Raw genomic sequence first — 144,179 nt, 5'->3', positions numbered from 1 at the left:
GCATCCTCCTTGCTCTCTCCTCCTGTCCAGCATCTTTTCTCTCCTATTCTCCCCTCTCCCTTCCATTCCTTTCATAGCATCATCCCAATCTCTTTGCCCTCTTTCTACAGTGCCTAGCACCCTCTGTATCTACCGCACCCTCACCCACCCAACACCCTCTTTCTCCAGCCTCCACCCTCCTCAGCATCTTTTGTGTCTCTCCACCCCATCCACTTAGTACCCTATCGCCACCCCATTACCCCCCCCCCACCCAGTACTCTCTCTCCCCCACCCCCCTCAGCACCCAGTCCCTTCACCCAACTAGCATCCTTCTCTCCCTCCACCCCCCATACCTACCCAGCATTCATTCCCCTTTCTTTCTCCCTCCTAATGCAGCAGCTTACAGGCCCCTTCCTGTTTTCAGCTGCTAGCAGGATGGGCTCGGCCAGCATCCCCAAGGGCCTCCACTGGCAGGATGGGCTCTGAAATTGCCGGCCCACATGTTTTAAGATGTTTGCGGTTGGTTATGCTGCCAAGCCTTCCTTGAAAGTAGGTGGGCTTCCGGAGTTTGCACCCCCACAAATTTTGGGGCTCTGGGCAACTGCCTAGTTCAGCCAATGGAAGAGCTGGCCCTGGATTATTCTGAAGACAAAAACCGTCAAGAAACATTCCTCTTTATTGATATCCTTGCTTAGTGCTCCTACATTCTTCCATAACTGGGTGGGCTTCCATTTAAATCAGGGCCATAACTGAGGAAGGGGGGGTGGGGGTGGAGACCAGATTTGGGCCACTTGTTAAATCCTTGCTGGGAGCATCTCCGTGGTCTGATGGGACATTGGAAGGCACTTTTGAAATTCCATGGGTCTTTATAACACCCACCCCTGGGTTTCCCTTTTTAAATTTGGGTGGGGTTACTTTTGGACCTAAACGCTTTGCACTGTCTGGAAGCAGGGGCAAAGTATGCATGGCGATTTTAAAACGCATACACCGCCCGTGTTTTCCCTCCCCCCAACCTAACTCTATACTCACTTTCACCCACGAATGGCAAGGCAATTTTGAATATTGCCTCTATAATTTGGAATTTACTGCAGCAGTGTCCTATAGGGCTATCTACAGTGACACATGGAAAAATGTCATGGGGGTGCCAGCAGATAAAGAGGCACAATGTAAATAAACACTGCTTGACTGATCTCTTCCCCCACCGGCTCTTCTGCTTGATAGTCGACTCCTGTGCTGACATGTAATACACAGCAGCCACCCATGAGTGTGGCTCTGATTTCCACAGTAGTGCATGGGCAGTATTGGATGCAAAACAGAGAAACACAATAGCAGCTTCAATGGCCACAAACTGCTCATTACATTTTGGTGCTCCACATGTTGGCTGTAGTAAAACAATAATGAAACTAGTGGTGCAGGTGATCACAACCTACCATTTTTATGGGCAGGATATTGCAGTGGTTTGCTGTCACCTTCTGCAGCCAACAGCATCCCACCCTCCCAAGGGGAGAGGGTTCTTCCTATCCAAGTCCTAGCCAGACTTGACCCTGCTTAGCTTTCCCGATCGGAAGCATTCAGGCTCAGCTAGTGCAGTGGTTGTGAGAAATGACACCGGGACACAATTCCAAACAACCCAGGGCTGTCCTCCTTAGCACTTACTAGGTTCATGGTTAATAGATGCAAAAGATCACCTGGTTTTGGAAAGAGGCCAGAGGAGATCAACCGGACGGGGCCAAACTAAAGCACCCCTGCTGCAAATGAGAGAGAAAAAAAGAGGACAGGGATGAAAATAAGGAAACACGAAACAGGGTCAGAGTGCAGACATGGTGCAGTTTTCCTCCCATGCGGTTCTAAATAACGGATCGCTGCCTGGACATTGGGCTGCTGGAGGAAGGGGGGTGCTGCCACGAAAGAAACGCTCCATGCCATGGGGATAAAGGACGGAGGGCAGAGAGAAAGGAACCATGGCAGGCTGAAGAAAACCAACTGGCCAGGTTGCCGAAAACAGGAGCCTGTACTTCCTCCTGCCCCAGGTTCTGTTAAAGGCTTCTCCAGCACCTTTCATCCAGGATCCTGTTTTCTGATGATATGCAAGGACAGAAAGTCATACGCTCCCCTGGTTCTTCTTGGGTGCCACCCGGCACACCTGTGACCCTGGCATTTTCTCTCATGGCCACCTGGAGTTGGAAGCTCATAAGAACATGCCATGCTGGGTCAGACCAAGGGTCCATCAAGCCCAGCATCCTGTTTCCAGCAGTTTCCAAGCTCATTTGACATCTAACCGCAGCACAATCGCTATCAAAAGTCACAAGCTAGGAGGAGAAATCTTTCTGCCTGCCTGGTGAGCCAAATAATTGAGAGTCAACTTTTATTTATTTAAAATATGTGTAGTCTGCTAATCCGAAAATCTTAGCAGACTTGCAATAAAACTTGACTCAAGGCACACCAGAAACATCAAACCAAATGAACCTGGAAAAGCCAAGGAGGCTTTATAAATTCAGATTCAAATTTGAACAAAGCTAAAATTTCAACTGGGCCGTGCCTGTCTAAGACAGAATTCAAGATGAGGCACCACCTCTCAACCTGCCCGTTAACTCAAACAATGTAAAATGCATTAATAAGTGGTGCTCTTGCCATCCATAAATAATAATTTATAAGCCATCAATTTTAGCTTAAACACATGGCCAGAGATCATGTGCAGTACAGTTCTATACTTGGTCCATTACAACTAATCAACCAGGTGCCAATTAATGGGCCCCCACTTCCCTTCTTATGATGGATTCCAAGTGCCAATTTATATTCATGGCTTAATTGCATGGCAACTAAATATATCTCCTTTAAAAATATTATTCCCCAGTCAGACAGACAGATGTCTAATCACAGTGAGACCTGTGTTTAAAGAACTTGTCATTAACCAGCACCTGCATATTTAAGAGCTATTATTAAAATTCACTGAGCAGTTTCCTAGCACACACAGAGTCGGAGCACATAAGTAGAATTCTCCAACCTTCTAGCCTCCTTTAAAACAGGGGTGGCCTCCAGTCCTAAAGAGCCACAAACAGGGCTGGTTTTCAGGATATCCACAATGCATGTGCAAGAGATAGATTTGCATATAGTGGAGGCAGTGCCTGCAAATCTATCATCCTGAAAACCCAACCTGTTTGTGGCTCTTGAGGACCAGAGTTAGCCACCCCTGGTTTACAGTGTCTGGCAACATCACACAAATGCCCCTTTCATAATGAAGTCACCTCCAGGAGGACCAGTAACCCATCATGCAGTGCTGATCCCACTAATGAGAGCTTCCTGGGATTTTTTGTTTTTTTTAATTATTATTTTATACTTTCCCTTTACATGGAAACAGAAAAAGGAACCGTAAGACACACCCCTTATAATATAATATAATATCAAGTACAAAGGAAAAATAGATCTCTGAAGTCTATATCTAAAGCTCACAACACAGAGGGAACAGGGCCCATGAACCGAAAAAAATAGCAAGAAAAATACCAATCTGAATACAGTATATAAGCCAGCATACTTCATCGTGTTAGACCATTCCCCTAGATACAGTATATTGTTATTACTCAAACTCTCCAAGACCATGGCATCAGTATTCCCAGCATATTTTACAATGCATTGAGCAGGATAATTCAAAAGAAAGTTACACCCAAAGAAATTGTTTGAGAGCCTAAAGACAGATATGTCTTCCTAACAGCTACTATAGCTAGAGATAAATCTGGGAATACATTAATTCCATGGCTGTGAAAGAGAAGATTCCTATTTAGAAAAACAAAAACCTGACCACATTCTAAATATTAAGTCTGACTCCATGACAAAGAAGGCAATGAATGTCACTTTATTTAGGATTTCCTCCTGAGATGCTTCTGGTAGCTCTGTAAGATTCACACTATCAGCAAAAGTGAGTGCATCCATAGCCCCTTCTACCAGCTCATGCTGTCAAACTGATCCAGGCACTTAAAATGCCTTATAGAATAGATGACAGGTAAAGCATCCGAGCTGATATTTAAAGCATTAAGAAAATAGTTCTTTAATATCTCCCTTGGAGATATCAATTTATTGTGAAACCACAAGTTCCGGTACCTCTTAGCATTTTCCATTTTCACCAGATGACCCCAGAGCATTGTATTGTCCTTGACCAATGAAGCATTGATCTATTCCAATCAGGGCCAGTGCAAGGGTATTAGGCACCCTGCTGCCCCACCCCCACACATAATTAAAAATTATGCTTTTATAATAATACATTTTGCATGAACCAGAACATTTAAAATACAGTCTTCTGAAGTAAAAATATCACTTACAATATGTATATTATATTTACATGTTGTGTTATAAAACCTTACAAAAAAGTCCCTTGGAATTGGTATTGGGTCTATTGTGATGTATGCTGGGTGTGAGCTTGGCGCTCAGAAAGCCGCAAGTAAACTGAATTACAATTTCAATATAGTAAATCTCCCACACCAAAACTGCAATAACTGCCAGCACTCAAACACTAACAACCTTACTTATGAAAAGGTAACACTGCGATTATTACACCAGCCCCTAAAATGCCAATACAACTGTTAGAAAAACAGAAGAAGCCAAGCTGCTATAGAACCTACACAATACATTAACAGAATGGCAACTCGTTCACACATGAAAAATAGAAAGACCCTCACCTAATTACTATAAAGTAGTTATACAAATGTGCAGACAAAAACTGAACTGTAAACCACAACAAGCCAGACTATGCATGCAGTGCAACAAAAGAAAAACAGAAACATTACAATTCCTCACAAATCATCAAACAAAATTAGGAAATATAAATCATCAATAGAAAAAAAATCATACTGATAAAAATATTTCAAAGCAGCTGACAAATAGATAATTTAAAATTCATTTAAAATTCATTTATTTTCCAAATAACAATAAAATATTTTAAAACAGCAGACACAAACACCACACAATACTTAAAATGGATTTTAAAAATCCCCCTGCTGTCCATACCTGGAATCTTTTGATTTTCAGATGCCCTGAGATTATCTTGGATTAGCAGGAGAGAGGATTGTAGCTCACAATCTTTCTCCTCTCTTTCATATATACACGTGCTCAATCACATAACATGCTCTCTCTCACACATACACACAGACTGACACAGAGACATGCTCACACGCACAGAGAGACAGACTCAAAGACACTCTCTCACACACAGACATGCTCTCTGACATACACACATACAGTGACATGATCACACACCCACAGACATGCTCTCTGACATACACAAGATACAGACACACTCTCTCTCACACACAGATACACCGTCTCATTCACTTCCTCTTCCCCCCACCCCCCCTTCCCATCATTCCAGCGAGCAGTCTCCTCCTTCAGCCCCCATGGCAAACAGGACACTTTATTTTTCTTAATGCCATGGGGGCTGCTGCTGAACACTGCACGGGCCCAGGACAATATTGCTTCTGCCTGCGAGGACATGAGGCACGCGCTGCTTTTTCTTCTGCTTCTAACTTCAACCACAGGGCATCTCCTTCCCGCTCACGTGGACCCAACACTTCTGCTTCTGGGACGGAAGAAGAAGTCAGGCCGTCTCCGCCCCCAGATCAGCTCCGGTTCCAATTTTTCGCTCCTAGCACCGTAGATCTTGCCCTTCAAGTGACTCTTCTGAGTTTGGAGTTTCTGGAGAGAGTCCTTAAAAAGTTACAAAGCTGAGACCCAGCCCATCAGGGTCTTTCCCTCCACTCGCTTCATCCAATGCCACAGTTCCAAGAGGAAGACTCCAGCGTATCTCTCAGGAAAGGAAGCTGCCTTCATCAGCCCAATGACCAAGTCCTTTGCACCACCTCTGGCGCTCATTCTGATCTCCAACACAAGGGCTCTTGTGCTGCTCGGCTCCTCCCCGCAGAGGACACTGAGAGCCCCCAACAGCTGCTGGGACTGCTCCTCATCCAACCGGTAACTCCTTCGGGAAACTCGGAGCACCCAGGAGTCCACAGCAGTGGCCGATTGCAAACCTCAGCCCAGGAAAGCTTTGTGGAGGTCTGTGGGCAGGCCCCAGTTTGTCTGCTCCCTCTAGACTCAACCAAGGCAACAGCGGGGGGAGCGGCTTCAGAATAAGACTTTGTCTTACTCATTCGCAGGCCAGAAAATACATTGGAAGTACAAGCTACCAGGGAAAAGACTCTAGAGCCGATTGCCAGAGCTGCTTCTCAGCACCTTGGGATCACACCTCAGGAGCTTTCATCTGTTACCTTGGTTCTAGGAAACTCCTGCTTTTTAAACGGCATGCTGAGATGATGAGCATCCTGAAAGCATATTTGAGGGGGGGCGAAGGCAGGGGGGAAAAAAAAATGTTTCCTACTGTTTCTTGCTCTAATGCTTCCCTCTGGGTATTTGTAAGGTGCACATGGCATCTCGCTGACCCACATGCAGCCGGAGATAGCCAAAATATATTAATGTCTCTCCACTGGGCCACACTGGGCTCTGCGGTTTTGAGATGCATTTTTCTGACTGCTTTATGTTCGGTTTCAGCGAGTGCAGGGGATGGAGAATTTTCTCATTACTGTGGTCAGCAGCGGCTTCCACACTACAGAGGAGGAAAAGCAAGGTAAGCAGGTTGCCGTAAACAAAAGTAAAATAAAAAGGCAAAATCGAGGCAATTTCCCAACCTGTCTTGCAGAAGCTTACGAGGAGATAAAAAAAAAAAAAAGTGTTGCAAAATTATTCTGAGAATCATCTGCAGGGGCTGGTAGAGCCCAGAAGTATGATTACATGCACACTGACGAGTGGCGCTGCAAGAATTTAGGAACCAATTCAATTGAAATTAAAAAGAAAACAAAACAAATAGCACCTACTGCAGGGTATAGCCCCCCCCCCCCCCCCCTCACTGGAGAGGATGGGGCTGCTCCTGACCTTGGATGGTTTAGCATGAAGGATTTTCTTTTTGTGTCACCCAGAGCTCTCCGTTCAACATGAAAGCTTTTGTAATCACATTTCAGCCGTGAACAAGAAAGGAGGGAGGGGGAATTTGATACAGACATCAAAATAACTCAAGAGGTATGAATAATGTAACACGTGAGGCAAGCATTTTTAAATGGAAATTCTAGAGCCAGGGATCATGATGTGAGACTAGAAGGGGATGCACTTGAGTTACATACGGAAATATTTCTTCACATCAGGTGGTGGCTGCATGGAAGAGTCTCCCAGTGGAAACAGTGGAGGTGCAAACAGTATCAAAACTTGAAAGCCTGGGACAAGCACAGAGGATCCTTAGCTGTTAAGGAGTGAGGGGTAAAGCCTGCAATAGGCACAGAGGATCAGCTATGGGGGGAATGAGGGGTAAAGCCTGGGGTAAGCACAGAGGATGCTTAGCTGTTAAGGAGTGAGAGGTAAAGCTTGCAATAGGCACAGAGGATCAGCTATGGGGGGAGTGAGGGGTAAAGCTTGCAATAAGCACAGAGGATCAGCTATGGGGGGAATGAGGGGTAAAGCCTGGGGTAAGCACAGAGGATCAGCTATGGGGGGAGTGAGGGGTAAAACCTGAGATAAGCACAGAGGATGCTTAGCTGTGGGGGGGAGTGGGGTAAAGCCTGGGGTAAAGCACAGAGGATCAGCTATGGGGGGAGAGTGAGGGGTAAAACCTGGGATAAACACAGAGGATGCTTAGCTATGGGGGGAGTGAGGGGTAAAACCTGGGATAAACACAGAGGATGCTTAGCTATGGGGGGAGTGAGGGGTAAAACCTGGGATAAACACAGAGGATGCTTTGCTGTGGGGGGAGTGAGGGGTAAAGCCTGAGATAAGCACAGAGGATCCTTAGCTGTTAAGGAGTGAGAGGTAACGCATGCAATAAGCACAGAGGATCAGCTATGGGGGAAGTGAGGGGTAAAGCCTGGGATTAAGCTCAGAGGATCAGCTATGGGGGGAGTGAGAGGTAAAGCCTGGGATTAAGCACAGAGGATCAGCTATGGGGGAATGAGGGGTTAAGCCTGCGTTAAGCACCGAGGATCCTTAGCTGTGGGGAGTTAGGGGTAAAGCCTGGTTTAAGCACCCAGGATTCTTTGCTAGGGGTGGGGAGATTTGAAAGTAATGCTGGAGATCAGGTGGAATCTGGGTATTACAACAGGAAGGGAAAAAAGGCAGACTAAGTGGGCTTTGTATTTTATCATCTGTCTTCATATTCTCTTGTTTACCTATTTCATAAATGCTATCTATGCAAACCTTATAGAATCCAACCAGGAGCCGACTCCTCAATAGGCAAACTAGGCCTGCCTCCAGAAGTCTGCCCTGCCACTGGAAATAGCTGCAGCAGCTACATCATTATTTTGAGAAAGATGGCTGCAACTCATGAATTTGGAGGGAGACCAGCCAGTCACAAATTTGCCTGGGGGCCCCTGCCACTGGATCCAACTAAAGAAAGCAACTGGACAAATATTCTTAGCTGAGAAGAATGAGCGCGTTTGATATTTTCTTCAGGCATACTTATATATAAGCAGTGTAGGAAGTGCATAATTAAGATGTGGGGTAGTAGAGAGTGCAGGCTGAGCTTGGGTTGACTGTGTGGTATTAAAGAATGGATCAGAGAATTCAGAGAGGGACAGGGCTGGAGAATACAGTGAGAGAGAGAGATAGAGAGGGACAGAGCTTACTTTCCATATGTGCTGGTAGAGAGTGGATTTTACAATACAGCGAGAGAGAGAGGGGCAGAGCTGGAGAGTTCAGGGAGAGAGGGGTGGAGCTCAATTTGCATACCAGCAATGTAGGCGTGGGGTAACTTTCCTTTTTATTATAGTTAGATATATGACAATTTTACCATGCAAAATCAAGTTGTTCCCAAGCCTGTCCTGGGACCTGCATCCAGCTGAGTTATGAATATGTATGAGATATATTTGATTATACTGGAGATTCAGTGCATGCAAAGTTTTCTCATGCATATTCATTGTGGCTATCCTGAAAACCCACCCGGCTGTGGAGTCTCAAGGACAGGTTTGGGAATCCCTGGAGTAGCGTGGCACAGTTAGCTCACAGTTTATTCCAAATGACCATGGTGGAGAATTACTGCTGGACTGCAGTTCTGGGGTCTCTGGGAACATTTCGGTGATGAGAGATCCATATCACAGTCACCAGCAGTGAAATCGGCACTAGCAGGCGGGCTGAACCAAGAGGAGTGGAGCTTATGCTTTTCTTACTATTCTGTTGGTCTTCCAAGAATTTAGATCAATCGAGCCCCAAAAATATTATCTGCACATTTTCACTAACAGCACTCACAGAAGAAATTAAATAAAAAGAAATAAAATTGATTGTGACATCTCACGGAGGCACAGTCCTCATTGCATTAGCTCCCTCAGGTATTTGCCTCTTGTTAAAGCTCTCATGCATATGGATTATCATTCCCAGTAAATCTGAACCCTTGTGGATTAGCATACATTAAGAATTTAATAAGACTGACACTTTCCATTCTCATTTCATCTGGACATAGCAGGCCATCTACATGCAGCACCACCTATTAGGCTGTGTACATAATTAACACACAAGTCTATCAGCTTGTTTTCCCATGCTACTTGGACATCATGTGGTGAATCAGTCTCACTTAGAAGCAATCACTAGAAAAACTGATAGAAAATATTCCAGCTCAATGAATACTGATTGGATTGAAGCAGATCATTGGCTCAGCAACATACGTGGTCTTCGGAAAGTGGACATCTCACTTTTGTTCATCAGCCAGAGATTATATAGCCGCTGCTCTAACAAACTCACTATGCCCAGCTTTTTGCACTTGGTCCCTCTGCTGATCCAGATGTTGTCCCCGACTCCCCTAAGGATTGGGAGAGTATCACAAGATTCACCATACTTTCTGGGGATAACGTCTCCAAAGGGGTTGTTTTTTGGGCATACCATGACAGACTGAACTGAACTCATAAGCCAAGATATGATGGATATCATCTCAAACTTGCTAATGCCCTTCTTAATAATAGAAACACAGAAACATAATGGCAGAAAAAGACCATATGGCCCATCCGCCCAATTAATTTAGTTTTAAAATTCCCATCACTTCTTTAGAGATCCCCCTGTATTTATCCCATGTTTTCTTGAATTCAGATACTGTTTTTGTCTCCACCACGTACACTGGGAGGATGTTCCACACATCACCACCCTCTCTGTAAAGAAATATTTCCTAAGATTACTCCTGTATCTACCCCATTTCACCCTCATTTCATGAACCCCTCATTCTAGAGCCTCCTTTCCATTGAAAAAGGCTCACCTCCTGAGCATGGATACTTTTGAGATATTTGAATGTCTCTATCATATCACCCCTATCTCGCCTTTCCTCTAGGGTGTGCATGTTTAGATCTTTAAGATAGGATGTACATGTTTTAAATCTTAAGTTGATCGCTATATGCTTTAGAATGAAGACCACTAACCATTTTAGTAGTCACCCTCTAGAACGACTCCATCCTGTTTATATCCTTATGGAGGTGTAGTCTCCAGAATTGTACAAAGTATTCCAAGTGAGGTCTCACAGGGACAATATCACTTCCCTTTTTCTTCTGACCATTCCTCTCCCTAAGCAGCAAAGCATCTTTCTGGATTTTGCTGTCACTTTATCCACCTGTTTGGCCACCTTAAGATCATCAGATACAATGACCCCAGATCCTGCTCTTCCTTTGTGTCTAGAAGATTTTCACTTCCAATACTGTACCTTTCTCTTGACTTTTTGCATTCTAAATGCATTACTCTGCATTTTTAATACTTGAATTGTACCAAAGAAAGCCTCCTTCTGGCGTTCTTAGGATGTAATATGTACAGGTAATACATGAAGATGCACTTGGAAGTTCTTTTTAATCAAGCCAGAGGTACCCAACAAAACTGGCACTATTTTCTGTATCTTTCTGCCACATTTTCTTGGTCTCTGATTGCATCTTTTGGTACATGATGATCTTGCCTCTCTCCATACTTTCCACAAAATAATCACTTTGCACCAACACTTTTATTAACAATGTTGCTCTTGTGCTTTTCTCCTTTACCACAATTCCAGTTTTCTTGCATCAAGCTTTTTATTGGTTGGAATAGGAGTGTCCCAGATAATCACAACTTCATTGCACTCACTGGAGCAATTTCTCCAAATGGGTTTGTTTTGCGCATACCTTAACAGGAATGAACCTCATTTGCAAGCCATGTCATGCTGGGGATGATCTCAATCTCTCAAATAACTGCTAATCCCTTCTTAGTACTTGCATTGTACCAAAAAGAGCCTCCTGGAGTTCATAGGGAATAATCTTAACAGGCAATATTTCAAGAAGCGCTTGAAAATTCTTAATCAGACCAGTGACACCTAATATGATTGAGACTATTCCTCTACCTTTCTGTCACATTTTCTTGGTCTTTGATTGCAGCTCTTGGCATTTAAGGATCTTTTCTTTCTCCGTAGAATCTACAGAATAGTCACTGGGTACGGACACCTCTATCAGCAATGCTGTTCTTGTGTTCCACTCCTTCACCACAATATCTGGTTTTCTTGCACATCGATCTTGCTGTCGGTGGGAATAGGAATGTCCCAGGTGATCACAACTTCTTCCTTCTCCACTGTTCTATTAGTATGTTGATGTAAATGTTTACACAGCTTCCATTGAATAAGCCATGCTACCTTGTTATGCCTCTCTCTGTACACAGACCTTCTGACATCAGCACATCACCTCCAGCAATGAGAAGTGTAACCATTTCCAGTTTTGTTTTGCAAAATCTTCACGTGCCCATTTTACCAGCCTTTTCCATGCTGGCTGTGAACCATCTCGTCCACAGTGCACTACCCTGTGCAACATTTACCAATCTTTCATCCATAGGTTTGAATCAATCTCTTCTCAACCAGTGCTGGGTCAAATCTTGATCCACATGGGATTGCTGCCATAGCTCTCTGTACTTCCCACCATGCCTGTGCTTCTGCCAGTTATCCTTCCTTGTTTGCTTGTCTGATTCTTTAAAGAGTTTCTTATCTTGTCTTGCTAATTCTGTAGCTTCTTTACCTTCATATACAGGTGGGTTTTCAATTATTCCCTCTACTTGCCAGAATGATTGTCCTAGCTTAAGGACTGAGAACATGGATGGTTGCTCATTTTCCTGCTTCTGCACTATTTAAGCATTTGGGTCCTTTGATGCCATTAAGTACACCTGAAGGCCTATTATGATAGCTCTATCAGTGTAATCAATTTCAATAAGACCCAGACCGCCTTCAAATCTAGGGATGAACAATCTCGGCATGCACTGCTTCTTATAAATTACCTGATGTGCGTGGAGGAGCTTTCTTGTTTTTACATCCAATTCTTCAAGATATTTATGAGGCCAGTCTACTATTCCAAAACTGAATGATAATGCAGGAATTGTAAGCTGGTTAATGGCTTGTATCTTATTTTGTGCTGTTAAGACATTCTTCTATACTTTACTGATCTTGCCTCTCAATACTCTACGCTGAATTTTTCCACCTTCCTCTTCTCCTAGATATTTATATACACCTTTCTGCTCTAATTCATTTATATTGCAATCTTCAGTCAGGGAGATGTTTTCGCTTTTGCTTAATTTTCCTTTAAGGAAAGTTGCCTTAGCACATTTGTCCAAACCAGACGTTATCCCAAGGTCATCTAAAAAAAACTTCACACTCCAGCTGAAGAGGTGAAAGGGCAGCGGCAAGATCAAAGAGAGCAGAAAATCGACCTGCATGTTTAGAACCATCTGTCCTGTATGTCAGTATGCATCTTCAAAGAGTGCTAAGAAAGGATGTGGTTAGGGACAGAAGGGACCATGCAAGGGGGACATCCTGGGAGGAATCTAGCTGCCCTTACTTAAAAGGATTCCAGCAGCTGACCATTCCCTTCTCTATAACATCGCTGTAGTATAGGTACCACAATGGCTGCACCACACTGTTTGCTACTGCTTCAGGGCTCACAGAAATGAGCTCTGCAAGCAAATCAAAATAATTGGTCAGCTGAAAAAAGCTTTTGAAGTTCAAACTGTTTTTCAGCCTCAAGCATCTGAACAATTACAGAGGTCTCTGGCCACAGTAACAATGCCAATGACTGTAAAGATCTTTGTCCTCTGGTAACCTATTGCTTGGAAGTACATTTGCCATGTATAAAGAAAGGTGGATTTATTTTGTAAAATGCTCAGGTGAAGTGGAGGAGTAGCCTAAAAGTCAGAGCAGCAAGCTGCTTCTCCCACTGATGCTCCTTGTAACTTCAGGCAAGTTGATTCATCCTCCACAATATTTCACATAAGTTTGGTAACTCTTCATTTGCATATGATGTTCCTTCATTTGCCTGCATGGATATGCAAATTATACATGTTCATACTAAAGACTTTTTAGACCCCTATAATGCACATGTTAATGTAGATGTTTAATTTAATTGGTCAGCTTTACCTTTTTACTGGGAGATAATACTGGAGGTCAAGCTATAAGGTATTCAATCTTATAACTGTGCACGTGGGAATAAAGTCTGCATGTACCTATTACTCGCAGACCTTATTCTGAATTTTTTCAGCAAACTTGCATTCAATAAGTTTATTTAAAAAATTCCCAAAGTAAGCTTGCCCAAAAATTACATCTGCTCTATTGTGTGGACAAAGTCACGCACATATCTTTTAAAATAAAAAACATATGCGTGGAGTTGCTAACTCCACCCCCAGAATGCCACTTCTCAGTGCAGAAATGGCGTGCATGCATGCTTTTACAGGCACTGAGCCCCAGGCTGTTTTATAACAGCCATTTGTGTGCATAAACACACATTATATACGCTTGATTGGCTTTGATAATTCCGTCCTTAAAGGGTAAAATCCATGCTTTCCCTGCAGAAACAAGCCAGGCCAGTAGATGGGTAAACTTGCATGCATGCGGATGTCCTATTTGCACTTCCTGAACTGAGTGAAGGCTTTCCCCAGGGGCAGGACTGGGGAGGGATTTGCACTTACAAGCATAAAAGCATACAATGTGCAACAGTAAAACAATAACCAAAACAAAATACTGCTCTTTCATAATGACAAACTGCTCAATACCCTATCATGGTGGGAAGGTTATGAGGTGCTATAATCCGCATTGGACATAATTAATGGAGCTTGCAGAATATATGCACTTTTAAATTAATAAGGGCTCACCGATTATAAACTGCAGTGCACACCCTTCCATGAGAGCAAGTGGCAATGCAACAGAAATCACAGTTGCAGCTATGGATCTGGTGCTCTACAAAGAAACCACCCAGCCCATAGTACATTTCCCAAAGAGCTTACAAACTAAGGGGGGGTCATTTACTAAGCATTTTTCCCATAGACACAGAATGGGAGAAAACCTTTGCTAAATAGGGCCCCATGCAAACTGGAAAGATCACGTCTCCAAACAAACATCACATATCTATGGAAACTTCAATTAATTCTTATTCGTGAATAGAGACCTCATATACTGCAAGAGAGAGTTTATGTTATAACTCTCACTTCTCAAATGTGTGGTTATTTTAAGTAATCACCACTACAAAATAGTCACAATGGCGGACTGTATTTTCCTTTTATAATCATTTGGTCTCTATTTCACAGATTTTTATGTAATAATTTTTTGAAAATTTTGAGAACATTTTTTTCATTTTAGTCAGTGACAAGTAAACAGACACTTATCGTTTCATGGTCTTGTCTGAGCAATTAAACTCTGGAGGAGCGGTTCAAAATATCCTGCCCAATTGAGATCGGTGACAGAAAAAACTGGAGCAAAATCAAAATGGGCAGGATATTTTGAACCGCTCCTCCAGAGTTTAATTGCTCAGACAAGACCATGAAACGATAAGTGTCTGTTTACTTGTCACTGACTAAAATGAAAAAAATGTTCTCAAAATTTTCAATAAATTATTACATAAAAATCTGTGAAATAGAGACCAAATGATTATAAAAGGAAAATACAGTCCGCCATTGTGACTATTTTGTAGTGGTGATTACTTAAAATAACCACACATTTGAGAAGTGAGAGTTATAACAAACTCTACAGAAACATAGAAATGACGGCAGAAGAAGACCAAACGGCCCATCCAGTCTGCCCAGCAAGCTTCGTACTTTTTTTTTATTTTCTCATACTTATCTGTTACTCTTGGCTCTTAGTAACCTTTTGGTTCTATTTCCCTTCCACCCCCCACCATTAATGTAAAGAGCAGTGTTGGAACTGCATCTAAGTGAAATATCTAGCTTAATTAGTTAGGGGTAGTAACCGCCGCAATAAGCAAGCTACACCCATGCTTATTTGTTTACCCAGACTATGTAATTCAGTCCTTGTTGGTTGTTGTCTGTATATATATATCCACTTTTCTTCATTCCCCCTGCCGTTGAAGCAGAGAGCTATTCTGGATATGCGTGAAGTATCAGTCTTTCTCCCCTGCCATTGAAGTAGAGAGCTATGCTGGAAACTCTCTCTTGCAGTATATGAGGTCTCTATTCACGAATAAGAATTAATTGAAGTTTCCATAGATATGTGATGTTTGTTTGGAGATGTATTAAGACAAGTAATTACATCACATCGGCAGTTCAATTGTGATACAACTGGAAAGATCAAGCACAGCACCATGGGCAATTTTCATGTTGGGCCCGTAAGACCAACGTATTACAAGCTGCTGAGAATCTGGTTTTCTCCGGAACTCTGCGCCAAAGTCACCCCGCCAGGGTGGATGCATTTACCTTGAGTCATGGTTCCTTCCTCCACTTTGCCACTGCATCAGCAGTTTTCAAGGACCAGCCAGGAGGGCGAAGGCATGTTATTACTCCAGAACGTTCTCCAGGGGATTTCTAAGAACGCCGACTCAACCAGTATCAGATTTTACTCTCTTTAATGGCCATTTTCAAGAGGGAAGAATTTGTTCTCAGTTCGCTATACAAAGCAAAGCTCCGCATGCAGATAATTGGAATGGAGCATTTAAAGGGTGCTGATTGCATCCCAAAGGGCTCTTCAATCAAAGAAACTTTTACCATTCTTTCCTGTGGCAGCAGATGGTTTTGTCAAGGTAAATAGTTTTATTGCTCGCTGCTTTTGCTAGCCTGTTGGAGGGCAGAATTTCTGAAATCGCTCACAGGCATTTCCAGAGCACAAAGAAAATATATAGCTGTGTCAGCACGAGACCAGCTATGAGTTAGAGCTTGTAAAGAGGTTCAACTTCCCTTCAACGAAGCAGTTTCCGAAGGCAAAAATCTGTCCTGTAAGTTAATGGGTGTTGCTTACAAGTGAGGGCTCTTATGGTATAAGAGATCACCTCTGCTAACAGAGACTGATAAGAATGGCCTTGTTTGTACACACAGAAATCTTGTTTATAGTGTTGTCTTTACGACTGCCTTGAAATCACCCTTTCTGTGTACTTATTATATATCCTGCTATTCTATCTCATTACGATCTTTATGTGCTTATCTGTATCCTCATCTTTTTCACAATTATCAAGCAAGGATAATATATCACAGGCTCTCACCATATTTAGAACTTCTGGGGAAATACAGTTGTGCTCATAATTTTGCATACCCCTGGCAGAATTTGTAAGATGTGCTGCATTTTAAGAAAACGAGTGATCAGACAAAACACATATCTGTTATTTTTAATGTGTTTCAAATTAAACTATTATGTATCACAGAATTAAACAAACCATAGCAATAAAGGAAATAATAAAATGGTCCTGTTCAAAAGTTTGCAAACTCTTGAATGTTTGGGCTAATATACACTGAAGTTGAGATGGCAATGAAAGATATGTATCCACACGTGCCTTGTTTGATTGTAATTAGTGTCTGTACATAAGGAGAAATTACTACTTACCTGATAATTTCCTTTTCTTTAGTACAGATAGGTGAATCCAAAACCAGTGGGTTATGCACCTCTACCAGTAGATGGAGACGGAGCAAAGCTGACATCACGGTACATGTACCCCTGTAGTGCATCAGCCTGCCAGTATTCTCTGCAAAAGCCAACTGTGGACAAACTAACAAAACTTGATTATTAACAGATAACCATTCCAGCACTCAGCCAACAAGAAAACAATGAGCTCAGACAGAGTGTAATAAAACTAGTTTAGGGACTGGATTGACACTTACCAGTACTCCCTAGAACACAAAGCCACGCAGGAGGACAATAGCAGAACCATTCGGCAGCCAAGGGTGGGAAGCTGGATTCACCTGTCTGTACTAAAGAAAAGGAAATCATCAGGTAAGTAGTATTTTCTCCTTTCTTAGCGTTCAGGCAGATGAATCCAAAACCAGTGGGATGTACCAAAGCTACTCCTGAATAGGGCAGGAGGCTGCCCGTGATTCAGTCAAAACCGCACATGTGAAGGCTGTGTCCTCCTGGGCCTGCACATCCACAAGTTAATGCCTGGAAAAGGTATGTAAAGAGGACCATGTCATAGCTTGGCAAATGTCGACGGGCGACAACAATCTAACCTCTGCCCATGACATTGCCTGAGCCCTAGTGGAATAAGCCCTAACCTGACTAAATAATGGCTGCTCAGCATCCACATATGCGGCTGTGACTACCTCCTTAATCCAGCAGGCTATTGTAGTCCACGACATTCGTTCACCTTGTTTAGTCCCACCATGGAGTATAAACAGCTGGTCCATCTTCCTGAGAGGTTCAGAAACCTCTAAATACATGTCTTTTGACATCCAAGGGCCGTAATAGGCGATACTCCTCTGCATCTCTTGTCCTGCTCAGAGACGGCAGGGAAATAGACTGATTCAAGTGAAAGTCCAAGACAACTTTTGTCAAAAAAAGAAGAAACAATACACAGCTGTATCGCTCCTGGAGTCACTTGTAGAAATGGTTCCTGGCAAAACAAGGTCTGTAGTTCAGATACTTGACGTGCAGAACAAATTGCCACAAGAAACACCGTTTTCAAGGGCAGTAACCTCAAGGAAAGGTTATGCATCAGTCAAAAAATAGAGCCTGCTAAAAAAAATCCAAAACCTAGATTAAGACTCTTCAGCTGCTGGACCCACGCAGAGCCCCGCTCAAAAACATGAAACTCCTGCAAAACTACAGCCTGAATGCTGAGCACTGGTACCTCAAAAAAGTTTTTCAGATGGACCTCAAGCTTCCAGCCTTGTAAATCCTTCAAAGCTGTAGCCCCAGTTACCAGAATCGTGGTCTTCTTATTTACCGCCGACATGGAGGCATCTACCTTCTGAACCTTTAACAGCTCCAAAGTGTCATCAGGTAAAGGATATATTTTATCCATTGCCCGGCCCCACCTTCAGACCGGTCTCCAGGAGTGTCCCACTCCCAGACCACAAACTGCTTAACTGACTTATGAAAAGGGAAGGTCTTCACTGGGCCCCGAAAGCCAGCCATAATCGGGTCCACATCCTCCTGATCGGACTCTATCTCCAGAAGTTTGATCCCCAACTCTTCTAAAACATGGGGAATCAGGGCCTCCAACTCTTCCCTCCAGAAAAGCTGCACCACCTTCGAATCATCACCTTCCACTGGTGCGCCTTCCTAATCGTCTTCCTCGCAATCCTGCCTTCCCTAGGGAAGGATCCTTCCAATGAGTTCTGGACCAAACTGGGACGTCACCATCAGAATCTTCTGAAAATTCGTCCCCCGCAACACGGGCTCTGCAAGGACTCACCGAATCCTGGTAGCCCCTGGCCTTCTTGTGGCTCTGGATCTCTTCTTGGGTCAAGACTCAGTAGAAGCATCATGCCTGGGCCCATCCTGCCCTACAAGCTTTGTGCATTAAAAGCATAAAGTCTGCTGAAAAAGAGCCAGAACTGTTATATTTCTTCCCCAAGAGGTCCTCAGTCACCTCAGCCTGGTCCCCTTCGAGCCCTCCGGGCCTGCATGGGGACTCCCATCCGCCGGGGATAATGATGGAGGAAAATCCCCCTCCTCCCCCATGGCTCCAGTATGAGCAGCAAAAGTGGCCAAGATGGCCGCCATTCCTGCACTGCTGGGATCCGGTTCTGAGACCTCCGGGGACGCCAGCACAAGTGCCACTGATTCACCATGCCACTCAGACACCCCCCCCCCCCCCCCCCGCGGGCATGTCAGAATCCCCACAGCGGGGCTCAGCATTCACAGGCTTGGTCCTGTGCTCCTCTCCTTTGGCGGCAAGTTTTTTTCCATGGGTGGCCATTGGGTGAGCATGCCACGCGCCTTGAAGTGCATCGGCTGTGGGGATTCCGACATGCCCGCGGGGGAGGGGGTCCTGAGTGGCATGGTGAAACAGTGGCGCTTCTGCTGGCGTCCCCGGAGGTCTCAGAACCGGATCCCAGCAGTGCGGGAATGGCGGCCATCTTGGCCACTTTTGCCACTCATACTGGAGTCATGGGGGAGGAGGGGAATTTTCCTCCTTCATTATCCCCGGCGGATGGGAGTCCCCATGCAGGCCCAGAGGGCTCGAAGGGGGCCAGGCTGAGGTGGCTGAGGACCTCCTGGAGGAGAAATCATTTGCGTGGGGTTTCCATGCGAGGGCGCTAAGCTGAATGTACAGATTTGAATGCATATTTTCTGAGTGCAAACCTCCTTCCTTCATGGACAGTAAGGTTTATGTGCACAAAATGTGCATGCAAGTATGGGTTAAACTGTGCGTTCTGTTGAACCCACCTTATTGCTTCGGCCTTTTAATTGGAAAGGTGTCTCCTCACGCTTTCTCACTTAGCTTTCCATTCTTTATCTGATCTCTCCCTTCGCTTTTGGGCACTCACATATCATCCGTGACTGTTTTATGTTTTTATTGTAACACGCTGTGAATTAGCGCTGGAATATCAAGAAAGAGATCGAATTAAACTACTGCCAGTGCTACCCTTAGGAAGGGTTGACATGACCCAAGGCTGGAACCTGGAGTAATGTCTTGCCAGCCCGGCCCACGTCGCATAACTTTCACCGCTTAGTGAAACTCGGCATGGACAGTGAGGGCTTCAAAACTCTGCTTCTCCCAATTGGCATGTCACTGTACCAATTAATGAGGAGGGTGCTGGGACTCTGATCCACAGTAACATTTTGCAACTCTCCCCCCATAGGCACAGGCTTACCAGGCCTGTGTGGAAATTCAGACCTGCCTCTATTCTTCTCCTCCAGCCTATGAAGGACACCTCACTTTCTTCTCCAGTCCCCAATCATTCTAGGGACATCATTAGTAAATTATAATTTACATAATAAAATTGTAAACCACTGAATTTTCTTACAAATGTTTTTTTCACAGTCTGTATCTATAGCAAACATTCTTTTGCAAACAAGGTCCCTGAAGTTTTCAGAGAAATAAGTGTCATCCATGTGCTGTACAACAGTAATCTACTCCTATCGGTATAATACAAATATATTATATAACACTAAGCATTCAAACTATTCAGATTTCTTTGGACATTCTCAACTTCAGACCATATTTGGGATATACAATGGCCAGTGTCCATGAGTGCCATGGATATGATATATAATATTTGCCTGATAAAAACACCAAAGTCATATATCAAAAGGAGCAGAGTGAAGCCAGACTTGGGATAGATTCCCAGAACAAGGTACAAAAGGGTGTGAAGAGGCACTATCAAAAATGTGTTGCCTCAGAAGCGACCGTGCCCAGGTCGGAAGCAAATAAGATGGGTCTAAGGGAATCTATCAAGTTTGGGGACTGGATGGCCTTGCAGAAAGTCCTTGAACTTGCATTCCTCGGAGTCCCATCGCTCTTTCCAAAGGCTTACAACCTAGACAATATGAACAAGCACTAGCAACTGGGCTGTATCCAGTGTGGACGGGATAACTGGGCAGACTGGATGGTCTTTTTCTGTCGTAATTTACTATGTTCATAGCCAGGAGACCAGGGTTCGAGTCCTGCTGTCGCTCCTTGTGACCTTAGGCAAGTCACTTTACCCTCTATTGCCTCAGGTACAAAAAACTTAGATAGTAAGCCCTCGGGGGGGATAGGGAAATACCTACAGTACCTGAATGTAAACCGGTGTGATATCTCAGATTGAATGTCGGTATATAAATAAATAAATGTTACTAAGAGGAGACTCTTCCAAAGGAGTAACATAACAAATGTAAATACAGACAGACAAGGCTAATGGCTCCCAAAGAGATGCAGTGAGTGAGGAAACATGGCAGACTTGAATGGTGGACAAAGGGAAAAACTGGGAATTACAAGGATGCCACTATGAGGGGAAACATCCATGGAAATCACAGAATGAAATGTGCAAAACCTGTGGACAAGGAGATGGGAGCCAGTGAATAGAAAATGATATGAGACAAGGAGCTGGGCTGGGAAAAAAAACAGGGTTTCATATGGTAGCTCCCCGACTCACAACTACTCCCTCAGACTATTGCATCCATGGTGACTTCATAAGTCAGGGATATTATAGTGAGGTTTTGCTGCATTCAGACTATTTATATTTCTTTTGGGGGGGGAGGGGCTCATGTTTATAAGACCCTGTTATCTCCACACAATGAACAATGCCATGAATATGCACGTAAGGCCTGATTCACTAAAGGCTTTTCTCTCATTCTGTGCCCTTGGGGAAAAAAGTTTAGTGAATAGGGCCCTTAATTAGAAAAACATGCCTATGCACATCTTTTATTTTAAAGAACTTTAAGATGAATGGAAACTCTAGATGGAATGTCCAGACATTGCTCAGGAACACCTTGCATGCCACACGCTCAGTCCAGAACATTAAAAGAAAAGCATGGATTTCTGGACGAGGCGACAAAATGGCTCTATCAGATTTAAAGGCTGTGTGCACCAGCTGCAGGGACAAGACCAGGCACATGGAATATTATTTTGCAGACCCATACTTGAGACATTACCCCAAGAAAAATGACCGGGAGCCAGAAAAAAACGTAAGGAAATGCTCTCTCTGCCAGCCATTTGTAATGTCGCACAGGGAAAATAATCAAACTGACATGTAAGAAGGAAAAGCTGCTTGCTTACTGCACGGCAGTGTCACTTCAGTTATCTGCCTCAGTGACTCTGGTGGCACTTCAGGCTTCTGGTGATTGCCAATGAATTTCCCTTACTTAAAAGTCCCGCATTGCCTCACCCGTCAGTGGTTACAGCACTTTCTGGGACTGCCGACATCCCAAGCTGCCTGTGGCATTGCCCCATTTGTCTCAGAGCAGAAAACATCCAGGGCATGTGACCAGCACTGAGCAGAGAGGACTTTAACGTTAGCTGTGATTATAAACGTCACATTTCCAGCCCGGTCGACCATTAGTTTTGGGAGGTGAGGAGGGCTGTGTTTTATGGCTACCCAACTTTCACTGATGTCCAGTTGTGTCATTGCTTTAGCAAAGCAGAGTGAAAATATATTGGAACAACAGCCAGAAAATGAGGACACTGTCAAGTGTGCACTATTAAGTGGTAATTTACATTTTTCTCAAACTTTTCCAAGGACGAGGTGGAAAAAAGACCTGCTGTGTGAGTGTCTTTCTCTGGGCTAAAGTGATGACAGGTAGCAGCATGGTCCCTTTCAGACCGGGGGCAATGATAAAAGCACACATGGCAAGAGTATTTCCAAGGCAATGTCACATGACCTGGATGAACCAAGGGCATCACGGACAAGGCCCAACAAAGGCAGGCCAGTGATGCTGTCCACGTGGCTGCTGTTGGTTGGGCCAGGCACAGGGCAGCTATTCACTGAAGGGTGGGGGGAGGATTGGCCACATGATAACTTTGCTTTGATTTTATATATTTTAGTAAAACAAAATTCCTTTTTGGAATTATTGCACACACTGAGAAATTAAAGAAAAGTCTAAGAGTCTACTGTTTGGGATCCTGCCAGGTACCTGTGACCTGGATTGGCCATTGTTGGAAACTGGATATTGGGCTTGATGGACCCCGAGTCTGACCCAGTATGGGTGAGTCATCCTATAGGCTATTCCAAGGATCAGTTATTCAGGATTTCCACTGCAAAGCACACAATTATTGAACACAATAATAAAGAAATGTTGAATGTATTAGAAAATGTTGAGTATAACACACAACACATATGGTTAGAATCACTTTTGGCAAGGAATTCCACCAGTAGTTTGCCAAAGACCACTGCAATGATTCATTGGGTTCCAAATCTTTTGCTTATCTCTGCTTTGTTCTGTGTTGTTGGATCAAAAAGATGCCTTGATTCTAGTCAGTGCAGCCTTCCCCCACAATGACTGAACTTGCTTCCCTGCTGTATAAAAATGATCCTAATTACTGCTGTAATATTCAAGAGGCATCAACAGGGGCGGGAATGCCACCCTGGTGAGCCTGACAAACTGAACAGGGTCCATTGTGGAAGTCAGGAAAACAATGTCAATAATTGCCTATTAAGCAACTTGCTTGCTTAACTCTCGCTGATCCCTGGGCCTATACAGTGATATTGGCTCAGAGTACATAAGACCTGCAAAGGATAAATACAGACAGAAGACCTGTAGAGATACAAGCAGAAGACCTGCAGTGAGGTAGGTGAAGCCTCAAGATAGCTCCAATGATCCAATAGCAGCAAACATAATGGCAAAAGCATAAAGTGACAGAAGAACACTTTTTATAAAAGACATCAGCAAAGCTATTGTGGTTAGAAGCTGTAGCCTGGAACATATTCAGTTTGTTTTGCATACAGGAGCTGGCATTCCTCCCAATGCTTCTGTAATAATGCTGCTATAAAAAGAAGAGCCAAACCTATATACCAGCTATATTATCAATTATTACATGAGGCTATTACCAGAAATCTTCTTAATAAAACTATTACTTTTAATCTAACTGACCCTAGCTCTCAGTTAAAATGCAGGGAAAAGGTTATATAGTCAGCTGCATATTAATGCCAAATATTAATCCCCAGAGACTGCAGGATTTGCCTGCCAGTAAGAAGCTACCACTTATCACTATATACTGCAGGACTGCTTGCCAGACATTACAGGCTGGTCAATGTAATAAAGTGTGCCCAGCCTAGCACACAGATTAACAAGCGGTTGGATGTGTGTTTTGGATGCGATAGACTAACCCCCATTGCAATAAGGGGATCAGCGTGTCCAAAACACGCATCCAAAGGGGTAGCTAATTGCGCTCATCACATGTAAATGCCATGTAGATGAGGCTATTAGCTATTACTCCCCTGAGGCAAAAAAATAGCTATTTAACCCATTAAATTTAATGCCTGCCCCATAGTTGGCATAAAGTCTTGCTGCGTGACAAGAGCTCAACTAAAAAACCACTACTAAGTAAGAGAAGAGAAACCTCAGAAAAGCAGTATCGTTATGATATTAAGTAAGAGGAACCACAGAAAAGCAGTATCGTCGTGATACCAAGTAAAAGGAGCTTCAGAAAAGCAGTATCGTTATGATATTAAGTAAGAGGAACCACAGAAAAGCAGTATCGTTATGATATTAAGTAAGAGGAACCACAGAAAAGCAGTATCGTCGTGATACCAAGTAAGAGAAGCCTCAGAAAAGCAGTGTCGTTGTGATACTAAGTACGAGGAACCACAGAAAAGCGGTATGGTCGTGATACCAAGAGGAACCTCAGAAAAGCAGTATCGTTATGATACTAAGTAAAAGGAACCACAGAAAAGCAGTATCGTTGTGATTCCAAGTAAGAGGAGCCTCAGAAAAGAGGTATTGTCGTAATACCAAGAGGAACCACAGAAAAGCAGTGTCGTTGTGATACTAAGTAAGAGGAACCTCAGTAAAGCAGTATCGTCATGATACCAAGGAGGAGGAACCACAGAAAAGCAGTATCATCACGATACTAAGTAAGAGGCACCTCAAAAAAGAGGTATCATCGTGATACTAAATAAGAGGAACCTCAGAAAAGCAGTATGGTCGTGATACCAAGGAGGAGGAACCACAGAAAAGCAGTATCATCACGATACTAAGTAAGAGGAACCTCAGAAAAGCAGTATCATCACGATATTAAGTAAGAGGAACCTCAAAAAAGAGGTATCATCGTGATACTAAATAAGAGGAACCTCAGAAAAGCAGTATGGTCGTGATACCAAGGAGGAGGAAGCACAGAAAGCAGCATCATGAAAAATCAAGGCTTGACCGAAAAAAAAATATTCGGGGTGCACAAAATATACCCACAATATATATGCTCCAGGCTGTGTATATTGTGCGTGTGCATTGTGCTGGTAAATTAGCTGCCGCGGGATAAAATGGACACTCGAATTACAGATTACACAGAACACATTCTCCTGGGTGCCCAATGACAAGGACGCGCTAGGCATGCACAATTCATCCCAAGCACATCCTTTTTAGGGTGGCAGCTCATCTGATTATTGCATCGGGTGCCCAGGAAAGGTGATGTGCATATGTTGAAAAAACAGGTGCCCAGTTTGGACGCACGTTTTTTCGCACGTAATACTGCATCAACCCCAGGGTGTGCCTGTGTAGCAACATGGGAGGCTATTGGAAGATTCAAAGAAGACAGAGACAGGTTCTGGCATATAAGGTGTGTACATTAGAGCAAGGGTGGCCAACCGGTCCTCAAGAGCCATAAACAGGTCAGGTTTTCAGGATATCCACGATGAATATGTATGAGATCGATTTGCATACAGTGGAAGAAGTGAATGCCAATCCATCTCATGCATATTCATCGTGGATGTCTTGAAAACCTGGCCTGTTTGTGGCACTCGAGGACTGGAGCCGGCCACGCCTGTATTAGAGGCTAACAGCCATGCACTTGCCTCTCCTGCCATCATCCAGTGCAGATTTTCTGAGCAGCAGTAGCAGAGTGAGGGTGTGGGCACCTAATTTGTGCTACCTGTGGCGAGAGTTACTTTCCAAATTGTTTTTGTTGCTGCTATAGATGTGGGTTCCAATAAGGCTTTTACTTTCTGTTAATGTCTTGCTAGATCTGGCAGAATCAGTCCATTTTCTAAAACAGGTTTTCAGCTATATGAAAGCTCAAACTGATAGTTTCACATGGCTCATGTCATCTTTTATTGAATTGTTTTACTGTATTATCTCTAATTTGTATATTGTAAACCGCGGTGAAGGCTAACGCCAATACGGCGGTATAAAAAATCTAATAAACTATAAACTATAAATCAAATATTTTTAGCACTGGCAATGCTTGAGACAGGGTTTGCATGCTGGAATCAACATCTGTAGGTTTCCCAATACTTTTAAGAGAAATGCATGCAGTCCCTGCAGTTCACAATCACACCAAATAAATAGGGCCACTCATTCTTTTAAAGGACATGTTGCCTAATTGACTTGTAGCCATTGCAGTGTCAAAGGATGAAGCAAGGTGGCTGGAGATGCCACCGCATACCATTGCAAAGTAGCTGCAAAGCACAAAGGGTTTGAATCATTACATTTGATAATTGCTTTTTCTCATTTATTTAATTTCCTTGTTGTTAGGATACAGCTTCTCAGCTCATTAATTAAATTGTTCTGCAAAGGAGGATTTTTGCTTGCAAAATATGTGGTGGATGCACTGCAGTGGGGTCTTGTGTGAAAGGAGGAGGGGAAGAGTGTACCTCTTATCTTGCTAAGACACATGAGCAATATAATTGCATGCCACAGAAGACAGTAGGAACATGTAAATATAACATGGGAGCACTTCTAAGCGAGTAAGTCAGGAAATTCCTTCTATGCTTGTTTTTATTGTTTTAACATGAACATATTTTATATGTACCAAATATTTTTTTTATTGTAATCCGCCTAGCATGCACTGGTTGATATAGGCAGAATACAAACATTTTTAAATAAAAATAAATATAATTCATTCATTTAACAAATGGAAAGGCTCAGAAAATCTTTTGCATTTGGACCCCTGCAGCGTAATGACCTAAGGAGGAGGGGAGGAACAGGAGAAGGTGGAGAGAGAGCACAAGGGAGGTGGGGCTTGGAAGAAAGGATTTTGGATAATCAGAGCCATTTGTAGCTTGACTCAAATTTCCATGTTCATCTGCTTCAGATGTTTTCACACCAAGTCAGATGCAGATGCTCAGGATTTCCAGTAGTTTCCCTAGAGAAGAAGAGAGATGGGGGATATGATAGGCCTTTCAAATACCTCGAACATTTTTTCTTGGAGGAATGAATGCTCCAGAACAAGAAGTCACAGTACGCGGCTCCAAGGAGGAAGTCTCAGGAGCAACAGCAGAAGAGAAAGGGTGGATGCATGGAATGAACTCCCAAGGGGACAATGGAAACAGCATTCAAGAAAGTCTGGGATAAGCAAAGGGTGTCTCTTGATGCAAAGACGCGAAAGAGGAATCAGAGATCACCTGGGATCCGCAATGCACCAAGAACAAAACTGAGCAGACCAGAAGAGCCTAACAAACAGTCCTTTATCTGTTGTGGTTTTCTTTGTTTCAACTCTTTTGAGCATTTACAGAGATCCAACCCAACCCTAGTAAATCCGGATATTTGGAGAAAATCTGATTGAAATGGGGGGTCAGTAGAGACTCCAGTTATCAGTGCAACTACAGGCCAATTCTCACACATCTGAACCTGGGCCACGTGCAACTGAACCTATCCAGCAGTAAGATTTCATTCTTTGCTTCTTACCCTCTCTTCTTTTATAATACTTGGCCTGGATGGGGAGGAGAAGAAAAGGGGTGGACTGGGGGGGGTCACAGGTCACATATGAACAAGAATGAAGAAAACATCCTTACAGTGTTACCAAGCTCCGAGAAAAGAAAATCAGAAAACGAAAGAAAAGACGCCGCCTGGAACTCAAAAAAATGCTCTCTCTACTAAGCAAACAGCCGTCATATAGAAATCCCTGAGGCAGATTATGACAAAATACAGATGTGCCAGCGGTGCAGTCCCCATCAAGGAAGAATTCTGTGGGAGAAAACACCAAAGAGCCAAAATGAAATAAAACTGAATAAAATTCACAAAACAAGACTACTTACCAGAAAATCAAGCCTGAAAACTATTTTTTCACTTTGAATATAAACCCCCAAATCAACAAAAGCCCAAACTCTGTTTCACGGTACAGATCAAAATGCACAAGCAGAAACAGGACAAGGGGAGCTCTTGCTTCCCACAAAGACTCTTATTGTCGGGGTGCGAGTCTGCCAGGGTACCTGACTAAATGGTGCCAGTTAGAATCATCTGCCAGTTTTGCTTTAGCAGTCGCATTGAAAACATGCTCAAATCACAAAGTCCTTAAAAACACTCTTAAAGCATCATTTTCATGCAATTGCAATTTAAAACACTTCCCTTGCACCACTTCTCAGCAAGCCATCTTACGAGGAGTGTTCAGCCCCAGCCCATCCACAACGTGCTGCTGTGAGCAGAACCCCGTTCTCAGGATGGCTTGTGTGTCCAACGCCACGGTTTTAAACAACGCTGGCTGTAAGCGTAGCCCAACGCCGCGGCGTTTCGGCGGCGTCACGCCCGTGTCATGGGCAGCTCTTTAGTATCTGCGGTCGGACTTCGCCTTCAAAGGATGGCAGTCATATACGTCATGGATTTCTAATAGGCCTAGATTCTGCATATTAGTGGCAGGACTCGTGCGCAACAGGAGTCACAAGAAAAAAAAAACAAAACACGGGCTTGGGAAAGTGACGGCAGAGAAAGACCGCAAGGCCCGCCCCAGTGTGGCCGTGATCCCTCGCTTCCCTGGCACTAAGGATCCTCTGTGCTTGGGCTCATGCCTGCTTGAATTCCGGTACTTCTTGTGGGGGCAGCGGGGGCTGTTCATGCATCCACCACCCTTTTCTGGGAAGAAATGCTTCCTCCTGATGCTCCACCCCCAGAGGCAACTGCCCCTACACCTCTTCTAGTAGTGCAATTATATAATGTCTTCGTATTTCGTTGGGCGGAAAAGCAAATTATAATGAATTGTAAACTGACCTAGTTCTCCTTAATCCGCTGCTGCTTGCTGCATTGAGCACACCTCTTTGGGATTATGCTCAATTATCAATGGATGCTCCCTGTTCTCGTTTCCCTCCTTTCTAATGTTTGTCTGCCTATGGGTGGAGTTTGGATCACTGTTATCAATCGGCTTCTTCCTTTTAAGAACATCTTTTGTTGCCAGCTGCCCTCTGAAAGCTCAGCAGAGTTTCCAAACATCATCTCTAAAGCAGATTAAAATGAATGGCTCGGGCACAGGCTGGTCGTGATCATGCACGGCAATGAATCATTGCAGAGACTTCTATCCATGTCCAACAATAAAATGCAGCCTTTTAGGAGGTGAACCTAAAAACTGGAAGCATGACCTTTATCTGCCTTTTCTTCTGCAGCAACCTTCAGTAGGTCATTTGTTGAAGTTATAAAAGTAACTGACCACCATAGTGATCTAATATCTAGCAATCTTCATGACTGTGTGTGTATAAATATATATATATATATATATATATATATATATATTGTACCTTGTTTGGTTTCTTTAATGTGACTGTGATCACACTCAGAATAAGAAGAGCTTGCATTTATATAGCTCAATTCATCCAAACACCACTTCAAGGGCCTACATGCAGTCACTTCTGAGGAGGCAATGGCACCCAGACTGCATGGATGTTTGTGAACCTCAAGCTACCCAAGAAAAGCTCCCTTTCTGAAATCTTGCTAATCATCATTATGGGACATATTGCCAGTAGAAGCAGACATAGCCTCTGTACTATCAATTGGACACGCTTTTAGGGCAGAATGATATCGGTGGGGATGAGAACATATCATATCACTGTACTCTGGGGGGGGGGGGGGGGGGTAATAATCTGGGGATTTTATGCCAACCACCAAATTTGTCAAACTGATTTTTTTTTTTTTTACACTGCTGCAGAACAGAGAGGAAGTCAGAAAACCCCTTGGGCTTGGCAGACCTCATGTCTTCTTTCAGCCTAACAAAATATGTAATTATCACAGTGGATGGCCAATGCCTCTTCCCTGAATTAACCTTCCTCCCTATTCTTGTGCCAGGCCCCACCTTATTCCCTGTAAAAAAAAACAAAAACGATTGTATCATGCCACTTGCAAGCCAGGTCTCACCACGTGTCTATGATCCATGGCACACACTTTCATTTCACATTTGTTGAAAATGGAGCTCTGTTATGGAAGCCTGTTCGCTGCCTGTTATAGGCAGCGAACAGGAAAGGGGATTTCAAGGCTCATTTGCCTGTAATCTTAAAACTCATCTAATTATCTTATGATATCAATAATCAGAACTAACAGTTCACTAGTATATTGCAGTCTGGGCGAGAAAAGACAAAGCCTTGGAAAGTAAAAAACTGGGTTCTGAAGGAAAGTAGGCGAGATGCACTAAGTGATTTGGATCCTAGATAATGGAAGTCTCGCTGGGTTAATTAAATAACCTTGCAGCAGTCTGTTATGTTTCTCAGATTATATTTATGCAGATTTCACTGTATAACTCCTCTGCTGGGAGTCAGCAGAGTCGATCAGCGCTTGGTACATGGAAGCAGGGCCGGCGGAAGCACTAGGCGAACTAGGCGATCGCCTAGGGCGCTGAGCATTAGGGGGCGCCGAGCCGCTGATGGCCAATGGCCGCCGGTGGACGTCATCCCAATGGCGGCTGAGCGGTGAACTACTGCTATGCTGTGTGCCGGATACACACAGCAAGAAGATCGGCAGGACCGTGGTACAGTCGCGTCTAAACATGCTGGTGCTCCTCCTCCTCCTTCCTGCCCGCGCGGCCCCGGAAGAAAAATGTTGCCGGGGCCGCGCGGGCAGGAAAGAGGAGGAGCATCAGCCAATGCAGGAACTTCTCCTCCTTCCTGCCCGCGCGGCCCCGGAAGAAAAATGTTGCCGGAGCCGCGCGGGCAGGAAAGAGGAGGAGCATCAGCCAAAGTAGGAACTTCTCCTCCTTCCTGCCCGCGCGGCCCCGGAAGAAAAATGTTGCCGGAGCCGCGCGGGCAGGAAAGAGGAGGAGCATCAGCCAAAGTAGGAACTTCTCCTCCTTCCTGCCCGCGCGGCCCCGGAAGAAAAATGTTGCCGGAGCCGCGCGGGCAGGAAAGAGGAGGAGCATCAGCCGCGTGCAGAAGAGGATCAGCGCGGCTCGAGAAGACCGGGGCCGCTGCAGAGCCCATCCTGCAGTGGCCCGTGAAGAGGAGGCCCAGAGGTGAGAGAGAGACTGAGGGTTTGTACAGTGTGTATGTGTGCGTGTATGAGATGAGTTGAGAGACTGTGTGTGTGGGTGTGAGTGAAGACCTGAATGTTTGCAGAGACAGCATGGGAGAGCCTCTGTGTGTGTGAGAGACAGCATGTGATAGTGAGAGCCTGTGCTTGAGCAAGACAGCATGTGGGAGTGAGAGAGAGCCTGTGTGTGTGTGTGAGTCAGCATGTGACAGTGAGAGCCCGTGTGTAGGAATGATTGTATGAGAGAGAGCATGTGACAGTGAGAGCCTGTGCTTGAGCAGGACAGCATGTGGGAGTGAGAGAGAGCCTGTTTGTGTGAGTCAGCATGTGACAGTGAGAGCCTGTGTGTAGGAATGATTGTATGAGAGAGAGCATGTGACAGTGAGAACCTGTGCTTGAGCAAGACAGCATGTGGGAGTGAGAGTTAGACAGGATGTGCAAGAGAGAGACTGTGTATAAATAATTGTATGAGGGACAGCATGTGAGAATGCCTGTGTATGTGAGAGAGAGAAAGCATGTGAGAATGAGAACCTGACTGTGTGTTTGAGGGAAGCAGACAGATGGAGAGAAAAGAAATATGTTATAAAAGTAATTGGCAAAAAAATAAGAAAGGGAAGGTGGAAAAAAAAAGCCTGTGACCAACCGATTAGAAAACTAAGATCAGACAGCAAATGTAAAAAGAAATAAATTACTTTTTACTGATTGGCACATGTAATCTTTGGGAATGTGCAAGAGTAGCACTTTCTCTATGCGGATCTCACAATGTACGAGATCAGCATAGAGGAACTGGAAGCCCATGGGGCCTGCACAGAGGAGGCAGCAGAATGGGCTTCAGTGCCAATAGCAGCAATCAGCACCTCCGCAATAGCCATACAGCAGCAGTGACAGTGGCAGCAGAGGGATGAGAGAGGCTCTGAGGTTGCTGGCAAAAGAAAGAGAGGGGGTCTCTGCCTTTAGTGTGTGCATGTGTATGAATGGGAGTCTGCCTGGCGGTGTATGTGTGTGAATGCATGGGTGCCTGCCTGAGGGTGTGTCTGTGTATGAGAATGTATGGGTGTCTTCCTGGGGTTTGTATGTGTGAGAATATGTGCCTGCCTGTTTGTGGTGTATGTGTGTGTGTGAGAATAAATTGGTGCCTGCCTGGGGGTCTGTGTGTGTGAGAATGAATGTGTGCATGCCTGGGGGATGGAGAGGGAATGGTGTGAAAATGAATGGGAGCCTGCCTGGGGTTCAGTGTGAGAATGACTAGGAGCTTGCCTGTGTGTGTGTGTCTGTGTGAGAACGAGTGGGAGCTTGCCTGGGAGTGTGTGTTTGTGTGTATGTGAGGGAGCCAGTGAGAGCATGAGTGTGTATGAGAAAATCCAGGGGAGTAAGAGTGTGTGTGAGTGGGGGGGGGGAAGAGAGTGTCTTACACCCTGAGAGTGTGTCAGTGTCTGTGAGAGCGAGAGGTTATGGTTGGGTATAAGAGCATGAATGTGTATGTATGTGACAGTGTATGTGTGAGAGAGAATGGACATGTGAGTATGTGTGAGAGAGAGAGGATAACCTCCTAATCCTCGACAATATCAGGGTGACTGGAAATCAAGAGCTCCCATGTATGGACAGCAGGGGCTTTTTAAAATCCTTATTAGTTTTAATTATTGTGTGTTATTTGATATATGTACTGTTTTGAAATATTTTATTGGTGTTTGGGAAATTGTAAAAAATGTATATGATTTTAATTAATAGAAATTCTATTTATCAGTAGTTTTAAAATATTTTATTAGTATGGTTTTACTATTATAACTGATGCTTTGTTTCTTGATTTTATTTGTTTTATGAGGAATGGTTGTTCTGTTTTTCCATTGCTAATACACAGAGTCTGGCTTCTTGGGGTTTCCATTTCAGTTTTTTCTAATTTGTGCTCCTTTATTTTGTATTCTGTATTTGGTGAAGGTCTGTCTCTGCTCTGTGTGTGTGACCATGATGAGAGATTCTGCTAGCATAGGGATCTATAGCAATTGGGTTTGTTTTGTTTCCTCAGTAGGTGGTGTATTGGTATTCTAGGACCCAGTGTAATATTTATCCTTGCTTATTCACAGGTAGGGTTATTGTTGTTTGAGTCCTTGGTGTTATTACTGTTATGTTATGATGGGATTGTAGTATAGATTTTGGGTGTCTCTTTTGTGGTGCTTTATGTTAGTTCACAATGTGTCTGGCAGTGGAAGGTGTTTGTGCTGCTGTTACTGTGAGGTGACACCAGAATTTGAAAATATCTTTTAGTATGATGAGCTGTAAGGGAAACATCCAAGCTCCATTGTTTGGGGGAATTTCAGTGGATGCACAGAGATACAGAACTGGAGGTGCAGGATTTATATTGACATTCTGTCCCTTCCTATATATTCCAGACTTCACTCTCATAATCCATATAGAATTAGTTGAATGAGGCTATCAAATAATTTTATAGTAGTTTTACTAGAAGTGTGAAACTGGCCAGCTTTTTAAAATAATGCAGAGGACCCTTTGGACTTTTTTTAACAACACTTTTTTTTATAACCAATTTTAAAGCAGGATCCATGCTATAGAGGTGGGTGTGATGAAGAAATGTCATTTTGGCTCCCCCCCCCACCCAAAACAAATTCTTCTGTCTAGAGATGCCACTGATTTTCTGTGGCACACAAATGCATTGGCCCCTGGGCGCCGGAGACCCTTGGTGCGCCACTGGGTGCGAGCCATATGGGGCCGCAAGTGGTGGCAAAGAGGAGTGGAGATTTGGCGGGCCGCAAGCAGTGCCCAATCTGCTCGCGACCCAGAAAACCCCAGTCAGCGGGCGTGATTGAGAATGAGGTAGGAGTCGGGGCCGAGACCGGGGGGGGGCGCAAGGAAGAAGGCTCGCCTAGGGCGCCAAATCCCCTTGCACCGGCCCTGCATGGAAGGCGAACCACATAGTAAGTACCACAGCAGATGATGACAGAAAAACATGACCCAAGCAATCTGTCCACATTGCCAAGAAGATTATTCCAGCTGCTGGGCATAGAACAGGACTGCTTGTAGGATATCACAGAAGAGACCCAGATTCAGAACGTTTCTTGCAAAGCCAATAAAGAAAATCTGAGACACTGAGGAGCTGGATTTATTTTTCAGTTTTGCTACCACGTAGACTATTGTGAGCAGGGCTAAAGGGGGAAGGCGAGTGTGACAGTGACTTACCCGGGGGGGGGGGGGGGGCGGGGGCTCCACATCTGCAGAATTCAATGATATGCAGAGAAAAAATAAACCGTAATTCTTACATAAAGCAGCAATCCCACGCCGGTCCCAAAAATAAACCTTTCCAGCCTGTCATCAGGTAAGGGTGCAGTTTTTGCCTGTGGGGCTTGAGAGTCAGAAAAGTTAAAGTAGGTCCCTCTAACGTACAAATCAGCAGCCTGAGAGATGGAGCCTCTGAAGTGGGGGGCATGATAAAAAATGCTCGGGATAGATAGCACAGGCACAGCTGGACGGAACCCCTGGTGCCATAGAAGTCACCAAATTCCCTAAAAGTGACTCCAGGGTTCTGACTCTTGCGGAGTGACTTTGGGTCCTCAGTGGCACTGTGCAGTACTACGATCTTCCAGCCCCTGCCAGAACTGATGTTTCTTTATGTTTCTGTGTTATATGTTGCGCCCTGTGATGTACATTATTATTATTATTGTGGATTCTTTTAGTTTTAATTTTTTCATCCTTATGGTATAATAATAATCCTGCAGGTCCCCTCACCAAGAAGAAAGGACAAAGCCCAAGTGAAGATGAGGAGGACTCAGACTATTGCTGCAGCACCTCTGTGGGTTCTTGTCCAGCGCCCCAGCGGTGCGCAATGGGTACGATGCAGAGAATTTATAAGCGCATGGAATTAGCAACATTAAGCCAAACGCTTTAAAAAAAGCACATCTGCTTCTCTTTAGGACATAAAAGCGACTTGCTTCCCAGAAGAGCAGCTGGAGAAGAAGGAGTTAAGAATTCCATGCAAACTCTCACCTTGAAATATTGAGGATGAGTGATGATGCGTTTCAATTGGTACGCCTGGGCTAAAGATACTGTTTGGCTTAATTAAAATGAATTATTTTTACAGAGACGAGCTCTTCATTCAAGAGGGAAAAGGGACAGTGCACAGTCTTTCGATAAAGGTTTCACCTGGGCCAGGCCTCACGCTAAGGCATATTTATGATAAGGAATAAAGTTCTTGAATCGAGGTCTTCAATCTTGATATTGCTCCGAAAATGTCCAATAAAATCTCTTTACGCCGCTGGGTGATAAAGCTAGCCCTTCTGTATGTTTAGGGTTTCTCTCTCTGAAGGGTAATCGCTGTCCTGGAAGGATGAATGGATGGCTCATAATTCTGAAAAGCGAGGCTGTGTAAAATTCCAGACAAGAGTACAAAATGAAGTTGATCTCTCTTAGCGGCCTTTGATGAGGTGAAGGGCTGTGGAGTCAGCACTTAGCAGAAGAAGAATCATTTTCAGCTTCCCTCAGTGCATCTAACTAAGATTGGAGATGGTGTCTGCTGTCCATTAACCATCATTTTTCTGACACTATCCTACTGTGGTGGCTTTAAATATATGACAAGTGGAGAAGTTTATGGGATACTCAAGGGCCTGTTTAAGTCTCTGCTAGTTTGGAGAAGCATCTTGGATGGCAAGAGGAAAGCACAATGGCATAACAACTGGTGGAAGGAGGGTTTTATTCTGGGGTGCTGGTGACAGAGTTGCAGTTGCAGTTTTGGGTGGTTAAGTATGGAGAGGGAGCGCCTGTTTTTTTGGCTGTGTGAAAGTGCAATACTACAATGCTATACCTTGTTTTTCCAGCTCGGGATCTTAGGATTTCGAGTCTGCAACTTTCCAGCTCTACCGCCGAGCTCAAGGAGTAGCCCCCCCTAGCTGAGCTAGTAGGAGAACCCTATCTGCTTTAGTTGGTTGTTCTTATGCATCCCCTTACTACTCTATCTACTTGTCTACTACGCAAGTGGGAAACAGTTTTCTCAGTAAGTCCAGCAGTGGCTTCCGAACCCCACTACCACCACCACCACATATGGGGTTCCACAGGCACTGTGCATGCCGCAGATTCATCGCCATTGTCCAGCAGAAGATCTTGCAACTCTCCAGCTCCAAAGCAAGAACCCCACATCCCCCCCCCCCCCCCCCCCCATTGTGAAGCTCCAACTGGAGGGTAGAGGTTGTGCACCAAGCCTATCAGAGGAGGTGCTTCTTTATTTATAAAATAAGTCAACTGAAAAGAAAAGGACTGCTACACAAAATAAACAAGTTAACCTCTTGCTCAACCTTCCAGCAGCCTCTCTTCAGGCAACTACCAGCTAACTGGGGCAGAGGTTTCTTATCTAGTAACCTAATATCTTATGGGAAAAAAAAGTGATATTTTAAAAATATCACTTTTACATTATGGTTTACCATAGCCTCAGTAAACATTCATATGCTTATGTATTAGGTGTGAATGTTTGGGGTTTTAACACAAAGAAAATAAAAATAAAAAAGCAAACCAAACCTTAACCCTAACCTCTTAGCCAACAGGAGAGCTCCTCACACTACATGTGGGTCATCTCCCCTCTCCATTCCTCTAACTCACAATACATATGAGTCATCTCCCCTCTCCACTCCTCTCCTAACTCACACTACAAGCAGGACACCCTCGTACACTCCTCACTCACACTACATGTGGGTCATCCCCCTCCTACACTCCTCTCCTCACTCACACTACATATGAGTTATTCCCTCTTCTCCGCTCCTCCCTCACACTACGTGTCATTCCCCTCTCACCTCCTCTCCTCACTCACACTACATATGAGTTATTCCCTCTTCTCCACTCCTCATTCACAGTACAAGTCTTCCCCCCTTCTCCATTCCTCTCCTCACTCACACTACATGTGGGTCATTTCTCCCTTCTCCACTCCTGTCCTCACTCACACCTCATGCAGGTTAGTCCTCCTCTCCATTCATCCCATCCTTGCACTTACAGACACTTCGAACACACAGCAACCAGACCCAGGCAAAAGTCTTCCAAATCAGTATCAAGGCAGCAGCACCATTCATGCCTAGGATTGCCATATTACCCAGTGAGGCTGATCCAGTCCAGTCTTGCCCCACTGGCACACTCGGCAATGTCCTTCCTGCCTTTCTTTGGGAAATCATAACTACAGCTCCCTGCAAACAATGAGGCACAACTAGGTTCATCTGGGTGAGGTGCCAACCCTGGTCATAAAACATCCTGGAAGAGGCATCCCTCACAATGACCACAAGCAGCTAGACAACCAAACAATGCCACACAAGGATTATCCGTTTTTCCTCCTCCCATACATGGAAATATTTATATAATAAAAAAGCTTGGAAGCCACAAATCTCATAAGAATAATTATATGGATGTGTGTGAATCAGAAGATCAGCTTGACAGACCCAGCTAGAATAGTTAACATGTGGAAAATATTTGGGGAGTAGATAGTTAAGGAGGGTGGTAGTGTATGGACATGTTTTAGTTACATTTCCTTTAACACATTGTCAGCTTTGCTTTACATAATGCCTGTCATTCACAGGCAGGATCTGTGAAGAGACTTACTCCTTCACATCACTCATTACTCATGCATTGCGTATTGTGCTTGCATTGCCTGTTCTCTTATCCTGACCTTTCCCCCATAGCTGCCTGGAAAAATACTTCTACTTTCCTGTATTTCTAACTTTGTAATCCATCATTTGGAAAAACCTACCTGTTGCCTGCCTCTCCACTCAGCAGTCCCTGCAGTTCGATCCTGGCTCTTGCATGATGTCTGTGACTCCCAGCATAGTTGCCTTTCCTCGGCATAGCTCATGAGAGCTCTGCCCCAGCAGCAGAACTGCCCAGCGGAACCGGTGCCCTGTGATAGGCTTCCAGTGTGGTGATGAGTAGGAACCCTGGAGGAGAGATAAAGAACAGGCCAGCTCTTAAGAAGGGGTTGCATCATGTCCTTTACATGCTGAGTTTAGGGCTTGACTTGCAATAAATAAGGCCCCCGTCGTGAAAGACTAGCAGAAATCAAACCTTGGAAGCTCAAACAAGAGTGCAATAGCCATTCTCTCCATGAAAGAATATAAATTAAAGTCTGCAGAGAAACCAGCATACATTAGAAACCTGAACAAACCTAAAGAGAGCATTTAAATGTAGGAACACTGTTTCAACATTAACAAAAAATCATTTATAAAATGTATATTCTGCGATCTCTCAGCAATGCTGTTTGATGCAAAATACATAACAATTATAAAGGAAAATTGGTTCTTACCTGATAATTTTCATTCCTGAAGTACCACGGATCAGTCCAGATGAATGGGTTTATGCATCCCTACCAGCAGATGGAGGCAGAGAACAAAACTTTGAGGCACTGCTACATAACTGAGACTGCCACCTACAGTCCCTCAATATTGACCTGTACCCAAGCCAAGATGATTACGTTAACAAACCTTCCTCTACACTAAGGGTGAACAGAGACTTAAAGTTGGAGCCCCTGGAACTAGGCCCTCTTGAGTTAACAGAAAAAACAAATATCCAACTATGTACACTTCTCATTACTCAGACTACATCATACCTCAGCTCAGCCAGATCCAGAAGTGAGGAAGTCATTTGAAAGATGGGGACGGGTCTCTGGACTGATCCATAGTACTTCAGGAACGAAAATTAGCAGGTAAGAACCAATTTTCCTTTCCTGTTTATACCCCAGATCAGTCCAGAGGAGTGGGATGAACCAAAGCCCTTCTATTCTGGGCGGGAACCCGAAAGACCTGCACGGAAAACACTCTTCCCAAACATCACCTCCTCTGGGGCATGCATATCTAAGTGATGTTTGGTAAAACTGTGAAGAGAAGACCACGTTGCCACACGGCAGATCTCCTGTGGAAAAAGCAATTGACACTCCACCCATGAGGTTACCTGCACCCTAGAGGAATGCTCTCGCAACCCCTCCGGCACCGGCCAACCCTTGCAGATGTAAGCCGAAGCTATCGTCTCCTTTAACCAACGAGAAATTGTGCCTTTGGAAGCTTTATTTCCTTTCTTTGCTCCACTGAATAGGACAAATGGATGATATGATCTCTGAAAGGGATTAGTCACCTTGAGATATCGCAAAAGGATATGATGCACGTCCAATAAGTAAAGTTCTCGATCCACCAAAGAATCGGTTGCCAAGTTCGAAAAGGCAGGAAGCTCCACCACCTGGTTAAGGTGAAAAGAGGACACTAACTTCGGCAAAAAGGACGGAACCATTTGTAAGGAGACTCCATTGTCAGAAAAAATGGAGGAAAGGGTCCCTAAACAACGTTTGCACCTCAGAGATTCGTCTAGCTGAACAAATAGTCACCAGGAAAACAGTCTTCAAGGTTAAATCTTTCAACAACGCCCTCCACATCGGCTCAAAAGGGGGCCCACACAGCACCCGAAGAGCCAAATTTAGATTCCATGCTGGGCAGATCTTCCACACCGGAGGGCGAAGATGCTTTGCCCCTCTCAGAAAATGAGCCATATCCGGATGATACACTAGTGGCTTTCCCTGAATCCTGCTGCACAGGGAACCCAAAGCTGCTACCTGGACCTATACCACATTGCAGAAATTCCAAGATCTGCGGGACGTCCACCTCTAAGGGCTGTACCCTCCTTCAGCAAATACCATGATTCGAATACTCTCCACACCCGGACATAAGCCATTGAAGTGGAAGGCCTCCTTACCTGAAGCAAAGTTGCAATCACCAGCTCCGAATATCCCTTCAAATGGAGCCACCGCTTCTCAAAAGCCAGGCCACTAGACAGAAGCGATCCTCCCAGTCTGAATATACAGGTCTCTGATGAAGTAACCCTGAAAGATCAGCCAAGTGAACAGGTCCGTCTACCGCAAGATGCAGAAGGTCCACAAACCATGGCCGCTGCAGCTACTTGGGTGCCACCAGAATCACCCTGCCTGGATGAGTTTCGATGTGCCGCAGCACCCGGCCTACGAGCAGCCACGGAGGAAACATGCACAGCAAAAGGTGAGTCGGCCATGGTTGAACAAGAGCATTGATGCTCTCCGATCTGACCTCCCATCTGCGACTGAAAAAGTTACCCATTTTCAGAATCGCCAGAGTCGCCATGAGGTCTATCACTGGTTTGCACCACCTTGGCCAACAACTCCCACTCCCTTGGATCCAGACACTGTCTGCTGAGGACATCCACTTGCACGTTGTCCACTCCAGCCAAATGAGAAGCAGCTAGTCTCTCCAGATGTTTCTCCGCCCACAGGAACAGCTCCTGCACTTCCAACGCCACTAGACTCCTCTTCATACCACCCTGACGATTGATGTACACTGTCATCGCACTGTCTGAGAATACTTGCACTGATTTGCCCGAATGAGCGGAAGAAATGCCAACAAGTCCTTGTGCACTGCTCTAGTTTCCAGTCGATTGATCGACTAAGCTGCCTCCTCTGGCGACCACTGACCCTATTTCCCCAGGCAAATTGCCCCCCATCCAGAGAGGCTGGCATCCGTGGTTACAAGTACCCAGTCGGGCTTCTCAGGATCCATTCCCTTCTCGAGATTGTGCCGCGACAGCTACCACGAGATACTGAACCTGGCCTCCTCTGGCAATGGTAATGGAAGCTGAAATTCCTCTGACAGCGAGTTCCAGCGGGATAACAGAGCCCCCTGCAAAGGACACATGTGAACAAAACCCATGGCACTAAATCCAGCATAGAAGCTATGGACCCCAGGACCTGTAGGTAATCCCAGACCTTGGGCATCATCTGTTGGAATTCGTGGACCCTTGGGCCGGTCAGGACGAATGAAGGAGTGCTGCGGAGGACCCCAGCAAAAGATCCCGACCGGGAGGCGGCTCGACGGACCTGGGTATGCTTGGATGCCGGAACAAGATGGAGTCCTATGCGACCAAGGACTCGACGATGGAAAGGAGGCTGGACAGCGTTGGGCCCTGAAGATGGAGGACACTTCACCCTGGAGACTGGAGCCCCCCCGAGAGGAGCTCGTAGGAGCCCGGCCGCTGGGACTTTTGGAGATTCGCCCTGGAAGCCGGAGCCCCCCCAGGAGGAGCCCGTAGGGACCCGGCCGCTGGGACTTAGGAGAATCTTCGGGGCCAGCGGACTCGGGAACCACGGAGCGTTGAAGATCCAAGACAGAGTCCAGGAAGCAATCAAGTCGGAGAACCAAGTCAGAGTCGAGGACGGAGCCGAGTCAAGCCAGGGGTCAGAGGTCGTACCAGAGCCAGGTGGGAGAACCAGGAGCAGAGTCGGGGACGGAAGCAGGTCAAGCCGGAGATCAGAAGACGAAACCAGAGCCAGGGAGAAGACGGAGAATAGTCAGCGGGCAAACCGGGTCGGAGCGAGGCTGAAGAAACAAGGATGCAGCAACTAGAGACAGGAGACCTGTGAACCTCGTTGCAAGGCAGGGAGTGCTGTAACTGCAGGGCTTAAATAGCCCTGCAGCGTCTGACGTCACCAGCCGGCTAGCAGAATCTCCTGCGCTGGCCCCTTTAAATGCAGAGCCCTAGCGCGCGTGCGCGCGGCTAGGGGGCGGAACCAGCTGCGGGAGGACGCCGGCTGCTACTTCGGCGCGGGAGTGCTGCGCCCGAGGCCTGCACGGGCCGAATGGAGCCGAAAGAGGACCGGGGCCGGGTCGGAGGTAAGCGGCGATCCCGGGGCCGACCCGGGATCGCAACATCATCAAGCTCTTCAACCGAAGAACCTGACTCTTCAGCTTGAAGACTCTTTCTGCAGTCAGGAACACCTTCTCCAGGTAGGTATCGAAGTGAGCCCCTAGTTACTCCAAGGATTGAGTCGGCTTCAGATGACTCTTTGCTAGGTTTGTCACCCAACTCAGCGCCCCCAAACATTGGAGCACCAGCTGGACTGAAAGACCACACTCTACCTCCAACTTCGTTTCGATGAGCCAATCATCTAGGTAGGCGTGTACCAGGATGCCTTCCTTCCTGAGGGCTGCCGCCACTACTACCATCAGATTTGTGAATGTGCGTGGCACCGTTGCTAACCCAAAGGGAAGAGTTTGAAACTGGAAATGTCCTCCCAAAATCATGAATCTCAGAAACTGCTGATGTTCAGGTTGAATAAGTACATGAAGGTAGGCCTCTGACAGATCCAGGGATTCCAAAAACTCCCTTTGTGCCCTCTGAGGGGAGCACCGGAACAATGGCGCAAAGAAGCTATAATCACTGTAGTATGTCCCGTACCACTTCCTGCTTGCTCTGGGAGATGCAGCAGGAAACCACAAAGGTGTCCCTGAGCGGCCGAGAAAATTCTTAAGGCATAACCATCTCTTATCACCTCCAAGACCCACCAATCCAATGTTATTCTGGTCCACTCCTCATAAAAAAGAGAGAGCCTTCCTCCGATAGCCTCCTGAAAGGAGTGGATCATCACACTTTCATTGTCCCGCTCCTCCTTTGGACCCACTGTCCCTAGAGGACTTGCACTAATTCTGAAAAGGCTGCTGTCTGCCCGAACTCTGTTTCTGTGAAGCTTGTGCAGAGGCTCTGCCTGCTCGAAATCTCCTGGCCCCATGAAACCGGGCTCCCGGCGGAAAGAACTTTTTGGACCCTTCCTGTCTTCAGGCAACTTATTGCCTTTCAACTCTCCCAACTGCTTCATGAGCTTCTCCAAATCCTCCCCGAAGAGGAGCTGCCTCCTGAAAGGGAGATTTGACAGCTGGGCCTTAGACCACACATCTGCTGACCAATTTCGTAGCCATAAGAGCCTGCGCACTGCCACCGCCAAGACCATACTCCTGGCAAAAGTCCGGACCATGTCGTACAGTGCATCAGCAACATAGGCCACTCCTGCCTCCAATCGGGCCACGTGCGCCACTTCAGATGCCGTTCCTGAATGCTTGTCATGTGCCTTCTGCACCCAGGACAAACAGGCTCTCTGCATTAGACTTTTGCACAGCGGTGTTTGAAGGGCCAAAGCTGAGACTTCAAAAAGCTGCTTAAGCAGAATCTCCAACTTCCTATACTGGAGATCCTTGAGAGCTGCCGCTACCACCACCTGGATGGTAGTCTTCTTAGTAATTACTGAAACGGCTGCATCCACCTTGGGAATTCTCCATAACTCCAAGGTCTGTTTCAGCAAGGGATATAATTTACCCATAGCTCTCGTGACCTTCAGGCCTCCCTCAGGAGATTCCCACTCCCGATCCACCAACTTCTTCACCTGCTTCAGCAATGGAAAAGTGGTAGGAGGTTCCCGCAATCCTTCCAGGAGTGGATTCACTCCTTCTTTGTCCGAGTCTTCCTGGGCATCTTTGATGCCGAGCTCCTCCAGCTCCTGGGGAATCAATGGACTCAGTTCCTCTTTGCAGAATAGGCGAACCACACACGGGTCATAACCTTCCACAACCGGGAATGGCTCTAAGCTTCTGTATCCTGCATGGGATCCTCCAAACCCACCAACGGGTCTCAGTCCAGGTTCTGTGTCAGATCTCCCAGGGCACTCACAGGGTCCTTGTCCGGTGCCACTGGACCCCCTTGGAGCTTGTCAGGATCATCCATGCTATCTGACAAATCGCCCTCCTCTAGGGCCTGCCCGAGACCCAGCATCTGCAGGATCCCTCCTGACTCTACAGCCCTCTAGCCTTCTTGGTCATCTGGGACTTCTTAGGCAAAGGCCTCTTTGCCCCTAACTCCTTCCGGGTTAAATAAACCTTATGAAGGAGAAGCACAAAGCCCGTGGAAAAGGCCTCTGTGTCCAAGGAGAAAGAGTCCTGATCGACTCCCTCCTAAGACCCTCCCCCCCCTCGCCAGCAGCAGGGACCTTTCCCACCAGAAAAAGCATGAGAGGGGAATCCCGGGGCTCCTGAACTTCATCATGTGCTGTCAAAATGGCCACCGGCTCCCATGACCCCCCCCCCCCCCCGGATCATCAGGAGCCAACCCAGCTGCCTGCACTTTGTCACTGCTCCCCACAGGTCCCATTGAGGTCCTGGCCCCCCTCCAATGCACAATTGCAGCAAAATGAGGCCGCATTGAGGCAAGATTGCCTCAGGCCACAGCCGCGGCAAAGTCTGCTGCACTGTGCGGGAGCCGGCATGTTGGGACAGTCAGGCCTGCATACGCGGACAGGCCTAAAAATAAATGGAGCCTCAACGATCACACTGATCACTGTTCGGGTGCTGAAATACAGTACTAACCCTGATAAAGGTAGGCAATTCGGCCCGCTCCCTCCTGCCTGCCTCCCGGCAGGCAAAAAACAACCCTTACCTGCTCCTTAGCCCTGCACAGAAATGCTGCTGCAGCCTCCCTGCTTCACTGCTCTTGTTTTTGGGTTGGTTTTTTTTAAAGCAACAGGGCCAGAACAAAAAAAGATAAGGGGGAAAGCACTACTCCCCTGCTTCTGGAGGCTACCTGCTGAGGAACCAGGCACGCTGATGGAGTGAAGGGCTCAGAGGGGGAGAGGGAACCAGGGCCCCTGGCTATCTAACCCCCTGCGAAACAAGGGCTGATTCCTGACAGGGATTGCCAACCCCCCACATGCCTTGCTGTATCCGAGGGATGGCCCACGAAGGAACCGAACACCTAGGGGAGCTGAATCCTCTTCTTATCTTCCCTTTTTTTTTTAAACACCTCCAGACTGCAGGTTTGCACCTCTACAATTTGCTGGAGACAGAGAAATACTGAAGGACTGCAGGTGGCACTCTAGGTTATGTGGCAGTGCCCAAAGGTTTGTTCTCTGCCTCCATCTGCTGGCAGGGATGCGTAAACCCACTTCTCTGGACTGATCCGGGGTACAAACTGAAATCACAATTTGTGATAAAAGCACTACTTGTTAATATTGCATTTTTATAACCATAAAACTATTTCCTCATGCTTCCACCACCCTCCTCTAGACTTCATAATGAAAAGAAATAAGGAGAGCTCCTAGAGGAAGGAGTGGCCTAGTGGTTAGATCAATGGGCTAGGAGCCAGTGCTCAAATCCCTTTCCTCTCACTGACATTCATTATGATCTTGGGAAAATCATTCATGTACTCAGATTGTAAGCTCTATGGGGCAGAGACTTATCCTACCTGAAGACTTATCACCATGGTACGCAGGGCCGGTGCAAGGGGATTTGGCGCCCTAGGCGAGCCTTCTTCCTTGCGCCCCCCCCCCCGGTCTCGGCCCCGACTCCTACCTCATTCTCAATCACGCCCGCTGACTGGGGTTTTCTGGGTCGCGAGCAGATTGGGCACTGCTTGCGGCCCGCCAAATCTCCACTCCTCTTTGCCACCACTTGCGGCCCCATATGGCTCGCACCCAGTGGCGCACCAAGGGTCTCCGGCGCCCAGGGGCCAATGCATTTGTGTGCCACAGAAAATCAGTGGCATCTCTAGACAGAAGAATTTGTTTTGGGTGGGGGGGGGAGCCAAAATGACATTTCTTCATCACACCCACCTCTATAGCATGGATCCTGCTTTAAAATTGGTTATAAAAAAAAGTGTTGTTAAAAAAAGTCCAAAGGGTCCTCTGCATTATTTTAAAAAGCTGGCCAGTTTCACACTTCTAGTAAAACTACTATAAAATTATTTGATAGCCTCATTCAACTAATTCTATATGGATTATGAGAGTGAAGTCTGGAATATATAGGAAGGGACAGAATGTCAATATAAATCCTGCACCTCCAGTTCTGTATCTCTGTGCATCCACTGAAATTCCCCCAAACAATGGAGCTTGGATGTTTCCCTTACAGCTCATCATACTAAAAGATATTTTCAAATTCTGGTGTCACCTCACAGTAACAGCAGCACAAACACCTTCCACTGCCAGACACATTGTGAACTAACATAAAGCACCGCAAAAGAGACACCCAAAATCTATACTACAATCCCATCATAACATAACAGTAATAACACCAAGGACTCAAACAACAATAACCCTACCTGTGAATAAGCAAGGATAAATATTACACTGGGTCCTAGAATACCAATACACCACCTACTGAGGAAACAAAACAAACCCAATTGCTATAGATCCCTATGCTAGCAGAATCTCTCATCATGGTCACACACACAGAGCAGAGACAGACCTTCACCAAATACAGAATACAAAATAAAGGAGCACAAATTAGAAAAAACTGAAATGGAAACCCCAAGAAGCCAGACTCTGTGTATTAGCAATGGAAAAACAGAACAACCATTCCTCATAAAACAAATAAAATCAAGAAACAAAGCATCAGTTATAATAGTAAAACCATACTAATAAAATATTTTAAAACTACTGATAAATAGAATTTCTATTAATTAAAATCATATACATTTTTTACAATTTCCCAAACACCAATAAAATATTTCAAAACAGTACATATATCAAATAACACACAATAATTAAAACTAATAAGGATTTTAAAAAGCCCCTGCTGTCCATACATGGGAGCTCTTGATTTCCAGTCACCCTGATATTGTCGAGGATTAGGAGGTTATCCTCTCTCTCTCACACATACTCACATGTCCATTCTCTCTCACACATACACTGTCACATACATACACATTCATGCTCTTATACCCAACCATAACCTCTCGCTCTCACAGACACTGACACACTCTCAGGGTGTAAGACACTCTCTTCCCCCCCCCCCCCCCCCCACTCACACACACTCTTACTCCCCTGGATTTTCTCATACACACTCATGCTCTCACTGGCTCCCTCACATACACACAAACACACACTCCCAGGCAAGCTCCCACTCGTTCTCACACAGACACACACACACAGGCAAGCTCCTAGTCATTCTCACACTGAACCCCAGGCAGGCTCCCATTCATTTTCACACCATTCCCTCTCCATCCCCCAGGCATGCACACATTCATTCTCACACACACAGACCCCCAGGCAGGCACCAATTTATTCTCACACACACACATACACCACAAACAGGCAGGCACATATTCTCACACATACAAACCCCAGGAAGACACCCATACATTCTCATACACAGACACACCCTCAGGCAGGCACCCATGCATTCACACACATACACCGCCAGGCAGACTCCCATTCATACACATGCACACACTAAAGGCAGAGACCCCCTCTCTTTCTTTTGCCAGCAACCTCAGAGCCTCTCTCATCCCTCTGCTGCCACTGTCACTGCTGCTGTATGGCTATTGCGGAGGTGCTGATTGCTGCTATTGGCACTGAAGCCCATTCTGCTGCCTCCTCTGTGCAGGCCCCATGGGCTTCCAGTTCCTCTATGCTGATCTCGTACATTGTGAGATCCGCATAGAGAAAGTGCTACTCTTGCACATTCCCAAAGATTACATGTGCCAATCAGTAAAAAGTAATTTATTTCTTTTTACATTTGCTGTCTGATCTTAGTTTTCTAATCGGTTGGTCACAGGCTTTTTTTTTCCACCTTCCCTTTCTTATTTTTTTGCCAATTACTTTTATAACATATTTCTTTTCTCTCCATCTGTCTGCTTCCCTCAAACACACAGTCAGGTTCTCATTCTCACATGCTTTCTCTCTCTCACATACACAGGCATTCTCACATGCTGTCCCTCATACAATTATTTATACACAGTCTCTCTCTTGCACATCCTGTCTAACTCTCACTCCCACATGCTGTCTTGCTCAAGCACAGGTTCTCACTGTCACATGCTCTCTCTCATACAATCATTCCTACACACAGGCTCTCACTGTCACATGCTGACTCACACACACAGGCTCTCTCTCACTCCCACATGCTGTCCTGCTCAAGCACAGGCTCTCACTGTCACATGCTCTCTCTCATACAATCATTCCTACACACGGGCTCTCACTGTCACATGCTGACTCACACACACACACAGGCTCTCTCTCACTCCCACATGCTGTCTTGCTCAAGCACAGGCTCTCACTATCACATGCTGTCTCTCACACACACAGAGGCTCTCCCATGCTGTCTCTGCAAACATTCAGGTCTTCACTCACACCCACACACACAGTCTCTCAACTCATCTCATACACGCACACATACACACTGTACAAACCCTCAGTCTCTCTCTCACCTCTGGGCCTCCTCTTCACGGGCCACTGCAGGATGGGCTCTGCAGCGGCCCCCGGTCTTCTCGAGCCGCGCTGATCCTCTTCTGCCCGCGGCTGATGCTCCTCCTCTTTCCTGCCCGCGCGGCTCCGGCAACATTTTTCTTCCGGGGCCGCGCGGGCAGGAAGGAGGAGAAGTTCCTACTTTGGCTGATGCTCCTCCTCTTTCCTGCCCGCGCGGCTCCGGCAACATTTTTCTTCCGGGGCCGCGCGGGCAGGAAGGAGGAGAAGTTCCTACTTTGGCTGATGCTCCTCCTCTTTCCTGCCCGCGCGGCTCCGGCAACATTTTTCTTCCGGGGCCGCGCGGGCAGGAAGGAGGAGAAGTTCCTGCATTGGCTGATGCTCCTCCTCTTTCCTGCCCGCGCGGCCCCGGCAACATTTTTCTTCCGGGGCCGCGCGGGCAGGAAGGAGGAGGAGTAGCACCAGCATGTTTAGACGCGACTGTACCACGGTCCTGCCGATCTTCTTGCTGTGTGTATCCGGCACACAGCATAGCAGTAGTTCACCGCTCAGCCGCCATTGGGATGACGTCCACCGGCGGCCATTGGCCATCAGCGGCTCGGCGCCCCCTAATGCTCAGCGCCCTAGGCGATCGCCTAGTTCGCCTAGTGCTTCCGCCGGCCCTGATGGTACGACACTCGTGTATCTAACAGAGCTATAAAAATGCTAAGCATTATTATTATCAGATTCTGAAATGACAGGACGGTCTCCTGAGTCAGCATGCAAGAGCCACACCCGGCAGCAGCTGTTTTTCAGCAGCTTCTGTTGGGTATGGAGAGGTAGGGAAAGTGCAAGCCCTGCCGCATTGGTATCTGAGCAGCCCGGGGATGCTGAAGATTTGATGCACTCAGCTGGGGATTTTTCCATTAGCGAGTGCTTTCTTTCCAATTCGGCAGGCACACAACTCTCAGGTCAGACAACACTGAACAAACCTGAAATGGTCAGCAGGACATTCAGCCAGCAAAGGCTGTACACATCCTTAACGTGCATTCTTCCTTCGCTTGAAATAACTCCAGGGATTGTATTACAGATGTGTTTTCTTTTATGGACTTCTCTTTTTGCTGCACCCACTGACCGGTTGGGGCCTAACCAATCCTCAGGCTATATATAACCGGGCTGCCATGCAAGATAAAAGATGTGCAAAAGTAACTAACTACCTGCCATTTATTTATTTGTTCAATATTTTATCACTCAAATCAGCCTGAGGTGGTGAGACCAGGCTGTCATCAGTACCTCATTTAATTATCATTTATTGCTCAGTGATATTCACTTCCAATCCTCGAAGGCAGCAAACAGGTCAGGAATTCAGGATCTTCTTAATGGATATGCATGAGATAGACTGCATTAGGATATCCTGAAAACACCTCCTGTTGGCAGCCCTTGAGGACCGGAAGTGAATACCACTGCATTATTTGCATGTTCCCTGTATAATGCCACTTGTAAGGCAATGATCAGGTGATAAGTAAACACAGGAACCCAACTGTCTAAACCTTTTCCATATCCATGCACCAAGGAACAAAAGCCATAGAGGTAGGTGAATTTTCAAAAACCATTTATGTGCTCTTAACGCAGGTCAAACCTATTGACAACTCAATAGCATATATTGTAGCAATTTTCAAAAGCCACTTAACAGGGGTAAAGTGCATTTATACATGTAAAACTCAGTTTTAAGTGTGTAAAGGCATTTGAAAATCAGGCCCTCTGTGCTGCACATAAATAAGGTGATCATATGCTGTGTGACATCACATTAATGGGCCAGGTACAGGACCCACATATGTGTGATGTCATTCCAGACAATCTTCCCAATATGGCTGCGCTCAACAGTGCAGCTTAAACAAATGGAAAATTGTTTCAAACAATTTTTAGTTTAGTTAAAAGAAAGTTCTAGAACAAGGAATCATGATTATGAGGCTGAAAGAGAGTAGACACAAGAATTTGGTTAGGAAAGATTTCTTCCCCAAAAAAGGCAGTGGATGCATGTAACAGCGGAGACTTTAATAGTGCAAGAGTTCAAGGGAGCCTGGGATAAGCCCAGAAGATCCCTGGTTGCAAAGAGAAACCCAGAGATAAGTGGAACGGGGAAGTAAGCTGAGCAGACTGGATGGGCCTTATGGTCATTATCTGCCGTCAGGTTCTCTGTTTCTACTTTCACAGGATGAGTACTCTTTGTGAACTGGAGCATCATCTAATGCATGTAAATGGGGCCATGGTGAGCTGATAAAATGCACAAATATAAAAATCAATAGATCTGACAGCAATAGTAGTCATTTCATGATTTCCGGTATTTTGGTTTGTTTTTTTTGCTGCTAGATCCATTAGCTGGAGGGAACCCAGCAGCTCATTTCTTTGATTTTCAGTTTTGTTGCAACATTTTTTTCTCCTGTAACTTGTGTACTCGCTGTTTGCTGTGTTTTATTAGAGAAGAGAGAAAGCGAGAAAATCCTGTGGCAGCTCATAGCTTGAGGCTGGCACATATGCATGTTTTAAAGTACACAAGCATCACTAATCCAGCTAACATTTTCTTCAGGAAATGCTGGTCCAACCGATGAGGGGTTGGGGGGAATCTCATTACTCCCCTACAGGTCTGCATGCAAACAGGCTGCATGCACGGTATGGCATGCTCTGGAAAGCATGTGTTACATGTGTTAAAGCTTTACACATGTTACACATATGTTGCATCGATGCAACACATTTCTGTAGGTAAGAGCTTGGCAAGTTTCAATTATTCCTTTGCTCTTCAAGAGGATTATTAAAATACTTCTTGTAGGGATGTGTTAAAACCAGATTACACAGACATCCTTCCAGAAACAGAGAAATGACAGCTGATAGGCTGGCATGCTGACACACAACACATTTTTTTGTTGCTGTTGATTAATGAAATATTCAGTCATTCAACCACTGGCCAAAACCGAGCCAGTTGTCTGAAGAAAGGTAACAGCCCTCCCAGCTGGATCAGAGAAGCTTATTTGTGTGTGATCCCGAAAGTATTTATCACACAGACCTAGTGCATGTTGGTATAGTCTCAGACTATGTTTTCACACTATGAGACTCCGCCCATTGTATAATAGCTAGGGTAGAAGCCTAGTGCCCTGGCTAATCTCCATAGCATGAATGAATGGCTGGGTAGCGGATCCTCCAGGCCTTTTGCTTTCACTGCGATACCTAGTGTCTTGATTGAGTCCCATGGCCTGGTTTGTGTGGTGGATTCATTATTGGCTGCAGTTTGGTTTGCTGTCATCAACCTGGGCCTCTATTTACATGCCTTGCTACAAAACTGCTACGTTTTGTCTTTTTCCAGGACTGTTATAAACCAAATAACACTCCGTGATCAAACCACAACAGGAGTATCGTGTGCAATTCTGGTCACCACATCTCAAAAAAGATATAGCAGAATTAGAAAAGGTACAGAGAAGGGCAACCAAAATGACAAAGGGGATGAAATAATTCCCCTGTGAAGAAAGAGATGACTGAGGGGAGATATGACAGAGGCCTATAAATTAATGAGTGGAATGGAATGGGTAAACGCAAATAGGAAAATTGGTTCATACCTGCTAATTTTCGTTCCTGAACTACTACTGCTCTGTTCAGACAGGTGGGTTTTGCATCCCTACCAGCAGATATAGGCAGAGAACTAAAAGATTTGAGCCACTACTATATAACCAAGAGTGGCACCTGCAGTCTCTCCGTATTGACCTGTACCAAAGCCAACTGTAGAGTATCAACTCCTCAACAACCCCCTAAATTAGGGCGAATGACAAACCCAAAGGTTGGAGCCTCCCAAAAAGAAATACCACAAATCAACCCAAGGGGCTGTGTATGTGTTCTGACGGTTCTTCCCAGTAAGCATGCCAGAACACGGACTTGCCGTAACAGTCTTGAGAACATAAAGGGGCTGGGTCTCTAGACTGACCTGTGGTACTTCAGGAACAAACATTAGCAGGTAAGAACCAATTTTCCTTTCCTGTTCATTCCTCAGATCAGTCTAGACAAGTGGGATGTACTATAAGAACACAAGAACATAAGAAATTGCCATACTGGGTCAGACCAAGGGTCCATCAAGCCCAGCATCCTGTTTCCAACAGAGGCCAATTCAAGTCAGAAATACCTGGCAAGTACCCAAACATTATAAAGATCCCAAGCTACAATTGCTTATTAATTACTGTTATAGCTGTTTATGGATTTATCATCTAGGAACTTATCCAAACCTTTTTTAAAACCAGTTACACTAACTTCCGTAAGCACATCCTCTGGCAATGAATTCCAGAGCTTAACTATGCGCCTAGTGAAAAAGAATTTTCTTTGATTTGTTTTAAATGTGCTACTTGCTAACTTCACGGAATGCCCCCCTTGTCCTTCTATTATCTGAGAGAGTAAATAACAGATTTACATTAACTTGTTCAAGTCCTTTCATGATTTTGAAGACTTCTATCATATCCTCCCTCAGTTGTTTCTTCTCCAAACTGTACAGCCCTAACTTCTTTAGCCTTACCTCATAAGGCAGCCGTTCCATGCCCCTTATTTTGGTTGCTCTTCTCTGCACTTTCTCCAGTGCAGCTATATCTTTTTGAGATGCGGTGACCAGAACTACACACAGTATTCAAGGTGTGGTCTCACAATGGAGCGATACAGAGGCATTTTGACATCCTCTGTTTTATTTTCCATTCCTTTCTTAATAATTCCTAACATTCTGTTTGCTTTTTTTGATCGCCAGAGCACATTGGGCTGATGATTTCAATGACATCTAGATATCTTTCCTGGGTGGTAACTCCTAAGGAAAGAGATCTAGGCATTACCAAAAGCACCCCTATACTGGGTGGGCCCGCAAAGGACCCCCTCTCAACACACTTTCGACAAAGGTCGGCTCTCCTGGAGCCTGAACATCTAAATAGTAATGGCAAGATAAAGTGTGAAGAGAAGACCATGTCACCACTCTACAAATCTCCTGTGGCGCTACTGACACTCGGCCTGTGCTCTAGCAGAGTGCTCATGCAACTCCTCTGGAATTCTTCGCCCCTTACAAAGCTAGGCCAATGTGTAATCATGCCTTTAGGGGCCTTGCATCCATTTCTGGCATCCCCAAACAATACAAATAAATGATCCGACTGCCAAAAACTGTTTGTGACTTTTGCCTCTAGCGACTCAGCAGACCAATTCAGGAAGGTAGGAGCTCCACAGTCTGATTCAGGTGAAACGAAGAAACCCCCTTAGATAGGAATGAGTGTACCGTGCACAAAGACACCCCCTCATCCGAAATCTTCAGAAATGGTTCCCTACAAGACAAAGTCTGCAGCTCCAAGATCCTTCTGAACGAACAAATCACCACCAAAAATACCACTTTCAGCGCGAGGTCCTTTAATGAAGCCTTCCTCAACGGCTCAAAACAGAGGCCCACAAAGCACCCACAAGACCAATTTTAAATTCCACGCTGGACCCAGTCTATGCACCAGAGGCTGCAGATGCTTGATCCCTTTCAAAAACCTCACAATGTTTGGGTATGAGGCCAATGACCTTTTCCCTGGAGTATACCTCTGAGATTCCCCAAGGCTGCCACCTGAACTCGCAAGGAATGGTAAACTAAACCCTTGAAAATCATGGGCTCCGATTATTCTTTTTGTTGCAAGCACCTGCACTCACAAGTCAAGTCGCAAGACAAAAGTGATCCGCCCGATCCAAGAAAATAGAACTTTGCCTTACCTGCCCCTACAACTGAGCCAATCTCAGGGACCTGTCAATTGCACACTGAACCAGATCCGCGAACCATGGACGATGCACCCTTTCTGGCACCACCAGTACCACTTGGCCCGGATGCTTCTCGATGCGCCTAAACACTTGACCTATTAATGGTCATGAAGGGAACACATACACAGCAGGATCCTTGTTGGCCATGGAAGAACCCGAGCGTCTATGCCCTCGGCTGCGACCTATTGTTTGCGGCTGAAGAAACTTGCTGCCTTGACGTTGTTCCCTGATGCCATCAAATGCAGACCGAGACTGCCCCAAAGAGACTGGATAAGGCTGAAGGCCTCCTTCGACAGCTCCCATTCCCCTGGGTCCCACTGTTGCCTGCTGAGATAGTCCACTTACACATTGTCCACTCCCGCAACATGTGAAGCGGCTGTCTCCTGCAAATTGTCGCTCCGCCCTTGCAAAAAAGGTCCTGGGCTCCTTGCACAACCGCGTGACTCTTCATTCCCCCTTGCTGATTGATATAAGCCATCTTTGTCATATTGTCTGAAAACACTCTGACCTTTTGACCTCAGACTTGTGGAAGGAATTTCACCGAATAATTAATTTAAATGTTAATTTTTACACTTATTTTTACTTTATTTATTTGGTTGTAAACTGGTATGATTGATCCTTATAACTCAGTCCAGAACCTCCAGGCCCATCTCTTTCTCCAAATTGGGCCAACACTGCCACCACGAGAGACTGGACCTGGAAGTACCCTGCAGCAGTAAAGGCCAATGAAATTCCTTTGACAATGGATTCCAGCGCATCAGCAATGCCACCTGTAGAGGGCCCATGTGGGTAAAAGCCCATAGCACCAAATTCAACATAGATGCCATTGAACCCAGACCTGAAGATTATCCCAAACCCTGGGCACTGGCATCCACAAAATCCGCACCACCTGGGATTGTAACTTCTGAAATCTCTCTGAGCTGAGTATCGAACTTTGCCCCCAAGTATGCCAGCATCTGGGTAGGGCTCAGGTGACTCTTCGCAAAATTCACCACCCAGCTCAAGGACCGCAACATATCCATCACCGTGCGCATAGACTGCCGTCATACCTCCTCCGATTTCCCTCAGTTAAGCCAGTCATCCCGATAAGTATGAACTAGGATCTCCTCCCTGCGCAGAGCTGCTGCTGCCACCACCACCACCACCACATTTGTGAGCATGCGAGGTGCAGTCGCCAAACTGAACAGGAGGGTCTGAAACTGGAAAAGTTACCCCAGAACCATACCATGAAGAAACTTTGATGTTCTTCCCTAATGGGAATGTGCTGATAGGCTTCCGACAATTCCAGCAAGGTCCAAAAAACTCCACACAATGAACAGCTGCTATCATCATCTGCAATGTTTCCATATGGAAAAATGGGGAACTCACAGTATCACATTTCACCTTTTGGAGATTGAGGATGGAACGAAAAGCTCCTTCCTTTTTTGGCACAACGCAGTATATCGAGTACCTCCTGCGACCTCGCTCCCTGGCTGTCACTGGTATAATCATGCCAGCAACTGAAGGCGACACATCGTGTCCCCAATCGCTGTTTGCTAATCTTGGACACTGCAATGAGACACCATGAAAGCTTCCATGATGGGGCAAAATAATTCTAAAGCATAGCCTTCCCTTATTACCTCTATGACACATTGGTCTGAAGTAATTCTGGTCCACTCTTCGTGAAACTGTGATAGACGGCCTTCCACTACCATCTCGAGAAAGTGGACAAGCCTGGTTTCATTGTGAAGCCTTACCGTCTCTGGTCGGAGCTCTCTCTGGGAAGTCTAAAGTGCCTCGAAAGGACTGCTGCCTACCGGACCCCTGGTTCTGCCATGAAGACAGTGCATAAACCCTTATTGGGACGAAAACCACTGCACCTCCCGAAACCTAGAGCAAGGCGGAAAAGACTGACTGTCATCTTATCCTCCAGCAGCTTATTCTCTTTAGACGCCGCCAAAATCTTCATCAATTGTTTCAGGTCCCCCCCCAAACAACAATTTTCCTTCCTTTAAAGGGAAGATTACAGAGCTAAGACTTTGATCACATATCAGTTGACCAATTCTGCAACCACAGCAAATGTCGTACTAAGACCACCGTGACCATATTCGTGACTGAAGTCCAGCTCAAGTCATAAAGCGCACCAGCATCATATGCAATCCTGGCCTCCACCTGAGTTGCCTGGCTATTAATACCAGCATTTGCAGAAGACTTCTCCTGAGACTTTGGGACCCAGCGTCAACAGGCCCACTGCATCAGATTTCCACAGTTCGCCACTTGCAGGCTCACTACCAAACCTGCAACCAGAATGGTCATCTTGCTAGTGACCGCCGAGACTGAAACATACACCTTCAGCAACACCAGCAACAGCAGGACATCCTCCGTGAGGGGATACAACTTTGTTACGGCTCTAGCAACCTTGGGGCTCGCCTCCAGGAAGTCCCATTCCTGGTTTACCAGCTTCTTGATCCTATTATGGAGAGGAAAGGCTTTCGGTGGGCCCATTCCTGGTTCACCAGCTTTTTGATCTTTTTAAGGAGAGGAAAGGCTTTCCTACAGTGGATCCACCCTTTCATTGTCCAACTCCTCCTGGACCACCTTAATACCCTGTTCCTTCCGACAATAAGGGGCCTCAACTCCTCCTTACAGAACAGATGAACCACCCATGAATCATCTCCCTGTTATTGGGACCTCTTCTGGATCAGCCATGTCCTTATTCCTGTCCTGATCGACATCCATCATGAGATCCCTCGGACCAATCCCCAAGCCATCTTCCAGTTCATCCAGGTCCGAATCATCTGAGCTGCCAGGCCCCTCAGGATGATCCAGGCCCAGTTGGCGAAGGAGGTCCCCTGACCCCCTGGCCAAGGAGTCCCTCAGCCTCTTTTCAGCAGGACAAGATGGCTGGCAGAAATGCCCTTTTATAGCCAGTGCTTTTCCTGGTTAAAAAGGCCTTATGTATAAGCAAGACAAATTCAGAGGAATACTCCACATCATGCTCTCCCGTCTGGCCCAGATTTTGCATCTTCTTCCAACCCTCCACCCCCGATGGGCTTGCTGGAGATAACGGGGGAGGGGAGTCCCTGGGCTACTGGGAATCTGTCACCTTCTGCGGCTGTAGCCCTTCTCTTGCCTGACAGCTGTTTAGGCTCCCAGTATTGATCCTGACAGGGTCTTGGGAACCTGTGGCTCTCCTGCCAGCCTCGTTCACCATGGGGAGGGGAGGGGGGCCCCGCTCCCCTCCAGAAATGAATCGCGGCATAGCGCCGCTACATTCAGCTGTCCCTGAGCTAGGCCGCCGGCCCAACAAGCTTTCCTGTGCTGGGAAACCGCTGATGGCGCCATCTTGTCTCCACACAGCTGGGCCTGCTGCAGAGGAACAGAAGCCGTGTGATCGCAGCGCGTGAGAGAGGAGAACATTGTCCAACACAGCCTCTGGCTCCCTGTGCAGCCCGAAGCTTTCCCACGCTGGAAGATCACTGTTGGAGCCATCTTGATTCCATGCGGCAGGGCCTGCTGCAGAGGCACAGAAGCCGTGTGATTGTGACGTGCAGGAGAGGAGAACACGGCCCAGTACAGGCTCCGACTCTCCGAGCAGCCCAATGCTTTCCCACACTGGGAAATCTTTGTCAGAGCCACCTTGCCTCTATGCAGCCAGGCCTGCTGCAGAGGAGCAGAAACCGCATGATCGTGGCACGTGGGAGAGGAGGGGAACAAGGCCCAACGCAGCCGCTGGCTCCCCAAGCAGAGAAGCTATGCTGCTCCCTTCCCCAGCTCGGCCTGCCCGATGACCAAACCAGAAATAGCCAGAGCGATTGCTGCTGAAATAAAAATGTAACACTTTTATTTTATTTTTTTTTTTTAAAGAAACAGCAGCCAAAGTAAAGGAAGAAATTCAAGCAAAAAAAAAAAGGAATACTTCCCTGCTGCTGGCAACACCTCTGGGAAGGAGCCCTTAGGGGATAAGAGGGAACCAGGACCCTGGGTTGTCAGACCCATGGATCGGCTGCGGGCTAAAGCTGATCAAGGATTACCAACCCCCCCGCCCAGCTCAGCCTGCAGGATGGCCCACAAAATTGTCTTCTAACTTCTCTTTTTCTGACCCTTCTTTCTTAACTGCAAGTTTGCATCTCTACCATCTGCTGGAGACAGAAATACTGAGGGACTGTAGGTGGCACTCTCGTTGAGGTAGCAGTGCCTCAAAGTTTTTTAGTTCTAAGCCTCCATCTGCTGGTAGGGATGCAAACCCACTTGTCTGGACTGATTTGGGGTACAAACAGGAATGGTTGTTTACTTTTTAAATTACAAAGACAAGGGGGGCACACAATGAAGTTACTAGGTAATACATTTAAGACAAATAGGGGAAATATTTTTTCAAGGCATAATTCAACTCTGGCATTCATTGCTGGAGGATGTGGTAAAAGTTGTTAGTGTAGTTGGGTTTAAAAAAGGTTTGGAAAAGTTCCTGGAAGAAAAGTCCATAAACCATTATTAAAGTGGACTTGGGGAAATCCATTGACTTTTTGGGAATATGTCAGGAGTTTGTGACCTGGATTGATTACTGTTCGAAACAAGATATTGGTCTGACCCAGTATCTTATGTTCCAATACAGTGAGATAATCACACTTTCATAGGTTCGCTATCCTATGACCCAAGAGTAGTGTTGGCAAAATATTACTTGGCAGACACTATAATAATATATTTCAACACTTCTTTCCTAATATAGTTACTAATTCCATAACTAGATGAGAGATTGCCCATCCCTTTCTGTTGAATGCAATATAGATGGTACTGGGTTCTATCTCTTATTGTTCCAAGCCAGACATGCAGATGTGGATGCTATTGTTGATTTGGATTTGGTGTCACCCAGGACTCTTCATGAGGGAACCTCATATATTTAATCTAACAACACAGTAGCATTTTCAGTAGGTTTGTAATATAAAGAGGACAAACAACCATTTGTAAACTTTCCTCCTGCTTTCTTGGAGCCAGGGCTGGGATCTGATACTATGAGCCTTTATTTGCAACAACCTGGGAATTCCCTCCCCAACTTAAGAACATAAGAACATAAGAAAATGCCATATTGGGTCAGACCAAGGGTCCATCAAGCCCAGCATCCTGTTTCCAACAGTGGCCAATCCAGGCCATAAGAACCTGGCAAGTACCCAAAAACGAAGTCTATTCCATGTTACCATTGTTAATGGCAGTGGCTATTCTCTAAGTGAACTTAATAGCAGATAATGGTCTTCTCCTCCAAGAACTTATCCAATCCTTTTTTAAACACAGCTATACTAACTGCACTAACCACATCCTCTGGCAACAAATTCCAAAGTTTAATTGTGCGTTGAATAAAAAAGAACTTTCTCCGATTAGATTTAAATGTACCCCATGCTAACTTCATGGAGTGCCCCCTAGTCTTTCTACTATCCGAAAGAGTAAATAACCAATTCACATCTACCCGTTCTAGACCTCTCATGATTTTAAACACCTCTATCATATCCCCCCCTCAGTCGTCTCTTCTCCAAGCTGAAAAGTCCTAACCTCTTTAGTCTTTCCTCATAGGGGAGTTGTTCCATTCCCCTTATCATTTTGGTAGCCCTTCTCTGTATCTTCTCCATCGCAATTATCTTTTTTGAGATGCGGCGACCAGAATTGTACACAGTATTCAAGGTGTGGTCTCACCATGGAGCGATACAGAGGCATTATGACATCTTCCATTTTATTCACCATTCCCTTTCTAATAATTCCCAACATTCTGTTTGCTTTTTTGACTGCCGCAGCACACTGAACCGACGATTTCAATGTGTTATCCACTATGACACCTAGATCTCTTTCTTGGGTTGTAGCACCTAATATGGAACCCAACATTGTGTAATTATAGCATGGGTTATTTTTCCCTATATGCATCACCTTGCACTTATCCACATTAAATTTCATCTGCCATTTGGATGCCCAATTTTCCAGTCTCACAAGGTCTTCCTGCAATTTATCACAATCTGCTTGTGATTTCACTACTCTGAACAATTTTGTGTCATCTGCAAATTTGATTATCTCACTCGTCGTATTTCTTTCCAGATCATTTATAAATATATTGAAAAGTAAGGGTCCCAAATACAGATCCCTGAGGCACTCCACTGTCCACTCCCTTCCACTGAGAAAATTGTCCATTTAATCCTACTCTCTGTTTTCTGTCTTTTAGCCAGTTTGCAATCCATGAAAGGACATCGCCACCTATCCCATGACTTTTTACTTTTCCTAGAAGCCTCTCATGAGGAACTTTGTCAAACGCCTTCTGAAAATCCAAGTATACTATATCTACCGGTTCACCTTTATCCACATGTTTATTAACTCCTTCAAAAAAGTGAAGCAGATTTGTGAGGCAAGACTTGCCCTGGGTAAAGCCATGCTGACTTTGTTCCATTAAACCATGTCTTTCTATATGTTCTGTGATTTTGATGTTTAGAACACTTTCCACTATTTTTCCTGGCACTGAAGTCAGGCTAACCGGTCTGTAGTTTCCCGGATCGCCCCTGGAGCCCTTTTTAAATATTTAGACCAGTCCCTGGCGTGACTGCCTTAGGGGGATGACCATGACTGCCCTAGCCCCAGTGAACCTGGGGAATGGAAGATCTGATCTGGGAGATCAAGCTAGAGACCTTATGCATGACAGTGCACAGCACTTACCAAATGAGCCAGTAGGCCAGCCTGTAAATCTGCTGCTAACTTAAAACAAGCTTCTTTTCTTACTTTTGCTGACAACTGCTGGCTGAGATAGGAGCTTGATAAATGGAAATGCCAGAATGACAAACAGCTGCCCCGATTCTTTTATACTTGAGCAAATGTGTGTAAACTGCTCTCATTTACCCCAAAGGTAAGTGTTAATGAGGTCATACTGGTAGGGTTACTTCAAGACTCCAGGTCATAAAAGCTGAAGCTTGGGCAGGCTGGTTTTTTTTTTTTTTACATCTTTACCTACCTGTTGCATTAGTACTTTCCCTACTGGAAGAGCAGAAGAGGTGAAGGTTGTTTAGAGGACAGCACACTGGCAGAGACAATATGTTCCTTACCTGGATATCGTTCATATCCAGAATAGTTCACAATATTATTGCAGCCCGTTAGCAGTGGAAAATAGAAAGAATATTGTAGCCACATTTTTTAAATACAAGATAATGCAGAAGAGTCTGAATATTGCAGGAAAGACTGAAACATCAAGGCAGGCTGGCAGGCATAGGGAGTGCTGCATAGCTTGGTGGCTTTCCATTGCCCTCCAAGGACTGTGAACTTTGCTGGAGACTTTCAGGAATCTCCTGTTACTCCCTATGCCCAAAGCATTGCCTGTTTTCTACTGCATTTTTTCAGCAAGCTAGGCATCAACTAGACAAGCAGAAGCCCCAAACTAAACCTGAAATGCAATGCAACATCTAACAGCAGCAATACCACCCAATGTTTTTACACTTTTAGTTATGGTTTACTAGAAATGGAATTTCACTGCCATAGCTAAGAGAATTAGAATAATAGCATGCATGGCTTTGTTTGTGATGGAATAGCCTGGAATACAGTTTTGCCACTTCTTTTCAGACTTAAGAGGTAGAGCAGCAGAGCTGTTCTGCTCCAGTCCCTCCCCTTTAGGCAGCCTGCAGGGAAGAAGAGAGGAGAGGATGAGCCTGAAGCACACAACGCAGAGAATAACCCCTCTACTCCTGTCAAAGCTTCAACCCTGGCCTCAATAAGCACCACAGCCCACAAGTTTCAAACTTATGCCAATGCAACCTTTTTTTGTGTCTGTTACCCAAGGCTTAATTTCTGAAACAACTCAGAATGGCAGTCTGCAACTTTTTTTTCCCAGGACACAAAGTAGAGCCACGGAAACGGACCAGAGCCGATGGTGTAAATCAGTTTCAGTTCCTTGCAGAAATGGAGCAGAGCTGGGGGGGGGCGCAAGATCATTTCTGCACCCCCCCACCCAGTCCCAGAGAAAGCAGAACAAGGATTATTGAAGGTACTTAATGCAAGTTGAGAGTAGCTACATGAAGGGCCGATGCAAGGGTATTAGGCACCCTAGGCGAGTCTTCTGCCTTGCACCCGCTCCCCCTGGTCTTGGCCCCGCCTCCTACCGCATTCGTGTCGCCGAGCGTGTGCTTCTCTGGGCTGCGAGCAGGATGGGCACTGCTTACGGCCCGCCGAATCGCTACACCTCTGCTGCAAGCGGGATAAGCTCCTCTCGCGGCCCCACACAGCTGCTCTTTGGCGTCCCCTAAGGGTCAGCACCCAAGGTGACCGTCTAGTTCGCCTAATAGGACATGGCGGCCCTGGCCAGATGGTACAACTGACAGGACACAAAAGAAGATGGGGAGTTGCAGAGACAGCCCCACTGCTTCGGGTGCTACTGCGTGTTTCCACATCTGTGTGTGTATGTATGCGTAGGAAAGAGTTCACGCTTATCACCTCCCCCTCACACAGATCACACCTGACTCCATCCCCTATTCTCCCCCCAGCCACTCCCCATTTTCACTAACTGTCTCCCTGGCTTCACATGGTCATGTCCGCATGTCTTGAGGCCCAAAGATGAGCAAGTGGGCTTCAGTTAATCACAATTAGGTGTCTTTAAAAACATTTTCATATTTTGAAGATGTAAAAACTGTCAAAAATAAAAGGCAGCGAATAAGTTCTCACTTTTTTTTTTAAACCATAAAACCACAGAGTGGGAGAATAGCATTTGTATAATATCAAAATTACGAGAAAATTGACACATTTGGATATATAGGCCTGACAATATCTGAGAAATGTTAGACCATCCTTGTACAGCAAAACTTAAGTGACTCAGCTAATTAGACCAGAAGGAACTGCCTCTCTGCTCATCTTTCCAAGAACCAGGATACAAATCTTGAAAGGTTTTCTTCTTCGGCGGCACCTTGATCATAGCTAGGGCATGTTTAGCAGGGCCATCTAATAGCTAGCTAATGGCCGCCACGCTATATTCACTGTTGCCCCAACCACTTGAGCGGTCATGAAATGAGCATGAATAGAATATGCAATTCAAGGGTAATTTAGCATTCATTATCACACTCCCAAAAAAGGCAACAGGGTATCCTCACTGATTAGACAGTCAACATGAGGTCTCGAGGAACTAACCAACAACAATGCAGGTGTAACAAGGCTGGATGACATTGCAGCCTAGCTCTGCAAAACTGAGCACTGAACATACAGGATGAGAGGAGTACACAACAGCAGATAGGCGCAAAAAATAGGAAACGATCAAACCACTGATAAATGGAATTCTTATGACCATCATTGAATATTGCTGCTGGCAGTTGCAATTCAAGTGTCGCCAATGATACTGGCCAGTCATGGTGCTAAATAATGCACAAGATGTAGGCATGGGAAACCTTTAGTATGCACACTGTGGTGCAGAACTGGCCTTCGTCTGCCATCATCTCATATGTTGCTATGTCTGAACTACACATATGAGGTTGACTAAATGGCACATTGTCTAATGAGCATCTGAACATGTGTCAGTACAGATGGCAAGTTAGCTCCTGATTCAACATGGATTTCCAGAGGCAAGCAGGAACAAGTTACTGTTGACCGCTGCATTAGCAATATTTTATAAAGTATAACCTTCTAGAGAGAAGGTGACAAGATCCACTCCCTACACCTCTTATTATTCAGATATTCTACTGGCATTTAACTCAACTCATAAACACTTATTACAGAGTGTGACTGAATTTATTTCCACCTCTAGGTGTCTTAACATCATTGTGAGAGTTCTTTTTCTTTGTACTTCTAAATAAATGCAAAGTAGGAACCGGCTTGCAAAAACTGCTGTTAATTGTGTGATACTTTTGACTCAAAAATTAAAATATTTTCATATTTTGGTGCAAAAAAAAAATTCATTAAGATAACTGACCCCACCGGAATCATGTGAAGGAAATTAATGGGAGCAGCATCTGATGGACTACTTGCAAGGCATTCGCCATAGATCTGCAGCACCTTTTTCAAATTTAGAACATGGTGGGAAATGCAGGGGCAGCATTTCCTACAGTCACCACCTTAACTGTCAGTTTTGTTTTGGAGGCAGACAGGGACTGGGTTCCCAAAGTGGTTTTTTTTTCTGCCATAAAGAGAGGTCTTACTCCTTAATTCAAAAGTTAGAATCTTTGCTGCTGTAGCTAAGACTGAACAAAATAAAAATACGTTTTACACTTGCGGCCCAGAGCTCTGCAAGCAGGTGCAGAAATACCAAGGAACATCTTTATGTAACCTTCACAAGCGTCTCTCTCTCTCTGTGATAATGTTCTGCTGTCACATTCTTTCATGCTAACTGCAGCCTCATCTGTGTCTCCAATTCAGGACTGATAAGAGGGCGCGTCTCTGCTGCATGTTCACAAATGTACGTACGTCTCATGATATTACTGAGAGAGCTGTTTTTTCGTAAGGAGTCTGACTCCATTCTTTCTCGGTTGCAGACTTCAAGAAGCACGATCAAGAATAGCTGGGTAGGGCTAGATTGTGTGTATTTCTTGTTTACCACCTATTTTACCTGAACACCACTGCTATTTCATGCACAGTATCTTGGGTTTTTTTTGTAAATACTGTATTATATAATTTACAAAAAAAAAAATAATAAAAGTATCCTACTCGATTTGTCTGAGACCTGTAACAGAATCAGCATGTATGGGAATTATTTCTGTAATAGCCTGCCAGCGTCTAATTACAAAAAAAAAAAAGGCTGGGCCTGACCGATCGAGGCATTTTATCCGTTGGTGTAAACACTTGATAAATTAGAGCCACTGCATTATTTATGTGACCATTGCCACGCCAGCTAATTATCTGGCATCAACACATGCAGCAGGTACGCTGAGATTATTTAAAGTACAGTGTGGGCTGGAACGGACATGAAGAAGCTGGAAGATACCAGTGCCAGAGCATTTACACTGCCAGCAGTGGGTAATGGCTGAAATGCAACGGACGGTACAACCCTGGCCTCTGCCCCTACCTTGCACAGCTCTTCTTACTCATGGCCACAGACTAGGAGTTTTATGTCCTTATCTGAAGGACAGCATAAAACACTTAGAATGGTGTGGATAAAATGTTATCTAAAAAGTTATTTCAGGGTCTATTAGCTAACAACATTGTAATTAAATACTTTACCTCTTTACATGCCATAGTAAGTTTGTAATAAGCACTTAAATTGCTTTTTGGGGCAGGGAACCCCACACCCAGTCCAAATCTAGGGCTTGTATTAATTTGTAGCTCTGCATTGACCCATGTTGACTTTGTACAGTACTGTGTACACGATTAGAGCTCTGTAGGAAGCAAATAATTGAACAGCAGTTTTTGGAACTGAAATAGCCACTTCTTCACCCCTACTTCAAGAAAACAGAGGAATCATGAGAGGGAAAGAAGCAGTTTTCTTCTTCTCTGACCAGAAAATAAATGTGAAAACCAGAACGCACAGGAAGGGGGCTCTCTCTACACTGAGCTGACACCAAAGGTCATGTTCTAAACTATTTCTATTTCATAATTGCTATTTTTCAACACACTAAATTTCTGTGATTGTTTAATGTAGAAAACATCCTCCAACATTCCCTCACCCCACATGTTATTTTATTATTCCAGCACCAATCTTCACCATTTCTATACCTTCATATGCAGGGGTTCTGCTCCCCTTGGCTTTTCCCATGTCACAAACTGTTTCCTTGCACACATTACATGTCTTTAGCGACCTCAAGTGGCAGAAACAATTACTCCACAGTCACCTAACAAAATAGCCTGTAGAACATCTCAAAAGAACATACGACTTGCCATACTGGTTCATACCAAAGGTCCAGCAAGCCCAGTACCCTGTTTCCAAAGGTGGCCAAACCAGATCACAAGTACCTGGAAGAATCCCAAGGTGGTAGAGAGATTCCAAACTGCTAATAAGCAGTGGATTTCTGCAACTTCATCTTAATAATGGTTTATGGACTTTTGCTCCAGGAACTTGTCCAAACTTTTTTTTTAAATGCAGCTACACTAATAGCTTTTACCAGATCCTCATCTGCAAGCTGGGGCAAAGATACCACTCATCACAAGTGGATGAACATGAACCAAATTTTCCAATAGTCCAAACTGAATCCAAATACTGCAAAATGTTCTCATTAGTTTGTTTTAATATTGCAGCAAATGGCCAGTTTTATGCTTTACTTAAGAACATCTCCACCCCCAAAAAGGTTAGCTGAATTTTCTGCAATCTTGTCCTTGCCTCTGGGCATCTCAGTCAATGACCTTTAAAGTGGGTCCACAACAAAATAATCAGCTCAATGGTGAAAGCCATCACTTGGGCAGATTTGGCGTGCCCTTGGGATAAATGTGGAGGGCAGTGGTGGGAAAAGGGTTAAGAAGATAATTAAAAGACATGAGGGGCAGGGAAAGTCTATATCGGGTGGCATATGGGAATTTATAACATCCAATCTCAACTAAACAGACTGGATGGGCCATGTTGGTTTTTCTCGGTTGTCATTTACTATGTCACTGATTCAGTTCTGCCAGGCTTCAGTCCAGTAGTAACATCACCAATAGTAAAGAAAACTTGTTAGTTTAACTGCTGGTATCATAAGGCAGCAGCATACTCTGCATATTACTTACGTTGCAATTACTATGCAAATTGTGCTAATTAATGAAGCGGTAAGAATTCATTACACATCCATAGAGTAGTTTTTTGAGTCTGTTAGCTCCTTTCCCAAGCACAGCAGCAGGCCCTATAAATTTAGCCAGAGTGCTAGGATTAACACCCTCTCTTCATGACCTGTTGTTAAGGGGTAGATGGCATAACCTTTCAATGTCAGATGCCCTTAGGCTGTAGGGTAAGATCAGCACCACTAAAAATGGCACCAGTACTGCAAAGCATTGTCAGAGCTCCAAACTGCTTTATGTTTTGCAACGTGGGTGATCAAAATTTCTTTAAAACTAATTTAAGCATTTATATTCAGAAAACCTGATTAAGACAAACACCTCGGTCTGAACTGGGTCCCAGAGATTAATAAAGTGATTTGTCCAAATTGACAAGAGACATAGTGGCAGATACGAGTCTTGCCTTCCTTCTGAATTGTAGTCCACTGCTCTTACCATTTTTGGGAACTCTGCCTGATAGAAAGATATAATTTACAGGTCATGAATTTGAAGTACTTTGTGATGGGGATTTAGACTGATGGTTTTACAGTGGGCACTCTGGTTTCCATACACAATGAGATTAGGAGCCATCACAACAGAGTGAGTCATTCCCAAAGCTGGGCACTTGCAAGGAAGATAAAAATGCTAATTTCTACTTGCAGGATCCATGAGAAATTGATTTCTTCTGCAAGGTTGAAGTGGCTGCTGAGGGTTTTCCTGTGTCCAAGACTGATGCATGAAAATCCGCCAGGGCAGGCACCAAAACATTTGATAAAATTAAATAAAGAAAAAGACAATGATTCATGCTTCTCCCTACATAAGCACGTCATTCCCATTCTCTCTGTTAATATGCAACGTTATTAAAGCATCAATTATCGGTGGTGGCAGGGCTGCAGGCTGCTTGCTTTGATAAGGTTCATGCTATTCATTTATGAAACGAAATTAAAATGCCAACAAAGGAAAGAATTTCTACTTTTCACGTCATTCACCCAGCTCTGAATAACCCTGATATTTTGTTTATAAGATGCAAAAGCAACAGACCAGTCCATCATGTTAATCTTCAGAGAGCTCAAAACACTCCACTGATAGCTCCATGAATTCCCTTTCAATGTATCCTATGGTGGGGGGACTACAAACTGTGCTGACCTTGCTCTGTATGCACCATTACTTATGCTACAAGCACCAAGAGAAGAAAAAAAAAAGCCACACCTCCTATACCCTACTAATATTTCTAGCATGCAGGAACATCACAACTTATTTCAAATGACTTCAGCTACCTCTAATGCCTTCTCTGAGAGAATTTCTGAGCACTCCTGAACCTGCAAGGCAGAGGACTGCCGCAGGAGAAATTCTCTGTAACAGCGATACTTATTATAGGATCAACATACCAGTCAGAAATAGCCAAAGTAGATGATGTCCAGGAGCTTTCCAGACCCCAGATTTCATCTCAAGATATCCAATTGGAATACTTCACACACCTTATTGTGAAAAAGATTCCACAGACTTTTAAACCAACCATGCCCTGTACTTCTACCAAGTGCACCTGCTTAGTTCCACACCCCCCAGCCAAGCTGCGATATCTTTTATAGGCTCAACATGAGTGGCACGTGGTCATGAGCGGCATGTTATGTGAGCTTTGGAGACTTTCTGCATCAAACTGCCCATTAAAGGCTATTATCCATCTGTTGTAGTCCAGAGGAAAGTAGAAATCTCTGCAGAATGTGTCAGTTACTGTGAGGGTAGGTGATAGACAGACTGGATCTCTGTTGGTATATTTATTGACTCAAAACTCTTTTGTCCTCAGACTACTGCCACACTTAAGGCTCATTGACATCACCTTTATAATATTCAGGGAAAAGGAGAACTGGATTTAGACAGCAACCAACAAGGGCCCCAACTTTTACAGTTTGGGAAACTGATAAGCATTGGAGTAACCTGAACAGAGCAGCAGTTACTATCCTTAAATGACATGAATTACTACCCTTAACAAATAAGCATTGATGCTTTTGATGCAACATCGCTCTCTGCTTTCGGGGGGGGGAGAGAAAATTTGATTCAGGGCAGTCTGGGGTACTGATGTGCATATGTTAAGGAATAAACAAAACAAAACCCAGGACTGCTTCTCCGGCCATGTCAAGCAGCACTGACTGATATATGCAGGTAACCTGCATGGCAGATACTACCATGGGAAGCTTGCTGGGCAGACTGGATGGACCACTGGTCCTTTTCTGCTGTCATTTCTGTTTCTTTCTTACTATACTATCTGATAACCATGCCCTTATATCTAGACTGGACTTCTGTAATAGTCTATTATACAGCCTCATATTTCTACCCTTCCAGCTTTTTTTTTGCTACGAAAGTCTGTGGGTCATCAGTTTTAAGCTATTTTTTAATTCTCCTTGTTCATGCTGCTCGTTTGATTCATCAGCTTCACTGGCTTCCTATTCCCTTGGCTTTATCAATGCTTTTCATTTTTCTGCTCCCTCCCATCCAACTATTATTCATGCTTATGTTCCAAGCAGGGTTTTCTATTCTCTCAACATCCATAGGAAAAACTGGTTCTTAGCTGTTTATTTTCGTTCCTGTAGCACCACAGATCAGTCCAGACTTCTGGGATTTGCCCCACTTCCAGCAGATGGAGACAGAGAAAGTTTTACTGACACTGCCACATAACCTGGTGTGCCACCTATTGTCTGTCAATATTGACCTATACCCAAGATGGAAAAGGATCCCAAAACAACATAACTTATCAAATCTCTCGGCAAACAAGCAGGAAGAGAAGGAACTTATTCTGAACGACCTTTATAACCATGTAAGTCAGAATGCACAACCATCACCTGAGCCAGAAAAATCCAACTAAAAATCCTTCAGCTTACATACAAAAAAAACACATTAAGCGGAAGTTCCAAACCCGGGTGGGACTCTGAACTGATCTGTGGGACTAAAGGAATGAAAATTAGCAGGTAAGAACCAAATTTTCCTTTCCCTGTATGCACCCACATAAGTCCAGACTCCTGGGATGTACCAAAGCTTCCCTAAACTGGGTGGGATAGAGAGAGTCCCGCTCAAAGTACACTTTCCCCAAAAGCCCATGGTATCTGGAGCCTGGACATCCAGACGATAATGCCAGGAGAAAGTATGCAATGACTTCCAAGTAGCTGCCCTACAATTCTCTTCTGGTGACACCGACTGACTTCAGCTCAGGATGCCACTTGAGACCGAGTCAAGTGAGCTCTCAGACCTTGACGCACCGACCGTCCCATGCAAATGTATGCCGATGATATAGCCTCCTTCAACCACCTCGCTATGGTCACTTTTGAAGCTTTCTGCCCTTTCTTTGCACCACTCAAGAGAATGAAAAGATGATCGGACACTCTAAAGCTATTAGTGACCTCCAGATACTGCAACAGTGCTCGCTTCACATCCAGACATCTCACCTCCTTATCTAAAGTAACCGACCTATCCAAATTTGGAGAGGCTGATAACTCCATGGACTGAGTCAAATGAAAGGATGAAACCACCTTTGGGAGAAAGGAAGGCACCACCATACACGAGAACTCCGAATCTGAAATCCTTAGGAAAGGATCCCTACATGAAAGGGCTTATAGCTCCGAAATCCACCTAGTCCAACAAACTGCCACCAGAAAAATGACTTTTAAAGTAAGATCCTTCAAAGTCACCCTGCGCGCATCTCAAACAGTGCCGCACAAGCTTTAAGAACCAAGTTTAGGCGCCATGGGGGACATCTATTTATTATTTAAATACTTATATACCGCACCCTCCAAAGTTTGGGGCGGTTTAGAGTAAAAAAAAAACAAACATGCATAAAGTTAAGATAAAATAAAAAAACATAACAAAATATAAAACCAACAAAGTTAAAATAAGCAAAAAAGAAAAATACAAAATAAACTCTCTGCACTGGGGGAACGCAAATGTGTGACACCTCTCAAAAAATGCACCACATCCAGATGCGCAGCCAGAGGCACCTCATGCATCTTGCTTCTAAGGCACCCCAAGGCAGCCACCTGGACCCTTAAAGAGTTGAAAGCCAAACCTTTCACCAAACCTTGCTGCAAAAAAAGACAAAAATTGGGCCAGAGAAGCTCGACTCAGATCCACGCTATGCTCCTTGCATCAAACCTCGAACATCTTCCACACCCACACATATGCCAAGGAGGTGGACTTCTTTCTTGCTTGTAACAAAGTGGTAACAACCACCTCTGGTAACCCTTTTCTCTCAAACACCTCCTCTCAAAAGCCAAGCTGCAAGAGAAATGATCCACTTGATCCAAAAATATGGGACCTTGGCGCGGCAGGTTGGGGAGATGAGCCAGATGTAGGGGGCCATCCACTGCAAGATTGATTAAACCTGCAAACCATGGCTAACGAGGCCATTCCGGTGCCACCAGAACTACTTTCTCTGGATGAATCCCTATTCTTCGCAAGACCTTTGCCCACCAGCGGCCATGGCGGCAATACATACAGGAGAATTTCCTGTGGCCACGGGAGGACTAAGGCATAGACTCCTCCTACCCCATGCTCCCTTTTTCGGCTGAAGAACCATGGAGCCTGGCATTCTTCCGCATTGCCATGAAATCCATGCAAGGGACTCCCCACCTGAGACGAATCAGGAGCATGGCGTCCTCCGACAACTCCCACTCCCCGGGATCCAACTGCTGCCGACTAAGGAAATCCACCTGCACATTGTCCAACCCCACTATGTGGGAAGCTGCCAGGATATCCAGATGGAGCTCTGCCCAGTGGACTAACTCCTGGGCCTCCTGCATCACCGTTCAACTCTTGGTACCACCCTGTTTGGTTGATGTAAGCCACAGTCTCTGCTTGTCCGATAAAACTCTCACTGGCCTGCCCCGAACAAGAGGCAGGAAAAGCTTGCAACGCTAGATGTACTTGCTCTCATCTTTAGATGGTCGATGGACCATGACATCTCCTCCGGAGAGCAGTGCCCCTGTGCCACTTGAGCATGAAAAACAGCTCCCTAAGTGGAGAGGCTGACATCGGTTGTGACTACTATCCAACTTGGGACCTCCAAGGCTATCAACGGCCCAAACTGTCCCGACACCGCCACCAATCCAGACTCGACCTGACGCTTTCTGCAAGAGGCAGCAGTACATGAAATTGATCCAAAACTGGGTTCCACCTGGAGAGCACAGCCGACTGAAGTGGACGCATATGAGCAAATGCCTAATTCCAAAGTGGAAGTCAGACCCAAGAACCTGCAGATAATCCCAGATGCTGGGAACCTCCCTACTTAGCAATCCTCTTGTAACAGTGTAACAAACAGCAGGTACAAACAGAAGACTTCAGGCACTGGTCCGAGAAGGAAAAGTTTTATTTGCTAGCAATTTAGATGCAGCTGAAATGGTTTTCAGTAAAACTGCACACCCCCCTTTGCAGGGAGAAACTTTTTATACATTTCACATTTCTTATCTCTTGCACATGCGTTCTACACATTGCTGAGCAAGCATATTCAGACTGAGGGGCTAGGTGGCCCCCTCCTTCCTTCAGCGTGGAACTTTCCCGGTTTCTGTTTCTCCTTTGTTCTGGCTTCAGGTCATGTGAATACTGATACGTCATTCGCAGGAGAGGCTGTCGGGAATTGCAGTTCTGTAAGTGCTGTGAAAGGAATTGCAACACTAATACTGCCTTATACATAATGCGTCCTTTGTTCTGGTCAGTTCTATATACTCAACAAGGTCACTAGTTTGGCAAGCATAAGTGAAATCTATCAGCATTACTAAAAGACAATAAGAACAGTGTGCAGTTTCTCTATCCTATTCATAAGCTTTAGTGCAGGCAGCAGACCCTTTGTGAAGCAGGTGATTCTGGTACATGGAGTCCTGGTGTTAGAAGTTGCTGCGGTGTGTATTTCACTGTAAAGGTGTCATTGCAGATGATGTCAAACTCTATATCTTCTCCTTCACTCTGGCAACTTGTGCCCTTTGATATCTCTGAGAAACTTCACAAGCTCCTCCAAGTCCTCACCAAAAAGCAGCTTCCCCTTAAAAGGAAGTGATCCCAGCTGAGACTTGGACCAAACATCCGCAGACCAGTTCCTTAACCACAGAAGCCTTCTAGCAGAGACCATGGGCATCAGATTGAGAGGAAGTGCGTATGAGATCATACAAAGCATCCACACTGTAGGCCTCCATGGCTTCCAGTCTCTCAGACTGCTTTGCGTCCTCCGGGAATAATGACTTATCGAATTGTAATTGCTGTACCTAGCGCAATCCAGCCCGGAGTATAAAACTGCTTCATATAGCAGTGCAAATGCCCAATGCTGACACCTCAAAAATCTTCTTGAGGTGTACCTCCAACTTCCTATCCTGCATAACCTGCCAACGGAATTGTCTTTGTCACTACGGAAACTGAAGCACCCACCTTCAGCATCCGCAAGAGATCCAAAGTGACTTCCAGTAATGGATACAGCTTCTCCATGGCTCTGCCAACCTTCAAACCCGTATCTGGAGTCTCCCACTCCCGAAGCACTAATTCCTTCACTGACTTGAGGAAAGGGAATGCCTTCGCTGGCTCCCTCAAGCCCCGCATGACCGAATCCACTCTCTCATGGTTTAAATTAGCCTGGGGCTCTTTGATACCCAGTTCATTTAGAACAATTTATTAAGGGCCACAATTCCTCCACGCGAAAAAGGCAGACCACCTTCGGATCATCTCCCTCAACTGAGAGTGCTTGATCCAGAGTGTCATCAGAGTCCATGCTGCCCAAATGAGGTTCTACGCTAGATGAATCACCAGCCAGAGGGTCATCAGCCTCCAAGCTCTCTGAGCTATTACCTGCATTCCCTGAAAGCAGCTGACAAGCCAGCACTCTTCAAACTCTGGTCGCCCCACCAGATCGAGCCGAACGTGGCCTCTTGGCTATAAATGGCTCCGGCAGGTCCACTGGCTTGGGAGGATGACGCCCAGCCGCCCTTTTTGCCAAAAAAAGCTTTCTGCATAAGGAAAACAAAATCAGAGAAAAATTCCCGGATTCATCTGGATCCTGCTCCAGGAGATCTTCCTCCTCCCTCGGCTCTGAGGGTCCCCGATCTGCCGGGGGCAGGGCAACGTCTCTGCAGACCTAGTCAGTCGCAGCAGCAAAAGCTGATAAAATGACCACCGTTCCTGCTGAAAATGGGAAGACACCTTAGGGCTGCTCGGCCCTCCCACCCCCAAACTCAATTGCTGCCTGTCCAAGGCTCCCCTAGCTGCATTCTCCCTTGCAGACACAGTGGGAGCAAGTACCAACAACAGAAAGGTGTGCGCATCTCCCCATACTGCCCACCACATGGCATGGTTGTGAAATTACTTGGCTTTTTTCCAACTGCTGCACCAACGCCGCCAAAAACCAGACCTCAGGTGCGCCCAACGTCTCCGAACTGGAACACCATGAAAACTGGCCAAAGCACATGACCAGCACCACAAACAGCAAATAAAAACTGAGGCTTTTTTTTTTAATTTTAAACTTTATCGAACAGGCTTCCCCTTTTGCAGCTGCAGGCTCCGGATCTCGAGCTATAGGAGGGAGGAGAGGAAACTGGCCCCACCAGTTATCTCCCCCCTCAACAGGTCAAGGATCCGGACAGACCCAGGGGTTTCCAACCCCTCCCGTTCGTCTGCTCCTCTACCTGAAAGGATGGCCCCTCCAGGACCTACCGACCTTCAGGGAGAGCTAAGTAGTAATCCTAACCCTAAAACTACTTTTAAAATCTTTTTTTCTTCTTTTTTTTATTCTTCTCAGACTGGAGGATTTGCACCACCCTCCCACCTGCTGAAAACAGAGAAATACTGATGGACTGCAGGTAGTACATCACGTTAAGTGACAGTGTCAGTAAAACGTTTTCTGTCTCCATCTGCTGGGAGGGAGGCAAAACCCAGGAATCTGGATTGATCTAGGTATGTACAGGGAACAGCTTTGCGCGCTTTTTTTTTTATATATGCATGGAATGTCTGGCCACCTTTCATGAGTTCTGCTCCCACCTTCCCACAATTTAAGGAAAAGCTGTAGGTGCATTTGTTTACATAGCTTGATAGTCCTTCATTTGTGAAATTAGTTAGCCACAACTTATCCGATTTTGTTGTTTTACTCTCTTTTCAGTAAGATGTTTCCTTCCTCTCTATAGCATCTCAGAAGTCTTTATCTATATATTTTTAAATTTATATTTGGCCCTTTCAACACTTTGAAGTGCATTACTGTAGGTATTTCTTTGTTTCCAAAGGCTCACAATATAAGAGCCTGATTTTCTAAACATTTTCCCATTGGAATAAAATGGCAGTGGGATTTGAACCCTGGATTCTCAGCCCACTGCTCTAACCACCAGGCTACTCCTCACATTAGTTTTAATTAGTATAAGATTTTTGTCTGCACCTTGAACTTGCGTGGTGCCAAATAAAAGAAATAAATGTAAAAATATGTTCAAGCAGGTCACTGCAATCTGAATTAAAACACAAAAAAAACCAAAGCAATCTTCAATTAACCTATTTATTTATTTTTTGAAGACATTCTGTTTTACAACAGCACAAAGTGTTCTGCACATATATCCTTCTTCTTGCCAAATAGTCCTCGTACAGGTTCAAACTCCACTGGTGTGCACTTGAATTTTTTCTTCACTTCTCTATCAAACAGCTGTCGAGAAATCAGGAAAGACCTTTTATTTTTCAGACACACACAGGTATAGAACCATCACTACTAATGAAAAACAAAGACACTCACACACACAGACCTGCACAGTACTTTTAAGTGTAAGCTATTTATATTTCTTGTGCCTCATGAGATGAATGTGAGTGATACTTGCAGAGGGGGTGGCTTAGAGCTTGACCCCTTTATTTCGAGGCCAACCTGTGGCCTGGGAGGGAGGTTTGTCCAGTAACATGGGGCAGTGGCATAACACCAGTTTAGTTGTGAACATGCAGTTTTGAGGCTGCTCACAGCTGGGAAGGTGTTCACATACAGGAAGTGTGTTGAAAGGAAATGGAGAAATTACTTCCTGATAATTTTGTTTTCCTTAGTGTAGAGAGATGGACTCAGGACCAATGAACATACGAACATGCCATACTGGGTTAGACCAAGGGTCCATCAAGCCCAGCATCCTGTTTCCAACAGTGGCCAATCCAGGCCATAAGAACCTGGCAAGATGGAGACTGAGTCAGATGGAGACAGAGTCAGATTTCAAAGCTGATGTCACCCTAGATACACTCCTGCAGTGACCTCAGCCCTTCAGTATTCTCTTCAAAAGCCACTGTGGACATACTATTGAAAAATTTTTTAATTAGAAACAGATAACCGTAACTGTACTCAACCAAACATGAACACTGAACCTCAGTAAGATTATAGATGCCCTGATCTAGTGACTGGATGAAGGCTTACTCGTAATCTCTTGGAAACGATATTCACTCCATGGGTGAATCCTTGGCACTGATCTTGGGCAGCTAGGGGCGGGATGCTGAGTCCATCTGTCTACACTAAGGAAAGCGGAGCTGCTTACCTGTATCAGTTTTTCTTCTAGGACAGCAGGATATATTAGTCCTCCCATGTGGGTGACATCATCCGATGAAGCCTGGCACGGAAAACTTTTGTCAAAGTTTCTAGAAGCTTTGACCATCACACTGAGCATGCCACTATCCGCGCGTCCATGCTAGGTTCCTTCTTCAGTCTCATAACAGAAAAAAAACGAGCGAAAAAAATAAAACTGGAAGGAGAACCCAACTCTGCAGGGTGGCAGGCGGGATTCCTGAGGACTAACATCCTGCTGTCTAGGAGAACATCTGTTACAGTTAAGCAACTGCGCTTTCTCCTAGGATAAAGCAGGATGGTAGTCTTCACATGTGGGTGAATACCAAGCTCCAGGCAGTCTCTGAACAATGAGACCAACAGGTACCGAACAAAGTACCAATAGGCACAACAATAATTGCAGCTCTGATGGTCAGCAGGAGACTGCCTGGCTCCTACCAGGGCATAAGACAGGAAGAGTTGGGTTCAGGCCTGGAACAGATTGCGCAGGACGGATTGACCAAAGGCACTGTCCTGACGCCCATCCTTGTCCAAGCAGTAGTGAGCCGTAAATGTGAGACGAGAACTCCATGTTGCGGCCCAGCAAATGTCAATGATGGGGACTGCTCGCAGATGCAGCGGAAGGCCTGCTTGCGCAAGGCAGAAGGCAATGCAATCCACCAGCCAGCTGGATAAAGTCTGTTTACCCACCGCCACTCCCAGCCTATTGGTATCGAAGGACACACAGAGCTGAATGGACTGCCTGTGTGATCTAAATAGAAAGCCAAGGCCCTCTTGCAGTCCAAAGTATGAAGAGCCCGTTCCCCTGGGTGGGAACAAGGCCTAGGAAAGAAGGTGGGTAAAACGATTGTCTGATTAAGGTGGAAAGCAGTCACTATCTTAGGCAGGAACTTAGGGTGCGTATGCAAGACCACAAGATCGTGAAATAACCTCGTGTACGGTGGATATGCAACCAAGGCCTGAAGCTCACTGACTCTATGAACCAAAGTAATTGCCACCAGGAATATAACTTTCCAGGGGAGGAACTTCGGGTCGCAGGAACGCAGCAGCTGAAAGGGAAGATGAATCAGTCACGCCAGGACAATTTTGAGGTCCCAGGACGCAACAGGAGGCCGAAGAGAGGACTTCAGCTTGAGCAAGTCCCTCATAAAGCGACCTACTAAAGGCTGCACCGATATGGGTGTGCCAGTGACACCTTGATGGTATGCACTGACAGCGCTAAGATGAGCCCTGACTGAGCTGGTTTGAAGCCCAGACTCGGAAACGTGCCACAAGTAGTCCAACAGCTGGGGAAGGGGGACATGTGAATGGATCCAAGCCATGCCCCGCACACCAGATGGAGAATCTTCTCCACTTTAAACTGTAGGACTTCCTGGTGGAAGATTTCCTAGAAACCAGCAGCACCTGGGAGACACTGTCAGAGAGGGCCAAGGGCTGAAGAACTAAGCATGCAACATCCAAGCCATTAGGGCCAACGCCCGGAGGCTCAGATGGCGTAGGGTGCCCTGGTTCTGAATGATCAGATCGGGCGAGGTCCCTAGCCGGATGGGGGCCCTGTCATTGAAGTAGAGGGACGTCTAGCCTGAAGCAGGGTGGAAACTACTGGTTCCAAGTATTTCTTCATGTGTAACCGCTGCCTTTCAAAAGCCAAGCTGTGAGAGAGAAGCGATCCTCCCGATCCAAAAAGATGGGACCTTGTCACAACAGACCCGGAAGATGGACCAGTGTAACTGCTTGTCCATCGCAAGCTGCATTAGGTCTGCGAACCAAGGACACCGCAGCCACTCTGGAGCCACCAGGACCATGGAACCCGGGTGACTCTATGTGCCGAAGAACTCGACCTATGAGCGGCCAAGGGGGAAAAACATACAGGAGAATCCCGGTTGGCCACTTGCACACAGGGCGTCTAGCCCCATTGATCAGACTTTCTTCTTGCGACTGAAGAATCTTGCCATCTTTGAGTAGGCCCACGTCGCCATGAGATCCAGCTGAGGGACCCCCCCCCCCATCTGGCACAAATGTGATTCCAGGCCTCCTGGGACAGTTCCCACTCCCTGGGATCCAGCTGTTGACAACTGAGGAAGTCCACTTGCACGTTGTCTACTCCCGCTAAATGAAAGGCTGCAATTCCTTCCTGGTGACACTCGGCCCACGCAAACAGTAGATGAGCCTCTTGAGCTATGGAGGGACTCTTGGTTCCTCCTTGCTGGTTGAGGTGTGCCACCGTGGTGGTATTGTCAGAGAAAACGCGAATCATTCTCCCCTGAACTTGAGGCAGAAATACTTCCAGCGCTCTGTGGACTGCTCTCGTCTCGAGGCGATTGATGGACCAGGACTGTTCCGCTAATGACCAGACATCCTGGGCTGCATGAGCTAGGCACACTGCTCCCCAGCCCTGGAGACTTGTGTCCATTGTCTAGACCACCAATCTGGGACTTCGAAGGTCATTCCCATCTGCAAGTTGGTCTTCGATAGTCACCACATCAGGCTGGATCTGGTCTGTTTCGACAATGGCAGCTGGTACTGTTCAGACACTGAATTCCATTGGGACAACAATGCTCTCTGCAACAGCCACATATGAGCAAAGGCCCACGGCACCAGTTCCAATGTCAGGTCATGGAACCTAGAATCTGTAGATAATCCCAAACTCTGGGGACTTGAAGATACAGTAGGCAAAGCACTTGCTGCTGCAATCTGTGCATCCTGTCCATTGTGAGGAACACCTTGCCCATTTGGGTGTTGAATCGAGCTCCCAGATACTCCAGGGACTGAGACAGGGCCAGATGACTTCGCTCTTGATCACCCAGCCTAGCGACTGTAAAAGCTGCATCACTTGGTGTCCGGACTGAATGCAGGCCTCCTCCGACTTCGCCCGAATCAGTCAATCATCGAGGTACAGATGAACTAACACCCCCTCCTTCCGTAGGGCTGCCACCACTACCACCATCACTTTGGTGAAGGTGGCCAAACTAAAGGGGAGAGCTCGGAATTGGAACGGGACGGGACACGGCACCTGGGCCCGCATCCTCGCTGCTGGAATCAGACTCAGTGCCCCGTTCACTTCGCTGATCAGGCTCCCGTGTCACGAGAGAAAGCAGGGGAGGATCATCCTGGGATTCCTTTCCAGGCGAACTGGAGGCCATAGACCTGCCCTTAGTCCCAGCCCCAGAAGCTGTCAGGTTCAAAGCCTTCTTGGGCTTGAGCCCTTCTAATGGAGGACCCCCCTCCCCCTCCGCATAATATGCACAGGGAAAGGGAATCCAAGAAAGTAGACCATGTGCCACAGGCCTTGCAGGCCTCTACATGTGTCTTGTCTGCCATCTATGCGGTTGCAGAGCAATCCCAAGGGACCCACGGGTCTGGGAAGCCACGCTACTAAGCTGATAGCGTGGGAGAAAAGGCCACCGCACAAAAATGGTGCGCGTGCCAAAAATAGCGCGGCTCCGCCGAGCAATTGCACAGGAGAAGTAGCTGGCAGAGGAGAAACTGCTCTCGCGCTAAAAATAGCTCGGTCCCGACGAGCTGCTGTGCACAGGAAATCTGCAGACCCCATTGGGGAATGGGAAATCCCGCGTCCCTGCCACAATCGCTGCTTGTCCCCCCCCTCCCCCCCCGTAACCTTTAGGATCTGCCAGTCCCGGCACTGCCGTGCAGACTGATTTACCCAGCAGTGCCGCTGAGCTCTCACAAGAAAAAAAAAGGACAACCCTTCTGGATTTTTTTCTTTTAAACTTATGAAGGTCAAAGACAAAACAAAGAATTCCCCAAAGGGGATACTTCCTTGAGCCAGCAGCAACCAGGAGGGGCGGCGGCTTCGGGAGCCACAGGTATCCAAACCCACTGTTCACCTGGCTCAACCCGAGTGTTGGCCCAAAAACGGAACCTGGTACCTCGGGGAGCAAATCCAAAACTCCAGACAACTCAGCCTAGATCTGCAGGTATACATCACCACCAACTGCTGGAGACAGAAATACTGAGGAGCTGCAGGCGGCACACTTGGTATATAGCAGCTTCTAATGGAGAAATTAGTTACCTGATAATTTCTTTTTCCTTAGTGTAGATAGAAACATAGAAACATAGAAATGACGGCAGAAGAAGACCAAATGGCCCATCCAGTCTGCCCAGCAAGCCTCACACATTTTTTCTCTCATACTTATCTGTTTCTCTTAGCTCTTGGTTCTATTTCCCTTCCACCCCCACCATTAATGTAGAGAGCAGTGATGGAGCTGCAGCCAAGTGAAATGTCAAGCTTGATTAGTTACGGGTAGTAGCGGTAGTAACCGCTGCAATAAGCAAGCTACACCCATGCTTATTTGTTTTACCCAGACTATGTTATACAGCCCTTATTGGTTGTTTTTCTTTTCCCCTGCCGTTGAAGCAGAGAGCTATGCTGGAAATGCGTGATGTATCAGTCTTTCTCCCATGCCGTTGAAGCAGAGAGCCATGCTGGATATGCATCGAAAGTGAAGTATCAGGCACATTTGGTTTGGGGTAGTAACCGCCGTAACAAGCCAGCTACTCCCCGCTTTGTGAGTGCGAACCCTTTTTTCTTCTCCCCTGCCGTTGAAGTAGAGAGCTCTGCTGGATGTGTGAAGTATCAGTTTTTCTTCAGCCCTGCCGTTGAAGCAGAGAACTATGCTGGATATGCATTGAAAGTGAAGTATCAGGCTTATTTGGTTTGGGGTAGTAACCGCCGTAACAAACCAGCTACTCCCCTCTTTGTGAGTGCAAATCCTTTTTTCCATATTTCCTCTTGCTGTTGAAGCTTAGAGTGATGTTGGAGTCACAGTAACCATGTATATGTTTATTGAATAAGGGTATTGTTTCCAGGCAGTAGCCATCATTCTGGCGAGTCCCCCACTCTTCATTGGCGGCCTCTTGAATTTATGGATCCACAGTGTTTATCCCACGCCCCTTTGAAGTCCTTCACAGTTCTGGTCTTCACCACTTCCTCCGGAAGGGCATTCCAGGCATCCACCACCCTCTCCGTGAAGAAATACTTCCTGACTCAGGACCAGTGGGTTATATGCTCTTCTGCTAGCAGATAGGATCAGTCAGATTTCAAAGCTGTCACTCTAGATATACCCCTGCAGTAACTTCAGCTCTTTAGTATTCTCTTCAAAAAGCCATTGTGGATATATCTTTGCTTAAATAACGATTAAACTTGATTGGACTGGTTCAACTGATTTGAAAACTGGAGACTGCCGTGCACTCAACCAATTAACACAGACATCAGACCAACTGTGGGTGTCTTGAACTAGGGGTAGGCAACTGCTTACCCGTATTTGCTTAGTCTCGAGGTTCGCTTTCCGAGGTCCTCCTTCTCTGGGGCAGCCATGGGCGGGATGCTGAGTCCATCTGTCTACACTAAGGAAAACAAAATTATCAGGTAAGTAATTTCTCCATTTACTAGCATGTAGCCAGATGGACTCAGGACAAGTGGGATGTACAAAAGCTACTGCCGGACAGGGCACGAGGCTGCCCGTGGCCCACTTAGTTCTGTCCTTACAAAGGCTGTGTCTTCTCGGGCCTGAACATCCAGTCGATAGAACCTGGAGAAGGTGTGTAGGGAGGACCATGTCGCTGCCCGACAGATCTCGGCGGGCGACAGCAGCTTGGTTTCTGCCCAAGAAACTGCCTGGGCCCTAGTTGAATGAGCCTTAACCTGTAGTGGTAAGGGCTTTCCTGCCTCTATGTAGGCTGCATTGATTACTTCTTTGATCCAGCGGGCTATGGTCGCCCGCGAGACCGCTTCTCCTTACTTCTTCCCGCTGTGAAGAACGAACAAACGATTCGTTTTACGCACTGGTACTCTAGAGATTAAGAGGTATCGCACCAGGAGTCTGCCGACATTTAGATGGCGAAGAAGGCGTAAGTCTTCAGAGTCCTTATATGTTCATCCGGAGATGGTAGGGAGATGGCCTGGTTCAACTGAAACTTGGAAACCACTTTCGGTAGGAAGGAGGGGACGGTGTGCAGCTGTATGGTTCCAGGAGTGAACCTAAGGAAAGGTTCCCGACAGGATAGTGCCTGTAGTTCGGAGATGCGACGAGCTGAACATATTGCCACCAGGAATACCGTCTTCAATGTTAAGAGGCGTAGTGACAGACCGCGTGTTGGTCTGAAGGAAGACCCTGCTAGGAAGTCTAATACCAAACTGAGATTCCATAGGGGCACTGGCCACTTTAGGGGTGGCCGGAGTTCTTTAACTCCTTTTAGGAAATGGGTCAAATCTGGATGAGCTAAGAGCTGGATACCATCCACTTCGGCTCTGAAGCAGGAGAGGGCAGCTACTTGGACCTTGAGGGAGTTGAGTGACAACCCCGTCTTCATACCATCCTGTAGGAACTCCAGAATCATGGGGATCTTGGCCGTCCGTGGGAGCATCCCACAGTCCTCGCACCAGGCTTTGAATATTCTCTAGATCCATATGTATGACAGAGATGCTGAGAACTTGCATGCACGGAGCAGGGTATTAATCACGGCCTTTGAGTAACCGCGCTTCTTCAGGCGAGTCCTCTCAAGGGCCAGACCATAAGAGAGAATCGAGATGGATCTTCGTGAAGAATCGGGCCCTGCCGGAGAAGGTCCCTGTCTAGAGGTAGGCACAGAGGGTACCCGCAAGGAGTTTTTGCATGTCTGCGTACCATGGGCGTCTTGACCAATCCAGGGCCACTAGCATAACTAGTCCCCTGTGATGTTCTATCTTGCGGATGACCTTGCCCAGTAGTGGCCATGGCGGGAAGGCGTACAGTAAGTCTTCCTCTGGCCAAGTCTGGACGAGAGCTTCAATACCTTGGGAGTGTGGTTCTCGTCTGCAGCTGAAGAACCTGGCTACTTGGGAACTGAGATAGGTGGCCAGTAGATCCATGGCTGGGATGCCCCAGCGATTTACTATCAGTTGGAAGGCCTGTGGTCAACAGCATCCATTCTCCCGGGTCCAGGCTCTCTCTGATGAGGATGTCTGCTGAGACGACATCTTTTCCTGCGATGTGGGAGGCCAAGATCCCTTGTAGGTTTATCTCTGCCCATGCCATGAGCGAGTCTATTTCCAGAGACACCTGCTGGCTCCTGGTTCCTCCCTGGCAGTTGATGTAAGCAACCGTCGTAGTGTTGTCCAACATTACTCTAATTGCTTTGCCTCGGAGTCTGTGGCTGAATCGCAGCTTCCAGGTGGCTTATGTTCCATTCCGCCTCTTCCTTTTTCCATTGTCCTTGGGCTGTCAGTTCCTGACAGTGGGCTCCCCACCCTTGCAGGCTCGCATCCGTTGTGAGGAAGATTCAGTTTGGTGGGAATAGGTTTACTCCTCTGCTTAGGTGGTCTTCCTGTAGCCACCACTCAAGCTGAGAATGTATCTCTGCTGGTAGTTGGAGGCGAATTGAGTAGTCCCGGGACAGTGGGTTCCATCATGACAGTAAGGTGCGCTGGAGGGGTTGCATGTGGGCCCTTTCCCACAGGACAACTTCCAGGGTTGATGCCATGTGGCCGAGGACTTGAAGATAGTCCCATACCTTGGGGCGTGCATTGGTCATCAATCGTAATTGTTCCATCAGTTTTCTTCTCCTCGGGGGAGGAAGACTTTGTTGTGTTTAGTGTCAAAAGGGCCTCCAGGTACTCTAGAGATTAAGAGGGCTGCAGACTGCTATTGCCCATGTTCACGACCCAACCGAGCTCAGGCAGTAGGTTCTTGACTCTGCTGGTCACCTGACAGCTCTCTTCCGAAGACTTTGCCCTGATCAGCCAGTCGTCCAGGTAAGGGTGTACCAAGATCCCTTTCCTTTCTCAGTGTTGCTGCCACGACCACCATAATTTTGGAGAATGTTCTGGGGGTGGTTGCTAGGCCGAAGGATAGAGTTTGGAACTGGTAATGTTGACCCAGTATCAAAAGCATAGAAAATGCTGGTGATCTTGATGGACTGGAATGTGAAGGTAGGCTTCAGAGAGGTCCAGGGAGGTTAGAAACTCTCCTGGTTGTACTACCATTATTACGGAGCGAAGAATCTCCATGCGGAAGTCTAGTATCCGCAGATGACGGTTGACATTCTTGAGATCCAAGATGGGTCAGAACGATCCTTCCTTCTTGGGAACGATAAAATAGATGGAATAGTGCCCCGTATTTTGTTGGGGCGTAGGAACCGGAATTATTGCCTTCAGACTGAGTAGTCTTGTCAGAGTGGCTTCCACTGCCAGTCTCTTGGTGTGGGAGTGGCAGGGTGACATCATACATTTGTCTCAAGGGATGCTGCGGAACTCCAGAGAGTAACCTTCTCGAATGATGTTTAGTACCCATTTGTCCGACGTGATCTCGACCCATCTTTCGTAGAAGAGGGCAAGTCGACACCCTATTTCCTCTTCCTGTGGATGGGTCGGCCCATTCTCATTGGGGAGCACGGCTGGCGCCTGCCCCCGGGCCTGTTCCTCTCTTGGTCTGTTGGTTCCGAAAGGGCTGGGACCTTCCAGAGGGACGAGATGCCTGGAACTGCGAGTTCCTGTAGGGTCTAAAGCGTTGCGAGCCTCTACCCCTGGTTCTTCTGGGGGAGGGGCGCTGGGGGATTCTCCTCATTTGCTGGTTAACTTCTCCAATTCGCTTCCGAACAAGAGAGATCCTTTAAAGGGCATTCTTGTGAGATTTGCTTTAGAGGTCGCGTCAGCAGACCAATTCCGTAGCCATAGTTGTCTTCTGGCTGCCACTACCGAGGCTACTCCTCTGGCTGAGGTACGCACCAGATCTGAGCTTGCGTCCATCAGGAAGGCTGCTGCCGGTTCCATCGTCTCACCGGTATACCTTCCGGAGTTATTTGCCTCTCTTGAGAGGAGCAAGCAGGAACATGCCACCAGTGCACAGCAGGAGGCAATCTGCAGTGTCATTGCTGTTGCGTCAAAGACCTGCTTAAGAATGGATTCCAATAGTCTATCCTGTGTGTTCTTCAATGCAGTCCCTCCCTCAATGGGAATGGTTGTTCACTTTGAGACAGCACAGACCATGGTGTCCACTTTTGGGAAACGCAGGTGTTCCTTGGTCACTGGTTCCAGAGGGTATAGGGCTTCCGAGGCCCGACCCCCTTTAAAGTTGGCCTCCGGGGCATCCCATTCCAGGTCAGTCAGTTCCTGGATGGCTTCCATCATTGGGAAGTAACATGAGGCTTTACGAAGAGACCAGGATGGGGTTCTTCTTTGGTTCCGCCATAGGGTCTGTGCCTGGAATACCCAGTCTTCAGAGTCTGGGAAACAAGGGCTGGTAATTCATCTCTGTGGAAGAAGCGAAGCATGGTTCGGTATGGTTCCAGGCATGGAGGGATTTCTCCTTCTTTCAGGGAGCCACCATCATCATCTGAGGTGTCTGGGTCCCTGTCAGGGAAATTCTTGGTTAGGCGAGGCATGTCTCGAGGCATCAGAGTAGGGCCGGGAAGATCTTGTGCTTTTGGCAGGGGTTGAGCTCGGGGCACAGCTGGGGCTGATTGCGCCTGAACGAAGGCTTGCAGCCTTTGGAAAAATTCTAACCAGGAGAAGGTCCCTGGGTCCATGTTAATCCCAGGGGGAGTCTGAGTAGGGGCCCCTGAGGTGCCCTCTTGTGGAGAAGCCATCTCGGAAATGCATAGATCCAGGGAGCTATCGTCTGTAGCATTTCCAGATCCCTCCCCAGACAGTGAGGGGCCAGGCTTTGGTTCCCCCTGGGCTTCTTCGCAATACTGACACAGGCAGGACTCCAGTTCAGGCTGTGCGGCTCTTATGTGGCAGGCTGTGCAAAGAGAGTGCCTTCTGGCCTTCTTGGACGCCGGTGCCATGACCTCTATGTCTAGGCGCACAGGTAATGTGCGCGTGTGCTGTAAGTGCAGCTGAGCGTGTGGCTGTGCGCGTCTGTATTGGACACGCACAAGTTAGGCGCATCGGCCGCCCGGCCTGCCTCGCATGTACCGCCGGTCGACAAGGGAAGATGGCACAGACGCCCCCTGCACGTAAGATGGCGCCCCCGAGGGTCTCCACGTGGACTCCTGCACCGGATCGAGGCCTAACCCAACCAGGGCTGCTCAACCCGATCGGTGCTCCCTTTTTACCTCGCCAGAAAAAAAACAGAATCGGTATGGCAATCTGAGTCTCGGAGACCGGAGACCTGAATTTAAGGTTTTCTGCTTACCTGGTCTTGGCGCTTACCGATCGTGTGCCGGGACAGTCTCCAGTTGCGGGGGAAGCGGGCTCTGCCTTCACCGCCACGCTCGGATGTGCACCCGCTGCCTTTCAGCCACTCTGGGGGCTAAGACCACGCCGGGAACCGGCTACCGGACCAAGGCACTCCTCTGAGGGATATCGGAAATCACCTCAGGAATTCTCAACTGGGGAAGGATCCCTTCGGTTTCACCGCAGGAGAGTGGAGCTCGATCTTCAAAGTAAAATTTTCTTTTTCTTCTTTGCTGTAATTCTTAACACTATTCTAGTGTGTGGGATAGTGTCTGCATCTGCTAGGAAACAGAGAGATACTGAAGAGCGGAGGTTACTGCAGGGGTTTATCTAGAATGACGTTAGCTTTGAAATCTGACTCCATTTCCCATCTGCTAGCAGAACAACACATAACCCACTGGTCCTGAGTCCATCTGGCTACACGCTAGGAAAGCTTTGTTTTTCTGCCTCCATCTGCTGATGGACTGATCCTGGGTATGTCCAGGAAGGAGTTTCACAGTGATATCACCTGACCCATGCACAGTGATACCATTTCTAACAATACTTTTCCCCAGAATGGTGTAAATGCACATGCCTGAAAAGCCATACTTGCCTCATAAGATGAGATGTCTAGCAGCTCAGACACATCCGTTTCCAGGTCAGACAAGGGATGATTGATAACCCCTGCTTCCTTAGCCACGTCAGGGTGATAATGTTTCTGCAGAGCCTTCCAGCCCACAAAGAATTATAAATATTCTACAGTCAGTGCCAGGATTCTTAGAATGTGAGCCAGGGGAGAAATTGATCACAAAATGAAAATACAAGTTTCATATTTAAGATTTATGAATGGTATCCATTCCTTGGTTCAAGTTTCTCATATGGGACACTGGCAACAGAAAAGATTTCATTTTTTTTTTAAACTCACCTGCAGCTCCCAGAGAGAGCTCTCCAGAGCTCTACTTTTGGAAGGATCTTCCTCCTCCATTATGTACGGATCATCTGTGAGACCTATGAGCAGAGAAGACAGCAACAGTAATGACTTATGAACTCTGCAAAAGAGAACGAAGAACTTTCCTGCATATGCAGACAGACGTGCATACACATATACAGACGTGGTACCAAAACTCCACCAACACATTATTAAAGAAATAACACTATGAAGCTCAAATCCAAAGCAGAGCTGGGGATACCACCAGTACATCACTGGGCAGAAGATGGGTTCTAGGACATTTCAGTTCTGAGCTAATGCAAACTATGCTGGTGCTGGCTTTACAACTCTCCTTGCCTATATATTCTGCATTCCTCACAGCTCCCAAAGTTTAGAACATAAGAACATACATAACAAATGCGATACTGGGTTAGACCAAGGGTCCATCAAGCCCAGTATCCTGTTTCCAACAGTGGCCAATCCAAGTAACATGTACCTGGCAAGTACCCAAACATTAGATAGATCACAAGCTACTACTGCTTATTAATTGCCATAATAGCAGTTTATGGATTTAACCTCTAGGAACTTATCCAACCAGTAACACTAACTGTTGAAACCACATCCCTTGGCAATGAATTCCAGAGTTTAATTATGTGCTGAGTGAAAAATAATTTTGATTTGTTTTAAATGAGCTACTTGCTAACTTCATTGAGTGCCCCCTGGACCTTCTATTATCTGACAGAGTAAATAACCAATTTACATTAACTTGTTCAAGTCCTTTCATGATTTTGTAGACTTCTATCATATCCCTCCTCAGTCGTCTCTTCTCCAGACTGAACAGCCCTAACTTCTTTAGCCTTTCCTCATAGGGCAGCCATTCCATGCCCCATATCATTTTGGTCACCCTTCTCTGCACGTTCTCCAGTGCAGCTATATCCCTTTGAGATGCGGTGACCAGAATTGCACACAGCATTCAAGGTGCAGTCTCACCATGGAGCGATACAGAGGCATTATAGCATCCTCCGTTTATTTTCCATTCCCTTCCTAATAATTCCTAACATTCTGTTTGCTTTTTTGATTGCCACAGCACACTGGGTCGACGATTTCAATGTATTACCCACTACTATGCCTAGATCTCTTTCCTAGGTGGCAACTCCTAAGATAGAACCTAACATTGTGTAACTACAGCAAGGGTTATTTTTCCCTATATGCATCACTTTGCACTTGTTCACGTTAAACCTCTTCTGCCATTTGGGAGCCCAATTTTCCAGTCTCGCAAGGTCATCCTGCAATTTACACAATCCGCTTGAGATTTAGCTACTCGGCATAATTTTGTGTCATCCGCAAATTTGATCACCTCACTCATTGTACCCCTTTCCAGATCATTTATAAATATATTTAAAAGCACCAGTCCAAGTACAAATCCCCGAGGCACTCCACTGTTTACCTTTTTCCCACTGTGAAAACTGACCATTTAATCCTACTCTGTTTCCTCTCTTTTAACCAACTTGCAGTCCACAAAAGGACATCGCCTCCTACCCTATGACTTTTTAGTTTTCTTAGAGCCTCATGTTGAATGCCTTCTGAAAATCCAAATACACCATATCTACCGGTTCACCTTGGTCCACGTTTATTCACCCCTTCAAAAAAATGTCAATTTGTGAGGCAAGACTTCCCTTGGGTATATCCATGCTGGTTGTGTCCTATCAAACTATGTCTGTCTAAATGTTTTTTAAATTTTGTTTATTGTTTATAACAGTTTCCATGATTTTTCCAAGCACTGAAGTCAGGCTCACCAGTCTATAGTTGCCCGGATCATCCCTGGAACCCTTTTTAAATATCAGGGTTACATTGGCCATCTTCCAATCTTCAGGTACAATGGATGATTTTAATGATAGGTTACAAATTAATTTAAATAGGTCTGAAATTTCATTTTTTAGTTCTTTCAGAACCCTCGGGTGTATACCATCCGGTCCAGGTGATTTACTACTCTTCAGTTTGTAAATCAGTTTGATTTGTACCAGTGCTAAGTTTCATATTCCCTTTATATACAGCTACAGAATGTTCAGCGGTGCTTTGGATGGGGAGAGCTTATTTTAAATTCAGCTGTTTTGGGCATTATATAATGTTTAATCAATTACAAAATGGATGAAATACCAGTTAAATCTTGCATTTCTCAGGTATGAAACTGGAGAAATTACTTACCTGATAATTTTGTTTTCTTTAGTGTAGACAGATGGACTCAGGACCAATGGGTTATGCTCCCCTGCCAGCAGATGGAAACTGAGTCAGGTTGCAAAGCTGACTTCATTGTACATATACCCCTGTAGTGACCTCAGCTATCCAGCATTCTCTTCAAATGCCACCGTGGACATACTAGTGAAAGGACTTAATTGAAAATGACTAAAAATATGATTAAAAACAGATAACCATATCTGCCCTCAACCAACCATAAACACTGAACTCCAGTAAGAATATAGGTACCTTAACCTAGAGACTGGATGAACACTTACCTGTGATCCCCTTGGATTTGAGACCCATTCCACAGGGGGACCCATGGCGCAGATCTTGGGCAGCAGAGGGTGGGACGACTAAGGAAAACAAAATGATTAGGTAAGTAATTTCTCCATTTCCTAGTGTGTAGCCAGATGGACTCAGGACCAATGGGTTGTACAAAAGCTACTCTCGATCGGGGCAGGAAGCTGCCCATGATCTGGTCAACACCACTGGTGCAAAGGCAGAGTCCTCGCGGGCCTGTACATCCAGACAATAAAACCTGGAGAAGGTGTACAAGGAAGACCATATTGCCACCCGGCAGATATTGACGGGAGACAATAGTCTGACCTCTGCTCATGAGACCGCTTGAGCCCTAGTGGAATGAGCTCTAATTTGAGAAGGTAATGGCTTTCCAGCCTCCACATAGGCTGCCGTGATGACCTCCTCAATCCAGGGAGCTATGGTAGCCTGAGAGCTGGTGCGCCCTGTTTCCTTCTGCCGTGAAGGACAAAAAGGCGGTCCGTCTTTCGGACTGGTTCTGAGACTTTCAGGTACTGCATTAAAAGCCTCGCCATCCAAATGACAGAGAAACTGAAATTCTTCCGCATCCTTGAGTTGATTTAGGGATGGCAACGAAATGGACTGATTCAAATCAAACTCCGAGACTACCTTGGGCAAGAATGGTGGAACAGTACATAGCTGCAATGTTCCTGGAGTCATCCAGAGGAAAGGCTCCCGGCATGACAATGCTTGCAGTTCAGAGATGCCAAGCACATAGAAAACGGTGTTCCTAGTAGCTAAGTCAATAAACACAAGGAAAGACTGTGCAGCGGCTGAACGGAAGGGCCTGCCAAAACTTCCAGCACTAAATTAAGATTCCACAGGGGAACCAGCAACCGAACCAAGGTCAAATGTGCTTCACTCCCTTCAGAAAACGAGCCATGTCTGAATGAGCTGACAGGGAGATCCCATTCATCTCACCCCTCTAACAGAGAGCCGCTACCTACATCTTCGAGGAATTAAGAGCCAAACCTTTAAGTCATCCTGCAAAAATTCCAGAATAAGTGGGATTTTGACCGCCTGAGGGGAGACAGCATGTTCCTCACACCAGACCTCAAATATTCTCCAGACCCGCACATATACTAGGGCCGTGGAGAACTTCCGAGTACGGAGTAAGGTAATAATTACTGCCGCAGAACATCCCTGCTTCTTGAGGCGAACCCTCTCAATGGCCAGACCGAAGACAGAATAGAGTCAGATCCTCATGAAGGACCGGTCCCTGCTGTAACAAGGTTCCTGTGCAGTGGGAAGCACAGGGGGTTCTCTACAAGGAACCTTGACTCTGCTTAGCAGGGGCCAGGGAAGGAAGCCATATAGTAACTTGCCTTCTGGCCAGATCTGAACGAGAGCGTAGTCTCTCAGGGACCATGGATCTCTTCTGCGACTGAAGAATCGAGGAACCTTCGCTTTGTGAGTTGCGGCCAGCAGGTCGATGGACGGGAGGCCCCAACGATCTATTATCAGTTGAAACGCTTTGGCTGACAATTTCCACTCTCCTGGATCCAGACTCTCCCTACTCAGAAAGTCTGCTCTGATGTTGCCTTTTCCTGTGATGTGGGAAGCTGAGATCATATGTAGATGTACTTCCACCCACTCCATAAGGAGATCTATCTCCTGTGACACTTGCTGGCTCTTGGTTCCTCCCTGGCGATTGATGTAGGCCACAGTCATTGCATTGTCTGACATCAAGCGGACCACCTGGCCCTGGAGTCTGTGGCTCAAATGTAAACACGCCAATCTGACTGACCGGGCTTCCAAGTGATTGATGTTCCAGAGGGCCTCTTCTTCCGTCCAAAGACCCTGGGTCTTCAGCTCCTGACATTGGGCTCCCCAGCCCTGGAGACTCGTATCTGTCATGAGAACCAGCCAGTTCAGGGAGGACAGGGACACATCCCTGCTCAGATGAGCTTCCTATAACCACCACTGGAGGTGACAAACCAAATAGTCTTGAGACTGTGGGTTCCAATGTTATAGCAATGAGTTTTGAAGTGGATGCATGTGTGCCCTCACCCCACTGCACTACCTTCCAGGGTTGCCGCCATTAAAATGAGAACTTGGAGATAGCTTCTCACTGTCAGGTGGACCATGTTCACCCACTGAAGCACCTAGTAGTTCAACTTCTGTATTTGTGTGGACAGACGAAAGACCTTGCCCCACTTGGTGTCAAACCATATTCTCAGATACTCCAAGGGCCAGGAAGGCTTGAGGCTGCTCTTGGAAAGGTTTACTACCCAACCGAGTTCCTGTAACAAGGACATCACCTTGTTGGTCACCAGGAGGTCTCTTCCACGAACCTGGCCCGGATCAGCCAATCATCCAAGTATGGGTGCACCAGGATCCCATCTTTTCTCAACACTGCAACCATGACCACCATAATCTTGGAAAACGATCTGGGGATGGTGGCTCAGCCAAAGGGCAGCACCAGAAACTGATGACGACTCAGCACCGCAAAACGTGGGAAACTGTGATCTGTTGGATTGGAATATGTAGGTAGGCCTCTGATAGGTCCAGGGGGGTTAGGAATTCTTCTAGTGCACGGCCATTATCACGGAGCACAAGGTCTCCATATGAAAATGAGTCACTCACAAGTGACAGTTGACGCTGTTGAGGTCCAGGATGGGGTAAAAGGAACCTTCCTTCTTGGGTACAACAAAATAGTTGGAATAACGCCCCATATTTTCCTGGGGCGTAGGTAGTGGGATCACAGCCCTCATCCTGAGGAGTCTTTAAAGTGTAATTGGGAGTGGCAAAGAGACGCCATGAATACGTCATGAGACGTGCTGTGGAATTCCAGTACATATCCTTCTCGTATGACTTCCAGTACCAATTTGTCCAAAGCAATCTCGACAAAGAGAGACGGCGACCCCCTATCTCCTCATCCCGAAGGTGAGTTGGTAAACTCTCATTGGGGGGGGGGGGGGGGGGGGTGTCAGGACAAGCCTGAGCTGCTGGGTACAAAAGGGCTGGGACCTCCCAAGGGGTCGAGACCTTTGAAATGTTGAATTTCTGTAAGGGCAGAAACACTGGGAACACCTAGAATGACCCCTCATAGGTGAAGGGCACTGTAGTTGCTTCCTCTTATCTTCTGGTAACCAGGGAACTGGAGATTTGCCCCATTTACTGGCCAGCTTTTCCAACTCGCTCCCAAATAGGAGTGATCTTTTAAAGGGCATCTTTGTAAGATTAGCTTTGGAGGTTACGTCAGCTGACCAGTTCCCACAGCCATAGCTGTTGTCTGGCCGCCACCACTGGCCGAAGTACGGACTAAATCAGAGCCTGTGTCTGCTAAAAAGGCACCAGTGGGTTCCATTACCGCTCTGGAATTCACCCCGGAGTCATCAATCTCTTGAGAGAGGAGCAGACACGAACGAGTCACCAGAGCACAAGAAGAATCGATTTGTAAGGTCATTGCTACAGCATCAAAGGCTTGTTTAAGGATAGACTTGATCTGTCTATCATGCGCATCTTTTAAGGCGGCTCCTCGTTCCACTGGGATAGTTCGCTTAGAGATGGTTCAGACCAGTGTGTCCACTTTAAGGAAACACAAACGTTCTCTTACCGCTGGGTCCAGAGGGTATAGATCTTCCAACGCCGTGCCCCCTTTAAAACTTGCTTCTGGGGCATCCCTTTCCAGATCAATCAACTCCTGAATGGTGTACATCACTGGAAAGTTGCAGGAGGCTTTCCGCATAGAAATCAGAATGGGATTCTTATTTGGTTCCATCACGGAATCCACCTCAGGAACTCCCAGTACCTTCAGGGTCTGGGAAACCAGGGCCGGCAATTCATCTCTATGAAAAAACCGTAACATGATCTGCTATGGTTCCAACCCAGGGGGATTTTTCCATCTTCCAAGGAACCAGGATCCTCCCTTTTCGTCTGTGCCATTCGGGTCACTGCAGGGATACCCTTGGTATGGCGAGGCATACCTTGGGGTCTGCTGGTAGGAATGGGAGAGGGAGAGGATACTGGTTGAAATTCTGTCTGGACAAGGGCAAATACGGTAGTAGACTGCACCTGTATGAAGGCTTGTAGCCCCTAGAAAAATTCCACCTAGGAAAAGGCAGCTGGGTCCCATGCCTAATCCAGGAGGCACTGGGGTGGGACCAGTTGAATTACCCTCTCAAATGGATGACCCAGTCAAGGGGATACTGAGGTCCAGTTAAGGCAGTGACCAACCTGTCATCTGAATGGGAGGAGCCTGGTTTAGCATAGTCAGAGGAGGCCAATTCTCTTTGGGCTTCCTTAAAGTGCTGACATAAGTTGGAGTCCAGGTCTGACTGCAAGGCTCTAATATGGCGACCATTGCAGAGAGCAAGACGCTTAGGTTTCTTGGTTGGTTCTGCCACTGGCAGCTGTAGTTGTGTGCTCTTTCGGCTCACATTTAAAAATTTAAACGTACAAATTTCGAGTGTCTGGGAGGGGTGTGGAAAGGCGCACTCACAGCCTGTGTGCACAGCTCTTCCTGTATCGCATGCTTATAAAGATGTGCACATAGGGATGAGCACAACATTAAGCACACAGCGTGCGCACAGAGCCTACACACTGCGCATACTGACATCCTATGGAGGACAATATGGCACGCACACAAATGTGTGCAAGATGGTGCTGCCGTGGCCTACCATGCGGTGTGCCGATCAAGTCTACAACGGGGCTGCTCAACCCGCTCAGAAGCCCAATTCCCCTTACCCCCAATAGATGTGGGAATAATGCGGGTATGACGCGCTGAGCACAGAGAGTGAGGGGAGACCTACCAAAACTCCCTCTGATCGTCTCTGAACCTGGAGGTAAATTTCCTGCACAAGTATATGTAGGCTGACGTCAGCTTTGAAATATGACTCAGTCTCCCATCTGCTAACAGGAGTACACTATACCCATTGGTCCTGAGTCCATCTGGCTACACGCTAGGAAACTTCCATTTTTTTTTTTAAGACTTACCTGGACCCAGCGCTTACCGATTGAGTACAGAGACGGTCTCCGGCTGCAGTAAGAAAGGATGTCATCACTGCATTCTGTTTCCTGCACCCATTGCCTTTCAGCTGCCTAAGCTGCAAAGTCCATGCCGGGAACTGGCTACCGGACCAAGGCTCACCTCTGAGGGATCTTGGAAATCGCCTCATGAATTCTCAACTGGGAGAGGGACCTTTAGGTATCACCCCGCAGGAGAGCACTGCTCAATTTTCTCCAATTTAGAATGTAGAATTTCCCTTCCAAAAAGTACAGCAATCCCCATAGGGAGAGGTACACCCACCATCTGCTGGAGACAGAGCATACTGGGGAGCTGAGGTCACTGCAGGGGTCACTGTATGTACGGTGACATCAGCTTTGCAACCTGACTCCATCTCCCATCTGCTGGCAGGGGAGCATAACCCATTGGACCTAAGTCCATCTGGCTACACGCTATGAAATCAGAGATTTATTTTCACTCTTTGAATCTATGAGAGCCCTTTTGTCGGATATTCTTCTTCACTCCTCTCTTTCTGAGGGTGAAGAATGATCACTTTATCACTTAATGTGCTAGCACATGATCCAGAGGCTGCAGCAGGAGGTGGTGTGGATGTGTCCAAAGTAAGACTTGTTCTGGCTCCACACCCATGTCAGATGTCCTCTCTACTACTCGGCAGAGACAGCTCATATGCTTAGGTGTCAGACTGGTCATACAATGGGACAAAAAACTGCACCCAAACATTCACATCCTGTATATCTCTAGACAGTCACAGCGAGCTTCAGGTACAATCAGAACATTGTCATGCCATGGAAGAACGTAGCACACAAACAGATTTAATAGAAGTACACCCAGCTGCAAATATCCCTTACCATGAGGCCCAAGGGGTCTGTGGATGAGAACCCGGCATGCTGGATGCCGCCGGATGAGGTTACAGATGAATGGAATAACCATGAGCTGAGCCTGGGGAGGAGCTGTGAGGGACAAACGTGCGAGACGCTTTGCGAAGGCAGACACCACATACAGTGGCAAGTGGCTAGATAAGAGAGCGAGAGAGATTGGATGGGTGCCAAGAAAGGCCACACGAGACACTCAATTCTAGAAATACCCTGCAACATGCAGCAACTTCTGAGAATGCAGCTGTTAAACTACAGTGAAACTTCGGAGCAAGTTAAGTAATTAAAAATTGCATTTGAAGTTTATAATTTCACAAGCGTCTACGCTGAGAAAAGGGTAAACATCTCCATCTCATTCTCACACATCACCCCATACCTTGATCAAAAGCTCACCCCACTTCTAGGGCTAATCAGCATAAAAAGAAAATTCTACTTACGTAGACGACAAGAATAAATTTGTTAAATAGAAGAATCTGGTTTGATATTTCACGTGGAATACAGATGGGTCCAAAAGACTATACAGCTTTTTGTAAAAATCTGGGTACTCCCTACAAAGAAAATAAAGAGAATTTATTTTACAGAAAAAGTACTCAAAGTAGTGGAATTTAGAAATGCATCCAAGTTTGAAGCTGTCCAACCTCTTGTGAGCAGTTCTGGTTGCCTCATCTCTAAAAAAGACATAGCGGAACTAGAAAGTGCAGAGAAGGGTGACCAACGTGATATAAGTAAGCAAATAAGCAAACATCCAGCCTTGTCTTACCACAATAATGTAATGCTCACATTGAGTCAGTTTTTTGTTCCAAGTTGTTACCTAAGTTGATCTTAGTTGTTTCTTAATATAATATATTACACTGTATTATAGTTCTTCTGTTCATTATATTATATTTGATATGTTCCATGTAAACCGCCTACCCGGCGATAGCTATATCTGTTAAATGTGAACCGGAGTGATATGTATTGTATACAGGAACTTCCGGTATATAAAAACCAATAAATAAATAAATAAATAAATAAATATAACAGCTACTTTAAGAAGAAAGGCTAAACAGGTTAGGGCTCTTCAGCTTAGAAAAGATTCATATGAGGGGGGACATTTATAAAATCATGAAGGACAGTTATTTACTCTTTCAAATAATACTAACTCCAGAGGACACTTCATGAAACTAACCACCACCATATTTAAAAGGAAAATTGGTTCTTACCTGCTAATTTTCGTTCCTGTAGTACCACAGATCAGTCCAGACAGCTGGTTATGCCTACCTTCCAGCAGGTGGAGTCAGAGAACAAACTGAAAAGGCACCCCTGATAACCATTTAACATCATTAGCCAGATAGACCAGAGAAACCACCCTATCCCTGTGTGTAACAAGTATAGATCTACTTGTGACCCAGACTGGCTACTGTGGAAGACAGAATGCTGGGCTTGATGGACCTTGGTGTGATTCAGCACAGCATATCTTATGTTCTTTGATTCCCATGAAGTTAATTCAGTGAGGGTAAATCATACACAAATACTGGCTCTATCAAGGCTACAGATGCCCTAGCATGCTGCTCTTTCACACTGCCTTCTCTAGTAGCTCCTTCCAGGAGGGTGGTTAGGGAAGGGAGGGGAGTGAACTGGATTGGATAAAGCTCCCATTAGAAATATGAACAAAACGCCTATTCCTGAAGAGTGCAGAACACTGGGGCCTGCCTATAGGGTCTTCACTTCACTACCAAACAGGATTAGCCCAGCCTCATTGTCTCCAGGCACATTCTGCTTTATGCTTCCCATATCATTGCTGTGATCCAGGATAATTCCAGCACTCGCTCTTCTATTTGTCCCCTTTTGCTTACTAAAATGATTTATAAACAAGACGTAGTTAATTTCAGCTGCCATTTATGCAAATTTCAATTTCATGACACATATACCTCAGGAAACGTAATTTACATAATAAATTAAAAAGATTGTATTGCAACAGTGGAACTTGACTTAATTAAATGTTTTATTGTAAGTTGCTGTGAGCAACTCCTTGATATGGTTGTCTAATTAAACTGGAAATACATATAACATTCCTTCAGTGACCTTTTAATAGTTCCACAGAAAGAGCTGGGTTCCTGCAGGGACATGCACAGCCCAGTTCCCGGTCTCATAATATCGAAATCCACTACCAGCATCATTGTAAAAAGTGTTTTTAAAAAGGAAAATTGGTTGTTACCTGCTAATTTTCATTCCTGACGTACCACGGATCAGTACAGACAATTGGTTTATGCATTCCTACCAGCAGATGGAGGCAGAGAACAAAACTTTGAGGCACTGCTACATAACAGAGACTGCCACATGCAGACCCTCAGTATTGACCTGCACCCAAGCCAAGATGCCTACCTTAACAAACCCCAATAAACCTTGGACAAACAGACTTAAAAGTTGGAGCCCCCTGAAAACTAGGCCCCCTTTACACAAAGCATATACCAAACTATGTACAGTTTTCATTAATCTGAATATATATCACATACCAGCTCAGCAACATCCAGAAGCAAGGAAGTCTTTCTAAAGATGGGAACGGGTCTCTGGACTGATCCATTGTACTTTGGTTCTTACCTGCTAATTTTTGTTCCTAATTTTCCTTTCCTGTTCGTACCCTGGATCAGACCAGATAAGTGGGATGTACCCAAGCCCCTCTATTTTGGGCGGGAACTTGAAAGACCCGCGCGCAACACACTTTCCCCCAACGTCAACTCTTCTGGTGCTGCGCTCGCACATCCAAGCGATAAAGTCTGGTAAAAGTGTGACGTGAAGATGCCGCTTGACAAATCTCCTGTGGAGAAAGTAACTGACACTCTGCCCACGATGATGTCTGCACTCTCAACCCCCCCCCCCCTGACCAGCCCTTACAGATGTAAGCCGAAGCTATCGTCTCTTAACTATCGTGCAAAAGTGCCCTTGGAAGCCTTATTACCATTCCTTGCACCACTGAACAGGACAAACAGATGATCAGATCTCCGAAAGGTATTCATCACCTTAAGATATTGCAAAAGAATCCGATGCATATCCAATAAGTGAAGCTCCCTTGCCATTGGAGCATCAGCTGCCAAATTCAGAAAGGCCGGTAGCTCCACAATCTGGTTGAGGTGAAAAAAGGACACCACCTTAGGCAAAAAGGAAGGAACCGTATGTGAAGAAACCCCACCCTCTGAAACATGCAGGAAAGGGACCCTACACAACAATGTTTGCAGTTCAGAAATCCTTCTAGCTGAACGGATAGTTACCAGGAAAACAGCCTTTAGGGTTAAACCCTTTAAAGAAGCCCTTCTAACCGATTCAAAGGGAGGACCACACAGCACTCAAAGAACCAAATTCAGATTCCATGCCGGACAAATCTTCCTGAATGGAAGACGAAGATGTATTGCCCCCTTGAGGAAACAAACCACATCGGGATGAGATGCCAACTGTCTTCCTTGAATCCTACTTCAAAGGGACCTTATAGCTGCCACCTGAATCCAAAGGGAATTATAGACCAAACCCTTAGCCAAGACACTTTGCAAAAAGGCAGAATTTACCGAATGTCCACATTCAAAGGCTGCACCATATTCTGCAAACATCACGATTCAAACACTCTCCACACTCTGACATAAGCCAACTACGTGGAAGGACTCCATGCCTGAAGCAAAGTCACAATCACAGGCTCGGAATAACCCTTCAAGCAGAGCCACAGACTCTCAAAAGCCAAGCCGCTTGACAGAAGCGTCCTTCTGGTCGGAAAATAAAGGCCCTTGCCACAACAGCCATGACAGATGGGCCAAGCAAACGGGACCGTCCACCACTACAAATCACGGCCGTGAGGCCACTTGGGTGCCACCAGAATCACCCTTCCCGGATGAAGCTCGATGCGCCACAGCACTCTTACCTATGAAAGGCCATGTTGGAAACGCACACAGCAGATGTGTTGGCCATGGATGAACAAGAGCAATGCCCTCCGATCTGATCTCCCTTTTGCGATTGAAAAAACAACCCGTCTTCGCATTTCCTGAAGTCGCCATGTGGTCCACTGCCGGTCTGAGTAAGCTGGCCTGAATCAATGAAAAGGCCTCCGCCGACAACTCCCACTCTCCCAGATCCAGAGGCTGTCTGCTGAGGAAGTTCGCCTGCACATTGTCCATTCTGGCTACACGGGAAGCAGCTATTCTTGCCAAATGTTTCTCCACCCAAACAAATAGTTCTTGCAGTTCCAGCACTACTAGATGACTCTGTTTCGCCATGCTGGTTGATACACCACTGTCATCGCATTATCCGAGAATACTCGCACTGCCTTGTCTTGAATGAGTGGGAGAAATGCCAGTAAGGTTTTGTGCACTGCCCTGGTTTCCAGCCGATTGATGGACCAGGTCATCTCCTCTAACGACCACTACCCTAGGCCGATTTTTCTTGACAAATCGCCCCCCCAGAGGCTGGCATCCATAGTCACCACCACCCCAGTTGGGCACTTCCAGATCCATCTCTCTCAAGATTGCTGAGACAGCCACCATGAGAGAATTGACCTGGCATTCTCTTCAATGGCAAAGGAAGCTGAAAATCATCCGAAAGTGAATTCCAATGGGATAATAGTGCCCTCTGCAGAGGGCACATGTGAGCAAAGGCCCATGGAATTAACTCCAGCATAGAAGCAAATAGTCCCAGACCCTGGGAACCGACAGATTCAACAGCCAAAGGATCTGATTGCAACTTGATTACCCTCTCCATAGTCAGAAACACCTTCCCCATCAGGGTACTGAAGCATGCCCCCAGATATTCCAATGACTGGGTAGGCTTTAAATGGCTCTTTACCAGATTTGTCACCCAGACGAATGAATCCAGGAGCTGCAGGACTGAGTGACAACAATCCATTTCCAATTTTCCCTGTACTAACTAATCGTCTAGATACGGGTGCACCCGGATACCTTCCTTCCTGATCGCCATAAGAACATAAGAAATTGCCATGCTGGGTCACACCAAGGGTCCATCAAGCCCAGCATCCTGTTTTCAACAGAGGCCAAACCAGGCCACAAGAACCTGAAAATTACCCAGACACTAAGAAAATCCCATGCTACTGATGCAATTAATAGCAGTGGCTATTTCCTAAGTAAACTTTATTAATAGCCGTTAATGGACTTCTCCTCCAAAACTTATCCAAACCTTTTTTGAACCCAGCTACACTAACTGCACTAACCACATCTTCTGGCAACAAATTCCAGAGCTTTATTGTGCGGTGAGTGAAAAAGATTTTTGTCCGATTAGTCTTAAATGTGCTACTTACTAACTTCATGGAATGCCCCCTAGTCCTTCTATTATTCGAAAGTGTAAATAACCGATTCACATCTACTCGTTCAAGACCTCTCATGAGCTTAAAGACCTCTATCATATCACCCCCTCAGCCGTCTCTTCTCCAATCTGAACAGCCCTAACCTCTTCAGTCGTTCCTCACAGGGGAGCTGTTCCATCCCCTTTATCATTTTGGTTGCCCTTCTCTGTACCTTCTCCATCACAACTATATCTTTTTTGAGATGCGGCGACCAGAATTGTACACAGTATTCAAGGTGCGGTCTCACCATGGAGCGATATAGAGGCATTATGACATTTTCCGTTCTATTAACCATTCCCTTCCTAATAATTCCTAACATTCTATTTGCTTTTTTGACTGCTGCAGCACACTGAGCTGTTGATTTTAAAGTATTATCCACTATGATGCCTAGATCTTTTTCCTGGGTGGTAGCTCCTAATATGGAACCTAACATCGTGTAACTACAGCAAGGGTTATTTTTCCCTATACGCAACAACTTGCACTTGTCCACATTAAATTTCATCTGCCATTTAGATGCCCAGTCTTCCAATCTTGCAAGGTCCTCCTGTAATGTATCACAATCCGCTTGTGATTTAACTACTCTGAATAATTTTGTGTCATCCGCAAATTTGATAACCTCACTCATATTCCTTTCCAGATCATTTATATATATATTGAAAAGCACCGGTCCAAATACAGATCCCTGAGGCACTCCACTGTGACCATCTAATCCTACTCTCTGTTTCCTGTCTTTTAACCATGAAAGGACATCGCCTCCTATCCCATGACTTTTTAGTTTTCTTGGAAGCCTCATGAGGGACTTTGTCAAACGCCTTCTGAAAATCCAAATACACTACATCTACCGGTTCACCTTTATCCACATGTTTATTAACCCCTTCAAAAAAATGAAGCAGATTTGTTAGGCAAGACTTCCCTTGGGTAAATCTATGTTGACTGTGTTCCATTAAACAATGTCTATCTATATGCTCTATGATTTTGATCTTGAGAATAGTTTCCACTATTTTTCCCAGCACTGAAGTCAGGCTCACTGGTCTATAGTAACCCGGATCGCTCCTGGAGCCTTTTTTAAATATTGGGGTTACATTGGCCACCCTCCAGTCTTCATGTACAATGGATGATTTTAATGATAGGTTACAAATTTTAACTAATAGATCAGAATTTTCATTTTTGAGTTCCTTCAGTACCCTAGGATGCATACCATCCAGTCCTGGTGATTTGCTACTCTTTAGTTTGTCAATCTGGCCTACTACATCTTCCAGGTTCACAGTGATTTCGTTCAGTGCGTCTGACTCATCATCCTTGAAAACCATCTCCAGAACTGGTATCTCCCCAACATCCTCATTAGTAAACACGGAAGCAAAGAATTAATTTAGTCTTTCTGCAATGGCCATATCTTCCCTAACAGCCCCTTTAACCCCTCTGTCATCTAATGGTCCAACTGACTCCCTCACAGGTTTCTTGCTTCGGATATATTTAAAAAAGTTTTTATTATGAGTTTTTGCCTCTATGGCCAACTTCATTTCAAATTCTCTCTTTGCCTGTCTTATCAATGTTTTACACTTAACCTGACATTGCTTATGTTTTATCCTATTTTCTTCAGAAGGATCCTTCTTCCAATTTTTTAAGGATTTTTTTTGGCTAAAATAGCCTCTTTCATCTCACCTTCTATCCATGACGGTAATCGTTTTGCCTTCCTTCCACCTTTCTTAATGTGTGGAATATATATGGACTGCGCCTCTAGGATTGTATTTTTAAACAATGTCCATGCCTGATGAACGCTTAACCTTTGCAGCTGCACCTTTTTCCTCATTTTATCAAAGTTTCCCTTTTGAAAGTTTAGTGTTAGAGCTGTAGATTTACTTATTTTATTTATTTATTTTAAAATGTTTCTATACCATCGCTAAGTTATATACCATCGCAACGGTTTACAAATTATTGTCCCCCTTCCGGTTATTAGTTTAAATTTGATCATGTTATAATCACTGTTGCCAAGTGGCCCTACCACAGTTACCTCTCTCACCAAATCCTGCTTTCCACTAAGAATTAAATCTAAAATAGCTCCCTCTCTTGTTGGTTCCTGAACCAATTGCTCCATGAAGCAGTCATTTATTACATCTAGGAACTTTATGTCTCTAGCAAATCCTGATGTTACATTTACCCAGTCAATATTGGTGTAATTGAAATCTCCCATTATTATTGCACTGCCAAATTGGTTAGCTTCCTTGATTTCTCTTAGCATTCCAACATCTGTCTGACCATTTTGTCCAGGTGGACGATAGTATACTCCTATCACTATACTCTTACCCAACACACATGGGATTTCTACCCATATAGATTCTACTGAGCATTTAGTCTCTTGTATGATCTTTATCCTGTTAGACTCTATACCCTCCCGGACATAAAGGGGCAGATTTTCAAAGGCTATGCGCGTAACCCGAGAAAATCGGCCCCTGCATGCGCCGAGCCTATTTTGCATAGGCTTGGCGGCGCGCGCAAGCCCCGGGAAGCGTGTATGTTCCGGCGCTCCGAAAAAGGGGCGTTCTGGGGGCAGGGCCGAGGCCTCTGGAACAGCCGCTGTGCTGGAGAATGGCGCGCCGGCAGCTGGCCGGTGCGCGCAAATTATGCCTGCCCAGAGGCAGGTGTAACTTCAACGATAACGGTAGGGGGGTTTTAGATAGGGCTGGGGTGCGGGTTAGATAGCGGAAGGGAGGGGAAGGTGGGGGGAGGGGGCGGAGGGAATGGAGGAAGTCTGCGCGCAACTTGCACGCAGGTTTGAAGATCTGCCCCAAAATGCCACACCCCCACAAGTTGATCCTCCCTATCATTGCGATATAATTTGTACCCTGATATAGCACTGTCCCATTGGTTATCCTCCTTCCACCAAGTCTCTGTGATGCCAATTATGTCAATCTCATCATATGCTGCTATACACTCTAACTCTCCCATCTTACTTCTTAGACTTCTGGCATACAGACATTTCAAAGTGGGTTTTTTTTGTTTGTATTAACCTGCTTTTCAGTTGTTAGGGATAATTCGGAAATCATTAGCATTGGTGATTTTTTACATATAGGCACATGGACTATGTTTGCTTTTAATGGAACCTCTCTGTTTGGATGCCCTAACTCTCCTGTTTCATTAGTATCCTTCAAGGATACATTTCTCCAAACCATGCGCACTGCTGAGAGACTGTCTGCTTTCCCCCTTGTTCTAGTTTAAAAGCTGCTCTCTCTCCTTTTTGAAAGTTAGTGCCAGCAGCTTGGTTCCACTCTGGGTAAGGTGGAGCCCATCCTTTCGGAAAAGTCTCCCCTTTCCCCAAAAGTTTCCCCAGTTCCTTACAAAGCTGAATCCCTCTTTCCTGCACCATCGTCTCCTCCACACATTGAAGCTCTGGAGCTCTGCCTGCCTCTGCGGACCTGCACGTGGAACAGGAAGCATTTCAGAGAATGCCACCCTAGAAGTTCTGGATTTCAGCTTCCTACCTAAAATCCTAAGTTTGGCTTCCAGAACCTCTCTCTCACATTTTCTTATGTTGTTGGTGCCCACATGTACCACGACAGTTGGCTCCTCCCCAGCACTGTCTATAATCCTATCTAGATGACGCGCTGTCATCAACCCAAAGGGAAGAGCTTGAAACTGGAAATGCTCCCCCAGGACTGTGAACCTCTGGTGTTCAGCCTAAATGGGGGGGATAAGCTTCCGACAAGTCCAATGACACCAGAAACTCTCCTTTGTGCACTATCACCGTGTGCAATGGCTCCATCCAAAACCGTGGCATCTGGAGAGCAGCACTGACCTTCTGTAGATCAAGAATGGGCCGAAAATTCCCCTCCTTTTTGGGCACCATGAAGTACATGGAGTATCGACCCTGTCCCCTCTGCTGAGGGGGCACTGGAACAATGGCATGCAGGAGCTGTAGCCATTGCAAAGTATCCCGCACCGGGAGATTACAAAGGCATCCCTGAGTGTATGAGAACATTCTAATATGTAGCCGTCTCTTATCACTTCCAGGATCCATTGGTCTGAGGTGCTCCTGGTCCATGCCTCATAAAAGAGGGACAGCCTCTCTCAGATAGCCACCGGAGAGGAGTGGACCAGCCTGCCTTCATTGTCCAATCTTATTTCTGCCCCCTCCCTGGGTCCCATCGTCCCTTGGAGATCTGTGTTAGGCTTGAAAGGAGTGCTACCTGCCCAAATTCTGTTTTTGCGTCACCGGCCCAGGGCTCCCGCCAGTGCGAAACCTCTTCACTTCTCAGAAGCAAGTTCATGGAGGAAAAGACTTCTTGGGGGTCTTCCTGTGCTCAGGCAACTTATTACCCTTCGACTCCCCCAACTGCTTCATGAGTTGCTCCAGATCCTCCCCAAACAGCAGCTTGCCCCTGAAGGGGAGGTTAGACAGCTGGGCTTTAGACCACACATCCGTTGACCAATTTCACAGCCATAGGAGTCTCCACGCCGCCACACAGAGACCATGCTCCTGGCGGAAGACCGAATCGTGTAATACAGGGAATCCGCTACATAGGCACTCCTGCTTCCAAGCGGGTAGCATGAGCCACCTTATCCTCCGATCCAGACTGCTTATTGTGCGCCTTCTACACGCAGCACAAGCAGGCTCTCCGCACACCGCCGCACGCAGACTCAAGGCTGACACTTCAAACAGCCTTTTAAGTAAAATTTCCAGTGTCCGATCCTGGACATCCTTCAGTGCGGCTGAACCTGCCATCAGGATGGTCCTCTTCTTGGTAACTGAGGACACTGCTTCATCCACCTTGGGAATCTTCCAAGACTCCAACTTCTGCTCCGGTAAGGGATATAACAGCCATAGCCCTGGCCACATTCAAGCCCGCTTTGGGAGATTCCCACTCCCAATCTACCAGCTTCTTCACCTTCTTCGGCAAAGGAAAAGCCTTAGGGGTGGTCCCCGTAATCCCTCTAGGACTGGGTTTACCCCTTCATTATCTGAATCTTCCTGAGTGACCTTAATCCCCAGCTCCTCCAGCACCTGGGGAATTAGCAGGCCCAGCTCATCCCTATGGAACAACCGAGGTGAGGACAGTCACCATCCGCGATCGGAACCTCGGCCGGATCCTGCATAGGATCCACTAAGGTACTAATAATCCATATCTGGATCCAGTGGCCCTCTCTGCATCTGATCTGGATCATCTGTCTCCTCTGAAGAGACTTCTTCTATCGCGATCCGACAGACCCAAGACTTGCAGTATCCCACCTGACTCTGCATGCCTTTGATCCCTAGGCTTTATAGCCGTTTGGGACTTCCTGGGCAAAAGCCTCTTTATCCCTGCTCCTTTTCTGGCCAAATAGGCCTTATGGAGCAGAAGGACAAAATCTGTGGAAAATGTTTCTGGGTCCATGTCCCACTGCGCTTCTTCCCCTCCCCTGCTACCAGCAGGGTCTTGATCTGCGGGGAAAACAGCATGGGTGGGGAGTTCTGAGGTTCTGCCAAAGCAACTTGACTCCCAGCACATGCAGTCAAAATGGCCACCGGCTCCTCTGATCCCCTCGGGCCTCCAGAACCAGCCCAACCTCATGTTCTTGCCACCCCTTGAAGGTCCCACGGAGGACCCAGCCCCCCCCCCCCCCCCCCGAGGCACATTCCCTGCAAAACGCGACCGAATCAAGAAGAGGCTGTTTTGAAACTTTGCCACGCGGGAGGTGGCATGCCGATGCGATCGGGCCTAAAAATAACCCCTGCCGACAAGGAGAAAACTGTGCTGCCTGGTGCTGAAAACAGTTCCCGGGCCCGACCAAGGAACAAATTTGTACACCCCCCTCCCTTACCTGCTTCCCGGCAGAGAAATCCAGCCACTCAACTGCCTCATCCCTACTCTTCTGCCTGCAAACAGCTCTTTTTTTTCCCACAAATTAAAACATACAGCTGCTCACAAACAGTGCCAGGGAAGGGAAGAAAATTTAAATACTTTTCTGCTTCCTAAAAAACCAAGTGCCGAGGGTACCAGGGATCCAGAGGGGGTGAAGGAACCAGGACCCCTGGCTTTCACCTCACCCCACTCCCGATGACCAGGGCTGAGTCAGAACAGGGATCTCCAACCCCCCACTTGCCCTGCGCAAGCCGAGGGATGAACAACGAACGAACCTAGCACCTTGGGGAGCCGAAATCTCCTAAAAATTTTCTTTTTTTTTTTTTTGAAACTTCAGACTGCAAGTTTGCACCTCTACCATCTGCTGGAGACAGAGAAATACTGAGGGACTGCAGGTGGCACTCTCGGTTATGTGGCAGTGCCCAAAGTTTTGTTCTCTGCCTCCATCTGCTGGTAGGGTAGCATAAACCTACTTGTCTGGACTGATCTGGGGTACAAACAGGAAAGGTGCATTTTTTTTTTTTTAACAGATGCAGCTTTCAAAATCACAGCCTCATAGTACAGGATTACTGTTGATTTACATCAAAATTCTCAAATAGAAATGAATGGTGATCATTCTAAAGCCTGATTTCGACACATCAAATCACATCCCCTGAGGTAACCCTGGAAGCCATGAGCCATTTTCCGTGAGCTTCTAACACACAGAGGTTGTTTTCACTCTTCCCACTGATTTTATAAAAAAAAAAAAAAAAACCAACCCAAAATACAGAGCTCACAAGTTTTCAGGAGGGATGATAAAAACATGTAAGAAAAGAAAGTAGCAGAACAGACAAGAGGTTTTACGTACAGGTTATGCTGATGAATCAGGACAAACATTCCATTCAAGGCCAGAAGACTGATTGCTCCACCTAGGCAAGAGAAAGGAAAATTAGTTCTTCATGCTAATTTTCATTCCTGAAGTATCACAGATCAGTCCAGACTCTTGGGTTTTGCAGATAGAGACAGAGAAAGTTTTGCTGACACTGCCACATAACCTGGTGTGCCACCTGCAGTCCCTCAGTATTGACCTGTACCCAAACCACGATACCACTTTTGCTGTGTTCCGCCCCGCACCTGCGGCACCACCAGTACTTCAAAAGACAAACAGGGAAACAGTCCCCTCAGTGCCACGGAGCTAACATCCGGGTCCTCCACAGGCAGAGAAGCTGCTTAAATTCCCCATCGCTGAGCTCCCCGAGCTGCTAAGGTAGCTCCCCCCCCCCCCCCCCGGGAACCCCCGGGTGCAGAAGTGTCTAGCGTGTCATTTCACAGTAACATCGATCTGTTGAGAGGTGGTTGTGGAAGGATAAGGAATGGATTGAATGTGTTAGCATACAGGGCTGGAAGTTAGGATGATCTGCAGAATTACAGGAGACTTCATGGCACGCCACTTACCTATCTCATACGCTGCTGTCAGGAAGTCAATCATGAGGGCAGGCTTGCTCAGGTGAGGCAGGATGGAATCGTGCAGAATGACCAGCACCTTTTTGTATAAGCTGCTAGGCAGCTGGACAAGGGAAAAAAAAATGACATGGTTTATTTCAAAATACTGCTGAAGGGCAGTGGAAAGGTTAACAATGACGATACGGTGAAGAAGTAAAACTGGTGCAGCAGACTCTCACCACCATAAAGTTATTCCGGGCACAGCATTTCATCTGCGCTTCAGTGAGCTCAGATAGAAAGGTAAAGGAAATTCAGAGCTTTATGGAGGGTTTAAATCCTGAACAAGCTCGCAGGATCTAAGCCAACAGTTCTGAAACATGGCCATATTTCACTAAATTGGATGCTTTCAAAACAGAACGTACTAGGCTCTAAATTGTACTTTTTCTTGAAAAGTTTTAATAAAACATACATTAAAAAAAAAAAGATGCAGCCACAACTCCTCCTGCTGTTGGAGCCTTGCAACTGTCTCGTTCTCCCCCCAGTCACTACTGCTTCTATGGCTCTGTGTGGAGAGACCTGCTTCTACCATGTACGCCCCTCGCTATCCCCCCTTCCCAACCATCAGAACCTGCCTCCTACCAGCCACTCTCCGCCCCTATTCAAAGCTTCACTACGGTAAAAGTGACAGAGGGGGGTCAGCAGGAGGGAGGTACGTATTTTTGTTCTTCTCCTGCTGACTGAGAGGAGGGATCGAGGATGTGGTGAATGTGTGGAGGGCGATACTGGAGGGAGGCACCAGAAAAGGGGGGGGGGGGGGGGTCAGCGCAGAAACTGCATAGCAGCCAACACTGCTTACTAATAATAATTTTTTTAAAGTGCTACTAGACAAGAGTCTGTGAGAAGTATATTTACTGTAGATTTCTCTCTTACATGCCATATGTTCTATGTAGAACAAACATGAGGTCCTGAGGTCTTTTTTCCTCCTATTTTTAACATCTGTGAATTATTAGTTAATAAGTCTTTTTGTAAGATATGGTATAGTGAAGTTTTGTTTATTTGTGGAATTGTCAATTGCTTCACTTGTATACCTTTCTGGTTTTGGACAAAGTTTTACTGACACTTAACCCGATGTGCCATCTGCAGACCCTCAGTATTTATATGTAACCAAGCCAAAACAAAATAAATAGTAAACAATAACCAACATTCCCTGAGCAAGCAGTGGGAAGTGAAAAACAGGATACAGAAAACCATGCCCACATCAATCCCTATGTAGGACTTACAAAACCTGTGCCATTCTTCAGAATAACTAGTAAGATAAAAACAGATCGAGCGGACTCTCCAAATCTCCCCTTTCCTCCAGTGGGCGGGAATCTGGACTGATCCCTAGATGGGGTGAGACTGCGAGAGTCCCGCTTGAAGTACACTGGAAATCCAATCGGCAGTGCCTGGCAAAAGTGTTCAATGATTTCCAAGTAGCCGCCTTGCAGATTTCCTGCGGTGAAACTTGCTGACACTCAGCCCAGGAGGTTGCCTGGGAGTGGGTAGAATGCACCCTGAGCCTCTCTGGAACTGGGCGACCTTGACAAATACATGCAGAACCAATCGCCTCCTTCAGCCATCTCACAATTGTAGCTTTAGATGCTTTTTGTCCCTTTTTTGCATCACTCCAAAGCACAAAAAGATGATCTGACAAACAGAAGCCGTCCGTGACCTTCAGGTAGCAAAGCAATGCACGCTTCATGTCCAAATGCAACTCTCTTGACTAAAGCACCAAAGAATTTAACACTGGAAAGGACAGGAGCTCCATTGATTGATTTAAATGGAATGACGATACTACCTTCGGCAGAAAGGAACGAACAAGTTCTTAAGGAAACCCCCAAATCTGAAATTCTCAAAAAGGTCTTCCTACACGACAAGGCCTGAATTTCCGAGATCTGTCAAGCTGAACAAATCGCCACTAAGAAAACCACCTTCATCGTGAGATCTTTCATGGTCTCCTATCTAATAGGCTTGAACAGGGCCACATACATGCCCGTAAGGATTACGTTAAGGCTCCAAAAGGTACATGGCTTCTGAACCGGAGGACGCAAATGCTTTGCTCCCGGAGAAAACTGACCACATCCGGATGGGCAGCTAGGGAAGACCCTTGCACTTTACCGCGAAGACAGCCTAGGGCTGCCACCTGAACCCGGAGAGAGTTAAATGTTAAACCTTTCACCAAACCGTTTTGTAGAAAGCCAAGAATATGAACCACTGAGGCTTGCATAGGATCTACTCCTAGCTCCTTGTACAAGGACTCAAAAAAAACTCTCCAGACCCTCACATATGCCCCTTTCTTAGGAACTATAAAATAAATGGAATAGTGGCCCGTCCCCTGCTCTTCCATGGGGTCAGGAATAATGGCTCCCAGCCTGCGAAGGCAGCAGTTTCCCGGATTGCAAGCTTCTTTGCCTCAAAAGTGCACGGGCAGACCAGGAACAAGTCTCTTAGCAGTCGAGCAAATTCTAACGCATAATCTCATTTTATCACACTTAAGACCCACAGGTCTGACGTAACTTTGATCCACTCCTTGTAAAACAGAGCCAACCGGCCCCCTATGACTGGCTCAGAGGAGTGAACCAGCCTGGCATCACTGGGCAGCTTTGGGAAGAGCCATCTCTTCCCGGGCCTCCTCCCTCAAAAGGACTGGTTCCAAGTCGTCTGCCTTCCTGAGTGCTGTTGCTGGGAACTTCCCGAAGCCCTGGCAGGCCGAAAATGCTATTTCCTCTAGGACGATAAGGAACCGGAAAGGAACTTTTCCCCTTCGGCTTATCTTCAGGCAATTTGTGAACCTTATTCTCCCTGAGAAGCTTAATCATTTCCTCCAAATCCTGACTGAAGAGCAGTTTCCCTTTGAAAGGTACAGCTCCCAATTGAGCCTTGGACAAGACATCGGCTGACCAATTCCTCAACCAGAAGAGTTTGCGGGCCGAAACCGCAGATGTCAGCATCCTGGAGGAGGTCCTGAGGGGAACATACAATGCATCAGTGCCATAGGCTAACGCAGCTTCCAGCCACTCTGTCTACTGCACACAGGACCTGTCAGCTTGTAATTGCTGAACCCAGTACAAGCCTGCCCTTAACATGCAGCTGCTGCACACAGCCGCCCAAATGCCAAGCACAGACTCCTCGAAGATCTTCTTGTAGTACGTTTCAGAGTTGTGGAATTGGCCACCGGAATAGTGGTCTTGGTAACTGCTGAAACAGAAGCATACACCTTAGGGACTCTCAAAAGCTCCAGGGTATCTCTCCGGCAAAGGATATAACTTGTCCATGGCCCTGCTGACCTTCAGGCCCATGTCAGGAGTATCGCACTCCCTAAACACCAATGAGCTGACCAAATGATGAAAAGGAAGAGACATTGTTGGGCCCTAAAGACCAGCCATGACCGGATCTACACCTTCCATGGCAGACTCCTCTCATGAACCTTTATACCCAGTTCCTCCAGAACTGCAGTAACCAAGGGGTCCAGGTCCTCCCTGTGGAACAGCCGCATCATCTCCTTCCACCGTAGAACCTTTGGACAGCGCCAATCTTGATTCTGGTCCACTAGCGCCAGCTCGGACCCAGATGGTCCGCATGCACAGGGCCTCTCATTATCCGAAACCTCGGAGCTGTCTGTGGCAGACATCCTAGGACCCAGACACCCGAGAACTCCTAGCCCTCTTCGCTGGCCTTGAATGTGCCACGGATCCCTGCATAACTTTGGCTTTTCTGGCTTTATAAGCCTTATGCAATAAAAGTACAAAATCAGAGAAGTCAGAGAAAGGATCTGAATTCTCCTGCGAGTCCTCACCGCCAGCAGCATGACTTTCCTTAGCTTCCTGACCTCCCCCGGAGGCCCTACCTACAGGGGCCAATGAAGGAGGGAAATAGCCCTCCCCCTCAGCAGCATGCAAAGCAGCTGAGAAAGTGGACATAAATGGCCACCGCTCCCACTGAACGCGGGAACGGGTCCGTCCACTGGCTGCCTTGCCAAAGAGAGCCTCCCAGTGTCTCGTCCCTCCCCGGGGTGTTCTCTCCTCCAGAGAGACAACGGGAACATCGCTCGTCGTGGGAGAGAAGCACGCATGCGCATCTCCACACGGTTTGCAGCACCACCCGCACAGCATAACAACGTGGCCCCGAGCCGTGAAAATAAACCAAGCACCCTATAGGAAAGGGAGAGAAACGCAGAGCCGCCCGATCAGCAGAGAGAGAGAACCAGGGGTGGGGGGAAATCTGTCATACCACGACCACCCCTTCTGCCCCTCAGACTGCCTTGTTTAAATTCAATTCTCTCCTGTTTTGGTTTTTATCTTTTAAGAATCAATGAAAAAAAAAAAGGGCACTTCCCTCACAGAAGACTAGTATCCTCCTTTAGGGTGTGGAATTTGGAACCTCCAGCTATCGACCCTGTCCAGTGCCAAGGTACAGGGCAATTAAGGGTCCCCAACCCCCCTGCTCGGCCACCTCACAAACCAGGGGAGATGGCCCCATCAGGACCTAACAACCCCCTGGGAGGCACACTTGACTACCATCTTTCTTCTTTTAATCAGACTGCAGACCACAGGTTTTGCACCTCCATCATCTGCTGGAGACAGAGAAATACTGAGGGACTACAGATGACACCTTGTGTTAAGTGGCAGCATCAGTAAAACTTTCTCTGTCTCTATCTTCTGGAGGGGAGGCAAAACCCAGGAGTCTGGTCTGGGTAAGTACAGGGAAACTTTTGATCTAAGGGCTGAGGATTTTTTTTTTCCGTATTGCTACTCCAGATAGGATGCACAATAGTAAACATATCTTTCACAACGGGGCACTGACATTTTTCCTTCTAGTTGCTCTTTGTGAATTTATATGCTGCTAAAGATGATTCTCTAAAAACTTTGCTTCTGCCTTTGGAAGTTACATTACCACTGGTGGCAAAACAGTGCCTCTGAGGTAAGAGCCCTGCCTGCTTGTGCTTTTGTACCCAACTCAAGAAGACAGACACGCTGAAAAAGGCAGGTTTGGACTGTAGAATATAGGCACATTCCTGTCACTGCATGGCCCTGTTGAGAGCCCACTCCACAGTTGGCTTTAACTGAAATTTGTTAGGGGAGCTGGAACTGCAGTAAGAGAATTCTCCTACCAAATGTCAGGGAGTGGGCCCCTGATGCATGTGTGCGGATGGATAGACACCATGATGGCAAAAGACTGATGAAAACGTCTAATAAAAACCAGAAACCTGGTAAAAATAAATTGAATATATCATGAGGTTCCCAAAAGATACTGAAAACTCACTTTGTGTTTGAGAAAGCCAAGCCACACTCTTTCAAATGCACGTCTGTGCTCCTACAGGCAAAAAGAGAAAGACAAGAGGTAATTAAAGACCCGGAACTGGGTTGTATTTTAAAAGTCATATTCCACACATACAAACAGAGGCAACCGAAATGACATGCAGACTTTTAAAGAAATGCAGATCTAGTTCCTTACAAGTTTACGGTTTCCCTCCTCATATACACTGGAAGTTTACACACGGATGGAAATGAACTGAAGTTCCAAAGAGGCAGGAAAGTGAGTCTCACCTTTAGTTTCGTGACTTTCCATTCCTCATGGTTAGCTTTAGATAAAACAAAAATCATGAAACAGATCATTAAAGGACTTTAAAGTAAAGGGTATTCTGGCCTCTTTGTAATAAATACAGAATGGAAGACACAGGAAAATACAAGGCTATGGAGAATCGGAGAGGGGTTGCTGGAACAGTTCATGGATTGCTGTATCACATCACAGGAAATGTCAGCCCATGGAAAGGTTGGTCATCGGGACACAGAATTACCCATGGAATGGGCCATCCGCTATGTTAAATATGAGAGGACATACGGTAAGAGCCAAGGCCAAGATCTGACCTTCTTCTGGAAGCTCTGAAGCACAGTGAGGTCATTTGTCAGGACTCTAGTGTAGCTCTGCAATTTTGGGTTATTGACCTAGAGTAAAACTTTAAGGACATACAGCAGTAGGGAAGGCTGTGGCTGTGTGCAGTCCTGGTTGACCAATTCTGACAAGGATAGGTGCTAATTTTCTTTCCTGTAGTACCACAGATCAGTCCAGACTCTTGGGTTTTGCCTCCCTTCCAGCAGATTGAGCCAGAAAATGTTTTACTGACACTGGCACATAAACCTGGTGTGCCAACTGCAGTCCCTCAGTATTGACCTGTACCCAAGCCAGACTACCACTAAACATAAATACCAGTAACAATCAGGTTCCCCTAAATGAGCACGAAGAAGAGGAACCTTATAATGGAAAAATCTTTCCAACTTTCACAACATGAGAAACCAAAATGAAACCTGTGCCATTCTTCAGCCTATTTACTATAATAGATAAAGCAGACTCTCCAATTCTCCCCACATCAACTGGGCAGGACTCTGGACTGATCTGTGGTACTGCAGGAACGAAAATTAGCAGGTAAGAACCAATTTTCCTTTCCCTGTTCATACCCAGATCAGTCCAGACTTGTGGGATGTACCCAGGTTTACCTAAACAGGGTGGGACTGTGAGTTCAGCTCAAATTACACTTTCAGCAAAGCCCAAGTCCTCTGGGGCCTGGACATCCAAACAATAATGCCTGGCAAAGTGTGCAACAATTTCCAAGTAGCCGCTCGATAAATCTCATGGCGATACCTGTTGACATCGGCCCAGGAAGCTGCCTGAGAATGAGTAGAGTGAGTCCTTAACCCCTCAGGGATAGGATGACCTGACAGATGTACGCCGAACCTATAGCTGCCTTCAACCACTGCGCTATGATGGATTTTGAAGTTTTGTGTCTCTTTTTTGAACTACTCCATAACACAAAAAGATTGCCAGACAACCAGAAGCTATTAGTGACTTTAAGGTATCGCAACAACGCCCACCTTACATATGCGTGAGGCACTGAAGCATCCAAATTTGGAAAGGCCGGAAACTCTACCAATTGACTTTAAGTGGAACGACGACACTACCTTCGGAAGGAACCACCCGCAATGAGACTCCAGAATCTATAATTCTCAAAAAAGGATTCCTACATGACAAAGCCTGAAGCTCTGAAATCCTTCTAGCAGAACAAATTGCCACCAAGAAACCACCTTTAAGATGAGATCCTTCACAGTAGCCCCACAAAAGGGACAACTTCCGAACCGGAGGACGCAAATGCTTTGCCCCCCCCCCCCCCCCGGAGAAAACGCACCACATCTGGATGTGCAGCTAGAGTTGCTCCCTGAACTTTGCCTCAGACAGCCCAAGGCTGCCACCTGAACTCTGAAGGAGTTAAAAGGCCAAATCCTTCACCAACCCTCTTTGCAAGAAAGTCAGAATATCGCTACGGATACTCGAGTAGGTTCAACCCCCTGCACCACACACCAAGCCTCAAAAACTTTCCAGACCCTCACATATGCCAAGGAGGTAGAAGTCTTTCTAGCTTGCAATAGAGAGGATATTCTGAGGATGTCATTTCCATTCTCCTTTAAGCGTTTCCTCTCAAAAGCCAAACTGCTAGACAGAAGCAATCTGCCTGAACTGAAAATATGGGACCTTGGTGCAGAAGTTTTGGGAGTTGAGTGAGCCTCAATAGCCCGTCCACCACTAGATTGATCAGATCTGCAAAACCACGGCTGCCGAGGCCACTCAAGTGCCACTAGACTCATGACTCCTGGATAAATGTCAAATCGGAAGCTGATCCAAGATTGCTGTGTAGCGGTAAAAAACAGGTGGAGATCGGTGAATATAAGAGAGACCTTTTATTGAAATCTGCCCGACTCTTGTCGAGTTTCGCTCTTTGTCAAGAGCTGCCTCAGGGGCTATGCATGTCTGCAGGGTGGATATTGTGAAGTTATTCTCCCGCTCTCTCTATTGAGCTGTACAATTCAAGTATTTGTGCTCAATTTGATCCTTCTCAATACTACAGCTGCCTGTGTGATCCAGATCATGTCATTGCGTTATGCAGCTTGAACTGTATTGATCATAACTCCTTATTCAAATTTGAATTCCATCGGACTGTTTAGAAGAAAGATCTGTATGATGGAAACCCTCTTGCTGGATGCGATCTTTTTCAATCTGAGGGAAAAAAAACCTGCGTGTGTCCTTAACGGACAAGCAAATTCTAAAGCGTAACCTTGCCTTATCACACTTAAGACCCACTGGTCAGACGTGATCTTGGCCCACTCCTCGTTAAGAGTCAACCGACTCCCTATGACTGGAACTAAAGAGTGGGCTGGCCTTGCTTCATTGGGCGGACGGCTCCACTATGACGCCTAGATCTCTTTCTTGGCTAGTAGCACCTAATATGGAACCTAACATTGTGTAACTATGGCATGGGTTATTTTTCCCTATATGCATCACCTTGCACTTATCCACATTAAATTTCATTTGCCCAATTTTCCAGTCTCACAAGGTCTTCCTGCAATTTATCACAATCTGCTTGTAATTTAAATACTCTGAACAATTTTGTATCATCTGCAAATTTGATTATCTCACTCATCGTATTTCCAGATCATTTAAAAATATATTGAAAAGTAAGGGTCTCAATGCAGATCCCCGAGGTACTCCACTGCCCACTCCCTTCCACTGAGAAAATTGTCCATTTAATCCTACTCTGTTTCCTGTCTTTTAGCCAGTTTGTAATCCACGAAAGGACATCGCCACCTATCCCATGACTTTTTACTTTTCCTAGAAGCCTCTCATGAGGAATTTTGTCAAACGCCTTCTGAAAATCCAAGTACACTACATCTACCGGTTCACCTTTATCCACATGTTTATAACTCCTTCAAAAAAGTGAAGCAGATTTGTGAGGCAAGACTTGCCTTGGGTAAAGCCATGCTGACTTTGTTCCATTAAACCATGTCTTTCTATATGTTCAGTGATTTTGATGTTTAGAACACTTTCCACTATTTTTCCTGGCACTGAAATCAGGCTAACCGGTCTGTAGTTTCCCGGATCGCCCCTGGAGTCCTTTTTAAATATTGGGGTTACATTAGCTATCCTCCAGTCTTCAGGTACAATGGATGATTTTAATGATAGGTTATACATTTTTACTAATAGGTCTGAAATTTCATTTTTTAGCTCCTTCAGAAGTCTGGGGTGTATACCATCTGGTCCAGGTGATTTATTACTCTTCAGTTTGTCAATCAGGTCTACCACATCTTCTAGGTTCACAGTTATTTGGTTCAGTCCATCTGAATCATTACCCATGAAAACCTTCTCCAGTATGGGTACCTCCCCAACATCCTCTTTAGTAAACACCGAAGCAAAGAAATCATTTAATCTTTCCGCGATGGCCTTATCTCCTCTAAGTGCCCCTTTAACTCCTCGATCATCTAACGGTCCAAAGGACTCCCTCACAGGCTCTCTGCTTCTTCAAACTGCACTGCGATGGCCACCATGAGAGACTGAATTTGGCCTCTTCCTAGAGAGGCAGCGACACTTGAAACTCCTCAGACATCAAACTCCAACAGGATAGGAGATGTTTCTGTAAGGAACGTATGTGCGCAAAAGCCCATAGCTACATAGAAGTCATGGACCCTAGTACCAGTAAATAATCCCAGACCTTGGGAACTGGCAGGTCCCTCAGACGAACCACTTGCAACTGCAACTTGATAACCCTCTCTGGGGTGAGGAACGCCTTGTCCACCAGAATGTTGAATCTCACACCCAGGTTGTCCAAGGACTGAGACGGGACCAGCTGACTCTTTGACCGGTTTATCACCCAGCCCAAGGACTCCAGACGCTCCGTCACTCGACGAATGGAGGTGATGCACTTCGCTTCAGACTTCATCCGAATGAGCCAATCATCGAGATAAGAATGAATCAGTATCCCCTCTCTACTGAGGGCTGGCGCCTCTACTACCATTACCTTCGTGAATGTTCTCGGTGCCATTGTCAATCCGAAAGGCAGGGCTTGAAACTGAAAATGCTCTCCTAGCACAGTGAACCAAAGAAATCTCCAATGATCCACCCTGATAGGAATATGGACATAAGTCTCCGTCAGATCGAGAAAGGCCAGGAACTCCCCTTTGCGCACTGCCGCAATCACTATCCGCAATATTTCTATTCAAAAACATGGAACCCGCAATGTCGCATTGACTCTTTGCAGATCTAGAATGGGGCAAAACAAGCCCTCCTTCTTGGGAAACATGAAGTACACGGAATGCCTTCCCTGACCATGTTCCTCAAGAGGCACCAGAAGGAAGGCATCCAATCGCTGCAGGCGTAGCAGAGTGTCCTGCACCGCTGCTCGCTTGGCGGCTGAAGCGTAACAGGACACTACGAAAGCCTCCGTGAGGGATTGAGAAAATTCTAAATGCATAACCATCTCTTATTACTTCCAGCACCCACTGGTCTGAGGTAATTCTAGTCCACTCCTCATAAAAACAGGACAACCTTCCTCCAACAGCCACAAGGGAGGAGTGGACCAGCCCGCCTTCACTGGGCTGGCTTGGCACCTTTGGACCCCGGTCCGGAACCCTCTCTGGCCAAACTATGGGTCCCCCGAAAGGACTGCGGCCGACCTGAATTCTGCTACTGTGCCGAACTGGACAACTTCTGCTGACACAAAATCTCATCTCACGGAAGCGAGAACGAGACAGAAAGGTCTTTTTAGTGCTCTTATCATCCTTGGGCAACCTGTTTCCCTTAGAGTCTGCCAGATGCTTCATCGGCTTCTCCAGATCCTCACCCTGCGTCCAAATATCTGCAGATAAGCGCCGTTGTACAAAGTCAGGTAATATATAGACACCCAACAACAGGTGTCTCTTAAAAGGGAGATTAGCAAGTTGCGCCTTTGACCAAACATCTGCCAAGCAATTATGTAGCTATACAAGCCTTCGCGCGGCCACTGCAGACACCATATTCCTAGTCAAAGAGCGAAGCAAATCATAAGGGGCATCCGCCACATAAGCTACACCTGCCTCTAGGCGAGCATCTTGGCCAGCAGCCAGCGGGGTACCTCTGGCGGATTCCTGCACCTTCTGCACCCAGCACAAACAAGCCCTCTGCATAAGGCTGGCGCAGACTGTAGCTCTCAGGCTCAAAGCCGAGACCTCGAACAGCCTCTTCAACAGGATTTCCAGCTTTTGATCCTGGATATCTTTCAAGGCCGCCGAACCTACCACTGGAATGATAGCCTTTTTTGTCACTGCCGATTCTGCTGCATTCATCTTAGGCAGATTTCACATCTCTAAGATACTCTCGGGCAGGGGGTATAACCTGACCATAGCCCTGGCCATCATCAATCCAGCTTCCAGGGAATCCAACTTCAGGTTAATCAATTTCTTCACCTACTTCGGCAAGGGGAATGCCCTCGGTAGTCCACGCAGACCCTCCAACACTCTGTTTACCCCCTCCATGTCAGAGTTCTCTGGCGACACCTTGATCCCCAGTTCCTCCAGGACCTGAGGGATGAGTGGTCGCAATTCCTCCTTGCGAAATAACCTAACCACCTTAGGATCATCCTCTTCCGTCAAAGGGACCTCGTCTGCATCCAGGGTAAGGGCAAGCTAACAGGGAACCACAGGGTGGGCTGTCTAGCATCTGCTGAAGATAGACAAATACTGAAGGGCTGCAGGGTAGGCTCTGTCCTGATATAGGATACCCTTTCAGTTTTGGTCTGTAGCCTGCTGGACAGGAGGCTCAACCCATGGTCTGGACTGATCCGGGTACATGGGATAGACTTGTCAGGTTCTTATGGCCTGGATTGGCCACTACTGGAGACAGGATGCTGGGCTTGATGGACCCTTGGTCTGACCCAATATGGCATGTTATGTTAACTATTACTTGTTTTTAAACCTAGTTACCAAATTTCAATTTTTGCACTTCTACCATCTACTGGAGACAGAGAAATACTGAAGGACTGCAGGTAGCACACCAGGTTATATGGCAGTGAGAGCAAAACTTTCACTGCCATATTCCAAGATTCTGTTGCTATACACTTAAGTTCTGCTAAGTTCCACCCCACTCCTCCTCCCAAAAAAAACACATGAGCTGGCAAGAGCATTACAACATCTAAAAAGTTTCCTCAGAACTCTGTTTTTTTTTTTTAAATGTGTCCTCCCCGTCCATGCATAGAGAAACAATCAGTAGGTAACATTGAAGCCATAAAGACCAAAACTGGCAGGCATGACCAGACAATTTCATATTTACAAGTCCCTTCTCTTCACCATAGTATTAAAACCCCAACTGACCCTGCTGTTTCACCATGAAATTGCTGAGGTCACTCTCCTGGCTTGGCATGTTAAGCGATGAGATGAGGGAGAAGACATTTTGCTGGTATTTTGGGAGCAAAGCCTGAAAACACAAAGAAAGATGAAAAGTTACTCAGATAATGTGCTCAAAACCAACTGCGAAGCAGCAGCTGCTCTGCGTTTCTCTGTGACGCTGACCTCCTTTGACTTCTGCATTACTCGGGCAATGTTATCGCTGACCGATGTCATTACATAGTATCGCACATCGTCGTAGTCCAGGAATTCCTGGAATCGGGAGATCAGGAGGGAGGTGTCTTCTGCTGGAAGTAAGCTCTCCACTACATCCTTAAAAAAAAAATAATTTGTAAAATTAAGCTGCACTTTAAAAAAAATGGTACTACAGTTACAGATTTCATCCAGTGCACGTTGGGGAGGTTTAACTGTATTTCACTTATAAGGGATAGACAAGCTCTTGTCTTGAAAAGGAAAATTAGTTTCTTACCTGATAATTTTCGTTCCTGTAGTACCAAGGATCAGTCCAGACACCTGGGTTGTGACTCCGCACCAGCAGATGGAGACAGAGCAAAACTTGTCGGGCACCCCTACATATAGTAAGGCGCCACCCACAGCTCGTCAGTCTTACGTAATGTCAAAGCAAAAATGGAAAAACTCCACTAACTAACTATACCGCCCGAAAACTCCCGGGCCGACTCAAAGAACCCCCAGCTGGATCAGAAACTCCCCGAACCAGAGGTCCAACCAACAGATAATAACAAAACCAGCGCAACCGAGCGGACTCTCAGCAACAAACAATACACTTACAGATTACGAGGGTGGGAGCCTGGACTGATCCTTGGTACTACAGGAACGAAAATTATCAGGTAAGAAACTAATTTTCCTTTCCCTGTACGTACCAGGATCAGTCCAGACACCTGGGATGTACCAGAGCTGACTTTCACTGAGGGTGGGAACCAGAGAGTCCCGCTCGCAGCACTCTCTCTCCGAAACCCCCAGAATCCATGCCCCGAACATCCAACCGGTAGTGTCTAGCAAAAGTATGCAAAGACTTCCAGATCGCCGCTCTGCAAAATTCTTGCGGCGACACATGTGAAGATTCCGCCCAGGAAGCGGCCTGATAACGGAGCAGAAGTCTGCGAACATCTAGCTTCTTCAACCATTTGGCGTTAGGATCAGAACGCTCCCCCTCCGGAAAAGCGGGCAGCTCAACCGACTGGTTCAAAAGAAAAGCTGACCCCACCTTTGGGAGGAAGGAGGGAACCGTCCTTAAGGAGACCCCCGAATCAGAAAAGCGGAGGAATGGCTCCCGACAGGATAACGCCTGCAAGTCTGAAACTCGTCTCGCCGATGCAATAGCCACGAGAAATACCGCCTTAAGAGTGAGGTCCCTTAGCGGCGAACGCTTGATGGGCTCAAGAAAAGGTGATGTACACAGCGCCGAAGGAACCCAATTGAGATTCCAGGACGGAAAAAAAGAAAAAGATGACGTAGAGGAGGCCGCAACGCTTAGCCCCCCCGAAGGAAAAGTGCCACATCCGGATGATGTGCCAAGGATACGCCGTGTACCTTACCCCTGAGACAACCAAGCGCCGCCACCTGGACCTTGAGAGTACTGCTAGACAGACCTTTGTCAAGACCCGTCTGGAGGAAAGCGAGGACATCCGGCCCCGCTGGCAGTATGGGATCTACCTTCCTGGGTTTACACCAATCCTCAAAGATCGCCCACACCTAAGCGTTTCCTCTCCAAAGCCAGGCCGCGAGACCGAATTGATCCGCGTCCTCCAAACAAATGGGCCGTTGCCGCAGAAGGGCCGCCGCCCCTCGCAGTCTGAGGGGAGGCCCTCTCGCCAACCGCAGGAGGTCCGCGAACCAAGGGCGCCGTGGCCACTCGGGTGCCACCATGATCACCTCCGCGGGATGCATCTCTATTCTTCTGAGGACCTTGCCGAGCAGTGGTCAAGGAGGCAACACGTACAGCAGTACGTCTGTGGGCCAAGGGAGCACCAGGGCATCCACCCCCTCGGCTCCCCTTACTCTTCGTCGACTGAAGAATCTCGGGGCCCTGGCGTTCTGAGCAGTGGCCATCAGATCCATGTGTGGTGTTCCCCACCTCTTGCAGATCAAGTTGTAAGCCATCTCCGGCAGCTCCCATTCCCCCGGGTCCAAGCGATGGCGGCTGAGGTAATCCGCTTGGACATTGTCGACTCCGGCGATATGGGATGCCGCAATCTCGCTGAGATGTCTTTTCGCCCAGACCATCAGATGACTCGCCTGTTCCGCGACCGCCCGGCTCCGCGTTCCTTCCTGGCGATTGATGTACGCCACCGTGGTTGCGTTGTCCGACAACACTCTGACCGCCGTCCCTCGAACCAATGGGAGGAAGGCCTGCAGGGCCAATCAAACCGCTCTGGTCTCCAAGCAACGGATGGACCACTGTGGTGGAGCTTTGGACCACTGTCCTTGCACCGAGCGGTCCAGGCAAACAGCCCCCCCAGCCGGATAAGCTGGCATCTGTCGTGACTACCGTCCAGGCCGGCGTGAGCAGGGATACCCCACGCGTCAGATTGTCGGAGTTGAGCCACCATGGTAGACTGGATCTCGCCTGATCCGTGAGTGGGAGTGGCCGGTGAAAGTCTTCCGACACCGGACGCCACCGGGAGAGCAATGCTGACTGCAAAAACCGCCGATGGCCCAGGGCACCATCGCCAGCGTGGACGCCATGGACCCCAACACCATCCGATAATCGCAGACCTGAGGACACCGCAGGGCCAATAACCGGCGCACCTGACCCTGAAGCTTGAACACCCGCTCCTGGGACAGACATACCCTGCCCTGCTTCGTGTCGAACAGTACTCCTAGGTAATGCAGCGTCTGGGTGGGAACCAGGCGGCTCTTGGCAAGATTGATCCCCCATCCGAGTGAGCGCAAGAGTTGCAGGACCCTGTCGACCGTCTGGCGGCATTGGACTTCTCGGATGAGCCAATCGTCTAGGTAGGGATGTACCAGTAACCCTTCCCTTCGGAGCGCGGCAGCGACCACCACCATGACCTTTGTAAGCGTCCGCGGAGCGGTGGCGAGACCGAAGGGGAGCGCCGTGAACTGATAGTGCTTGCTCAGGATACAGAAGCGCAGAAACCGCTGATGAGCCGGCTGAATGCCGATATGAAGGTAAGCCTCCGTGAGGTCTAATGACGCCAGGAATTCGCCCGGGCGCACCGCTGCGACCACCGACCGAATCGTCTCCATTTTGAAGCGTGGAATGCGAAGACACTGGTTGACCCCTTTCAGGTCGAGTATGGGTCTAAAAGTACCCTCCTTCTTTGGCACGATGAAGTAGATGGAGTACCGTCCTCGACGGTGTTGTCCCTGTGGTACGGGCACTATCGCGCCTAGGCCTTCTAGCAGATACAGGGTATCCTGGACTGCCGCCTGTTTGCTGCGCCCCTTGCAAGGCGAGATCAAAAACTTGTCCACAGGGATACGTGCCAATCTAAAGCGTAGCCGTGTCTTATCACGTTGAGGACCCATTGGTCCGTAGTTATTCTGGTCCATTCCCCGTAAAAACACTCCGGCCTGGCCCCTACGTTTGGAACTGCCAAGGCTAATGGCGCCGGCTGTAGGGAATGGACCGTCCGCATCTCATTTGGGAGGCTTTGGACCCGACCCCGCCGAGGGACCGTCTCGCCTCCCAAACTTTCTCCTACGAAAGGACTGAGACCATGTCGGAGGCCTCGAGGATCCCGAGCTGGCCCGGTACGAGGGCCCCGACGATCTCTGCGGTCGTGACTTTCTTGGCCCCTTGAACCGGGCCCTACTGGAGAAAAACATCCGATTTCGGTGCCTGTCCCCAGGCAGCTTGAAAACCCCGTTCTCACCGAGCGACTGCATCAAGTCGTCCAATTCCTTACCGAACAGCAACTTCCCTTTGAATGGAAGGGAGCCCAGATGAGCCTCCGAGGACCCATCCGCTGCCCAATTTCTGAGCCCGCGAAGACGGCGCGCTGACACCGCCGAGACCATGGCCCTGGCCGACGTCCGCAGAAGGTCATGCATTGCATCTGCACTATACGCGATCACCGCCACTAGAGGATCCGCCTGCACCGACTCTTCTCCCGATAGGCCAGCATTGGCCTGAAGCACCTGAGCCCCGCGCAAACCCGCTCTCAACGCAAAGTTACTGCAAATAGCCGCGTGGACTCCCAGGGCCGACGCCTCAAAACACCTTCGTAAGCTGTACCTCCAGCTTCCTATCCTGTATGTCTCGAAGGGCCGTGGCCCCCGTGACCGGAATTGTGGATCGTTTTGTCACAGCAGATACCGCTGCATCCACCCTGGGAAATCGAAGGAGTTCCAGCGCGTCCTCTGGCAACGGGTAGAGCTTGTCCATAGCCTTACTCACCTTCAGGCCCAAGTCCGGGGTATCCCATTCCCGGAACAGGATGTCGGTCGCCGAGAAGTGGAATGGAAAAAACCCACCGCCGGTCCAGTGAGGCCCAGCAGCACCGGATCCATTTTGGCATCTGGTTTAGAGCCCACCGGCGGGGCATCCACTCCTACTTCCTGCAGGATAGCCAGGATCAGTGGCGCCAGCTCCTCTTTCCTAAACAAGCGAACCACTTTCGGATCGTCCCCTTCCATAGCTGGCGCTCCTTTGGCGTTCCCTGGATGCGCCACCTCTTCACCGACGGGAGCTCCAGAGCCTCCGGGGGCCTTCCCGTCCGGTTCCTGCTCCGCTGCTGAGGACGAATCAGAATCGGTGTCCTGAGGGACCCCCCGCAGCGGCTGGCGCCCTCTGGGCGGGTCCGCGGGCCTCCGAGGGCCCTCCCCCGCCCGCTTCTTCCGTGGCTCCAACGGTCTGTCAGAGCTCTCATGTCTTCTCCTCTTCACCCTAGACTTCTTATACTTTAAGATTTAATGCAGCAAGCCTGCAAAACGTGAAGAAAAAGGAGGCCTCGGAATCCGTGGAGCCTCCTCCTGGCTCTGACAGTCCGGCGAATCTGGCCCCCCCGGGGGCTCGCTGCTGTGGAGAAAGCGCGGGAGGCAAAATGGCCTCTCCCGCAGCTTTCCTCGCGGCATCGCGGACCGATGCCAAGATGGCCGCCGTTCCCGCGCTCAGCGGGAACGGAGCAGCACTGTCACCTGCGGCCGCTGAATCGCACAGCGGCGATCGCGGCGGCCGGGGTCAGGCCCCCCGACCGCCCTCGGACGGTCCCTCACCGCCCGAAACACAATGAGAACAGATGCCCGATCGCGAGACTCGCGAGCGCGCCGAGCCGCACGCGCGGCAAGAGGCCCCTCGCGGCATGCTCCTGCCTGCTACCGCCCGCGGCCGGGAGAAAGCAAATGAATTTCAAACAAAAAACGGCGAAAATAGGCGGCGAACACAAAGAACAACGGCGTCCCGTCCCCCCCCCCGACGAACTCCGAGTGAGGACGGGCCGCCGCACAAGAAAATAAAACTAACACAGTTTTTTTGTTTTTTTTTACAACCTGCCGCTGGCCCTGGTCCTGATCCTTCTTCTTCTTCAGCGGGGGTGAGTGAACCGGGCTCCCCAGTGTCACCCCCGACGCTGCTGTCAGATAGGCCGGGTCCTCAACCCCAGCAGCGGCCTCAACCAGGGGGGGTGGTCCCCTCAGAACCTCGCGACCCCCCTGGGAGGCTTCCAGGACCCCGAGCTGAACACTAAAATAAACACCTCTCACCTAAAATAAACACCTCTCTCCTAAAGGATTAAATTAAATTTTTTTTTTTTTCTTTTAACTCCCCTGACTAGCTAACCACTAACCAGGATCACCAGAGACTGTGGGTGGACCTGCCCCATCTGCTGGAGACAGAGTAAGACTGACGAGCTGTGGGTGGCGCCTTACTATATGTAGGGGTGCCCGACAAGTTTTGCTCTGTCTCCATCTGCTGGTGCGGAGTCACAACCCAGGTGTCTGGACTGATCCTGGTACGTACAGGGAAAAGGGCTTTCACTAAGACACCTGAAAAAACAAAGCACAGAAAGATCATAATGGGGAGACCACTGGACTAACGAAAGATGCATGTTGTACTAACTTACATACAGTTAAATTCTTCCAAAATGCACCAGTGTTGCTCTGTCTGCATACGTCATCTTTTCTAGCCCCAGCATAATACTCTCCCTGAAATTAAAATTTTGATGAACGCATTTTCCCCCAAGCGCTCACCAAAGGAAAATGATATAAAGGTCACAGCATTAACATCTAACCTTCAAAAGCTCCCGGGGAAAGTTGTAGTTTTCCTCCCAATTCACTTTAACCAAGGGATATTTCCCTTCCAAGCTGACAAACTTCATGAGGGTACACATCGCAGACTCCTAAAAATAGAAGCAAAAACAAGGGAGATTTTCAAAAGCAAAACCATCCATGGGTCTGGGGATTGGTAAATGCCAAATGTGTCTCTGCAGTGATACTGGTTTGATTTCTTAAAATAATCAGCAAGCCATTTCATGGCTCTGCTATATCTCATCAGATCGTATTTCCCAGGGTACTTTTCTTATTTGTCCTGATATTTTATTTTTCATTACTAAGATCCTAGCTGTCCTTGTTGTATATAATGTATCCGTCTGTCTGCATGAGGTTCTGGTAAAGATATGCACACCAAGTCCCTTATTTACTTAAGATTCATAACAATAAGGGTATGCGTAAGGAGGAGGAACTTTCAAAAACAAATCACACACACACATGTGCATTTCAGACAGAATGAAATATCTGTGATATTTAATATAAATCCAGCAGGTGTACACACTAGTATAACAAGCTGGTTGTGAATACTGTTTGGCTGCTGACCTTTGTAATATCGTAAAGTGTTGCATAAAGATTAATACTGCAGCACTACAATAGTTTTACTGATCTGGTTACTTGTCTTAAAACATTTATAAGATTCTCCTATTCTGAAGGCAAATTATAATTTAACAAAAAAGACCTCAGGGGAATTCAAGAATAACTGAATGGATCAACTTGGAGACTCGGTGGCACTACCATGTGAGGGGACCTGGATTTAATTTCTGGATCAGATCTTCCTTTTCCTAGGATAGCCATGAGCGTGGCAGCAGTGTTCATAGCCCCTGGGAGGAGGGCATCATGGTCAATGCCTAGTGACCGAGTGCCGAGTTCCAGATGGAGCCTTGGTGCATGGCCTCTGGCTAAGTATAGTCACTGCAATGACTAGACTAAAATATTATTAACAAAAATTAATTCATGTTGTTTATGTGGAAAGAAAAGGCATGAAAAGTAATGCTCTTAGACCTTACCTTCACCTGGAATGATTCATGAGCCATCAGTCCCAACAAGCAGCAGACACAGCTGTTATAGCGATGCCTCATCCACATTTTGTACTGATCTTCTGCAGTGTAGTTGGCTGCAACAGGGAAGAACATTAACTTACTGTAGTTTCTAGTACATCTAATGCAAAAGCAATTTAACCAAAACACAGTGGTGTATTATAAAAAAGGGAATTCATTTAAGGCCACGATACTCATTACAGAACTTTGGGAGTGTATACATATATATACACATATACATATTTCCTTTCTTGATCCTGTCATTGCAGCCTTGAAAGCCTATTTCTAACATTCTTACATAACCTAGTTGTTGACCCACTAAAAGATATCAAACCCACAAGGAATTCAGCTTTCTCTAGGATCCCTATTGCTACTGAAACGCTGCATAACAAAGAGGAACTTCTGTAGCAGCATATAAGAACATAAGAAATTGCCATGCTGGGTCAGACCAAGGGTCCATCAATCCCAGCATCATGTTTCCAACAGAGGCCAAACCAGGCCACAAGAACCTGGCAATTACCCAAACACCAAGAAGATCCCATGCTACTAATGCAATTAATAGCAGTGGCTATTCCCTAACAGGCCGATACAGTTAACCTGCCCTTGGATGCACGTTTTCCCTTACCCCTTATTCAGTAAGGGGAGGAAAACGCGCATTCAACCCGTGGCACTTAATAGCGCCCTCAACATGCAAATGCCATGGAGAAAAGTCGGCAAATGCATGTTGATGGCCCTATTAGTCATACTCGCATGATACAGTAAGAAAAATGTGCAGCCAAGCCGCACATTTTACTTTAAGAAATTAGCGCCTACCCAAAAGGTAGGTGCTAGTTTCTGCTGGCACCGGGAAAGTGCATAGAAAAGCAGTAAAAACTGCTTTTCTGTGCACCCTTCGACTTAATATCATGGTGATATTAAGTCGGAGGTCCCAAAGTGTAAAAAAAGTTAAAAAAAAGAAAAAAAATTTTTCAATGAGCCGGCGGCTGTCGGGCCGAAAACCGGACGCTCAATTTTGCCGGCGTCCGGTTTCCGAGCCAGTGGCTGTCAGCGGGCTCGAGAACAGACACCGGCAAAATTGAGCATCAGCTTTCAAACCCACTGACAGCCACCGCTCCGGGCTAAAGGAGGCGCTAGGAACACGCTAGTGTCCCTAGCGCCTCCTTTTGCCCGTTTCTACCGCACCACCTAATTTGCATACTGAATCGCATGCACCAGCGAGTGGCCGGTGTGCGCGCCGGGAGAGCGAGCGTTCGTCTGCTCTCCCGCGGACTTTACTGAATCGGCCTGTAAGTAAACTTGATTAATAGCAGTTAATGGACTTCTCCTCCAAGAACTTATCCAAACCTTTTTTTGAACCCAGCTACACTAACTGCACTAACCACATCCTCTGGCAACAAATTCCAGAGCTTTATTGTGCGTTGAGTGAAAATTTTTTTTCTCAGATTAGTCTTAAATGTGTACTTGCTAATTTCATGGAATGCCCCCTAGTCCTTCTATTATTCGAAAGTGTAAATAACCAATTCACATCTACTCGTTCAAGACCTCTCATGATCTTAAAGACCTCTATCATATCCCCCCCTCAGCCGACTCTTCTCCATGGTATTGGTATATTGGCACAACCAGCTGTTGATCCCTGGTGCATGACTGTACCTCACAAGTAGACTAATGATATTATGCCCTGTGCAAGCTATCCACAACCACTTTACAAATACATGAGCCAAAAAGCATTGCATTAAAAAACTGTACTAGTTAGTCTAGACACTACTTATTCGTTGCTTTCACTACAAAGAAGAAGAAATAATATTGATCTTCAGAGGGACGTATTTTACTCCTCTTCCTTTCCTACCTGCGATCATCGGCTCATTTTCTTCAGGTAACTTGCCAACGAAAAGCTCCCCTTTTTCCAGCAAGGTGCCAAACAATCTGTTGCATGCTCGAACAGCAGAAAGGATCTCATCTTCCTTCTCAGACTTTATAAAAGAGAGAAAATATAGTTCTGCATCAAGTACCCCAGGATACAAGTCCCCAGAAAACTATACCTGGGCCTCTCCCACAAACGTAGGCGCTGCTGACCCAGGTCCCCAGCATTCCCGCCCGTGGACCCAGGTGCCAAGCTAAAGCAGCGCACGCCCGGGTTGCCGGGGCAGTACAGGATGAGTACCGGCAATAATGGTGGAGGGGAGGGGGCACCCACACGGTAAAAAATGCAAAGCGGCGATAAAGAAAGGAAGAGCACCGCGGTAATGGTGGGAAGAGGGGACATACCCACGCGGTAAAAAGCGTGTACCTGCGGTAATGGTGGGGAAGGACGAGAGCACCCACACGGTAAGAAGCGTGTAGCGGCAGTAATAGACCAGAAGAGCATCCGCTTTCAGTCCCTCACCTCCAGGTACTCCAGGACGTCGAAGACGACGTTAGCATTCCCGCGACTTTTTAGCACCAACTCCAGGCTCCGGGCTACCGCAGAAGCGGCGCCGCTCTCCTCGATGCCCGCCATCTTCCGGTCCCATCCAGCGCGCATGCCCAAGGAGCGAGAAACCGGCTGACTGGCGGGCCAGAGAACCAGCGCCGCCCGCGGCCGGAGGGCACACTGCACGCAGCCGGTGCCCGCGCCGCTCCAAACACCCATCCGCCAGCCTCCCTGCGTAAGTAAGACGCGCAGTGTTAAAGGGGGGAATTTGGGTTATTATGAAGCCAGAACAGCATCTCGTCTTCCGAAGTCTGTCCTGGGATGTCCATAACCTAGGTTGCGCTAGTTGATGCCATGCAAGTTCACGGTGGAGATCCTGAAAACCCGACTGGTTGTGGGGGCCCCAGGGCAGGTTTGAGCAGCCCTGGAGTAGCGAATTGCCTCCTAAATTCCTCCGGATTTCAGTTTAGCTTTTTCATTGTTCTGTTGTCTCATGATTTAGCTTTGATTTTTACAGTGGCGTAGCGCCGGGTCTAAGGGGGCGCCAAAAGGCTATTTAAATAAAAAAAGAAATTAGTATTTTAAGCCCAGATGTAAGTGTTGTTGAAAACTGGCAGATCGTCTTTTTTTTGTTGTTGTTTTGTTATGAGAGATTTATAGTAATGGTAATTCAATTTACTTAGGGGAGCCTGTGCTCTAGCCCAGGGGTCCCCAACCACCAGTCCGCGGACCGGGACCGGGCCGTGGGAGTTTTTTGCCGGTCTGCGGCGCTGCCAAGCACCGGCAGGTGTGTCGCGCACTCCCGGTCTCTCCCGCTGCCGTTGCCACCGGGCTGTCAGCACGTTCAAGCTCAGTGGGAACGGCAGCGGTGCTAGAAGAAGCTGTGGCACCTGCGGCTGGCCTTTTCTTCTTCCCGCGCCTGCCTCCCGTGACCCGGAACAGGAAGTGATACGCGGTGCGCGGGAAGGAGACAGAGCCGAGCCGCGTGATAAAGTAGCAGCGGCGGCTGCAGCATCGGTCCCCGAGCAATTGAAGCAGCCGGTAATCGAGAAAGGAGTCAGCAGCATGAGCCTCCCGCGGCCGATGGGATTCTTCTTTCTTGGCCTGCGGGGGCTGCTGCAGCTCCCATTTGTGCTCCCGGGGAGGGGAGAGGAAGTGAGTGAGAGAAAGAGAGAGAAGCAGCCAGCCAGCCTGTGTGTGATTGACTGGTCAGAGAGCTGATGTGTGTGTGTATGTGAGAGACAATGAAAGTGATTGCTCAGGGAGATGACTGATGTGTATGTGAGAGTGTGAGACATTAGTCAGGGAGGTGATGATGTGTGTGTTTGTGTGTGAGAGAGAGAAAAAGCATGGAAGTGAGAAGTCTGGGTATGTGGGAAAGCATGGGCGTAAGAAGCCTGGTGTTGTGGGGGTTAAAAAAAGCATGGGAGTGAGAAACCTGGGTGAGTGTGCATGCATGAGAGAGAGAGACTGCTTGGTAAGGTGACGGTGTGTGAGAGAAAAAGACTGGTGTGTGTGAATGTGAGAGAATGTGATTCAGGGAATGAGAAGCCTGTGCATGTGGAGAGTGAGCATGGAAATGAGAGTCTGGTGGGTGTGTAACAGAGAGAAAGTGATTATGGGAACATAAGAAAATGCCATACTGGGTCAGACCAAGGGTCCATCAAGCCCAGCATCCTGTTTCCAACAGTGGCCAATCCAGGCCATAAGAACCTGGCAAGTACCCAAAAACTAAGTCTATTCCATGTAACCATTGCTAATGGCAGTGGCTATTCTCTAAGTGAACTTAATAGCAGGTAATGGACTTCTCCAAGAACTTATCCAATCCTTTTTTAAACACAGCTATATTAACTGCACTAACCACATCCTCCGGCAACAAATTCCAGAGTCTAATTGTGCGTTGAGTAAAAAAGAACTTTCTCCGATTAGTTTTAAATGTGCCCCATGCTAACTTCATGGAGTGCCCCCTAGTCTTTCTACTATCCGAAAGAGTAAATAACCGATTCACATCTACCTGTTCTAGACCTCTCATGATTTTAAACACGTCTATCATATCCCCCCTCAGTCGTCTCTTCTCCAAGCTGAAAAGTCCTAACCTCTTTAGTCTTTCCTCATAGGAGAGTTGTTCCATTCCCCTTATCATTTTGGCAGCCCTTCTCTGTACCTTCTCCATCGCAATTATACCTTTTTTGAGATGCGGCGACCAGAATTGTACACAGTATTCAAGGTGCGGTCTCACCATGGAGCGATACAGAGGCATTATGACATTTTCCGTTTTATTCACCATTCCCTTTCTAATAATTCCCAACATTCTGTTTGCTTTTTTGACTGCCGCAGCACACTGTACCGACGATTTCAATGTGTTATCCACTATGACACCTAGATCTCTTTCTTGGGTTGTAGCACCTAATATGGAACCCAACATTGTGTAATTATAGCATGGGTTATTTTTCCCTATATGCATCACCTTGCACTTATCCACATTAAATTTCATCTGCCATTTGGATGCCCAATTTTCCAGTCTCACAAGTTCTTCCTGCAATTTATCACAATCTGCTTGTGATTTAACTACTCTGAACAATTTTGTGTCATCTGCAAATTTGATTATCTCACTCGTCGTATTTCTTTCCAGATCATTTATAAATATATTGAAAAGTAAGGGTCCCAATACAGATCCCTGAGGCACTCCACTGTCCACTCCCTTCCACTGAGAAAATTGCCCATTTAATCCTACTCTCTGCTTCCTGTCTTTTAGCCAGTTTGCAATCCACGAAAGGACATCGCCACCTATCCCATGACTTTTTACTTTTCCTAGAAGCCTCTCATGAGGAACTTTGTCAATCGCCTTCTGAAAATCCAAGTATACTATATCTACCGGTTCACCTTTATCCACATGTTTATTAACTCCTTCAAAAAGTGAAGCAGATTTGTGAGGCAAGACTTGCCCTGGGTAAACCCATACTGACTTTGTTCCATTAAACCATGTCTTTCTATATGTTCTGTGATTTTGATGTTTAGAACACTTTCCACTATTTTTCCTGGCACTGAAGTCAGGCTAACCAGTCTGTAGATTCCCGGATCGCCCCTGGAGCCCTTTTTAAATATTGGGGTTACATTTGCTATCCTTGTTGCGATTCCGGTCACTGGGGCAGTGACCGGGCCCTTACCTCCCTCTGAAGCGCCGCGTTTCGCCGGGTCCCAGCTCTCCCGAGCCGCGTGGCAGCGGCTGAAGACCGCCGGGGTTTGGGCCTCGCAGGCCGCGTGGCAGCGGCGTCTCCACGAGGGAGACGCCGCCGAAGACTCCGCCCCCTGGACTGGCACGCGCGCGAGGACCGGGGTTTTCTACCCTCAGCCCCGGATGTCTGGATCCGCCCCCCTGATGACGTCAGACGCCGGTAAGGGTATTTAACAGGGACCCGGGAACTCAGACCTTGCCTTGCAACGAGGTCACTTCATTGAAGTGCTAGTTGCCGTTCTGAACCTCGGTTCCCGGTTCCAGTCTGCCTGCTTGGTATCCTGCCTGCCTGGCCGTGCTTTCCTGCTTTGAATCCTGTTTGCCTGACCGTGTCTCCTGCTTGCCAGCCGCCTGCCTTGACCCCTGCTTGTGACTCGACTCCGTTTGCCTGCCTCCTGCCTCGACCTCAGCCTGTGCCTCCGTCTCCGCTTGCCTGCCGCCTGCCTCGACCTCAGCCTGTGCCTCCGTCTCTGCTTGCCTGCCGCCTGCCTCGACCCCAGCCTGTGACTCCGACTCCGTCTGCCTGCCATCAGTCTTGACTCCGGTCCGAGATCCTGACTCCGCCTGTTGCTGCCCGTCCTGATTCCGGTTCGTACACCGTCTGGGTTTCACCTCTACTCCGCCTAAGTCCCAGCGGTCCGGGTCCCTACGGGCTCCTCCTGGGGGGACCGTGGACTTCCAGGGTGAAGACTCCTAAGCCCTAGCGACCCGGGCCCTTACAGCTCCTCTGGAGGGGTTACGGGTTTCCAGGTGAAGTCTCGTCTGCCCAGTGTGTGTTCTGCCTCCCGGCCGCCATCCCTGGCCGGTCGGCCTAAGGATCCACTTCCGGAATCGGATAGTCTCAACAATCCTCCAGTCTTCAGGTACAATGGATGATTTTAATGATAAGTTACAAATTTTTACTAATAGGTCTGAAATTTCATTTTTTAGTTCCTTCAGAACTCTGGGGTGTATACCATCCGGTCTAGGTGATTTACTACTCTTCAGTTTGTCAATCAGGCCTACCACATCTTCTAGGTTCACCGTGATTTGATTCAGTCCATCTGAATCATTACCCATGAAAACCTTCTCCATTACGGGTACCTCCCCAACATCCTCTTCAGTAAACACCGAAGCAAAGAAATCATTTAATCTTTCCGCGATGGCCTTATCTTCTCTAAGTGCCCCTTTAACCCCTCGATCATCTAACGGTCCAACTGACTCCCTCACAGGCTTTCTGCTTCGGATATATTTTAAAAAGTTTTTACTGTGAGTTTTTGCCTCTACAGCCAACTTCTTTTCAAATTCTGTCATTGCGATATAATTTGTACCCCGGTATAGCACTGTCCCATTGGTTATCCTCTTTCCACCATGTTTCTGAGATGCCAATTAAGTCTATGTCATCATTTACTGCTATACATTCTAATTCTCCCATCTTACTTCTTAGACTTCTGGCATTAGCATACAAACATTTCAAAGTTTGTTTTTTGTTTGTATTTTCATTCTGCTTTTTAATTGATAGGGATAAGTTAGAATTTTTTAGCTCAGGTGAGTTTTTAGTTACAGGCATTTGGACTACTTTTCTAATTATTGGAACCTCACTGTCGGGATGCCCTAATTCTAATGCATCATTAGTATCCTTTAAAGAATGAGAAGCCTGTGCACGTGAAGAGTGAGCATGGGAGTGAGAAACCTGAGTGTGTGTGACACACATCATGGGAGGGAGAAGCCTGTATATCTGAAAGAGAACATGGGAGTGAGAGACTGGTGAGTGTGTGTGTGTGTGTGTGTGTGAGAGAGAGAGAAAGAAAGTGATTATGGGAATGAGAAGCCTGTGCATGTGGAGAGAACAAGCATGGGAGTGAGAGACTGGTGAGTGTGTGTGTGTGTGTGTGTGTGAGAGAGAGAGAAAGAAAGTGATTATGGGAATGAGAAGCCTGTGCATGTGGAGAGAACAAGCATGGGAGTGAGAGACTGGTGAGTGAGTGTGTGTGTGTGTGTGTGAGAGAGAGAGACAGAGAAAGTGATTATGAGAGTGAGAAGCCCATATATGTAAGTAGAACACGGGAGTGGGAAGCCTGTGTGTGTGTGTATGGCATGAGAGAAACTGTTCAGGAAGGTGACTGGTGTGTGTGTGCCAAAGACTGTTTGGGAGATGATTGGTGTGTGAGAGACAGAAACTGGTCATGGGGGCATGACTGGTATGGTGTGTGTGTGAGAGACATGGGCACTAAGGAAGAGGACCATAAGTATAGAGCTTAGCTTCTACTGCTGCTTCTGGTGTGTGCCACGGCCTGCAGGGAAGGGGAGTAGGAGAGCTGCTGGAGGGGGTAAGTAAAGGTAGCTTTTTAAGTTTATTTTTCTTGACTGACTGCCATTTTAATTAAGAACATAAGAGCATGCCATACTGGGTCAGACCAAGGGTCCATCAAGCCCAGCATCCTGTTTCCAACAGTGGCCAATCCAGGCCATAAGAACCTGGCAAGTACTCAAAAACTAAGTCTATTCCATGTTACCGTTGCTAGTAATAGCAGTGGCTATTTTTTAAGTCAACTTAATTAATAGCAGGTAATGGACTTCTCCTCCAAGAACTTATCCAATCCTTTTTTAAACACAGCCATACTAACTGCACTAACCACATCCTCTGGCAAAAAAATTCCAGAGTTTAATTGTGCGTTGAGTAAAAAAGAACTTTCTCCGATTAGTTTTAAATGTGCCACATGCTAATTTCATGGAGTGCCCCCTAGTCTTTCTATTATCAGAAAGAGTAAATAACCAATTCACATCTATTCGTTCTAGACCTCTCATGATTTTAAACACCTCTATCATAATCCTCCTCATCCATCTCTTCTCCAAGCTGAAAGTCCTAACCTCTTTAGTCTTTCCTCACAGGGGAGCTGTTCCATTCCCCTTATCATTTTGGTAGCCCTTCTCTGTACCTTCTCCATCGCAATTATATCTTTTTTTAGATGCGGCGACCAGAATTGTACACAGTATTCAAGGTGCAGTCTCACCATGGAGCGATACAGAGGCATTATGACATTTTCCGTTTTATTCACCATTCCCTTTCTAATAATTCCCAACATTCTGTTTGCTTTTTTGACTGCCGCAGCACACTGAACTGACGATTTCAATGTGTTATCCACTATGACGCCTAGATCTCTTTCTTGGGTTGCAGCACCTAATACGGAACTTAACATTGTGTAACTATAGCATGGGTTATTTTTCCCTATATGCATCACCTTGCACTTATCCACATTAAATTTCATCTGCCATTTTGAAAGGGTGGTGTTCAAGTCTGCTCCGATGAATTGAAGTACGTGAGATGGGATAAGATGGGACTTTTGGTAATTGATGAGAAAACCCATCGAGTGTAGCAGAGTAATCATTCGACTGAGAGAAGCCAGAGCTCCTTGTTGAGATTGACTTCTGATGAGCCAGTCGTCTAGGTAGGGGAAAACGTGTACACTTTCCTTGTGTAAGTGTGCTGCTACCACTGCCAGGCATTTCGTGAACACTCTGGGAGCTGAGGCAAATCCGAATGGTAGTACTCTGTACTGGAAATGCTGTTGACCCACCAGGAAACGCAGATACTTGCGATGAGGAGAGAATATTGGAATGTGAGCATAAGCGTCTAGTAGATCCAGAGAACAAAGCCAATCCCCCGTTTGAATAAGGGGAAGCATGGTGCCTAGAGAAACCATCCTGAACTTTTCTTTCCTTAGAAATTTGTTGAGATTTCTGAGGTATAGGATGGGACGTAGGCCTCCTGTTTACTTTGGAATGAGGAAATAGCGGGAGTAGAATCCTCTGCCCTGCTGAGTCCGGGGCACCTGTTCTATTGCTCTGGCTCTCAGAAGGGTGGATAATTCTGCTTGCAAATGAATTCTGTGATTTTTGCTTTGCGAAAGAGGTTTTGGAGGAGAGTCTCTTGGAATTGAGAGGAAATTGAGTTGGTAACCTCGTGATATTATTGAGAGTACCCATTGGTCTGTTGTTATCTGTAACCAATGGTTGTAGAAGAAGGAAACTCGACCTCCTACTGGCAAGTTCGGTTTGGGATTGAGGAGATGGCTTTTGCTCTCTGGTGGTTTCAAAAACCTGTAGCCGGTCCCGTCTGCGGTGGCGGTTGCGGCCTAGCGGTTCTAGGCTGTATGGGCTGAGATCTTTGCTGTGGGTGAGAAGATCTACCCCTGGATGCTGGTGGATAATACCGTCTCTGCCTATAGAAAGGTTTCCTGGTTTCTTTCCTTGGTGGACGGCGAGACATTGATGAGGAAGAGTCTTGTGGGACTGACGATAGTTGGCGTAGTGTCTCCGTGTGTTCTTTTAATTGGGCCACTGCGTCCTGGACCTTTGACCCAAACAGGTTGTCACCTACGCAGGGTAAATCCACCAGCTTATCCTGTACCTCAGGCCTGAGGTCAGAGACTTTTAGCCAGGCCCAGCGGCGCGGCCCGGACTTCATGCTTTCCAGTTTCAAGTCCTTTATGTACGATAGCCTGAGCCACATCCTGGTACTGTTGAGGTAGGGAGTCAGTGAGTTCCTGCATCTGCTTCCATAGATTCCTTTGATATTGTGTCATATATAGTTGGTAAGACGCTATCCTGGAGTTAAGCATGGCTCCTTGGAATACCTTTCTACCTAGAGAATCCAGGAATCGATGTTCTTTTCCTGGTGGAGTAGAGGAATGAGGTCGTACTCTTTTGGATTTCTTTTGAGCCGACTCAACTACTACAGATTGATGCGGTAACTGTGACGTTTGGTAACCAGGAACATGTTGGACAAGATACGTAGTGTCCACTCTTTTATTAATTGGTGGAACGGAACATGGGTGTTCCCAGAGCCTGTGTTGTAATTCTAAAAGTACTTCGTGGATAGGAATGGCCAGGACCTCTTTGGGTGGATCTATGAATTGTAAGACTTCTAGAGTCTGCTGTCGTGTATCCTGCTCAGACACTAATTTGAAAGGTATTGTGTCTAACATATCTTTTATGAAATTAGTGAAGGACAAGTCTTCTGGTGGAGACTTTTTCCTTCCTTCAGGAGGAGATGGCTCAGACATGAAGCTTTCAGATGAGGAATCAGTATTTTTCTCCTCCCATGAGTCGTATGGCACTTGTTTTGAAGGAGAAATTGGGGAAGACTTCTGTGGAAGTGATGGAGCCAGTGGTCTCAAGAGACCTGAAGGTCCCGGTTGAGGATTATCAAAGGGGTTTTGTCCAGGAACATCCTCTATTCCCCTAGGATTAGTAGGGATAGGTTGCGGTGGGATGGCACCGACGAAGGCGTTGAGTCTATCCATCAACATTTTAAATATGGAGAATTCTGGATGCTCTGGAGCCCCAGGCATGGGTACTGGCATCGGTGTTGGTCCTGTTTTCGGGGATGGCCCCGGCATCGGCGCGAGTATTGGCATCGGTGTAGGCACCGGCATCAACAGTGGTGTCGGTTTCGGTGAGGGCATCGGCATCGATGGTCGATGCTCCTGTAGTGCTTCTCGCACCGCCTGGCGGATGAATCCGCTCAGTTCCTCCGTAATAGCTGATGCAGGCAGAGCAGCTATACGTGGTGGCGGTGGGGGCGTCATCGGTCCTACCACAGGGCCCTGTGGAGGTTTGATGTCTGGCACTTTGAGAGAAGGTGAACGCCTCGGTGTCGAAGGCCTCGGTATTTCTTGTAAGCGAGGCCACTTAGCTGTCGACTTCTCCGGGGATAATAGAGACTCCAGAATCGAAGGATGTCGATGTTTATTTAGATCGGTGCTCCAAGGTTTTTTCTAGGCCCGATGCCGACTTGATCGACGCCGCAGATGGGGTCGGTGATGAACGATCCCCTGAACCATCCAGATGACGTTTTTTTTTAAGGATTATCCGTTTTGAAGCTCCGGCTGGAGGCGACTGAGTGGACGTCGATGTGGAAGGTAATATTTGAAGGTGGAACAAATGTTCCATGTTTTCTTGTCGTGCTTTACGACCTTTAGCGGTCATTTCTGCACATTTTGGGCAGGATGAAACATCATGAGACTGGCCCAAACAAAGTACTCACTCGAGGTGTGAATCTATAATTGACATGGTCCGATTACAATTGGGACATTTTTTAAAACCCATGGCCATAATCCTCGACAGCTGTCAATGGATTTCTGACGAAAAATTTATAAAACTCAAATGAGTCGGGAAAAGAAGTATTGTACTCACCAGCCGGTGGTAATAAGAGAGACCCCGATGTGGGAGAGAAAAATTGAATTTTTATTCTGATTTTCAGTCAGAGATTGTGTGAAGAAGTTCACACAGGGCTCCTGCTCTGCGATGCCAAAAGCAGCGTGGAAAAACAAAGACTGAAGGGAGACCCCTGTGGATGAGAATATCATGGCATGCTGAGCAAGCTCAGTGGGCCAGTCACAAGTTTCTAGAAACTTTGACAGAAAGTTTTCCGTGATAGGGCTCCGTCAGTGACGTCACCCATATGCGAGGACTAGCATCCCTGCTTGTCCTGGGATAAAATCTTCCATTTTGCACAATACGTTCTTCTGGTAGAAGGCTTTCATGAAGCTACGAGGACTTTTGAAACACTGTCGGATAGGTTTAAAGCTTGCAAAGTCAAGCTTTCAACATCCAAGCTATCAGGGATAGTGATTGGAGGTAGGGATGACGCAGTAGACCGTTGGTTCTGAGTTATTAGCATTGGGTCTGTGCCCAGGCGAATGGGATGTTGAACTGATAGGTCATGAAAGATGGGAAACCATACCTGATGCGGCCAGTGAGGGGCTATGAGAATCATTGCTCCCTTGTCCTGCCGTAACTTCACAAGAGTCTTGTTGAGTGGAAGTGGAGGGTAAGCATAGAGGAGACCCATTGACCACGAGTGGGTGAAGGCATCCCGTGGGGGAGCTTCGTGGCTGCGGTGCAGAGAGTAGAAAGTCGTTACTTTGCGGTTGTGTATTGACGCAAAGAGGTCTACTTGCGGATAGCCCCACTGGCGAAATATGCGTTCTGCTACCGTGGGGTCCAGGGACCATTCATGGGGATGAAAAGTGTGGCTGAGATTGTCCGCCATTACATTGTCCGCCATTACATTGTCCATGCCTGCTAGATAAGTTGCCCTCAGCAATATGGAGTGGGAGAGAGCCCAGGACCAGATCTGCGCCATCTCCTGACATAGTAGATAAGAGCCTGTGCCCTTGTTTGTTTAGATACCACATTGCAACCTGATTGTCGGATTATCTGCCTTTCAGGATTGTTCGACAGGCAATCCTGAAAGGCAGAGAGGGCATATCGAATTGCCTGGAGTTCTAGAAAATTTATCTGATGCTTCGACTCCGCCTTGGTCCACAAACCCTAGGTCTGGAGATTACGGACGTGAGCCCCCCAACCCAGGTTAGATGCATCTGAGATTACTATAATTTGGGATTGCAGAGGCTGGAAAGGTAGTCCTACAAGGAGATTGGACTCCTGTATCCACCAATTCAGGGAGAGATGCAACTGATTGTTGACGTGGATAATGTGAGACATCTTTTGACTTGACAGGGACCACTGGGATTTTAAAGTCCATTAAGACACTCTCATGGCTAAGCGAGCCATGGGAGTTACATGAACTGTGGTCGACATGTGGCCCAGTAAGGTCAAGAGGTGACGAGCCATAATGGTCTGGTGAGATTGAATGAATCTTGCCTTGATGGATAAGGAGCGTGCCCTGGTCTGTGGGAGGAATGCTTTTGCCTGGAGAGTGTCGAGATCTGCTCCTATGAATGAGATTTTTTGAGATGGAGTCAGATTGGATTTGGGGTAGTTGATAATGAACCCTAGTGATTGGAGCAGATTGATTGTGCAATGGAGTGATAGAGATGCTCCCCTTTGAGACGGAGCCCTTATAAGCCAATCGTCCAGGTATGGATAGATGTGGACATTGTTTTTCCTTAAATGGGCTGCTACAACTGCCAGGCATTTTGTGAAAACCCTTGGGGCTGATGCTAGTCCTAATGGTAGAACACGGTACTGAAAATGGGACTGACTTACTATGAATCTGAGGCATTTGCGATGAGGCGGATATATCGCGATGTGTGTGTAAGCCTCCTGCAGGTCCAGAGATCAAAGCCAATCTGAATCATTGGGAGCAAGGTTCCTAAGGTGACCATTTTGAACTTTTCCTTTTTGAGATATTTGTTTAGGGCACACAAATCCAAAATAGGACAAATGCCTCCTGACTTTTTTGGGATCAGGAAGTAATGGGAGTAGAACCCTTGACCCCAATGCTGTCGAGGTACTGGCTCTACAGTATTTGATTGCAGAAGGGTCAAGAGCTCTGCTTCGAGAAGCGGGGAGTGAATGTCTGGATTTGTGAGAGGAGGAAAAAAACTGTTCAGCGGTACACTGAGAAAGTTTAGATGGTATCCTTGACTTATTACAGATAGTACCCACTGATCTGTTGTGATGGTGTGCCATAGAGTGGAGAAGAGGAACAAGCGGTCCCCCACTGGAATGGCATGGGAAGGAAGAGATTGGCTGTTGCTCTCTAGAGGAGAGTCAAAAACCCAAAGTTGGCCCTGTTTCTGGGGTAGGTTGGGTTTTTGGTGTTCTAATCTTGACGAGTCTGGCCTCTTTGAGGAGGTTTAGATTGTCGAGGATGAGATTGAGGTGGATAATACCTTCTGGGTTTATATGCAAACCGTCAAGGATTTCGTCTGAAAGATCGCTTTGTAGTGGAAGGATAATCTGGAGGAAGAGCAGACAGTTGATGTAGGGTGTCATGGTGGTCTTTTAATTGTGCAACTGTTTCTTGGATTTTGGTACCAAATAAGTTGTCACCAGTACATGGCAGGTCTGCGAGACGATCCTGAACCTCTTGTCACAAGGCAGAGGATTTAAGCCATGCCCAATGTCGTGCACTGATGCCTGCTGCAGAAACCCTGAAGGCGGTGTCAAAGATATCGTAGACTGCTCTTATCTCATGTTTACCAGCATCTAAACCCTTGAGGAGGATGTTGTTAAGTCCTTCCCAGTATTCATCAGGTAAAGATTCAGAATATTCTTGTAATCTCTTCCAGAGATTTCTGGAGTACTGAGTCATATATAACTGGTATGCTACAATGCGAGCAATAAGCATTGAGCCATGGAAGACCCTTCGTCCGAAGGTGTCTAAAGATTTCTGTTCCTTACCTGGAGGTGCTGAGGAATGAGGTCTGGCCTTTTTAGATTTCTTTTGGGGCAACTCCACAACTACTGACTGGTGAGGTAGTTGAAATTTTTGGAAACCTGGGGCTGATTGTACCAAATAGATAGCATCAGCTTTCCTATTCACAGGATGAACTGAGCTCAGGATGCTCCCAGTTACGGTTTAAAAGGTCCAGTAGTACTTCATGAACAGGAACTGCCATGACTTCCTTGGGTGCATCTACGAATTATAACACTTCAGGCATTTTATGCCTGGCATCCTCTTCTGTTTGCAAATCAAAAGGAATTGTCTCAGACATTTCCTTAATAAAATTTACAAAAGTCAAGTCTTCAGGTGGGGAATGTCGACGTTCATCTGGAGGTGAAGGTTGTGAAGGAAGATCATCTGAATCATCAGTGTCAGTAGTATCAACTCCCCAAGGATTGTAAGGGTGGTCACTGGCACATCCAGGACCTTGAGGTTGGTGTGGAGGTGCAAATCCAGCCGGATCTAGAAGTGGCACCGATGGAATTCGAGGGGGCACTGATGGAAGTCGAGGTGGCATCGATGGAGGCACCGAAGATGGTGAAGGCATCAATGGCATCGGTGTTTTCGAAGGACAGTGCGATGACTCCCGATGGTCCTGGTGTTGGTTTGAGCATCGGCCGATTCGGTTCCTCGTCCGAGGATAAAGGTATTGGTATCAGTGGCTTCGAGGGGGCCGATGGCACGGCTGGCACCGCAGGAAGAGCACTGATTAACGAGTCCAGTCTATCTAGAAGAGGAGCCAGCATCATCGATGTGAGATCGGGCATCGTATGGGGCCAGTGCCGGTGGAGACTGGAATGATCATAAAGTCTGAAGCACCGCCTCTTGGACAATCCTGTCCAATTCCGCCCGAGAAGCCGGCATGGAGGGCACGGCTATTGGGGGTGGAGGCTCGGAAGGCATAGCTGGAGGCTCCACCGATGGCGGTGGCGTTCCGGATCCGGGCACCGATACCGGTGGGGAACGCCTCGGTGCCCCGAGTTCAGATGGGGTTGAGGCCTCGTCTCCTCGGGGCTGTTTGGTCGGTGGCTCCACTGGCGATGACGATGGCTTTCCGGTTCCTACATCGGAGGAGACACTTAGTCGATGATGGTGTCGATGCTTCTCTCGACGATCGGTCCGCTGTTTTTCTGGCATCGAAGACGTCGATGCTTTGGACTGGGAAGAGGAAGGTGAAGGGCCATCACCGGTGGATTCTTGCTGTTTAGGCTTCGGTGGCGATGGAGTCTTCGAGGATAAAGGGTTTTTACTCAATGCCGGTTTAGTAGAAGTCGATAGAGAAACCTTGAAAAGGAGTTCCGTCTTCTCCAAACGGGCCCTCCGGCCTTTTGGAGTCATTTGTGAACAGCTTGTACACTGTTGCACGTCATGAACGGGTCCAAGATGCACATGTCGTGCGGGTCTGTGATAGACGTAGTTCTTGGGCAATCGGGACACTTGCAGAACCCGGTGGCCATGATTTTTGAAAAATAAAACGGTCACGTGGTCGATGACCGTCAAATACCGTGAGAGAAAATCTCCGGGAACCAACCGAAAAATGACGGGAAGAAACTTATCGGCGTCAACGATGGGAAACTCCTGGGATAGGGAAAAAATATATAAAATTAAGTTTAAGCTCCGTGAGGAAAGTTTGTGAGGTAAACTCACAGAGCTCCAAGAAGCGCGAGGCTACTGCTGTGCGGAAAAAAAGAGACTGAAGGGGGACCCCTGCTGGAATCAGGGTTGGTATCATGCTGGGCATACTCAGTGGTGCCAGTCAAAGTTCTAGAAACTTTGACAAAATTGTTCCGTGATTGGGCTCCATCCTGATGATGTCACCCACATGTGAGGACTACCATCCTGCTTAT

General features: G+C 46.7%; 1 protein-coding gene and 1 long non-coding RNA gene across 8 annotated transcripts in view; both read right to left on the bottom strand.

Moving 5' to 3' along the window:
* Positions 1-48,048, bottom strand: part of LOC115073286 — a 176,788-nt gene extending 128,740 nt beyond the window's left edge. For all 6 annotated transcript variants that reach the window (XR_003851966.1, XR_003851969.1, XR_003851967.1 and 3 more), the window contains exons 1-2: positions 47,990-48,048; positions 37,710-37,893 (exon numbers count right to left, since the gene is read on the bottom strand). This is a non-coding gene — a long non-coding RNA (uncharacterized LOC115073286). The remainder of the gene's footprint in view (positions 1-37,709; positions 37,894-47,989) is intronic.
* A 26,828-nt stretch (positions 48,049-74,876) lies between these two features.
* NOC4L (nucleolar complex associated 4 homolog) lies at positions 74,877-130,091 on the bottom strand. 2 transcript variants are annotated; one of them, XM_029619460.1, is made up of 15 exons: positions 129,797-130,091; positions 129,356-129,479; positions 127,480-127,586; positions 126,436-126,543; positions 120,386-120,532; positions 120,188-120,290; positions 113,567-113,601; positions 113,283-113,333; positions 107,994-108,105; positions 107,407-107,467; positions 95,843-95,953; positions 95,382-95,545; positions 87,006-87,088; positions 86,694-86,807; positions 74,877-75,039 (listed from the first exon to the last, which is right to left on the bottom strand). In XM_029619460.1, the coding sequence occupies exons 1-15, from the start codon at positions 129,872-129,874 to the stop codon at positions 74,923-74,925; spliced, it is 1,515 nt and encodes a 504-aa protein (XP_029475320.1). In that variant the 5' UTR covers positions 129,875-130,091; the 3' UTR covers positions 74,877-74,922. The 2 variants fall into 2 exon arrangements, with proteins under 2 accessions (XP_029475320.1, XP_029475319.1); XM_029619459.1 differs by having other exon boundaries at positions 129,893-130,090.
* Positions 130,092-144,179: the final 14,088 nt, after the last annotated feature.

Source organism: Rhinatrema bivittatum, chromosome 11 (genome assembly GCF_901001135.1).
Source record: "Rhinatrema bivittatum chromosome 11, aRhiBiv1.1, whole genome shotgun sequence".
Classification (NCBI taxonomy): Eukaryota; Metazoa; Chordata; class Amphibia; order Gymnophiona; family Rhinatrematidae; genus Rhinatrema; species Rhinatrema bivittatum.
This window is presented reverse-complemented; position numbering and strand designations above follow the sequence as displayed.

Bases quoted from the DNA above. Each gene is read 5' to 3' on its own strand.
- NOC4L (XM_029619459.1), bottom strand. From the start codon at position 130,030: ATGCGCGCTGGATGGGACCGGAAGATGGCGGGCATCGAGGAGAGCGGC. The intron at 127,587-129,355 runs GTAGGAAAGGAA...TCCCTGTTGCAG, and splicing joins AAATGAGCCGATGATCGCAG to CCAACTACACTGCAGAAGAT. The intron at 113,602-120,187 runs GTCAGTTGGGGT...TTTTATCTAAAG, and splicing joins TTTCATGGTGAAACAGCAGG to CTAACCATGAGGAATGGAAA.